Here is a 144,179-nt window from a genome sequence, read left to right on the forward strand (position 1 = left end):
CAGAACTTAAAGACATATCATAGAGGGTTGTAGTGCAGAGGTGATAGAAATTCGAATGTGGTTGAGAAATGACAGGCTGAGTGTGCGTGCGTGTGTGTGTGTGTGTGTGTGTGTGTGTGTAACAGAATAAGAGAGAGACAGACAGACAGAGGGCACCAAGGAGAAAGACCCTGATCCCATTACAGGGCCTCAGAAGCCTGCTTCACGAGCAGGAGAGTATCAAGCAAGAGGCTGCCTGGGAGGCGGCAGAAGTGAGACATTGCAAGAATGAGAGTGTGCAAGAAGAAGTTCAGAAAGATAAGGGTTAAAATGTATCCAATGGGCTTGATAATCTGGCCGTCACTGGAGACTTTGTAAATGGTTTCGGTGGTTTGGAAGGGACTGAAGCGGCAATCAGTGGAGTTGATGAAGGTGGAATTGGCCAATGATGAGTGTTCTCTTCGTAAGCAAGAGGAAAGGAAAGGGGAGCACAGGATCAACAAAGGTGTTTGGAGGTAGAAGTGACTTGAATGTGTTTTTAGATACAGGGGAAGGGGAAGGAGTCCAGAATAAGTTCCCAATTCCAAGGAATGGCTCCCTTTTGCAGTCAGCCCAGGAACAAGGGGTGTGCTCAGAGGGGAGCTCTCACAGTTTTGAGCAGGTGTGTGGTGGATAGAGTTGTGTGCAGGAAAGTGGAGGGGCAGCTTGCTCAGACCGGGGGGACAGGTGAGAACCACAGCAGCAGTTTGAATAGGAACAAATGATTGCTCAGCCTCTGATACGCCCCCTTTGAGCCTCTCAGCACCCCCAGAAATGTGAACTGGGCAACCTGGGCTGCTGCGTTACCCTGCTCCATTCATAAGAGTAGGGCGTGGCCTTGCGGCATCCGGTGGGTGAGGTGGGTGCAGCTCTCAGTGTTACCTTCCCCAAGCAGCTTCCTCATGCCCTGTGGGTCTCACCATAGTCCTCTTGTTTGGTGCCTGTTCTCTTGCCCAGCCAGCCTGTGGTTCCTTCACGGTGTTCTAATCCCACCTCCAATGCTGGGCAGTTGCTTGCCAGGACCCCTGCCCAGGACCATGAAAAAAACTAGTCAGGGAAACACCAAGGGGCAGACCAGGGGCAACACCCTGCCCAGGTGGCTTCTGGATGATTGTAAGGGACTGAGGAAGGGGAGGCCAAAACTAGATCCCCATGTCAGGTCAGGGTGACACCATCCAACAGACTATGGGAACCCTGGGGGACTTGGGCACCAGTAGCATCCAGCGTGTTGGGGGACATAAGATAGGCCATTCGGTGAGTAGATGAGCAGTCCCTGTGTTACTCTCTTCCTAGCTCTCTGCTCTTTGTCCATTCTTTCAGGCATGTACTATCCTTCTAACCACAGGGCCTTTCATCATGACCTCAATCTTCCTGGAATGGTCCTCTGCACACTTCCTCCAAGTTAACTTCCCTCTTCATCTGGAGCCAGCTTAAGCATCATTTCCCTAAAGATGCCTTTCTTGGCCCTTTGCCTGGTTGGTTTTTTCCCTGGCCTCCCTCATAGGAACTTGTGACTCTGTATTAGTGAAGGTAATTGCACTAGTTACTAAGTCAAAGATCTCGGTGAGTAAACACAGCGACAGTTCATTCCCCCCTTAATTTACAACTCAGCTCAGTTGGACAACCTTCCTTCATCTAGTAGCTATGCCATCTAGAAGGCGTGGTGGCCAAGGTCACCAAAGCAGAACTGGAGAAGGTTGGAAGAGACACCAGCTTGTAAAGTCTTGCCTTGGAGATGGCACACATCATACCCACACAAGTCCCTTGGCCAGAGTTTATCACAAAGCCTGTCCTAAACTGTAAAGGGGGTTAGGAAACAGAGGGGGTGTACACCTTCTCTACTACTTCTATTCCTGAGAGCCTCTTATCACCATTTTCCATTTATTTTTGAGCGTTTTGATGACATCTGTCTCTCTCACTAGGTTGTCTACTCATCAAAGACAGGAACAGTGTGCATTAGCTAGCTGGCTCTCCTAAGGACCATGAAGACCACCTATGTATCATAGCCAGACAATCATTAAAACACAAGTGCAGAAGCAAAGCACTGTGGTGTGCACTGCAAGACTTCACAGCCACCCCAACACCCACTGCTTCCTCTCTGACCGACCACCACCAAAAATGATGCCGAGGCAGCACAAAGCATGGTGTCTATAATTAGATGCCACAAAGAGGGGAAGCAGCCTCCAAAGGCTCTGGTGGCAGACTGGGTGACTTGATGCTGGTTCCAGACAACAGGCCAGGCAAGGAAGAAGAAAGCCTGAAAAGGCTGGCTAGGCAGGTGAGTGACCATCTTGACCTAAGTCTCAGATGGTCTGCCTCTTCCCAGCTCTGTGGTTTTGGCCACATCGCCCAGCTCTCTGAGCAGCCACACCCAGGTCCACAAGTCTTCCTCATGGATTCTAAGATGTACTGCTTTTCTTCATATTTTAACATCGCTGAAATCAGGGTGCAATTAGCAAGCTGTGGCAGGTTACAGAATGTCAGTTGGGTCTATTCCTTAAAGTGATATGAAGTGATGATAAACCTGACAACCACGGCATATTAGATTCCATGAAATATAATATAAGATTTCTCCCTGTGTTTTAGGACCAGAAATGATTGGGTGAAGTGCTTAGCACTGGACTTGCTCATAGTAGATTCTCAAAAAAAAAAAAAAAAAGCTGTGAACCCTCGTACTTCAAGATATAAAAACCAATCTTCAAAGTCATTGGCAGTCCTCAGACTTTATTCAACTGACATTCCAGACCGAGGAGGTGCTGGTGTAAGAACTGGGCAAAGTATGCTGGCTTGCTAGGTTGGACTGAAACATAGGCTAGAGGATGGGGGGAGGAGGACCCAGAAAGAGATACACAGAGAGAGGCAGAAAGAAAGTAAGAGAGACAAAGAGATAAGAAACAGGGAGAGACAGACTCAAAGACTCAGAATGAGAAGACAGAGCTATGCAGAGGGAAAACTGAAGGTGAAATATTAATCCATCACCTCGTAGGAACGTTGCAGTGGAGATGGAAATGTCAGAGAGGCTGGCTCCAAGCCTGGGGAAAGGGCAAATGAGCCTGAATGAAGTGATCCATCCTCTGGATGCCTCAGCCAAGAGCAAAAAGAGCATCCAGAAGAAAGAAATAGCCTTAGCCTCAGAGAACAGGAGACATGAAAAGAATTGATAAGCCATGAACTCTGATAATTGCCAAGTTCAAATTCAGAAATATAAAACATTTTCTTTTCTTTTTTATTGGGAAGATAGAAACCATTGTTTGGTACAAAATGCCCTGTTGGTTTTTAAAGGAAATACTTTTGTTAGTATGGAGTTATCTTGGGGGTTATAGAGTCCTCCCTCTGAGTCATTTGTTCTATTGCAATGGACCAGCTTTGTTAAAACTCTGCTCGTGCATGACTATCTTGGTATGAGTTCTTGTGTTTAATACCTGAAAGTTTAATTTAGTTTCTGAAATATTTTTATCAAATTATTTCATTTTTATCAAATTATTTCATTCCATAATGGAGTGGAATAATATTTAAAGTAAAATAAAAGTGTGATTTGTACTGATCTGGAACATTTCTGCAGGTTGTCAAATGGCTATGGTTTTGCAGGGCCCAATTATAAGAATCAGGAAGGACATTCAAAACTTCCAAGTAAATGTGCTCATGCAGAAATTGTATAAGCATGATTCAGGACAGTCATTATTTTAGAAGAAGGGAATTATCAATGAATTAGTTTAGGGGGTCGAATTGCCAGTTGTTATGTTACGTTTATGACAGGATAAATCAGATGTGAAAATGCTTAGTTTTATATATAAAATTCAGCATGTGATTGGGTAAGTATGGCCAATTCTACTAAATAAAAGTACAAAGTTGTGTGATTTATATTCAGAAAGTACAAATAAAACAAAACTGCAGAATGGCTATTTTATCACAAGATAACTTGGCAAATAATCAGATGTCTGCAAACATTTTCTATGATGTAATTTTTCCTTTCATTCAATCAGGATGCCTTTAGCGATGGTTTTTATTAAAGCAAACAGTGATGGAAATTAATTTGAAACGCTGAGTTAGCAATTGAGTTGTTTTGCACTTGTTGTTGCTTTTGCACTGTTGGGGATGGAACCCAGAGCCTTGGGCATGCTAGGCAAGCGCTCTACCCCTGAGCTACTTCCCCAGCCCTGAGTTGTGATGTCATATGAATTAGTATTAGGGTTAATTTGCTTGGTAATTTTAACCAGAAGCATACAATGATTCTTGGCAAATTCATTGGGATTTTATGGGGTTTTTTGAGGTTTCTTATCTACTTGCATTCTAGGGTGGTGTGTATAATTACCATTAAACAGGCCTAGGCCACTAATCAACTCAGTTATAAAAACAGAGAACAGACCCATTTAATGAAGATGTTACATTGTTGGTTCTTGATACATTGTGAAGTATTTTTCACCTCTTTTAATCTGTAACTTGTATATTTTATTGTCAGTCCCTATCTCTGGGATGGCTCCAGAGGTGTCTGGAAATCACCATGGATTCCTGGAAAGACAGAACTAGTAACATCTTTATGATAAGGGACAGAAACTACCCCCAACAGTAGAGCCTCCTCAGGATAGATTGTGCAGTGGAGGTGAGTGGCTTTGGTTGGAGGCACCAGGACTTGCAGAAACCACGCTGACATTGTCACTGTACATGTGGAACCTCAGCCTGGATGAAGTCAAGTTTCAGTTTGATGAATTTGATCTGAGCCACCCCGAGCACCTTCTATGTACCTTACGCACTGTTACGTCCTGTCCCTCAGTCACTGTGGTAAAACAAATAGTATCTTATTCATCAGTCCCAAAATAGCCAGAGACATTGAAGCTCCTGCTCAGGCCCTACTGGCAAGTGGGAGCCAGCTGCCAGATCCCTCAGCTGCACCCTGGCTGCACCAGTTGGGCATGAATCATGGTCTGCCGTGGCCCGGACCATGCCTGGACTAGAGAGAGCCCTTCTCTACCCCATTCCAGGAGGGTATTGTCTGAACAATGCCTTCTGGAAGCAAGCGGACTAAACCACAGTGTCTTGCAGTGTCCCTGGGCACTTTTTCACTGTGCTGGATCATGAAGTGGCTGGGTTGCAGCCACCGCTGCTATCTGAACCTGGATGCCTTGTACTAAATCCACTCCTGCCTGGCCCTGACCCTGGATCTTCTTGCAGATGGCAAGCCAGTGCCATCTGGCCATTGGTCACCCTCAGTAAGAGGTCAGGGGTGCCTGTATTACAGCTTGTCCCACTTGAAGGACTCAGCTCATTTTGTTCAGTAGAGAAAGAACAGGGTGGAAGCAGCAGGTTAGTGGAGCCCTGCCTCTTCCTGCCTTCTGAGTAGACCTGGGGTGGGTTAGAGGGCCTCCTGGGTAAGTGCTATTGGCTACCTCTTGCTGCACCTCCCTTCCACTGAGGCTCACTGTAACACACTCATTCCCTGAGTGCACCTCCCCCAGCATACACACCCTTACCAAATGGGCAAACCACTGAGGTACACACTTGTTTTCAGTTTCTATGACAAAATAACTGAGAAAATCAACTTAAAAGGAGGAAAGATTTATTTTGGCAAGCTCTGAATGAACTGACTTCCTTCTACCAGGCCTCACCTCCTAAATGTTCCACCTAATAACCCCACAGGCTGATGGCCAGGTCTTTAGCATACAGCTCTGGGAACATTTAAGAACATTTAACACAACAAGGGGATTGGACTATGAGCACATGATAAAAGCGAGAGCACACAAGGGAGGGGTGAGGATAGGTAAGACACCTAAAAAACTAGCTAGCATTTGTTGCCCTTAACGCAGAGAAACTAAAGCAGATACCTTAAAGCAACTGAGGCCAATAGGAAAAGGGGAACAGGTACTAGAGAAAAGGTTAGATCAAAAAGAATTAACCTAGAAGGTAACACCCACGCACAGGAAATCAATGTGAGTCAATGCCCTGTATAGCTATCCTTATCTCAACCAGCAAAAACTCTTGTTCCTTCCTATTATTGCTTATACTCTCTCTACAACAAAATTAGAAATAAGGGCAAAATAGTTTCTGCTGGGTATTGGGTGGGGGAGAGGGAGGGGGTGGAGTGGGTGGTAAGGGAGGGGGTGGAGGCAGGGGGGAGAAATGAACCAATCCTTGTATGCACATATAAATAATAAAAGAAAAATGAAAAAAAAAAAAAAAAGATCCAAACCTTAACCATGGGAAACCACATAAGTGAGCAAACATCCAAGGGAACCATGACATATTCCTCTGCTTATTAGGAATAAAGGATTGGCTGGGGTGTTCATGCCTGTAATTCCAGCTACCTGGTAAATGTAGATAGGCAGATCATGGCTCAAGAGCAGCCCAAGCAAAAAGTTATCTCAAAGAACAATGCGGGAATGGTGGTGCATGCTTGTAATCCCAGCTACATGGGAGCCAGAAGTAGAAGGATTACAGTCCAAGGCTGGCCCTGGGCAAGAGCCAGACCCTTCTTCTCACAACCAGCACTATCCTAGGTAGGTGTCCTCCATTTAGATTCTACCAGAAGCATATCTAAATGACCACATCCATCTTTTGAAGCTCTCGTCTTCCATCCAGGACACCCTGGAAGAAACATAATAAGCAGAATTGACCAGTATTTGATTATACTCAGCAAATACTGATGTTTTTCTAAATAAAGAAAACAGGAGGGTGGGTGAGGTACAGTGGCCCATTCTTGTAACCACAGCTATCCAGGAGGCAGAGATAAGGATCGCGGTTCAAGGCCAGCTGGGGCAAAAAGTTTGCAAGACCCCACCTCAACAAAAAAACTAGGATGACATGTGCCTGTCATTCCCAGCTACATGAAAGGTGTAAGTAGGAAGATATTTGAGCAGGTTGGCTCAGGCATAAACTCAAGACCCTATTGGAAAAAAGGTCTGGGGTGTGTGGCTCAAGTGGTAGAGGCCTGCCTAGCAAACACAAATCCTGAGTTCAAACCCCAGTACCAAGAAAGGAAGGAAGGAAGATCACCTCAAATAGAACTGCCTAGAATACAAGAGTGGCCCCCAAAATAAGAGAACTTGGAAGGGGAGCCAGGGATCCAACTATGTTGCCTATTCATGCAAATCCAATGGAAGTATTTTAGCCACCATTTTTTCTCAGCAGACCCTGGCCTGGGCTTGGCAGCCCTAATCAGGGCTATCATAGTAAGAGACCATCACACATTTCTGAACATTTTCAACTCATGGCATCAACTCAGAGGAACCAGTCCCCTCACAAAGCTGGACTTCCTAGCGAGGAGCTCAAGCACGACCCGTGCACCAGTGAAGAAGGCCTGCAGGATGCGCTTAGACCAGATATTTGGTGATGCTCTGAGGCCTGAGCCATCCCTGTGTATTCTGAGGATACACAGGTGTCCTCCAAGATCTCCAGGGCCAGAGGTGAAGCCATGCGTGACTGGTGTCCTGACCTACCATTATTTCCTGGGCCTGTCTTTACCAAGTGGGTGGGCCAGAGCCCTCGCTCCCTCAAAATGTATTCAAAATACTTGGGCTTGACTTGCCTAGTTGTCTGCAGTCAGTTACCAGCCCTCCTAACATCAAAAGTCCTCTGGTTACCATAGGCATCCAGAGACACTCTCCATCATCGCCATGTCAATGCCCCTCAAAATGCACAAAAAAATTGCCAAGCAACCAAGCACCTGTGCTCTTCTGCCTTCATCCAAGTCTACCTCACCTCAGCCCTCCCATGTCTGCCCAACTTGGAAGCCTCCCCTGTGGCACCCGTGTTACTAAAGGACTTTGTTCTTCTGCCTATTTTTTAAAGAATCTAGTTCTTTTCAAAGCCAACTTAACAGCATTAAAATAGGCCACGAGATGTGAGTGATGAACTTGACTTACTCTCCCTGGGCCTTGAGGGTTGACCACTGTAGCTTGAGACAGCTCTATCCTCGGCCAACTTAGAGTGGACACTCGACTTCTAATGATTGAAGTTTTCAAACAACTAAGTTCTAGGCAACCACCTGGCTAAAACCTTGTTGTAAAAGTCCAAATTATAGGAGTTAGCCAGACCACCCCACCTGAAGATCCTCCTTTCTGAAAAAATAGTAGCTAAGCTCTATTAGAACTCAGCAGCATAATTACATGCCAGCCACAGGCCAGTGCTACGTTCAACAGCCCCTGCTCAAGGAACTGCAGGGCCCCATCCACAAGGACTCCCCCGCCTCACCCCCTGCACACCATCAAAAAAAGAGCAAAGAACAGAGACCAGCTCCGCCATCACAAACCCTTCCGCGTGTTCCTTAGGGAAAAGTCAGAACACAAGTATGTATTCTGAATGGTGCCAACCCAGAAGGACCCAGACTTCAGGTCTTCTAGCAGGACATACTCTGGTCAAATTGAGGCCCAGAAGATCCTGAAGGCTCTTTTACCTGCTTCTGATGTCAGAAGCTCCTGAAAAACCAGACTCTATAATATAGTCTCGGCCCCTTGGAATGCTGGTGTGCTGGATGGCATCACCGTGCCAATGCACGCCCTGTCCTCATGGCAGAGCCTCATTAGCCTTAGGTGTCAAGGCAGAGTTCCAACTCTGACCATCACAATGCTGGAGGCACAATTCAAAGCCTAGTATCTGCCATCTTACCTCTCTATCCCTCATTTTCATTCAAATAATAAGTGGACCAGCTCCCCAAGAGGATCTACCACTGCTTGACAGAGTTTTGATTTTTAGCCAGAATCTATTCTGTTTAGTAGTTATCTGTGTAGTCCTAGTTATTAAATATTTTAATATTCACCCCTGGAAACATGACATATACGAGCCATGCCTCTACCTTACCTCTGACCCATTTTTTCTGCTTTGTCATTCTTTATATGACCCAGAATACACTTCCCACAATAAGTACAGATTCTCAAGCACCATGAAATATGTCCTACAGGCACTGTTTTGGGCCCAAGAACACCAAAGAGGACATCCAAGGGCTCTAGGTGACCACTGGTCCCTGGTACCTGACCCCACAAATGCTTATTCACCAAGGGAGGAACAGATGTTGGATATATCAGAGGAAACCCTAATTCAGATGCCTGGAGCCCTCCGACACCAAGAGAGTTGATTATGGATTAGAGACATCATTTAAGTCTCCTGGCTCTTGTACAATCACGTCCTCGCTGAAATCTAGAAGGCCATCTTTTGATCCCTGCAAAGTTACAGAGATGCTGAATTCTATCACTTGCTGTTGAATGAGCACCTTCTACTCATGGAGCCTTTCCTGCCTGCCTCCGCTCCCCCACCAAGAAGAAGAAGACATGAGTCAGGTTAGTTAAAATTTGCATGTCTTTTACTTTTTGGCCCTCTTTGTAGTCTCCCAGGCCATCATCCTGGTCTCTAAGCCAGCTCCCCAGACCTGAGCAGTACCTGCTCTAGTCTAGCTCTGCTCTGCCTGCCTTCTGCCCAGTGCCAGTCCAGGCCAGATTTCAGTTGCCTGTACATTACTTCCTCCTTCCAATAAAGGCCTAAGTGGGTGTGTTTTGCCACTGTGTCAACTCAGAGGCCTCTCAGATTCCCAACAGAATGTGGGAGTCCCCTTTCACAGCAACACTGCCACCCAAGAGACATAGGCCACCCCTTCCTTCTCTAGTTGGCCTTAGTTTCATGACGTTTAAGTGATGGTTGTCCACAGGGTTAAACCACAGGAGGAACGGAAAAGGCCTTAGATGGTTGTCACTTGAGCTGGATAGTAGGGTGTGATATGCTGGAGGTCCTTAGTGGTGTTGTGACATACAAAATTCACCTGCTAATTATGGAGGTGATTTTGCTCAGGCTAATGTGATAAGAACATTCTTTAATCAAGAGTAGCCTACAGAAAGGAAGGGAGGCAAGCCTCAGAAGGGAGTTGTCCCTGATTCTTTGGGAATCATGAAGGATGGGAATGGGTCTTCCCATCATGCAAGGGCCACATGATCTTTCTAATCAGCTGGTTTGCCATTTGTGAAATCCAGAAAGATGGAGGCATTTTTTAGCTAACACTGCTAAAGTTGCAGGGGGCTCAGATAAAGCTCAACACTGACAGTCTCAGCTTTTGCTCAGGATGAGTGTCATCCATCACTGGACATGTCCAGGCAAGCCTAAACCTCCTGAGTGGGCCAAAGCACTGAGTGGACCTAAGAAATGGTCTCTCCATGATTCTTGTTTGCGTAGTTCCTATAAAACCCGTTGGACCACCTCTTGAGAAGTGAGTTGTTTCAGGGTCATGGAGATTGAGCATCTTAAAAGAGGGAGGCCTAAGGTAGAGAAATAATAATATAAAAGCTGTATTATAAAAAAGAGACAGTAAGAAGTTGAGCCTTGAGAATTAGCAGTTCAGTGGATTCCAAGGTCAGGAGAGGAAAATCTCCCAGCACTCACTACTCCTTAAGTTTCTTCTAGCTGAGATGTTGATGGTCTTGGTGATGTCATCCATAGTCTTGGCTACCTCTCATATAAGGGCATGTGTGACCTTGTTCAAGGAGAATTTCTGCCTTCTGAAGTGTGGAGTCTTTCAGGGTTTATGCTTGCTGGACTTCCTCAGACTCTGGGAAACAAGGCCACTTAAACTCTTGCTAGGGATCTGGGCATTCAGGTTTTAATTTTGGTGATGCCAATTCAGGCTGGAGGGAGGAAAATGTAAAAAGTTTAGAGGATTATAGTGAGATATTGAAAAAACCTGAAGAAAGTGGTGATTTGGTATGGGTTGACAATTTGGGCAAGGCAACAGGATGCAGTTCAATTTCAAGGGAGGCAGCAAAACCGGTTTTCCCACAAGGAGTAGGGGAAGGAAGTCAATTAAATCTCATCTGACAAGACAGACTTTGCATAGTCAAACTCATGCAATGTCAAGAGGTACAAGGAAACTCAAAGGCACTGAAAGAGCTGGTGTCTGATAACTGGGAAGGATGTCTATATATTGAAACACGGAAATTTTTCTTTTTAGTCATGCCTCTTTGGACAAAGATTATCTGGGGGAAAAAAAGTTTTTCCTTGATCACAAAAGTAAGGCTGATTTCATTAGTTTCGGTCACTATTTCCAGGGGAGCAGCAAGCTTGGTAATTTACCATATAGTCTTTGTGAAGTTTGCATTTCTGGAAGTTTCAATGAATCTGAGAAGGGACTTAGGAAATCCTCCTGAGACTAGGAAGCCATGCTGAGAACCTGACAACAAATTTACTTCTAGAACCTGTAAATTTGAACAAATTCCTCCCTGGTTGAGGTTCCCTAAAGCTCACAGGCTTGCCCCTCCTTATTCACCTGGAAGGCTGGGAGCTCTGTAAGCAAAGCCCCAGGCCAGTTTTCCCAAGGAGCTGTAAGCATTGGCTCCACAGCCAACTCTAGTTCCTTAAAAGTGTTGGGTCAATTTCTGATTGTATGAGCATCATTCTCAAATATGATATTCCAGGCAAAGTCTTGGGCACATAACCTGTGTTTCCAATCGTGTTCTATTAACAAGAAAGACAGGTTATCATTGAACTTGTACAGATAATTATATTGCCACGAAACCAAGAATACTCAATGAGAGTTTCCAAATTTTTGAGTGGTTAAAGAGGAGAAGAGGGTCATTTCCGGTTACCAGAGCATGGCATACCAAATTATGAGAAAGTTTAGATTGTTTAAGAGAAAGGGGTTCCTTACCTATTCCAAAAATGCCATTAAAACAATAACAATGTGTCAAACAAAACCCTCCATTGTCGGTTTGTTTAGCCTTAAGTAGTGAATTCTTGCTGCACTACATTTGAGGCTATTTGTCTCACGAATGCATCAGTGTCTCAATTACAGTTCTGACTCAGTCCACCGGTATGATACCAAAAATATTTCTTTTTTAAAATTCATTTATTCATATGTGCATACATTGTTTGGGTCATTTCTCCACCCTGCTCCCCCTTACCCTCTTCCCCCACCCCCCACTCGCTTCCAGGCAGAACCTATTCTGCCCTCTTCTCCAATTTTGTTGAAGAGAAGACATAAGCAATAATAAGAAAGACAAAGAGTTTCTGCTAGTTGAGATAAGGACAGCTATACAGAGAGATTCCTAGCATTGCTTCCATGCACACGTGTGTTACAACCCAAATTGGTTCATCTCTACTGGACCTTTTCACTAGTTCCTGATCCCCTTCCCATATTGACCTCTGTTGCTTTAAGGTTTCTGTATTAGTTTCTCTGCAGTGGGGACATTAAATACTTTCATGTTTTGTGTTTCTTATCTATCCCCTTACCTCCCGTGTGTGCTCTCCCCTCAGTGTGCGACCCAAGTCCAACAACATTGCTGTATTTCCCCTGATCTAAAGTCTGCATATGAGGGAGAACATACAATATTTGGTCTTCTGAGCCTGACTGACCTCGCTCAGAATGATGTTCTCCAGTTCCATCCATTTACCAGTGAATGATAACATTTCATTCTTCTTCATGGCTGCATAAAATTCCATCGTGTATAGATACCACATTTTCTTAATCCATTCGTCAGTAGTGAGGCATCTTGGCCGTTTCCATAGCTTGGCTATTGTGAATAGTGCCGCAATAAACATGGGTGTGCAGGTGCCTCTGGAATAACCTGAGTCTCATTCCTTTGGGTATATCCCTAGGAGTGGGATTGCTGGATCATATGGCAGATCTATGTTTAGATTTTTAAGAAGCCTCCATATTTTTTTCCAGAGTGGTTACACTAGCTTACATTCCCATCAGCAGTGTAAAAGGGTTCCTTTTTCCCCACATCCTTGCCAACACCTGTTGTTAGTGGTGTTTTTAATGATGGCTATTCTAACAGGGGTGAGGTGGAATCTTAGTGTGGTTTTAATTTGCATTTCCTTTATGGCTAGAGATGGTGAGCATTTGTTCATGTGTTTTTTGACCATTTGAATTTCTTCTTTTGAGAAAGTTCTGTTTATTTCAGTTCCCTATTTCTTTATTGGTTCATTGATTTTGGGAGAGTTTAGTTTTTTGAGCTCCCTGTATATTCTGGCTATCAGTCCTTTGTCTGATGTACAGCTAGCAAAATATTTTCTCCCACTCTGTGGGTGAGCTCTTCAGTTTAGAGACCATTTCTTTTGTTGTACAGAAGCTTTTTAATTTTATGTAGTCCCATTTGTCCATTCTTTCTCTTAGTTGCTGGGCTGCTGGGGTTCTATTGAGGAAGTTCTCGCTTATACTGATTACTTCCACAGTATTCCTTGCTCTTTCCTGTACCAAGTTTCATGTCTGATATTAAGGTACTTGATCCATTTTGAGTTGATACTAGTATAGGGTGATAAACATGGATCTAGTTTCAGTTTCTTGCAGATAGATAACCACTTTTCCCAGCAACATTTGTTGAAGAAGCTGTCTTTTTTCCATTGTATGTTTTTGGCACCTTTGTCAAAAATAAGGTGGGCATAGCTGTGTGGATTCACATCCGGGTCCTCTATTCTGTTCCACTGGTCTTCATGTCTGTTTTTGTGCCAGTACCATGCTGTTTTTATTGCTATTGCTTTGTAATATAGTTTGAAGTCAGGTATTATGATACCTCCAGCATTGCTCTTTTTGCTGAGTACTGTCTTGGCTATTCATGGTCTCTTGTGTTTCCATGTGAACTTTAGGGTAGATTTTTCAATCTCTGTGATGAATGTCATTGGGATTTTGATGGGAATTGCATTAAACATGTAAATTGATTTTGGTAGTATAGGTATTTTTACTATGTGAATTCTACCAATCCATAAGCACAGGAGATCTTTCCACCTTCTGTGTCTTTCTTGATCTCTTTCTTCAGGAGTTTGTAGTTCTCCTAGTAGAGGTTATTCACATCCTTTGTTAAGTTTACACCTAGGTTTTTGATTTTTTTTGAGGCTATTGTAAATGGAATTGTTTCCATATATTCTTTCTCAATTTGTTTGTTGTTGGTGTAGAAAAGCTAATGACTTTTTTAAGTTGATTTTGTATCTTGCCACCATGCTGTAGCTGTTTATGGTGTCTAGGAGTTTTGGGGTAGAGTTTTTTTGGGTCTTTAAGATATAGGATCATGTCATCTGCAAATTGGGATATTTTGACAGTTTCTTTACCTATTTGTATTTCTTTTATTTCTTCTTGCCTAATTGCTCTGGCTAGGAATTCCAGGACTATGTTGAATAGGAATGGGGATAGTGAGCAACCTTGTCTTGTTCCTGATTTTAGGGGAAATGGTTTCAGTTTTTCTCCATTAAGTATGATGTTGGCTATAGGTTTGTCTTATGTAGCTTTTACAATGTTGAGGTACTTTCCTTCTATTTCTAGTTTTCTTAGAGCTTTTATCATGAAGTGGTATTGGATCTTATCAAAGGCTTTTTTTGTATCTATTGAGATGATCAAATGGTTTTTGTCTTTGCTTCTATTAGTGTGCCATATTACATTTATAGATTTGCTTATGTTGAACCACCCCTGCATCCATGGGATGAAGCTGACTTGGTTGTGGTGAATGATCTTTCTGATGTGTTATTGGATTCAGTTTGCCATTATTTTGTTGAGGATTTTTGCATCGATGTTCATTAAGGAGATTGGCCTATAGTTCTCCTTTTTGGAGGTGTCTTAGTCTGGTTTGGGGATAAGTATAATACTGGCTTCATAAAATGAGTTAGGCAGTATTCCTTCCCTTTCTATTTCATGGAACAGTTTAAGGAAGGATGGTATTAGTTTTTCTTTAAGGGTCTGATAGAATTCAGCAAAGAATCCATCAGGTCCTGGACTTTTCTTTTTTGGGAGACTCTTTATTGCTGCTTCAATTTCATTTTGTGTTATAGATCTATTCAGGTGATTAATATCCTCTTGTTTCAATTGGTGGTCATAAGTATTTAGAAATTTGTCCATTTTGTCAAGATTTTAAAATTTATTAGAATATAGGTTCTCAAAGTAGTCTCTGATGATTTCCTGGATTTTCATGGTATTTGTTGTTATCTCCCTTTTTGCATTTCTGATTTTACTGATTTAGTTTTTTTCTCTTCTCATTTTAGTCAGGTTTGCCAGGGGTCTGTCAATCTTATTTATTTTTTAAAAGAACCAGCTTTTTCTTTCATTGATTCTTTGGATGTTTTTTGTTTGTTTGTTTGTTTCTACTTCATTAATTTCAGCCCTTATTTTTAATTATTTCTCTCCTTCTGCTTGTTTTGGGATTTGCTTGTTCTTGTTTCTCTAGGAGTCTGAGATGTAGCATTAGGTCATTGACTTGAGATCGTTCTGTCCTTTTAATATATGCACTCATGGCTATAATCAAAAATATTTCAATGAGGCCAACAAAAGCTTACACCCAAAAATACCAAGGAGAGTCTTTAGCACCTGGTTCTGAGGCAGCTTTGTTGAAGAAGTGTTGTGGTCTGCAGCTGATTACAGGAATGTTCAGGAAAACACCAGAGAAAAACAAAGATCTCTCTGTAGATGACAAAATAAAATAGCTGTGGTTAACCTGTTATTGACCATTTTCAAATGTAAAAGATCTGCTTGAAGCTCATAATGAAAACAGCACAACCAACAAGGAAAGTTGACTGTGTATGTGACATGAAAACCAAAGTAATAGAGTCTACCTAAAAAGTGTTTTAGACACAATACTGATGAACATAAGGAGCAAGCTGTCCAAAGAAGAGTAGATGGTATGTCTAACTTATAAAAATGGAGGGCCAATACCGATGAATGGATTAAGAAAATGTGTTATTTATACACAATGGACTTTTACTCAGCTACAAAGAAGAATGAAATCTTGTCATTCACAGGTAAATGGATGGAACTGAAGATCATCATCTTAAGCAAAGTTAGCCAGGCCTGGAAGGCCAAAAATTGCATGTTCTCCTTCATGTGCAGATTATAGACCGAAAACAAATGCAGTAATATTATTGGGCATAGGCCATGCACTGAGAGGAGAACAAGTACAGGAGCATAGGGAAAGGGAAGGAAACCTAAAACTTAAAGTGGTTGATGTGGCCATAGTGAATATAGTAATCTTGAACTGGCAGAGGCCACCATGGGAATGTGACCAGGACGTAGTAGCCAAAAGGTCTGGCAGAGATGAACCAGTTAGGGTTGTAATACAACATGTGCATGGAAGCAATGCTAGGAATCTCTCTGTATAGCTATCTTTATCTCAAACTAGCAAAAGTGTTATGTCTTTCTTATTATCTCTTATGTCTTCTCTTCAAAAAAAATTGGAGAAGAAGAGGGCAGAACAGGTTCTGCCTGGAAGTGAGAGAGTAGGGGGGAAGGCGTGAGAGATGGTCCAAACAATATATACACATATGAATAAATGTATAAACAATTTAAAAATGGAGGGGCATAACTTTTACATTGGAAAGTAGCTTCAGATATAATATTAGAATAACACTGACATAATATACAATGAGTGAACTAAATATATTGCTAGAATATACTAAGGGTACATAAAGAACATCAAGTAAAGAGAATGTAAATCTGGAATAAGTCCTAAACATCTGCATATTAATAAAATTCCATAGGAAAGTGATGTGGATCCTCCATTGAAAATCACTGGCCTAGTAGAGGCTGGATTCAAATTAACATTGAGTTATCATATTAGGAAATAGCCGAAATCATTCAGGTACTAATTCTAGCACTTTGGGAGGTTGAGATGATGAAGATTGAAGCCAGCCCAAGCAAAAGGTCCATGAGACCCCATCTCAACCAACAGCTGGGCAAGATAACAGGGATGCCTGTCATCCCAAGATACAGGAAGCAAGCTACACAGAGGCTGAGTTTGGTAGGAGGTGGTTCCAGTCCAGTCCAAGGCAAAAAAGTTTGTGAGACCCCACCTCAACAGGAAAAAGATGGGCATGTGGTTCACATCTATCATTCCAGCAACAGGCAGGAAGTATAAAATAGGAGGACCATAGTCCAAGCATATCTGGGCAAAAAGCTAGACCCTATCTCCAGAATAACCAGACAAAAAGGACTGGAGGCATAGCTTAAGTGGTAGAGTACCTGCCTAACAAGTGTGAAGCCCTAAGTTCAAACTTCAGTACCACCACCACCACCACCAAAAAAAAGTAGCTGAAATCATTATATGTTATCACTGTGACTATCTAGTATCAGGAAAAGCAACATCAAAAAACATAGATGGACAATGAAGACATTCACAAATCCTTAGAGCTTTCTTATACAACATACGATTACCGAAATGTCTTTATTTAATAACTTTTTACCACCCAAATCTAACCTGGAGAAGGCTAAGTATCTCTTCTGATTTGAAGACTCTTTCGATGTAAAGCATCCATAGTAACATAACAAATAAACCTAATTATTTCTAGGGGTTCTCTTTTTATAAGGCGAAAGGACAAATCCTTTGTAGTTTTTTCTTTGGGAAATCCCATTTTAGATCAATTTGGGGCCAGGCACCAGTGACTCACACCTATAATCCTAGCTACTTGGGAGGCTGAAGGTTGAGATTGTCAGGATCATGGTTCAAGGCCAGCCTGGGCAAAAAGTTCACAATTCTCACCTCCATCTCCAAAATAACCAGAGCAAAATAAGATACAGGTGTGGCTCAAGAGGTAGAATGCTGCTTTGAAAGGACAAAGCCCTAAATTCAAACCCCAGGCCCACCAAAGGAAAAAAAGATGAATTTGGGAAAGACAAAATATCAAAAATTGTCAGGTGATATAAACACATGATTCAGGTAGGATCACAAGTCACTATGAAATAATCCTTGACTATTTATTTAAAGTGACAATAAGATATTTTAAATGTAGGAAGTAATATGATGAAAAGTCCTAGTATTTTCCAAGAAAACTTTGTTCTCTTAAGTAACCAAGGACATCATGAAGTGTAAATGAAAGGTTATTCTGATAAAACATGAGATCTTTCTTCTTTGGCAAACAACACAGAAAGGAAAGAATAACTTTTCACAAACTTATGTGCATTTCCTCTTGCTGCTCTAACAAATCACCAAACACAAATTTGTCATGCTATAGTTCTGCAGATCCAAAATCTAAGAGCAGCCCTGTTGTGCTCAAGTTCAGTGAAAGCAAGACTGGTTCCTTCTGCAGGTTCTGGAGAGAACTGTCTCTTTGTCTCTCCTCCTCGAAATCCTTGATCACCTGTACAAAGTTCCTTTTACCATGTAAATGACATGTCCACAGGCTCCATCGATAAGGATGTGGACTTTTTTAGGGGACCTCATTAAGGGAAGACCAATAATTTCTCTTTTTAACATAAAAAAACAAATTCAAGTTTTACATCAGCATATTTGAGACTAAAACTCTTTTTCAAAATCTTATAAATAATTCCATCAAACCTTACCAGCTTTGACCATGATAAAACTTCCTTCTGTTTTTTCTTTCTTTTTTTTTTGGTGGTACTAGGACTTGAACTCAGGGCCTCACACTTGCTAGACAGGCACTCAACCACTTGAGCCACTCCACCAGCCCAAAATTTCCTTTTCAAGAACCTTCTACACCTTTCTATAACCATTTTGGGTTGTGTCCTCTACTTTCTCACTCAGGAACAACCAGTCATTTCCCTTTAGAAAAATGTACTCTCTTGGAGATGTGGCTCAGGCGGTAGAGCACCAGCTTTGCAAACATGAAGACCCCAGAACCACCAAAAAAAAAAAAAAAAACCCTCTTTTTTTTGTTTTTTCCTTAACAAAACATACCCCAAAGCTTCAGCAACCAGGACCTTCCCTTCTGTTTCACTCAGCCACCCTCTCCTTGGACCTCTGTGCTCTTCCTTCTCTGCCATCACAAAAACAGTGGAACCTCATGAGCTTCCTCCTTCCTTAGGGGCATCTGTGACCCCTTCTCTTTCCTATACCTTCAACCAACTTCATTGCTCCACAGCTTTTTTGTTGTTGTTTTCCTGAGAAAGGCTCTCTCAAAGTATCTGCCTGGGGCTGGCTTCAAACAGATCTTCCTGATCTCTGTCTCCTGAGTAGTTAAGATTACAGGTGAGAACCACTGGCTCCTGGTAACAATGTTATATCTTTATTTTATTTTATTTTATTTTTTTGCAGCATGGGGTTTGAATTCACACTTTCTAGGCCAGCACTCTTACCACTTGAGCCACTCCACCAGCTCAGCCCATCAGTTTTTAAATGTGCTCAAGTTTCTGCAATCTTCTATATCCTCTCTTGGCCAGACCTTTTCCAGCCGTGCTCCCCCACTCTCCTTCTTAAGCATCTATTCACACCGGAAACTCACTGCCACCTGGCTGCTTCTTCACTCACAACTTCACTCATACAGCTCTTTCCAAGGTCATGGATGTCCTCCTGTTGCCACTCCAACAGCTTCTCTTCAGAGCCACTTTGGACTGCTGGTTATTCTTTCTTTAGAGATGTACCTTCGGGACATATGCTGTCCTGGTTTTCCTCCCATCTTCTTCCTTAACAGTGTCCGTCTAAATAAACAGCCTTACCATGCAGCCTGGCTTTCGTCTTAGGCTTCTCATTACCCATTACCATTTACACTATAAATCACCAGGCATTACATTCGAAACACTTCTTTCCCACTTCTCACCCATGCCCACTGTCACCAATCTTAACTCAGGCCCCCATGGCCCCTTTCCAGAATGAGAATAGCTTCGATTGGTCTCACCATCTCGAATCTGGCCCTTCTGTCATCCATAGTGCACACCAGAATCAGAGTGGTACTTCCGCATCCAAGCATAGTATCCGATGACTTAGTTTCAATGCCCACCTACCCAAACCACCCCTACTGCTTTCATGTTGAAACCTAGTCTCTTGTAAGAGGTGTTTAAACTGCTTTTTTTTTTTCTTTGCTGAAAAGCACTGACTCCTCACTTGGTCCCTGCTTCAGTTTTGTATGTCTTTGCTCTAAGCCATTCTCTTTGCAGTCACTTTGCAATCACCATGGATTCCTGGAAATACAGAATTGATAACATCTTTATGACCACAGACAGAAACTACCCCCAACAGTAGAGCCTCCTCAGAATAGACCACCGTCTAGGCTACAGTAACCCTGGATAACAACCTCTCCAGAACCCCTGAAGAATAAGGCCACACCTGTGACTGGGACTGTGTAACTATGCATGCCCCTCTCCCCTTGCCCCCTGTTCTTTGTCTATTTAAACTTATAGCCCATGTCTGAAGCCCAAAGATGGCTGAAGATGGGCTGAGTGCCTACTTCGCCTCTTGCCACAGTGTGTCCTGAGTCCTGCAGTAAATCTCCTTTCTCTGCCTTTTACCATGCCTCTTTTGTGATTTGGCATCTGGGAGTGAGTGGGTGGACCTAGCATGTGGAAGCACAAGATTCACCCTTAATGTGGATGATACGCTTCGCGATTGGATCTTTGCTTCTCTCTTCAATCTTTTTTTTTTTGGAGGCACAGGGTTTTGAACCAGGGCTTCACGATTGCTAGGCAGGCATTCTTACTGCTTGAGTCACTCTGGCAGTCCTTTTTTCGTGTGTGTGATGGTTTTTTTCAAGACAGAGTCTCAAGAACTATTTGCCTGGGCTGGCTTCGAACCACCATCCTCCTGATCTCTGCCTCCTAAGTAGCTAGGATTACAGGAGTGAGCCACCAGCACCCCATCATCTCTCCAACCTTATCCATTTCCAATTCCCCTCTTCAACCCTAAGCTATATATACCGAGCTACTTATATGAAAGTCCCCAACCTCACCATGCTTTTGGTACCACCTACATGATTTTCCTCAACATATACCCCCATCTTCAAGTGACTAGGTCTTATTCATGCATCATGTCTCTCTCTTCTGTAATTGCCTATTTACTTGGGTGTCGTTGCTGGACTCTAGTTTCTCTGAGAGCTTCGTTTGCACTGTACTGGGTAATTATTTGCTCTCAATAAATATTTGTTGAATAAACAAATTCTAATGAGATTTGGAGCAGGTTTGGTGAGTATGAGGGTGTGAGCTGGGAAGGTGGATGAAGTGATGCAGAGTTCAAGTTTCAAAGGTAGAGCAGTTCCCTTAACTGTAGTGTCCAGGGTGGAGTGAGGCAAGTGACTGTTGAAGTGGAGTGGAAGGTCACTGGAACAGAGAACACAAGGGAACTATATAATTCAGTATAGTCAATGCGTGGCACTTGTGTAGTTCAGGTGAAGGCAGGCACTGGGTGGGGTAGGAGGGAGGCTATGAGTCAGGCTTCAAAGTCCTTTCATAGATGATCTGATTAAGGCAGGGAGGTGCCTTCATCCTATGTCCCAGTCTCAGAGGGGACAGGAAGGAGAATGGGATGATGGGAGGTTCACACAGGACCAACACTGACTCAAGCAGGATGTCTCCCCCCATCCTTCATCTTAGGACCCTGAGTTCTGTGGGTGCAGCATGGAGAACTTGAAGGGCCTCTGTTTGAGAAGGTTTCAACATGAAGAGGTGGGAGAATATTCTAGAAATTGATTGCTCCTGCAAAGAAATTTCTTAGTACAAACAGCTTTGCTGAGGTCCCAATCAAAGGCTATAGAAGGTGTGTCTCCAGTGTAAATTCAGGTGATGTGGTTCCTTCCAGTTTGGTTTCAGAATTTGTCACAACCCACTGCTCCAGAAATTTCTTCGAAGTTGCTGCTACAATTCTTAGTTGTCACAGGTTTATCCAGGTTAGGAGATTAATCTGAACTACTATGCTCAACCCTAAATCAAGTAGTTAAAGCCTTACACATGGGATTATTCCATCCCTATGCATTCTTTTGTTTGTTGGTTTGTTTGGGGGGACTGAGGTTTGAATTCAGAGCTTTGTGCTTGCAAAGCAGGAACTCTACCCCTTGAGCCAGGGTCTCTCGAACTATTTGCCAAGGCTGGCCTAGAACTGTGATCCTCCCAATCTCAGCCTCCCAAGTAGCTAGGATTACAGGTGTGAGTGACCAGGACCTAGCTCCCACATATCCTTTTATTCCACGGGAAACTGGGTCTTGTTTTTATGGAATATCAATACAATAAAGGTCTCTCTTCACCACTACATTAAAAAAGAATGTTCACCTTAAAACCTGCCATGGGGGTAAAGTCTTTAATGGCAAAGTTCCAAAATTAGATAACATTTGTGGCCTCCCTTGAATCTCACTTACAGAGGGCCAGGTACCTGCCTTCCACAGCAAAGAGGAGCACAGGTACTGCCTGTTGACTTCCTTCCCAGCCCAGACTGCTCCCCAAGGCCCAGAGGCCTCCTTGTCAAAGAGACTGGCTTCGTCATGCTTAAAAATGATGGTTGGTTGAATGAACTATGTTTTTTGTTTAATGCAGTGCTGGAGAATCAAACCCAGGAACTCACACATACTAGGAAGCACTCTACACGAGCTAAGTCACCCAGCTCCAAATGGACTTTACTTTTAACAGGCTGATAGTTTACTTATACTTTTTCTCTCCATATATTTTCATCTAGCTAAGTTCAGATTAGTTTTCTTTGTGGGTGTCTGTTACATTTTTGAGGGGGGGGCTTGGTACCATGCCAACAATAATAATTAGCATGTCTCTGTGTCACCCCACTCCCAACTTGTTAGAAATGCAGAATCCCAAGCCCCCATTCCAGGCCATCAGAACCCATATTAGCATTTCAATAAGATCCCCTGGTAATTCACACACCAGTTGCAGTTTTTGAGGCTGTCATTCCTGAAAACTGCTCCTTCCACAATCTTGGTGTCTGATCACTTGGCTCCCTAATTGTTTCACTCTATTGAGCCACCACCTTTACATGTGTCTCTCCTCGCTCTGCCCCGTCCCATCTCACTCCTTCCTTGGGATTCAACAATCTACCATTATTAATATTTCCTATGTACACCTGCCCCTTCTTCCCCCCTCCCTCCTTCCATGGAACTATCCAACAAAAACAGCCTTAATAGAATCCAACTTCCCATTTTCCTGTGCCTGTAACTTCCCCACAAAAGGTGACTGGTAAAAACATAGAATGATCAGTACTGGTTGAGTGACTCAAGTGGTACAGTGCCTGCCTAGCAAGTGTGAGGCCCTGAGTTCAAATCCCAGCACCACCAAAAAAATTTTTAAAACACGGAATGATCACCCTGACTAGTCATTTGCACCTTATCCCCTCAAATTTTTAACACCCCCCCCCCACCCTCTTTGCACTATAAGTGATGGCCTTGCTTCCTGTTTCACTGAGGAAACAGAAGTCTTCAGAAGGGCCCAGGCACATGCTCCCCATACCTTGTCTACCTGGCCCCTGCCTCTGTGCCCTCCTGATCCTATCAGTGGACCCTGCACCTGTTCAAAGCCAGACCTCCATGAGCTCTGCACCCTTTTCTTCTTGCACACTCAAGTACAACCCTCCAGAAAATGCAATCCCACACCTGCGTCATCAAATTTTCTATTGAGCCATTAGCATTAGCATTTAAGCATGGTGTGTACTGTCTTGAAAAAAAAAGAAAAGAAAGCAAACAAACAAAAAACCCTTGCATTGACCCCACACTCCCCTCCAGCTACCACTTGCCCCATTATTTCTCCGCTTCCCTGTACAAGCAAAACTTCAAGAGAAAGTCTACACTCATGGTCTCTCTTGAGTTCCATTCTTTCTAGAAATCTTTCTAGGTCTCATTCCATCTAGAGACAACACCCATCAGGCTTTCCCATGCACCTCTCCTGAGAAACACCTCTGCCAAGGGCACAGGCTGCCGCAATGTCATTGAAACCAATGAGCTATCCCCAACCTTCGCCTCACTTCCTTTGGGAGCAAAGGTATATCTTCCTTCCTAAAAGGTATCCCTGGTTTTCCAGCAAGCTACTCTCCTGGATATCTCCTCCAGCCACCCTGGCTCCTACTCCCTTGGATGCTCTGCTGCTTCCCTGGCCTCAGTGCTGGGGGTCTTGGGTCAGTCCTTGGCCTTGCCTTTTCTTAACACTCTTTGTCTAAGTGGTTTCATTGTCCTGAGGTTTTGGCCATTCTGAGGACCCCCAAATCTCCATCTCCAGCCTGGACATCCACTTCAAACTCCAGACTTCCATATCCAACTTCCTCTTGCTTGGGTGTCCAGAGGGAGCTCAACTTATTAATATGCCCCAAAAGGAATCTCTGAGTTACTCCTTTATATCTGTCTCAAAGTCTTTCCTATATCACTAAATTGTATCTTAAAATTTCTTGAGAAAATAAAACATTAGGAATCAGGAACATCCTGACAACTCTACCTTGAGAATGTATCCAGGACTTTCCCAGTCTGGTATTTTCTTCACTGAATTCTCTCTCTCTCAGCATCCAAGGCCTGCATGCTGCACTCTACCCATGAGCTACACCGCCAGCCCCACTAAATATTGTCAATAACCTCTACCTAGTGTCCCTACTGAAAGTCTTGGGCCTTGGATGTGCTCCTCACACCACAGGGACCTTTTGAGTGTCAGACCACACCCCTTCTCTGCCCCCAAACCCTCTACATAGCCTCCTACATCCTGTAGAGGAAGCACCCAAACCTGGGGTGGGGGCGTCTGCAGGCCCCACCCCCTCCTCCTCTCTGGGCCTCCATACTGTCCTCCAGCTCACAGGGCACAGTCCCTCCTCAGGCCCTTGGTCTTGCTGCCACCTCCGCCTTCCCACACAAAGCTCACAGGCCATCATCACCTTCTTCAGATGGCTGCTCCCCTGAGAGGCACTGGGAATAGAGACACCCTGAACTTTCTTTCCTCTTTACCCAGTGCCGTTTTTCTCCATAACACTTCAACCTGGCCAATAGTGTATGTATGGCTTTATTTGTCATTTATCACAGGAGCAAGGACTGTTCGCCTAGAACACTGCCTGGCACACAGGAGGTGCTCAACTATCTTTTTGAATTACAAATCAGAAACAAACACATATGTGACATTTTTATGGACCAGACTGTGTGGTGTGACTTTTGAAATGCGTTACCTATCCTCTTAAGCTATGGCAGGCACTACAGTATTATTACACGTTTTAAAAATGTATGAGGACGCCCAGGTAACTATGGATACCCCAGGGGAGCTGGGTTTTAAATTCAGACTGAGTTCTATTACTCTGCAACATTCCATCACTTTCTTCAGTGATGGAATCACTGATGGAATCATCCTCAGTCAGAGGATGCTACAATGAAGTTGGTGTTCCTCGCAAGTTTGAAATAATCGGCTCCTGGCCTGCTTCGCAGAAGTAAAGCTTGAACAGTTAAGGAAGTGGTCGTTGACGATGGGCGTGTGTTCCTCCACGACCAGCGTTCAGACGCCGAGGAGAGCTGAACACTAGCAAGTAAGTGGCAGATGGGGGAAGAGGAACTCCTGCTTGGCTTCTGTTTTTCTCGGCGTCCCCAGCGATCCGGTCTCGCGCGATTGCGGTGCTCTGAGTCCGCCCCGCCGCCGGGGGCGCCCAAGGCCGGAAGAGGGAGTTACGGCGCCGCCCGACGTCGCGTCTTCGGCGGCTGCGCAGTACGCACGTCAAAGCCGGGCTCTGGTCGGAGCGGGGCGCGGGGCGCCGGGAGCGGCGCGGCCTGAGAGAGACTGAAGCTTCAGAAGCCGGGCGAAGGCGAAAAGGCAAAGGCGGTGCCGAGCTTCTCAGCAGCAGCCGCACCCCGAGCGAGTGCAGCAGCAGCGCGTCGCCCACCGCGGGAGCCCCTGGGCCACCGTCCGCCCGCGCAGCCGCCGCCGCGGGAGCCTGTCGCCGGGAGCAGCAGCAGGCGGAAGACAACGGAGGGGCCGAGCGCCCGAGCCGCGCCGCGGGGACCGAGCGAACAGCCCGAGGCGGCGGCGGCGGAGGACGGGGACGGCGACGACGCGGAGGCGGAGAGGGAGCCGCCCGGCCCGGCCCAGCCCCGTGAGTGACCCCGGACCGGCTCTGCTCGCGGCGCGGACGCCCGCCGGCTTCCGCCCTGCCCCGGCCCCGGGCTGCTTGCCTCCATTTTCTCGGGTGGTGGCGGCCCGGTTCCGGCGCGGTGGCTGGAGCGGCTCCGGCCGGTGTCGGGAGGGCAGGGAAGTGCGGCCCGGGCCAACTGTCACTCCCTCCAATGCCCCGCGTAGGCTTCCTGTTACTGGGAGGCAGATACCATCTTTGTGGTCATCATTTGGGGAAAATGCCCAACTGATCTCAGGCTAGCAGTCGTGCGGTCGGCGCGTTCCCGGATTCGGTTAAGCGCTGACTGCGCGCCCGAGGGACTCAAAGGTGAACTGGGCCCCGAGGTCCCCTCCCCCGGGGAGCTTAGGCTGTCGTGTGGGAGATAAGACGAGTACACAAATAACTGCGATACCACGAAAGAGGTGATAAGTCCTGGGAAGGAGCTACAACGTGCTAGAAAGGTGCCCGAGGAAGACCGGACCCGGCGATCGCTTCCGCCTTAGCACGAACCTGGAAGGCTTCCTGGGCGAGGCGGTGCCTGGCGGGGGCTCTGAGGACTCAGTGGGATTTGGGAGAAGAGGGTTGCAGATGAGTGGAGGGGCAGCAAAGCTAGAGGACAGAGGTGCAAAGGCACGGTTTAGAAATCTGACTCAGGTTGTTGGTGAGGGCTGGGCTGGGCTAAAGAGGCCATATTCTTGAATGCAATAGGGGAGCTGTTGGAGCGGCGTTCTCGGAGAAACTTGGAGCTCATTTCTCAGTGACTCATGAGCCCGGAAATGTATGCTAGGGCATATTAAAGGCGCTCTTGTGAAAGAAAGGGGAGGAGGAGGCCCCCGTCAGGACTTGACATTCTGCCCCTTGAATATAACGCAGCTTGAGATCGATTTTAACAACTTCCCGGATGTTTAAGTAAATCCATGACCAAGCAAGCAAAGGACCTTTCGCCGAAAGCTTCATTAGATGTTAGGCTCGGAAGAGGTTATAGAAAAATGTGCGTAAAATAAGCTTATCTTCCACATAAAGCCGTTTCTGTTGGGTGTTCCCCTAGAATGCATCAGAACTGCGGATTGGGTGTCTACACTTTTAGAATTACTGAGCCGAACCTAAATTACTACTTTGGGATGGCATTTGTGTTAAACAATCTAAGTTGATGACTTGTACAAATCAAAGTGTTATTATTATTCTAGAGAGAAAGTGGGACATAGACCTTTTCCTACAAAGGTAAAACTTGTTTTAGTTAAGAAAATACAGTAGAGCCAGAATTGAAAGTTTTTAGCTCTGTTTCATAGTTCCTTGAAATTTATTGCTGGATTTGAGGTCTAGGATGGGTAACCTGTGGAAACACTTTAGAACCTCTGTTGGTTTTGTAAGCACTTACTTGTTTGTATGTTAACAAGTGAGTGCCAATTTTTTTCAGTTTCAAAATTTTGTTTATCAAATTAAGACATCGTTGTAAAGTGCAGAAAGTACTAGAAAGAAAATTTCTCACTATGTAACCCAAGCTGGCCTGGAACTTGGAATCTTCAATTGGGATTACAGGTGTGTACCACCACACCCAAATCAGTATTAGAAAAAAAATTTAAATTATTTTCTTGGGCCAGAGGTATGGCTGAAGTGGTAAGAGTGCTTGCCTAGCAAGCGCAAGGCCCTTAGTTCAAACCCCAGTACTGCCAAAAAATGAAAATTATCCTTTTCTCTTTCTTTTTTTTTTTTTTTTTTGTGGTACTGGGGTTTGAACTCAGGGCTTACATCTTGAGCCACTCTGCTAGCCCATTTTTGTGTTGGGTTTTCTAGATTCTTGAGAATTATTTGCCTGGGGTGGCTTCAAACTGCGATCCTCCTGATCTCTGCCTCCTGAGTAGCTAGAATTACAAGCGTGAGCCACCTGAGCTGGGCAGAAGATTATCTTCTTAATCTTACCACTTACATTAGGTTACTATTAGCATTTTTGCATATTTCCTTGTCAGTTTTTTCCGTGCATATTTTCTTTATACAAATACGTGTATTTATGCACATTTCTTTCATTAAGTTTTTCTTTTGTCATAATATCTTCATTAAAAATATTAAAAAAAAAACATTTTTATCCAAGCAAGGGAAGTCTTAAAGGAATTATTATTTTGTTGACAAAGTTTCATTGCTTACTTCAAATGCAGTTCAGTAGTCATGCTTAGTAACTGTTACTATGGACAGAACTTTTTCAAAGTCTTGTTTGAATTGTATTTATTAACTTATAAGATTTAAATCCTATGGCTTTTTTTTTTTTTTTTTTTTTGTGGTACTGGGGTTTGAATTCAGGGTCTACACCTTGAGCCACTTCACCAGCCCTTTTTTGTGTTGGTTTTTTTTTTGAGATAGGGTCTCAGGAACAATTTCCCTAGGCTGGGCTTCAAACCATGACCCTTCTGATCTCTTCCTTCTGAATAGCTAGGATTATAGGCATGAGCCACCGGCGCCCAGCTTCCTATTGCTTATTGAATAAAGTTTTTATTGGTGGAATGCATGTGATCATAAGGTGTGGAAGAGAGTTCACAGATCTCTGCTGTATGAGCAGATGTACTTAGAAGACAGTATGAAAAACTTACTTCTGTAGTTGGTATACAGTCTCCCATACACTATAATGCAGTGCTCCTACCACCTCCACTCCACTCCTGAAAAATAGTCTTTATACTAGGGTCAGTTACGTAGGTTAACTACTTTTTGATCATGACATCACACAGTTTCAGGCTGGATGCATTGCTTTTTTAGTTGGCATTTTGAAAATCAAATACAGAATTTGTTATTAAATGATTTGCTACAACTACAAAGAGGCTTTTTGTTTTCTGATTTCAAGGCAGCTCACTTTAATTCATTAGCATTTTAGACTGCAGGTCCTTGTATTAAGTTAGTTTTTCTCCATGTGCTTTACATTCTGAAATGTAGTAATGTCTTTGTTTCTGTTTCTAATGTCATATAAAGTGAGGTGCTGAGTTAGTAAGTTTTCATAAAGTTAATTTTAAAAAATAGCCAAGGAAGTCCAGGTTAAGAATGGGGTTAGGTTTTGTCATTTTATTTGGATTTTTGCTTATATGTTGCCAGTGTGTCTTTGTGTAGCCTAGGCTGGCCTCAAACTCATGATCCTCCTGCTTCAGCCTCCTCTGAGTGCTGGGATTATAGATGTGCACCACCATGCCCAGCTTAGCACTCTTACTATGGAACTGGACCCTAACCACTTATCAGTCCAGAATATGGGGGAGAGCAAAGTGAGGCAGATATTTCACGACCACCATTTGTAGTATAGGTGAGTCTGGGAATAAAATAATACATTTTTCTGTTTCTCAGGCTCTCCAAGGATTCTGAGAAAGTTACTGTGGTCCTGAGTAGCAGAGCATAGGTTGAAAGCTAACAGCTTATTGCCATCAACATTTTTTGAATGTGCACGGTCCTTCATTGTGCCATTTGTATCTCATGAAATGTCTTAGTCTTACTGTGCTTTTAACTCTCTCTTGTAATGGAAGGGAAGGGGAGGGCAGAATTGGGGTTTGCAGCAGCTGTGAAGTTAAGCCAGCAGAGGAAAGAAGGCATGCAGAAAATTGCAAGGTCAGTCAGGTGTGAAGTGGCCCCAGTGGAGGGAGATAAAGCCTGGCCGTTTGTGTTGGCTGTGTCCCTCACATTTCTAACTTGAGATTTTGATGCTTGGACTCAGAATGTGGTGGTTTTGGTGGTGCTAGGATTTGAACTCTGCCTCACACTTTGCTAGGCAGGTGCTCTACCAATTGAGTCACTCCGCCAGCCTGGGTTTTGTGTTGGGTTTTTTCTATGTAGGGTCCCTCGAACCATCTGCTAGGGCTGGCTTCGAACCACAATCCTCCTAATCTCTGCCTCCTGAGTAGCTAGGATTACAGGCATGAGTCACTGGGGCCTGACTAGAATATAGTGTTTTAATTTATAGGTTTATGTGTATACTTTTTTGTTTGTTTGTTTTTGAAGCAAGGTCTCACTGTGTAGCCCAGGCTGGCCTCCAACTCATAATCCTTCTGCCTCAGCCTCTCATGTGCTGGGATTACAGGTGTGCATCACCATACCTATCTTTATATGTGCATGTGTATGTGCGTGTTACAGAGACAGAAAACATAGTTAATCAATACTTAGTGGCAGCCTGGTTTTATATGGTAATTATTTCTTTGGAGCATTATCCAGTGGTAAATTGTTGAGCACCAAGGAAGTACAATAATGTTAGAACATCATACTTAGATTAATTTTGATAAAATGTTTGAGAAACAAAATACACATTTTGTAGCTTGATCTTAATTAAGTTTCTACTTTTATAATGTTGTCTAATAAACTGTAGCTTGCTCTTTTACAGGGTATTGTTAATGTGTCAGTCACTGTTCTTTCCCTCCATGGATTATAAACCAGCTGTATTTAGGCACAAATAAGAAATAGCATGAGGTTTTGTTGTTGTTGTTGTTGTTGTTCTGTCTACAGGTCCTTGTCTTGGATTCTTAAGATTTGGAAGGGCAGAGTGGACCCTCTCCTCTCCTTTCATGAGTCTGTAACCTAAGGCAAATTCTTTAACAACTTTGTAGCTTCGATTCCCTGAATGGGAATAATAATAGATCACAACTCAGAGGTTGTAGGATTAAATAAATTACTGCATTTAAAATGCTTAGAACAAGGCCTGGCACATATCACATACCCAGACATAAGTTTTATGATGCTAATAATAGACTGTTCTAGGTGGAAGAAACTTCAGAATTTCAGAAACAATCTAGTTGGAATGGTTTTTCTGCAGATGGGAAAACTGAAGCCCACTGTAACTAGGGCATATTTGGTTAATGTAGGTGGAGTTTTCTGTAAAATGAAGTCACTTGCCTAGGGTTCCTGCACAACCTATTAGCTGTATGACAGGACCTCCAGCCGGTTTTCTTCATTCTTCATCTACTTCGTTGTGCTTTTTGCAATAATGTCTTTGAGACTTTTCATTAGCGTTGGCAAATATTATATTCACAAACATATTAAACGGTCTTGATTGAGCACATAATCCTTTTGGTTTAATATACTAATGTTCATAGTAGTAATATGGTTGGCAAATTTGTTGGGATGGCTGTAAGTTGAAAAGGGCAAAGAATCAAGGAAGATGAATAGAAATTGTACCTAAATAGAGTAACAAATTCTCATTTGTGTACCATTACATGTTGGGCAAACCTCTGATATAAGTAGTATTGTCCCCCACATCTTTCCAAATGGGAAACCAAAGTGAGGGATTTGTTGAGGTAGGTACCCAGGTTTGCCTTGCTTCAAAATGGGTACTTCCTGGAATGGGGTATGACTTTGTCATCTGAAATACTTTTTATTTTCCTCCATAGCATCTTGGTTTCTTGCTGAACGTTTTTGGTTGAGTATTTTAGAATGAAGATTCATAAATAGAGGCTATTAAGGATTTTAATAGGTTTCCAAACAGTAACCACATGTTATAATCCAAAATGAGATGGTTTGTGCTAAATACTTTAGTTGTATAGAGTCATGGTTTGATTAGAGGTTTATAGTATAGGTAGGCCAGTAGGTAGTATTTATTTTTCATGTTCATCTTGTGGTGAGGATGGGAGGCCTATTGCAGTGAAAAGGTAGAAGCCTAGGAATTGGCTGGGCTGGGTCCTAACTGGATGACTAATGGTGTTGTCACTCTGGGCAAGTAACTCCACCTCTGGGCTTCAGTCATCCTGTCATTACACCAAGGGCCCGGGTTGAAGACCCCTCCAGGCTTGCTCCTGTTTTCCATCATCATGTCTGTGTGTAGGTTTTGACTTTCTTTTTTCTCCTGCATTAGGCAGCTCAGGTTTTGTTTGTGGTCTACAAGTCTGTTTCTTTATGAGAACTGTATGGCATGTGACCATGCTTTCACATTTTCTTCCTTCCACTTGCTCAGATCCTGGAGTTACTTCATAGTACTGAAGTTCTCTGCATAAGGTAAATGTAAACATCAAAATGTGTATTTTCTTATTTTCTACCTTCGTACTGATGAATAAATAATTAACAAAATACATGTTGTATGGTTGAAAAGTACAAGCTTATTAAGTCAGGTAATGATTAACAAATCCTCAAGCCCCACATGAGTTTCATTGTCACAATTGTGTTGTGAAGTTCTATGAGCTGTTTGTTTTGGGGAAAGGAAAAACATTAACCAAAGGCAATGGGAGTGGAAAATAAAGGACAAAAAAATGTAGAATCAAGTTTGGAGAAATAAAGAACAGTTCTAAGGGCAGTAGCATTTGGCTGTAATTGCTTCTGATTCCCTATTGGCTAAAGGTGGTATGCTAGCTTAGATGTAGGGTCCTTGCCAGCCCAGGGTTCTACCACTGATAAAAGATGAGGGTGTTACCACCATGGGTATTCATAGCTCGTCAAATAAGTATTAATTAGTTTGATCTACATGCAGATCTGCTTTTCTTTTTGCTTGGGCATTATGCTGTATATTGTTGCAAGTGCCTATCCTCAAGTTATTTAAGCAACTGTTGCCTTTCATTTTATCATCAGTTCATCTTCTAGATTCTTCAGCAGGGAGGCAAGAACCCAGGTCACTAACACGATCCCATGCAGATGTTCTTTTGGCTGTCATCCCTCTATTTACAGTGTGGTTTTCTCCTCTGTTCAGCTTTTATTTATGTGTGAGTTATAAATTGTATAGTTTTGTCTCTAGATTATAATTTTGAATTATAAATCAAAAAAGTTTGATTTAAGGATTTTTTTTTCTTTTTAAAAAAGCTTGGAAATCTCTCTTTTCTCCTTTCTTCTCCCAACTTATGTTTTCATGGTATAATACATTGTTTCTGTAAACATTAAATGGTACAGCCATTTTGAAAAATGCCTTAATTGCACACTTATTAGGATGGCATTTAAAACATTTAGTTTCTGATGGGGTGATAACGTTTATCAGAATTGTGATTCAAGCAAATTGAAATGATTTTTTATTTTCAGTTTTGTTGAGGAAAGGAATGAACACTTTAGACCAGTGGCTTTTCAAGCCCCATTTTAAACTTAAACACACAGTGAGAAAAGAAACATTTTTGTTCAGTGACCTACACTCAAAACTGATAATGTTATGAAATGATTTTGAAGCCTTACTGTGTATGATATTTTTCTTTATATCTTAATGCTTGCTTTGAGGTGCTAAAAGTAATTGCAATTTCAGATTCATTGTGTGATTATATGAATTTGTAAACTCATTAATATATTGTTATAGTGGGAATACACCAGGGAGACTGTTTTATAAGTGAAACTAAATCAGTGTTGAGGAGACAATAAGAAAGGGCTATGGCTATAGAAATCTGTATTTAAATTCCCATTGTTTATGCTGGGCATAATATTTAATGCCCATTCTTCCTTAGCTTCCTCATGTGTAAAATAGTAAGACTATAACTATCATGTGCAAGGTAGTTGTGAGGACTCAGTAAGAAACGCCATGCACAGCATGTCTGTGCTCTAAGTGCCTGGCCCGTGTCAAATTTTATGGTGACTGAAGCTCTCTAACTCTTTGTATTGTGTGTTTTTTCAAAAATATTTTATGAGTCCAAAATTGTTAAAGTAGCCTGCAAGTGAGCCTGAATTCTTTTGATCATTTTTGGATGAATCATTTGTTGTGATATCAGTCCTCTGAAAGAAGTTTTAAAATAGCTAAAAGAACCTACTTAGAGTTGTTTTGCCTTATAGCTACTGAGCTTCATTGTGTATTACTAAGCTTTATGCTATAATATTATATAGTTTCATACTATTCTTTCTGACAGTGTCTTTAAGCATGTAATTAAATACAAACGTACATACTTATCAATGATTAATTTAGCATTCTTCTAGGTTTAATTCACTAAAAATGAGGTAAAAGTTGTTTTATCCCCATTTTCGCAATTTTTAAAAATAGTTTCTCCACTAATATTTTTAAGCTGGTGTTTGATTAACAATGGTGGGAGCCAAATCCCCTATTGTCTTAAACATAGCTGGTTACTTCTTATGTTTATGTCATCTACTGAGGCATGTGAGTTTTCTGGCCCTGGGTTAGAATTTGCTGTTTTCATCTCCATTCGTCTTCAGTATGGCCTGAAGGTACTGAACTGAGAGGTTCTGGTTAGCATCATTGACACATGCCAGTAAGTATGAAAGCAGCATAAAAATTCTTTAGTGTGAGCAGTAGGAATGCTGCTGGTACATTGGTTAAGACTTCTAAATATTTAGGTTATTTAATTCTGTAAGAACCCTGTTTAAGCAGGGGTGGAGAGTGGGTGGCTGGTGGCTCATACCTCTAATCCTAGCTACTTGGGAAGCTAAGATGAATGGTGGTTCAAGGTTGGTCCATGCAGGGAGTTCTCAAGATCCCAACTTAACGAATAGTTGGGCACTGTGGTGTGGGCCTGTCATTCCAAACTACATGGGAGGCTGTCATTGGGAGGATCATGGTCCAGGCCAACTTGGGCAAAAAAGCAAAAACCCTGTCTTCAAAATAACCAGAGCAAAAGGGGCTGGAGGCATGGCTCAAACAGTAGAGCACCTGCCTCCCAAGCACAAAGCCCTGAGTTCAAATCCCAGTACCACCAGAAAAAGAAAAAGCTTATTTCATATCTTCATATTTTCATTTAATAAATGAAAAGAAGCTAAGTAATTGATCTGAAGTTACAGACCTAGAAAATGGCCCTAGATTCAAAACTGTGATTACAGAGCTTTTACTTTACCATACTTTACTGCCTCTACCACAAGATAGTGGATTACAGAATCATTCCAGAACAGAAAATGTTTGATAGAAAAGTAGACTGACTCTTCTGGTCAGAATGTGTGATATCCCAAATCACAGAAAGGGCAGGTAAATTGTTAATCATGGACTACATGGAATGTATATTTCAAAGGCCTCAACCTCCCAACCAAAAACAGGGAGCTCCAGAACTAGGTAGTGTAGATGTTACATGCTCTTTAAAAGAAAATTGAAAAACTTCAGGGGTGAGAATGTGTCTCAGTTGTAGGAGCGCTTGCCTAGCATGCATGAGACCCCGGGTTCCATCCCCAGCACTGGGGGAAAAATTTCATGTAATCTAGATCTTAGAAAAATATAGAAATTCATGTTATAAAACTAGCATAAATTGCAATTTCTCTTAGCAGAGTAACCATGGAAGTCCTAAGTAAAACACCAGCAAGTTCAGTTAAATAGGAAATTGTTGCTGGGCATGGTGGCTCACTCTAATTCCAGCTACTTGGGAAGGAGGTGAGGCAGGAGGTTTGAGGATTAGGAGTTTGAGGCCATTCTGGACAAAAGTAGCAAGACCCTATCTCAGAAACAAAATATAATAGCAAAAGGGTTTAGCATGCAGCCTTAGGTTCAATCTCCAGTACTGCAAAAGAAAAGAAGAGGGAAATTGTTAAAGAGGGCAGCAATTGTTATTTACTGTGTGCCAGGTGTTTTTCTAATCACTTTACCTGTATTATCTCACTTAATCCAAACAAATCTAAGAAAGAGGTTGACATTATTATTCTCATTTTACAGATTAAGAATATTAGGACAGAAGGTTTAAGGATAAGCATCTGCCCCCAAATTAGTTGCCAGTAAGCCACAGTGCCTGGCTTTGAGCCCTAGGGGTCTGGTACTTGTGTGTATCTAACACTTGGGTTATATCATTCCAATATGTGCCAAGATAACAATGTTAATTAAACAATTCTTCCTGATTTATGAGCACTTGAAATCAGAAAACAAAACAAGGATGCCAGTAATACTATTGATGTTTGCTACTGCCCTGACCAGGATAAGAGTACATCAAATGAAAAGTGTACTTACTGAAAAAAAATGACAGAAAGTAGTAATAATTGCAGATGGTCACAATCTTAAACCTAGAAAAATAAAGACAATCAACTGAAGAACTAAAAATGAGAGTTCAATACAGAGATTATATATCACATAAAGATGTTTAATAATTAGTGGCACTTTTCTTGCTAACAATATCATCGTAAGAAATACTGGGAGAAAAACATGACGATAAAAATTGTTGAAAGCCAGGGGATTTTATATGTAATATTTAGGATCTCTATCAAGAAAACTAATCTCCTGGACTGGAGGCATGGCTCAAGTGGTAGAGTGCCTGCTTTGCAAGCACAGAGCAAACTGTGAAAAGGATTTAAAAATGGAGAATATCATGTTCTTAATGGGAAGATTGAGCAAGAACATTTTTGCAAGTTGTCGCTGCATTATTGGCCAGAGAATACTGTTATTTTTTAAAAGACAACTTACAAAACTCAATAAAAGCTATGTGGAAACCTGGGCTGGTGGAGTGACTCAAGTGGTAGAGTGCCTGCCTGGTGAGCATAAGGCCCTGAGTCAAACCCCCATACTGCAAAAACAAAAAGGATATGTGGAAACCTACTACATGAACAAGGTAATATATTAGTAGAGAAGGAGAAAGTGTCATTTAGCAAAAGATTTTTTTCTTTTTTTCTTTTTTGATGGTACTGGGGTTGAACTCAGGGCCTCATGCTTGCTAGGATCTTACAATCCACCTACCACTTGAGCCACTCTGTCAGCCCTAACCTAAAGGTTTTTAAGTATAAAGGGTTGATACTTAAAATTGGTAACTGCCACTTGTTAGCAATCTCTTACTATTTTAAGTGTTGCCCTGGGTACTTTATTCATTTTAATTTGTAAGTTATTTTATCATTTTATAAATAATGGAGAATCAGACGGTAAATGTTTTACCAAAGGCTTTTGATGCACATTTCTACCAAACAGCACATTCTGGTGGGATTCAACATTGGGTCTGATGAGAGCTTATGCTGTTAACCCCCATATCTGCTGTCTTTCAAACAAGTTCTAAAACACTGAATAAATGAACAGTTAGTTCTGGTAGTAGCTAAATAAAATTAATGCAAATAAGCTGAGGGAGTTTTTAAAGATCTTTAAAAGTGGTAGTGTTTAATGCTAGTTGAGATATGTTGAAACACAAGAGAAGATAATTTCACATACTGCTGGTAAGGTGTTTCTGGAAAAATAGCTTGGACCGGTATATATTGAAGTTGTAAGTCAGGAAAAAAATAAAATTAATTTTTCATGCTTACTATAAGTGATTGCTATTGTCTAAGGGGGAAAAAAAAACCCTAGCTCTTATTGATTGTTGGGCTGCTTGCTCAACTGTGTGTATTGAATCATATACCTTAAATAGGTAAGTTATATGTGAATTATATATATATATCTTAATAAAATTGTTACTTCAAAATAGCTAGCTGTTTTAGCTGTTAAGTGGAAATGAAGATAGTTTACTTCTCTGAGTCTTTGGATTATTAAAGATACTTGAGAGGCAAGAGCTTTCTAATTTATGCTACTCTGATTTTATTGGCACGCCCATATGACGCAGTGTCATAGACCTATAGAAAGTAGAGTTAGTACTGAGAATATCTTTGTGATCAAAGGAGCGCTGATCACCTAGTGAAGTTATCTTTTGAACAGAACTCAGACTTAGTTTCAAAATCAGTCTTAAGACCACATGCAAGAGTTTCTAGGAGATACCTTCCACTCATATTTATTCAAAATTCAAACACAGTCTCTCACTATTGATCTTCATTTAGTATCTCACCTTGTGAAGAGTACATGAGATGACCCTAGGGGAATGCAAGGAAATATATTTAAATTTTTTTCAAAGGTAAATAAAAGCCAGGATAAAATAGTTCAAAGATTTGGGGAAGGGGGGAAAGCTCATGTAAAGACCCTGGACTATTGGGAAAATTTCAGCAATGAAATCATCCTCTTCTGATCCTTCAGTGATGGGGGCAGGATGAGATGAGTCAAAATAACGAAGTCTTTGCCTATAGGGGAAATGGCAGCTCGTTTACACCTGGCTTGGATTAGTATGGTTGGTAAGAGGTTAAAGAATTAGGAGGACATACTCTTCCTTAAGCTTGGTGAATTGTAGATGTTTACAGATTTGAAATTTCAGGTACTGCCGGGAGAGACTTGGTCATCACCAACGAGTATTTATGGGCACATGGTCCTGCTAGGCCATACTCTTAAGTGGAGAGTGCTTTGCCTGTGCTAGATTGAAAATTGAACAGAACAGAAAAGTTGGCTAGGTGGTCAGTTTAAAACAGATATCTTAATTGACCAGGGAAAATGCACATTAATGCCCATTGTTCTTATACACAATTGTGTGTCTTCTGGTTCCTCAAATTGCCCTATCTGGAGTATTCATTGACATCTTAACCATTTAGCAATGCAAAACTAGCTGTCTCTGCCTGGGGTAGCTTGATTTGGAAGCACTCATTCTGCTCTCAGAGCACTCACTTGTCCTCTCTGGAACCAAAAGAGTTTTTAGAAGATTCCCTTGACTTCCCTCTGAATGAGAGCTATGACTTAACAGCACTTGCAGTTCTAACATGTTCTACTCTGCCTCGAGTCAGAAACTTGAAAGGAGAGATTCTAAATGTAAGCACTTTGTGCCCAAATTCTGTCTTCCTCCATTATACCGCTTAGGAACTATTGGAAGAGAAGTTGGAGAGCTGCAGTGGTTTTGTTTTGCTTTTGAGACAAGTCTCCCTGTATAACCCAGGTTGCCCTTGAACTTGCCATCCTCATTCTTCAGCTTCCTGAGTTTCTGGGATGGCAGGTGTGTACCACCATACTTGGCAGAGTTCATTTTTGAATGGTTGATATTGATGCCATATATTCTGTGTCATGTTTCAGATCTCTAACCCCAAAAGTAGGTATGAAAAGAACTTGGGAGAATCAAAGATGGTATCTACTAGGCCAGTTTGACCCTACATAAGGTTAAGAGAAGAAATGGCTCACACCTGTAATCCTAGCTACTTGAGAGGCAGAGATCAGGAGGATCGAAGTTCAAAACCAGCCTGGGCAAACAGTTTGGGACACCCTATGTCAAAAAACCCTATCACAACAAATTGGGCTGTGGAGTGGCCCAGGTGAAGGCCCTGAGTTCAAGCCCCACGTACCACCAAAAAAAAAAGTGTTTGAGTCCTGCATTTGCAACTGCCCTTTTCAGGGATAAGGACTGAGGTACCAAACCTAGGAAGTGGCCCCTCTATTATTTGGAACTCTCATGTTTCTTCCAACAAAGGAGGGATTTAGTAAAGCTCTGTCTTGGGGAAGAGTCAAACATTCAAGGTGTGGGAAAAGGCAGAGATGACACCTGGATCTTACAAATGCCTAGAACCAGGAACACAAGCACCATTAAGGTGGTCTATTTTTACTGCATTTTCCTGCTTATTCACCCATCCTCTCTGCAGAACCAGCTTTTTCCACCTGTTATAGAACCTGGCCATCTGCATTTCTGCATTTCAAAGTGTTCTGTCTTGGTACTTCAGTCTCTGGGTAGAGACTGGCCTCCCAGGTTAAACATCTGACTTCCTCTGTAAGTTACTTTCCTGGCGCCAACAGGACATCCGCTGCAACTCTGTGAGTGCGTGTGGGACTGGGGGTAAAGTAGTAACCCATGCCCTTCCAGCAGAACCTTGTTGGAGTTACCTCATCTGATTTGTTAGGTGTCCAAGATAAAAGTTGAGTGGATTTCTAGGCTGTTTGTCTGCCCCAGCCCACATAGTTCTTTCTATCCTTATTTTGTCCTTTATCTCAAAGAAAAAAAAAAAGGAGGGGGGTTGTTGTTGTTTTGTTTTTTTGTGTGTGTGATACTAGAGTTTGAACTCTACCACACCACCAGCCCTTTTTTGGTTGGGTATTTTCAAGATAGGGTATTGGGGGCAAACTATTTTCCCAGCCTGGCTTTGAACCTCTATCTTCCTAATCTCTGCCTCCTGAGTAGTATTATAGAGGGAATCTAACATGTTCTCAAATGTACTCCATTCCTGACTAGAAAGCCACTACACCTACATTCAGTCAAACCCTCCCAGAATATGGAAGGTGGGCTTGAGGTGGATGCTACTCCAGGGTGGAACATTTCACATCATTAATCTTTTTGTCTAAATCACCAATATTTGTTGATCAGGTAGCATTTTGGTTTATCTTATCATTTGCAGCTTGTTTTCCATTTACATCATGCTCTTTGCCTGTCACCTTGCCCCATCCCCCTCAGCCCCACTTACATTCTTATTGTTTTCCTTAATTTCCTTGGGGAGATTGGAATAGAATATAAGATAGTGGTTTGCAAGTAAAGCTCAGCTGTTAGTTTATGAGTGGGATTTTTATGCTGGTTGAATATCTTTTGTGTATCTGGCAAAAACAATTTTCTATAAAGGCAGACATTTAAAACTTAATGTCTGTAGTACTTCACATGTAATAGAGGCTTGAACAATATGTTGCATAAGCTTGGAAATTTTTCTTTACATTTTTATTAGGATATATTAGTTATATAGTGTGGTTTCATTTTGATGTTTACATATGTGCTTACAACGAATCGTAATTAGATTCAACCCCTCCATTATTCCTTCTCATCCCTCTCCTCCCTTAGAACAATCTCCACAGGTTTCATTGTTCTATTTTCATACATGTATATAAAATATATCAACCATATTCCCTCTCCTCACCCGTTCTGTTTACCTTTCCCACTCCCACTAGTACCCACCCCTGCCTGCGTGGGACATGTTTCACCTTACTGTCTTGTTTTTATTTTAAAGCATATATTGATTGTTAAATGGGTTTTGCCATGGTATTTCACATATGTATATACTGTATACATGTATATACTGTATATTAATCAGGTGACACCCCCTCTATTATTCTTCTGTCACCCTGCTCCCCTATTCAACAACTTTCAATGTGTTAAGTTTGGAAATACTTTTATTTTTTTCTTCCATAAAGGAGAATGACGGTCACTAATCTGGCATTAAAGTAGAGGGTCACAGAGTGGGGAGGAGTTGGACAGCTGGTTCACACTACAGACGAGGCCAGACCACTGCTGCAGACAGCAATTATTTGACTATCAAGAAAAATAATAAAAGTCCCTTATTTTGATCTGTGCCATACATGTTGTTGATTGTCTTAACATGCTTTCCTTGTTCAGTTTAAATTAGAAATCTCCCCCAGACAGGATATCCCCTTGGCATTGCTACCTGTTTCCATCTTGGCAAGAAAATTGATAGACTAGATCTTGCAGGGTTCAACAAAGTTATGGTGCTAGACCCTCATGCCAAGTTTGGGTTTTCATATTCCTTTCTTAGTTTGATGTGTCAGTGTCTTGGAGCTAGGTCTTCAGTGTGGTGACAAGTGGGGAGGTGGTGAGACCAATAAGAAGTGGGGGACATGAGTGGGAGGACATAGTTATCAGTAGTCTGCCTACCACGTGGATTAAGGTAGTTCTTCTGGAACCTTTTGGTACTCATTGGAGCATCATTTCTCTCTGGCCTTCTGTTTGAGATATTATCATTTCTATACACTTGCTCCTGATATTGCTATCTACCATACTGTGACCTGAGCCAATGCAGATGTCATGCCCTTGAACCTTCAAAACTACAAGCAAAATAAACCTCTTTTCTTCATAAGTTAGCCTGTTTAAGGCATATTGTTTCAGCCATGAAAAGCTGACAATACACTTACTTAAAGTGTAAAGATGGAGATAATTGGTATTTTCCCTTCTGTCTTCCACCTTATCCCCAAAGAATTCGGTAAGGAACAATAGAAAACTAGGGAAGGGAGATGAAATGATTCCCTGTGTAGGGTTAATACCATACAAATGCATGTCTTTTGTCCTAGCTGGATGGAACCTTGTACATTGGGCTTTGAGCTAGCACACAGAAGGAAACGAGGTAATTCCAAGACAAGATAAAAAGCAAACTGACCTCTGAGGAGAAGCATAATTTTTGAAGAAATTGAAACCACATGGATCCTTTATTAATGTGAGCTCTAGATCTTTAGTTACTTCTCAAGTCTCTACAGTATCTATAAAGAATGAACTACTAGAGTTCAAGGTTAAGGTATCTTAGTGTAAGACAAAAGATAATGCTGTCCTGGAGTGCAGTAAGTCATTAGTTTTCTTTGTTGTTGTGTTTTTGTTTTGTTTGAGACAGGATCTCACTATGTAGCCCAGGCTAGCCTTGAACTCATGGTTCCTCCCACCTTAGCCTCCCAAGTGCTGGGATTACAGGTGTAAACCACCATGCTCAGCTCAAATCATTAGTTTTCTGATGCTCTTTGGAGCTGTGGACGTGGCTCTCTGTTCATGCCTCTGAACTTTGTATTAAAATCAGGTAGCAGAGAGGTTTAAATTTATCATTCAGGTGACTATTCTCACCTTAACAATTGGCTGAGCTATTGGGCAGCACTCACAGCTGCCTTTGAAAACCTAGCTTATCCAGGGCTTGGTTCCAAACCTAGCTATACATACTGACTTGGAGGCCAGGCCATTGTGTTCCTCAGAAAATACTTCTATGCTCAACATGTGACATGTTTGTTTATTGGATATGACACCATAAAGTGGTAGTTCAACAGTATTTTTTTTGGGGGGGGGATGAAGGAGAATGGTGGGGCATGGTGTGAATTCAATTACAATATAATTGGTGTAAGAACTTTTATAAATGCCACAATGTATCCTCACCTAGCACAATAATAAAAAAATATTTGTTAGCTGGGCATGGCGGTAATACCAGCACTCGAGAGGCTGAGAAATAGGGATCTCCGGCTTCCAGTTTCAGGCCAGTCTGGGCTGCATAGCAAGACTCTGGTTTTTTTTTTGTTGTTGTTGTTTTTGTTGTTCATTTGTTTGTTTTGGTTTTTTTGTTCTTTTTTTTTTTGGTTTTTGCTGTACTGGGGGTTGAAATCAGGTGCTCTATTTACCAAACCATTCTGCCCCTTCCCCCAAATATTTTATGCTGTTAAGTTCATGACATGGACACGTAATAAAACTGATAAGAGTGAGGTGTTCGCGCTGGAGAAGTGGACCCTCCCCTGCTCTAGAACTTAGCTAGAACAGGATTTAAAAGCTGCTGTCAGAACCATGGCTAATGTCATTTTAGTCTGAAAAAGTTTGAAAGCCTGGGTCAACAATCTCCCACCATTAGGGAACAAGCTCATTCTACCTGCCCCTCCCAGAATACTGGTAGCACCTTGTTTTAATCAATATAGCTTTCTGTTCAAACAACTATGATTTTTGCAGGTTGGCATGGTTAACAATAACTCCTCCATTTGGAAAACAAGTTAAAAATCAAGAAGGTAGAATTTTGGAGTCTGTATAGGTATGATAATCTTCATTTGCATATATGAGGGGTTTTTTTTTGTTTGTTTGTTTTGGTAACAGCACTTCCACAAACATTTAGTAATCACAATCACTTGAGTTGGTTCTTCTACTTAAATAGTAAAGGAAAAATGAAATCCTATGTCCAAAATTTGTAGAGGGAATAAAATTTCTCATGTAACTTAGTGTTACATGAGAAACTCTTTTAGTTCTTCCTATTGGGGGGGGGCTTAACTTTTATACCTCTTGGATATAAGATGCTTTTGTTGTACATTTTAGATACAACTTTCAGATTAGAAAGCAAATTTTCCAGTTTAATATATTCCCATGTCAGCACTTAACTGAAAAGCACCACTCCATAGTGTGGAATGCTCTTTCAGCAATCAAAGAAGGTGGGTAGCTGGCTGGTCCTCAGCAGCACAGGGGCTTCCTGGGAGCTTTTTGTGTTTGCCTTCCATCTCACTGGATACTTTATTACCTAGGAGAGCTTAACAAAATTACAAAATAATTTTGTTTCTTTATTGTACTTCAGACTGTTACATAAAGTTTTCCACTCAATTGTAATACATTTTTTGGCTTTTATCCAAAGTTTTCTATCTCTGACAGGCTCTTCAAGAAGCATTGGCGTCTGGTACCCTTCAACATACAGTGTCTTGTCTGTCTGAACTTGCTATCTGTATGACTTACTTGGAGTTTTTCCTACAGGGTATGGTGTATGGTGTGCTGCTGTTCTGTACACTGAAGCCTTTGTGCGCACCTGTCTTCTTATTGTACTTCGTGTCATTAAGGTCTCATCTTTTGGTCCATGTGCTGAGTTTTGGCTGTGTGGTGGAGAATTTTTTTCTGGCAAAAACATAAGCAGGAATATTCAGTTGACAAGTGAGGTTCAGTTACTTCCTCCAAAGTACAATGTTTTCTAACTTCATTTATTTCACTGAGAACTGTCCTCTCAACAAGATCAGACCTTCGTATGCCATTAGTGTGTGTTGGTGTGGAGGGTGAAAAGGATACATTGACTGGTTAGGTGACTTCTGAGTATCATCATTGGTAGAATGTCCACATAGTCCTCTAAAGGGCCATAAAATTGTGCATTTTGTGACTCTAAATACTTGCTTTGAAAAAAGTCTATTTACACTAAACTCCACTATACTGCAGCCTTTGAGCAGTTTAAAAAGAAAACAAACCTTCCTCCAACTATGTTGGTTCAGCTTATGCTGGTTTTGTGGCATGTTTGTGCTTTTGTGGGCATTCTGCCAGAACAGAAATAGTAGTTCTTGGACCTTGAAGGAGAGTCATTTTCCAGGTTTATATCTGACCCTGTTTAAGTTTAAGGCTATAAATTTTTATAAGAATTTTTTTTTCAAAATAGAGTTCTTTATCAGAATGACTAAAAGCAGAAACTGAAAATTATTTCACCATTTCCAGGTGTAAGTTCTTAGAATCACAGCATTTTAGTACCTTACTAATTCTTCAATTCAAAAATAAATTTCTAAAAGACTGTTTTTGTTTTCCCATATTTGAACTTTACTTCAAATTTTCTCATTTGTTTACAGTTCCAGTTTTAAACTAGGCATTCTTTTTAAAGGAATTATCTTTTTTTTAAAGGGCAGAATTGACTGTTTACTTTACTTATGTACAAAAATGTGGGTGAGGCCATGACCATATGGACTGTGTTTGCACAAACTTGTCACAAAATAAGTAATAAACTTAACTAAGAAAAATAGGTTATAATTTCATCCTTGAAGACTTATTATGGTTTCTCAGTCTTAAAATTTGGACATTGATTAGCATCTCTTTTGTGAAATTTGTGCTAATTTGTCTAGAAATAGTTAGAATTCACATTTTCCTGAAACTAGTCCTAAAAATGTGATAATGTAATTCTTAATTCCTTGGTATATTAGTGAGTGAGTCATTGTAGATAGAACTAAAAATAATAGATCCATACAAATGCAAGATGGTAGAAGCTAGTTAGTCATGTATTACACATGTTTATAAATAATGCTTTGTAACATGTAACTCTAATTGCAACTTTTAAGTCATGTGGTAAATCTTTGTGAAGTCTAGCATTATGTATAAGACAGCTGTCATTAGCAAAAGAGCTGCTCAGATTAACTTTAAATCTTGTTTTATTAATTGCAGGACTCATCCTGTCAGTGAGTTGAAAAATCAGTTCAGTGAGTTCTGACTAGCATTTAGAAGGGAGGGAAAAAATAGAGAACTGGGATGGGACAAATAGAATAGGGAGTGTTAGTGTAATTTTACCTAGTAAGGACAAGTGCTGCCTGGTGATATTTGCTTTTTATGGATGAATATGTGTGTTGTGGGGTCAAAAAAATCTGTAAGCCACCATTGGTGGTGGTAATACAGTTAGGTGGCCTGACAGCCCTGAGGTTGTTTCAGTGGCTGTACACAAAAGAGATTGATGGCAGGCTTTAATTGGAAAGGTCCAGTGCTGGGTCTTCCCTGACTTATTTGTACTTTTAACAGGGAGTAAAGGGAGACCTGTGTGACTTGCTGATCAGATTTATAGTTGACAGGAATCTGGTAGGGGATAACAAGATCAAGATTCAAGAAAAAAATTTAAATGTCATACTCTGTATTCAATCTAAATTAAAAGGAATTTAATAGGAATAATTATTCAGTCTTACAGACATGCCCCAAAATTGCAGTAGTAAGTGAGTGAAGATGTGACTCAGTACAGAACATATAGGAAAGACTGGGATTGATTAAATTGCTCAACAGAAAGTTTATCAGCTTTGTAGTTATGGCTATTAGCAGTACTAATGGAGTTTAAGACTGCACTTAGGAAATGCATGGATAGACAGTATTGGCTGGCCAGATCATACATGGAGTATGGGACCAAGTTTGGAACACCATGCTTTTTGAGAGGAACAATTACGAACTAGAATGCCTGGAGAATAACTGAGGGGATTCTGATTGAGTTAGTTCCCTCAGTGTTCATCATCCCTGTCTATAACAGCACCTTGGCTGGATGAGCTTTACAGGACTTAGCAGCTATGCTAAATGTAGTATAGAGTAAATATGACTGATGGCCCTTGCTTCCAGACAGCTTGAAGGCTGCTGTGGAGATAATAATGCATGTGTTTAGACGTCTCTTACTCTGTGTGCCCCAGTCCTGCCTGTCCTTGTCTACTCCTAACTGAAGTGGTTGCCCAAGCTTAATGGAATACTTCGTCAACTTCTAGTTCTAGTATTTACCCTTGGCTTAGACTGGGATGAGGTCTTGAATGAGAATTCTATTGCATCATTATTGGGTTTCATTTCTAAAAGGCATGCTGTTAATTCAATTTTTTCAATAACCTCAAATCACAGACCTGTAATTTTAAAAGATACATCAAATTTAGGTAGGCTTTACCACTAGAGCCACTCTACCAGCCCTAAAATTACATCAAATTTAAATGAGGTGTTTAGCATCATTTGTTTAACATGTATTTGGTATAGTTACCATATATAAAGAATATACTATTCACCTCAAAAGTAACTTAGTTGGTGGTAAACTGGCGAAGACTCGTGTTACCATGGATTTCTTTTGTGTATGTGTGGTACTGGCATTTGAACTCAGGGCCTCATGCTTGCCAGGCCTCTACCACTTGAGCCTCTCCACCAGTCTCAAGATGATATTGTTAAGCTAATTTAGAAATTGATATTTATTTAGTCACTCATTAAGAGGTATATACTCCCTTCTTAATGGCACTGGGTTTTTTTGTTTTGTGTTTTTTGTTTTTTTGGTTCCTAACCAAGCTGCCTTAAAAAAAAAAAAAAAAAAAAGACATTGGGAAAGTACTACTGCAGCCAGTACTCGAGTGGAAATAAAGGACTGCATAAAGAGCAGAAGCCAGAAATTGTGTGATTGTGTGTGTCTGTTAGAATACAGGAGAATGAAGCCATAGACCTCTGATACATGACACATTGTTGCTAAGAGTTACTTAGTTTTGCACCTCCAACCACAGGTTTAAATTGCAGAACCATTTGAGTAGATGTTTACACCTGCCCTACCTTGTTCCAGAAAGGATTTAAGGGAGCTTGAGGTATTCGATTGTACTTAATTACCATAGCTTTAGTCTTTGAAATCCATAATGATTGCATGTTATACTGATATCACTACAATAAAACTTGGCAATCTTCATATGATTCTCTCAGTATTCCAGGTGTAACTGAAGCTCCTGTTTGTAAAGTTAACGTGTAGATTTTTACAAGTGCTGTGGCTTTTCCAAAATGTTTGTAAAATGACTTTTTCTCTTAAAAAAAAAAAAAAAACCTACAAAAAGCAAAGCTTTCTCTCTTCTATAAGCAGGTATATCCTACTTTGTTGTTTGGATGAGGAATGAACTTCACCATTACAGCATGCATATTTCTTCTTTTCTTCTCGCAACTTCTCCCTGCCCCCCGTAGTGAAAGTGATAGTCAAGTTTATTAGGAAAGGAGTACACTTTAAATAGATGGAAGCAGATTATCTCTAGAACAAGTATGAGAATGACTTACAGCATATTTCTTAAACATTATGCTTAATGTATAAAAGAAGCTTTTCAAGGGTTAGCAAAACATTTTTTAGAGGAACACATATACAAACATTATGGTTAGTAAGCACATTTCATTAAGTACTCATTTGTTCATTTATTCAGAACAAAGTTAATTTAAAATAACATAGTTTCAAATACACTTGTGTTTAACGATGTTCTGAGATCAGCATGGTGACTCACACCTGTTAGCCCAGCTATTTGAAAAGCAGACATCCTGAGGATTATAGTTCAAGGCCAGTGTGTGCAAAAAGTTAGCAAGACCCCATCTCAAATAAATAAGCCAGGTGTGGCAGGGCACATTTGTGATCCCAGCTATGTGGTAGGCAAAGGTAGGAGGATCATAGTTCCAGGCTGGCCTGGGCAAAAACACTTATGTTTTTTGTTTTTTAAAAAAAAAAAAAGGAAAAAGCTAGAGGTATGCACAAGGCCCTGAGTTCCACTCTCCAGTACTGCAAAAAACCAAAATATTCTGAAAAAAAGGTAGGGAGTTTGTTTAGTTAAAACAGCGTTTTCTGAAAGTCTGTGATAGACTCATGGGCACACGGACCTTTAGCTCTGCAGTACAATATTCATTGCCTACTCTGCAGTGCATATTTGAGACTTTATGAACTCATTGTCGTTGCCATTGTTGAGCAATAAATATCCTCTTGAAGATCTGATGCAGAGATACAGGCCTTTTTTTTTGGGGGGGGGGGGCTAGTAATTAAAAAACCTTTAGAGGTAGTTGGCTGGCATTCCCAAGAATGGTTGGTTACCCATGTTGTTATTGCTATAGTTTCTAAGAACTATTTCATGGAGGGGGAAGGAAAGAGCCACCATAAACCAACTGTTGAAGGCATTATTGCTCATACATCCATTTCCTCTGGAGGTACTTTTTCTCTTACCTGTCATCAGCAAGGTGAGTTCAGTTGAATTGCAGTGGACAGATGAAACATGGGTAGATTGGTACAGTTAAGTAAGAGAGCTCTAAGACCCTTTAGAGGTGAAAGGATTGTTTTATGTCAGAAATCTAGATTAAGGTAATCATTTTTATAGTTACATACAAGTTTAACTTTGGCAAATAAGAGGGAATATTAAGCTGAGCAGAGTGCAGTGGATTATGCAATCCACCTTGTAATGACATACAAAGAAACATACCAGTTCTTCAAATAGAAACTTTTCCCTATTGCTAATTTCTTTAATTTTGAAATTTTTCAGGTATACACAGATAGGATCTAATATAGTTTCTAGTTTCAACAGTTACTAACACTTTGCTAGCCTTTTTTTTTTTTTTTTAGATCTATTCCCTGAAAGTCTATTAAGGCAAATCCCAGATCACTCATTTCAATATCTGTGTCTAACTGATAAGGATCTTTTTCCTCTATCTACTTTATTCTATTATAATACATAACAAAATTGTTAATTCCTTTTTTTGTGTATGTATGTGGGTCTGGTGTTTGAACTCAGGGCCCCATGCTTGCCAGGCATGTGCTTTTACTACCTGAGCCACTCTGCCAGCCTAGTAACTATTAATCATCATACCTAGTGTAGAATTTCCCTGGTTGCCAGCAGATCGTTTTTTTGAATCCAGAAAAGATCCATGAATTTTACCATTTAACACTCTTCACTGTCTTTCTCCTTTTTTTTTTTTTCTCTCTCATGATTTGTTGGAGAAACCAATTTTCATCCTGTCAAGCTGTTTCCCTTTAATGTTTAACTTGTTCCTGTATCTCTCATGTTTCCTATATTCTGATGGGTAGACCTAGAAGTTTGATTGGCTTCAAAGGTGTAATTTGGGGGTAAAAGAGAGATATTTTTATAAATGATTTTTTGTATTGCTATTGTGTTTTATCATGAGATACTTTGGTATTTGGTTGTCCTATTTTTGGTCATAGATCAGTGTGTTCCCTATGTTCAGTCCATGCATCCACTGAAATTTCCCATCTACCTTTCACCTAAGTTTATTTATTTATTTATTTATTTTGGTGGGACTGGGGTTTGAACTCTGGGCTTCATGCTTGCAAAGCTGGTGCTCACACAGCTGTTGCTCTACCTCTTGAGCCACATCTCCAGTCCATTTTCCTTTGGCTATTTTGGAGATGCGGTCTCACGAACTATTTGCCTGGGCTGGCCTCAAACTTCAATCCTCCCCATTTTAGCCTCTCAAGTAGCTAGTATTACAGGTGTTAACTGTCAATTTAATGGTCTTAGTGGCCATTAATGATTGTTGCTAGATCCGTTGTTTTATCAAGGATTACAGAATGGTAATATTCTCTTTTTGTATCTTGCTATGAATCTTATGTAGAGAACTTTCCCTTGTCAGCTGTTCAGTTACCCTGAAATACAGGCTGTACAGAAAAGGCAAGATAAATGTGCCATTTCTTTCCTTTTTATTTACCAATTTTAGAGTATTGGATTGTTACCTTTACAACCTCCAAGGTGACTAATGAAAATTATAGCGTAATTTTAATTATATTACTTTTAAATACATAATCCTTTTTATATAAACAGATGTTTTATTTGTATGTTGATGCATTGCGGTAATTTTTATTTTTATGCCCAAATTGTGCCATCTTAGGCCTTTTTAGTTTGGCTCCTGTGTCTTTTTTGGCATGTCCTCATTAGCATTTGCTTTGTATAACATGTCCCAGGCTCATCTTGTATAATTCTCACTGATTTTCATGACTGTTTTCCTAGTTCCTTGTACTAAAAGCTGAAAAAGTTTTTCTTTTTTTCTTTTTTTTTTTTTTAATTTGGTGGCACTGGGGTTTGAACTCAAGGCCTCAAGCTTGCTAGGCAGGCACTCTACCACATCAGCCACTCCATCAGCCCTTGAAATAATTATTTTAATGCTACTTCTATAATCAGGAAAAAATATCACAAGTTGCATGTACATGATGAATACCTTAACCTTAACATAAATATAAATATACAAGTCACATTCTCATTGCCCATTATTACTCTTTGATTTTTTTTCTGAGTATGTGCCTCTGCATAGAGCACGGTCAGATTAAAATATATGTGCAAGTTTATTTCTAAAGTATTTCCATGTAAGAAAAACTGGGTGTTTTTCATGTTAGTAGAAGTTTTCAGATTGATTTTAAATGACTTCACCTTTGTGGAGTTTGGAAATTTTATATGTGGTTTGAGCAGAGCTGGCACAAAGTGCTGTCAGCCCAACACCAGAGGTTTTGCATTTGAGGTCTGCATGACCGTTGTTAAGGCCTCGTACCACGTGGTTTACCTGATGCCCCTTTTTTCCCCCACCAGGCTGGTGCCTTGTGCTCTTAAGTGGTAACAGGCGCTCACCATATGAACACAGTACCTCAGTTCTCTGACCTGGCTGCAGTCTCCCTGTGTCCAGAGCTTCAGCATAGCAGCCAGGGTAAGCTTCTCAAAGCCACAGGGATACCCCCATGCATCTCGTGTGTGTGAATGAACAGGTGGTGTCCTGTAGATCTGTGGGTCTTCTGCATGTAAATCTCAAAGCTTAGTCTTTCTCCCGGAGCCCATACTGACATTTGTGGCATGAGTTGAGTGTGTTCAACAGACAGACAGTGGACAACATGGCGTAGTGACTTCAGGCCGGAAAATTAAGTTCTTTTTTGAAGTATCCCAAGGGTCAAGTCGGTTGAAACACTTCTAGCATTATCTAACAACTTGCATTGTGGTTTTTCTGCAAGCAACTTTAACGACTTTAATAAACCCATGATCCCCCAGCCTATAGAGGAATACAACATGATGCTGATAGTGATCATTGTTCCAGTTACTGCTTTTAAGGACAGGAAGAGTTTTTTTTGTGGTTGGTTTTCAGTTTTTCCCCCACTTACACCTATACCCTGGTAATGATACTGTAACTTAAGTCTGCTCCCAAGTCCACATATCTTGGGCTTCATTTAGACTCATTTTTCATATTTGTGTGCATTTTCCCAGTATCTCACTCTTGATTCCTTGTTCCAGGGATTCAACATTAATTTCCAAAATTAGGCCTAGCAGAGTGGCTCAAGTGGTTGAGTGCCTGCCTAGCAAGCATGATGCCCTGAGTTCAAATTCCATTCCTGCCAAAAAAACAAAAAGCAATTTCCAGCATTATCATGGGACTGGTGGCAACACAAGACATGAATCTTATATCTACAAAAATTTTTTTGCAATGCTGTGAATCGAATCCAGGGCTTGCAAATCCTAGGCACATACTCTACCACTGAGCTACATCTCCAGCCCTGTGTAGAAAATTTATTGGTTTTTCTCATTTACCTTCACTAAATTGTATTGTGTGTGGCATCAACAATCTGCCATGTGAAACTTGAGAGAAGAACATCCTTTTTGCATGCTCTATTCTACATAAAGTCTTCAGTGTAACTAACTAAAATTGCATGTTAAAGTTACTTAAGGTGTTTTTTTTTTCCTTTTGTTTTCTGCATTTTTATTTGCCTTTTCTTTCCTGTATATTTGCTTACTGTATTGTTTTGGTGATTTTAGGATAAAAATGCGCTGGTGAAGCAAATGCAGTGCCAGCAGCAGGTGGTTTTCAGTTGTGTATGTCATGCAGAATCTGAAGGGATGTGCATTCCTTAAAAATTCAATTACTTGTAAGGCAGATTTCATTTCTACTATTTTTATATGTCAACCCTCCCCTCCCCCCCAAAAAAGTACATTGGGCTTGACTTTCTGAACACTTGTAGACCCATTAGAAGACCGTTCTGATTATCACAAATTGTAGTGCCTGAAAACATTCTTAAGCTGATTGTCTTAGGAAGGAAGGAAGGAAGGAAGGAGGGAGAGAAAGAAAAGAAGGAAGACCTAGAAACTATATAGGCACTGTTATAAAATAATTATAGTTGAAATGTCACTGGTTCCTTGGAAATGCTGTACTCTTTGTATTTTCTGTCATTAGTGCACTTCAAATAAGTGTAGTTCGGAGGTCCTAGTGTTCACGCTTTAAAGCTAGGTAAATAACCTCATGTATAGCCATCTTTAGAGCTTGAATTTATTTTTAGTTTTAATTTTTATACAATGTGTAGACAGTTCCCTGTTGTCTGCATTTTAGAAGTATGCACAGTATAAATCTGTAATTCTATAAGTTTTATAATTATATAACTCCATCCTCCCTTTAAAAATTCCAAATAAACCCTTTATCTGAAGAAAAAAAAAAGCCCCACAATTTCAGTTGTCTTTTCTAAGAATTCTGGTTGTTTTTCCTTTTTCCACTATTTTAAAGAATTATTTAGTAGCCATCTTTGTACATAAATCTTATAGAAGCAATTGATTATTAGGATACATTGGTAGAACTGGGATTGCAGGTTAAGAGAGGAACATGTTTAAGGTTACTAATGTATAATGAATGTGAAAGATACTGGAGAACCTGATTAAACACTGCATAAAAGGTGGTCAACACCTAATTTGAAGTCCCCACTCTTCCACTTTACTAACTAGCTTAATGATATTTGAATACAACATCCAGTATTTTTGAGCTGCCTCTTACTCATCTATAAAACAGAAACCATAGAATTTCTCTTCGGATTGAAGAGTTAGAAGAATCCCACTCTGTTTCTTTGATGATCAAGAGTAATAGTTCATTTTATAAATATCCCAACAGTATGTGTTTGCCACATGCTATTCCACTTTTTAGGCAAAAGAATGAAACTAACAAAGTCCTTGTTTTCATGGGACTTATATTAATAGAGAAGGGAGATACATGTGAGGTTGTGTAAGTACTGAAAGAGAATGAAGCAGAATAAGAAGATGAGAATCAGAGGTGCTGTTTTGGAAACAGTGACCAGAGAAGGCCTTGAGGTGTGGTTTTTGCACACATGCATGCTTGACTTTATTTGCCTGTCTCAGCATGTAGCCCAGTCTTCCTGCATCAGCCTCCCTAGTGCTGGGATTATGGATAAACACCACCGCTCTGGCTCAAGACCTTGAATATTGGGCATTATTTTAGCAGAAGTGTGGATAAAGAAGGGAGAGAACCATGTTGGTTTGGGCTAAGATCTCCCATGTACAATGTGGGAAACACATTTAGGCCTGGTCCAGAAATATCAAGTCAGAGAGTATAGATGAAGTCTGGAGTGAAGAAGATGAGAGCAGAGAGGAACAGATTACAAGATGCTGTGTAGACTTGGTCTGGAGTCCAGATTTTATTGAATGAAATGAGAAGTCCTTGAGTGGGGCGGAGATTGAACAGAGAAGCGACAATGCTCTGTAAATGGTGCATGAGAGAGCTTACATTATTTTAAGTATTGCTGGTGTTCCTACTGCCACTATAACCATCTCGATAAAGAATTTCACTATTACTCCTCTTGAAGCCCCTGAAATTCTGATTTAAAATACATTGCAAAACACTCCATTTGGGCTGCAGAATGGCTTAAGTAGTAAGAATGCCTGCCTAGCAAGCGTGAGGCCTTAGTTCAAACCCCAGTACCACCATAAAACAAACAAACAAAAATACTCCATTCAGTGTTCACATTCTTATGAACATGACATAGTTGATTTAGAGCTATGTGTTTGGTGGCTTTGGTAATTAACCAAGGATCCGGCTGGTCTTAAAGCTATTCCTCCTTTATTTTAATAGAACTGAGTCATCACATCTTATCTGGAGCTAAGAAGGGCATGCCTCCCATCCATCCAAATGTGGAATCAAGGCTTTTAGATATAGGCTTAAAGGATAAGATCACTCATTTTATACCACTGAATATCACTATCTGGTCTGTCCATTTTGATTTTATAAGTAATAGTCATGAATCAGATTGTTTCTGTTTTTGAAACAAGGTCTTGATAAATAGCCCAGGATTCTTTTGCCTCTGAGGTGTGTGCTATCACACCTGACTATGAATCAGATTTTAGAAGGAAGGGGGAAAAAACTACCCCCACCACTATTTCCCCCTGCTACTATTTATTCAGATTTTACTGTGTGCAGATGTTGTACTAAATACTTTCAACATGTACTTTAATTCTTATACCACATTGTGAGGTAGCTATTGTTTGTACATTTCAGAGATGAGGAAAGGAGGCTTAGAAGTCAGTTAAGGCCTGAGAAAGTTAAAATTCAAACCCAAACTATCTTTAAAACCCATGTAATTAATTAACTACTGTGCTTTCTATAATTTCTCTGCACTACTAGTACTTAACACAGTATCTCTACATATTCAGCAATTGTATGAATTAAGTAACATTAACCCTGGAAGCAGGGGATTAGGACATAGAGCCAGCTATCTTTAAAGGTGGGAATTGGGGAGTTAAATGGTTACTATATTTTATACTTTCCATAATTAAGTATATTAATAGTACCTGTATGTAACAGTCTTACTATGTGGAGGTTTTTTTGTTTGTTTGCACTTTTTGCATTTGACCACCAAGTTTGAGTCAGATCAAACACACATGTTAATGTAGAGACTTATGAACTCAGCTGTCTAGGAATGTGTTGTCATTAAGCAGTTTTTCATTATTGTCTCTAAACCCTTACACTCACATTCATATATGCACCAGGATGTTGTCTCAAGTATGGGCATTCTTGATGCCTTAAGTTTATGGCATATAGTGAATACACAGTATTTGAATGAATGAATGTGTCCTGATGACTGACTGATGGATCGTTTGCTACTTTTCAGTATTTGTCAGTACATGGTTAAGCAGCAGTGTGTTCCATAAGCCAAAAGCAGTCAGATTGCCAAAGATGGACAGTACTCAACATCCCAAACTTTAATCATGTGGATTTTTATTTTCCCAGTGGCTGTTCTGTATATTCTCCAGCACTGTTTTGGGATGGAACTTTCTGCTTTTAGGAATATTAATGGAACAGAGTGGTGATTTGAAATTTTTGTGATTTTTAAGACAGAAGTGACAATTTCTAGCATCATCTGGTCTCCCATCTGTTTTGGAGAAGAAAGTAGACTCCTAGCATAAAGAACTACAAATATAAAGCAAGCAGTAAAGAAAGAATCCATTAATAATGATTACCTCTATAGGTTATGCAGGTGATTTTCATTTTCTACCTTATGTAATCCTTTAATGTTTGAATTTTGCAAAATGAAAAATACAGCCATTTTTTTTTTAAGCTAGAATTTGAACTCTCAGTGATGGACTAAGAGGCAGGAACAGATAGACTCTATTCTGACTTACCCCTCCCAAGGATATAGAAATCAGCAGAAAGAAGTGCTTATGTAATCACCAGCATGAAAAGCAGTTCTCTTTTTTTCAGTAATGATGGTGATGATTTCAGTGGTCAGTAAATGCCCCAATCATTGTGAAAACCAAATTTTCTAAAGCATTTCTCTCTTACTGCATTTATACTACTATCACAAGATACCCGAGATTGGTTAACAGAAAGAACAAAAGTTTGTCTCTGTTCTTGAGGCTGAACTCAAAATCAGGATGCTGGTATCTGGTTGAAGTCTACATCCCCATATTGTGGAAGATGGAAGGTCAAGATGGGATGGACACTGTTCTCACATGGCAGAAGAAAGTGAATCCACTCTTTCAAGCCCTTCTTAATAGCAGCATCAATCAATTCATGAGTATGACTCCCTCATCATGACCTAAACACTTCCTGTTAAGTTCCACCTCCCAACATTTGCACTGGGGATAAGTTTCCAGCACACAAATTTTGAGGGACATTTAAGATCATAATATTGGCCCCGTTGACAGTACCTGACTTATGTGGAGAATAGTGGGGGTCTGTAAAGATTGATTTACAAGACAGAATTGATTGAAATTGTGAACTGATTATATATGGAAGAGTTAAGCAAGTGGATGGAGTCAGCTGTCATAGCTAAAGGGTGTGATAGGGTAAACAGTGGATCCATTCACTCTGAAAGGGAACACAGAAAAAGAAGCAGGATGTAGATGAGATTTGTGATGCCAGGATGACATATAGGGAGTGGTATTTGGAAATGCAGACTAAGGGGTTGGAGCAAGAAATGAATTTCAGATTACCAAAACCATAGTTGAGACCACCTAGAGTGAATGTAGGGTAAGGAGACAGCCAGTAATGGAATCTTGAAGGACATCAGCTTTGGAGTTAAGATGAGTCATTGAATTAAGTACAGAAAGATAAGTAAATGCAGATAGAAAGTTTGGTGAGAAGCAAGCAACTAGTGGAAAGCAGTGAATAAATATTTGGGCAAAGCAGATAGCTACTGGATTCCTTTCACAAATTCAGTAATATGTTAAATTACCCCTTCCCATTTTCAAGTTAAATTTCTCCCTAAGTTTTCTTTATCTTTAGGATTATGAGCATACACTACTGATTTGCCATCAAGAGCAAGTATACCCTCTTCCCCACCTCCTCCACTCCCCTAAACTGGGGGGTGGGAGATGTGGGTGTGGGTTTCCATATCTCCCTTGAGGATCCTAACAATAACTGGCTTTGTCCCAACTGCATTAATAATTTTGCTCAGCCCAGAGGCATCCTGCTGAGGTTTGTAGGAACCAACTTTTTGGAAAAGATAGGAAGTTAGTATTTGAAAGCTAAATGAGTTTTTTTAATTGTGATATGTAATTCTGCCTATTTCATTGATGAACTCCAGTTATGTCCAAAACATACTTTAAGCTATTTAAACAATATTAAAAATTTTGAACATACACTAATAATGAAAACCCATATGCTCATCATCTTAAATTTTAGAATTGCAGTTTTACCAATACTGTGGAAGTAGCTGGATATCAGGGAGCAGAGAGGACATCAGTGTGGCTGGAATTCTGTAATAGGGACCAGAGGGCTATGCTGTGAATTGGAGATGGGTAAAGGCTAGGACCAAAGCCAGGAATTTGGATTTTATTCTACTGGCAATGAAGTTACTGAAAAAGTGCCTGAATAAATGGCTTCTTGGAATCCTACAGTCCCTATACCACTTGTGATAAAGGTAAACAAAAAAGATGTAGATTGTTACAGTAAACTCTTAACTCTTTCTTATTTAACTACTGTTACTTCCAGCTTGGGCATCACCATACTCTTTGGATTGTCAGTTCTAAAATTTAGACTTGTGCCTGTGGGTTTCCCATCCTTCAAGGGTACTGCTTCCAAGGTGGACCAGGCTTTTAGGAAGGCATAGTCTCCTCTCTAAGGAGAAAGTAGTACCAGCTGAAGAGTCCACTCTGTCATGTAAACATTGTCTGAAGGTCCTGTGTTCTATGAAGGAATTAACTTTTTCTTCTTGTGAGTATAGAGTAAGGAGATTGAAATGAGAATTGAAACTTAAAAGATAAGCTCGTTTTAAGCCTATTTTGTTCCAGATCTTCCTGTTCCTCTTTATTATCACTAAAACCAGTTAGTGATTCATGAAATCTGGTTAGTCACTGTGTATTTTAAAGAATGAAATTGAATAAAATAGAAAACATCAGTTTAGATTAGTTTTAGTTCTAGAGTTTTGTGTGTGTGTTTGTGTAATACATTAAATAAATTTCACAATGTAGAACATGTCAAAGTTTGAAACCCGCTTCTACTTCTGTTGGTTTTTTTCTTTGAAGATTAGAAGTCTGTAGCTTGCTTTCTTCTGTCATTCTGCCTTCTATTCAGATGTTTTATAGATAGTATTTTTTAGTGTTAAGGATGAATTACTGTATTTCATCCATTGTTTGCTTTAAATTTAGGCTTTATGTTAATTAAAGTTACATGTATATATACTTGAAGGTGTCAGATAGTTATGAAAAAAAAGAAGAAAAGAAAAAGGCTCCTAAGGGAAAAAATGCCAGACCTTATCCTTTTCCCTCTCCCTTGAAGTAGCATGTTTCAGTTCTTTTGACTGGTTGTTTTGTTATCTAATGCCATCTTTAATGACCATGCTTGTATGACACGTCCATGATTTCATCACAATACTTGTGAGACAGGACATTGAGACAACCGTTTCTACCTCAGTAGCTGCTTTAGTTTTCTTTATTGTACTCACTGCACATTCAGCAACACAAAATCAGTACTTAGTGGTTGTATGCATGCTAATCCAACATGTTTAAGAACTTTATTTCTTAAAACATTGCTTTTTTACCTCTTCAGTGTTCTAGGTACATGTCTGGCTACTTGTCCATCATGTCCAGGCATTCTTAAATCTTAATAATTTCTGGATTTCTGATTATTTTTAAAATCACATCACTTATGACATGGAATAGTATCATATTTAAGTTTAGTAAATAACAAACCTAGACATAATAAACAAATTCTGTATTGCAGAAGTTTTAGGGGTTGTTTCCTTGGTTTTGTTACACCCCCTCCCCATGTACAGACACATTTTTGATAGTTGTATTGTGTGAGAAGGTGAGTCCGCGGACATAAAATGAAACAAAATAATTTGTGGAGAATTACTATACTCCAGAAATAAGAGCTCTATACTCTCATTTCCTCTTTAACTGTATTTTTAAAAACTAGATCATAATAGAATGTATAAAGTGTGGGGTGGAGAATATGAGTCTGTCAAGGGTAATTTCACTCATGATCGGATCCTGTTGAGGAACAACCACTTCTTATTCTGGGTACATGTACTATATTTCTTTAGAGAACATTTTATTAGTTTATATGTCCTGTAGAATCATAGCAGGTATGGTGTATTAATTAAAAGGAATAATTGTGTCACACCTTCTCTTTCTCTCATAGAAGTATTTTGTGTACGTGTTCTTTTGGGCAGTTGTGCTTTCTGCTGTGACCAACATTTGGTGTGTGGTAGGACATTTTAAACCTCCTTTACCCTGGAAAGTCACCTCTTCCACCATTGAGCCAGAGCTGAAAATATCTGTGTTGCATAGCACCGTAACACTTCCTGCAAAATACCATTAAACATTGCAACCCTCCTCCTACCACTGACATGTAGCATCACTGCTATTTGCTGAGTTGCAGATGGGAAAGATAATATTTTCAGAGAACTTACTGTGTAAGTGTGACCCATGATGTTTATGTGGAAGTGACCTGCTTGCCCCCCCAAAAAAATGATTTTTTAAAAAGGTAGTGGAAAAGAGTGATTCAGGACTTAGGTGCCATCAAGCCAGATTATAAGAGATAATGTAACAGCCAGTTGGGAGTGACTCTGTTCAAACATCTAAACTTCTTGTCATAGAAAACATATCTACAACTGGATTTAAGCATTTTTGAATATTTAGAAACTATCATGGAGAACATGTTAAGCTATTTCTCTTTGGTTAGTGAGGATATGGTTTTAATTTGATTGAAAAAGGACTTATAAGCTGACAGAGCTGAGATGGGTGATACTTAGGGACAAAGAGTGGTCATAACATCATATCAAAACATGTTGAGAAATAACATCCTTGTTTGTGATTTAATTGTAGGGGTAACAACATTATTTTGTATGTTCTTTTCCCCTAAGTATTTATCATTCATAAACAGATACGTATTTCACTGTATCTCAGACTTTAGGGAAAAACATAACAAGTTCTGTCTTCATATGAAATCTCAGGCCAAATTCAGAAGAAGTGTTACGATGCTTCTATGCAGTAGAGATATTTCTGCTTGCATGGGTGAAAAACAGTAGGGTTGGAATATCTGAGACTGATCTCTTCCTACTTTGGTGTAGGGGTGGGAAGTGAGGAGACATCTGATACAGTTAAATACGAAGTTGGAATTCAGTTTGAAAAGCACTTTCTTCTGAAAACTGTTACCTTTTCGTGCTTGCTAGGAAGTTGTTTAGTGGTTATGAGCTGAACTTATTTTAGTCTGTTTATTAAAACAGATTGTATTTTCCAGCACATTCTCAAGTTATTTCCATCATTTGTCCTGTTAACTTTGTTTGCTCGTGTCCTTCCTTTGGATAATTAATATTGTGCTTTGTGTGGTTGAAATGGCATTTTCTGCTACCACAAAAAAACTAAGAAATTTGAGAAGTTCATTATCTCCCCGCCACACTCCCAGGGTTTTATCCAGTGAGTTCTTTCAAAGGAGATGGTAAAATCCAGGCTAAAGGAGGATATATTGTATCTGTAACATCATAGCCTTCAGGATCTGCTGGGAGACTGGTCTAAGGTGCCATCAAGGTTCTATCTGTCTCTGAGACATTGACTGAATGGGAAGATGGACACCAAGGAAACTTGTGCATGTTTGGTGCAGGCCCCTCCCCCACACGCATCGGCACCAGAACAGGAGGAGCATCTGGAAGGACCTAGATAGGAAGCCTGATGTTTTTAGCTGAGCCCCTTCCCTGGCTTTTTGCACCTATTAATTGGAGGTAGTGTATGATGATTAAGGACACAAGATTAAGACAGACCTGAGCTTATTTTACCACTTACTAAACTGAGCCGATTCTGAACCTTGCTATACTTCGCCTGTAAGTGGGAGCAATAATGTCTCTCAGGGAATTGTTTGAAAACATTCTATGAGATGATGAATTAAATGATTAGCATCAGACCTAACACCAGTACTTGCCCTGTGAGTGTAACTGCTGCTGCTGCATTAGCAGCATCTGTGTGTTGTTCCTCGAATGAGCAGAGGCTTTGAAACGAAATAATATAGTGCTTTAAAAAGTATAAAGTATTTGTTCTTGTGTGCTATATCATCTTTTACATTAGCGGGTTTCCCAGTTAACTACTGGTTTTGAGAGTCCTATAAAATGGCTGTCTCAAGTACTGGTTTTCTTCCCAGGTTAGAATTTAGTGTGTCTTCTGTTGACCCCACTTTCTTCTCACCTGAGTCTATACTGTGTTTCAGGTGAAACAGGCAGAGTGCAGTGAAGGCCTCTGTCATTGCCGTCATGCCGTTCCCATTTGGCAAGTCTCACAAATCTCCAGCAGACATAGTGAAGAACCTGAAGGAAAGCATGGCTGTTCTGGAAAAGCAGGACATTTCTGACAAAAAAGCAGAAAAGGTATGCATTTGGCTTTACTTACATTTTAACTTTTATAATTAGGAGCAAACATAAGGTAAATTATGAGGTAATTTTTTAAGGACAATTCTCATTTGGATTTATTTGGGTTCTTAAAATACAATCCTAGCAGTATTTACTACTGCTATTGCCAAAACACGTTTTCTCCTGTGCTTCTCTCTCATAAACATATTTCTAACTTTTTTGTCCATTTTTCAGTTACAGTTTGCAAGTTTACTTAAATTGTTTATTTCATTGTCAAAGTGTTTTATCTGATTCTTGAAAGCAGTGTTTCCATGGGCACTTTTTTTTTTCTTTTTTGTTTGTACAGTGCTGGGGATTGAACCCAAGGTCTTGGGCATGCTAGGCAGGTGCTCTAATAATTGAGCCAAATCCCTAGCCCTCCACTGGCAATCTTCTTGAAAGGATACCATTGCTCACTTCCTGTCTTTCTACCCATATCAACTCTCTCCACCTTCCCATTCACTAGAGTTCAAATCCTGACTTTCATCACACTATTCCCTAAAACACCATTTTTCACTAAATATTGTGTGGTCTCCTTCCAAAAGGGCTTATGAGTAGAACCTGAGTTCTGTTCCTTGATGAAGATCTCACAGTCTTTCTCATGCACCTTAGCAGTTGCTACAGCATCTTGCACCAAGTCAAATAGCAAAATGCTTTTGCTTCTCCATGGAATTCTGTTCCTCGTCACCCCATTTCCCTCAAAGCCTCATTCATCTTTCAAAACTGCCACATACATTTCCTTTTCCTACATGGCTTCCCAGAATACTCCCTCTCCAGTCCCATCCCTGCCCAGTAAAACAAATCTCTGTCATTTGAGCACCTGTCTTGGAAATGTCAGAGCCATCACAATTTTCAACCTGATTGTTTTGTTGTATTTTTGTCTCCCTTACTGGACTGTGAGCTCATTGGGCAATGTGTCATTTCTGGCCCCTCTGTGCCCTCTAGGGTACCTGACTTCCATGGGCTGAATGCGTGGATATTTATAGATGAAGTCTTTCAACTCATTTTTATTTGAGAGATTATTTTCTGTCTTAGAAGAAATATTAGGCTTCTTAACTACTATCTTTTAAGACTCTAGTTTGCCTTTGTTCTTAGAATGTTGTAATGATTATTTGATTTGAGGTTCTTCCTCTTAAATATTATTATACTGCAGTGTAGTATAAATATTATTATACTGCAGGGAGTTTGAGGAGTTTATGAATGATTATCTATTCTAGTGGTCCCAGATTCTTTGTCTATGAGCTATTATTTCTGCTCTGTCAGTATTTTACTGTGTTATTTTATTACAGTCTTTTAGTAAATGCAGCTACCTGATTTTAGCCTATCCAGTTTCCTTGCATTTTCTCATTCTATTTAATATTTTTAATGCTTTTTTGGACTGGGAAACCAGGGTAACCGAAATAGTTTGTGGGTTTTTTTTTTTTTAAAGCATATAGATTCTAAGAGAACTTTCCTGGGCAAGTGGTATTGTTATAAACACAGAACTGAAGTACTTTTCCCAGCTTATTAAAATAATAAATAGCCTATAAAAATATGGACAGTCTATCTCCAGAAACTAGAGGCATATATTTCCAGGAAATTAGAGAAGACATTTGCCAGAATCAGAGTAATACCTGCTAACTCAAGGATAAAAATACTTAACTTGGCCTCTCTTTCACTGTTGGACAGTCTACAGGGTTTGCAAGAGGTGGCAGTAGCTACAGCTAGCAAGAAGGTGTGGTACCCATGACTGGGATGGCCAACTGGTCTGAAGAGGCAGTGTGAGGGATAGCAGATCCCATGGAGTAGACATGATACCTGTCTGCCAAAAATTGCCTCACTGGCTGTTCTTCACCCTTATTCTGAAACTGCTAGTCATTGGAAGGCTAATAATGTGTGTGTGTGTCCATAAATTAAAAATGATCCATTTCTTTTATCTGTGCCTAAATATGCTATCCACCTCTTAAATGCATTCTGTTCATCAAACTAATATTGCATATGCAGAGAGAGAGAGAGAGAGTTTGTGTGTGTGTGTGTGTGTGTGTGTGTTTGTTTTGCTAGGGATTGAATTCAGGGCCTCATTCATGCTAGGCAAATGCTTTACTGCTGAGTTACCACCAACCCAACCTTCTCATGAAACTAATACTGAACACCTATGTTATATACTGGTCACATTTTAGGTTTGGGGGATATAGTACTCAGTAAGATGGACAAGGTCTCAGCTCTTTTAGAGCTTCCATTCTAATTTGAGAAGGATGAATGATAAACATATAACTGAACAAGAATTTCAGGTAGTTAGTAAGTGCCACAAAAATAATAAAATAGACTGGTACAATAGCATGTTTCTCAAAACCTCTTTTTTTTACTCTTTTATATTCCTAAATTATTAAGGACCTAAAATAACTTCATGTAAGTGAACTATCTATTGATATCACCCCATTGAAAATTAAAACCAGGAGTTTAAAATATACCTACTCATTTAAAAGTAACATGCTATTCCATATTAACATAAATAATGTATTTTTATGAAGATAACCATATCTTTAAAAATGAAAAATACAGAGAGAAAGGTGGCATTGTCTTGAAAAACGTCTTTTGATGTATGGATTAGTAGAAGACCATTGGATTCATACATTCGCATTTGCATGCAGTGTGTCACCATTCATTATATTAGGTTTTTAAAAAATTTTTATTATTACTTGTTCTGAAATCATTTACGAGTAGGAGGGAAACCCCTGAAATTTCCGGTTTATTTTATCAGGATTCAAAAGGAAGTAGCAACTAGTGCAAATGGGGAAGGAAAAAGAGCCCAGACCTACCTAAAATAGTGAAAAGTTGAAGATCTAATTACTAAATATAAAACCATGAAAAACAGTGTTGATAGTCACATTAAACTGTTAACATTGTTGTGGAAATTCTAGCCAATACATAAGGAAATGGCTTATAATAGAAATTGAAAACAGCTGTTGCAAATAAAGAGGGAAGATTACAGTGAAGAGCTATTCATAAATGTTTGCAAAATGCAAGAGAGCCATGAGGAAATGAGAGCCTCATAAGGCAACTAAATGAGTAGAATACACATAACTACTTTAAATGCCAGCTCTAACTATCTAGAATAAAAATTTTGAATTTATAAATGTCTTATTCCAAGAATGTAAGATGTTCAGGAATATTTTCATCAGGAAGTATGCTGAGTCTATATGAAGAAAACTGTAGAACCTTCTTCACAGAGACACAAAAGAAAACTTAATCCATATTATCAGATGGAAAGATCAAATATAGTTAACATGCCATTTCTTCCCAAATTCATTTTTAAGCTTGAAGCAGTTCCATCTTTTTGGAACTTGACAGATAGAAATTCTTCTCTACTTTAAATCAAAACATACTTTACTTTAAAAACCTATTCCATCCACAGTCATGTGTTTTGCAGACCAAAAATCCATTCATGTTCCTTTCTCACTCCCAAATCCATTCACTTTATTTAAAAAAAAAATTTTTTTTTATCTAGATTCTAAGTACTTCTTGTTTTCCTTGTTCCACCGTGGTCTTAGCCATCATTATTTCTGCTTTGGATTACTGCATTGTCCTTCTCACTGAGCACCCTCATCCCCCTACATTTCTTCCAAAATGTGACTCAAATAATATTTCCCTTAAATAGTCAAAATCTTTACGTGGGTCTAAAGTACATGCTGCAGCCAAATCTTGCCTAGGCCTATTTTTGTAAGGCTCCTGAGGATGGTTTTTACATTTTTAAAGCATTTTTAAAAAACAAAGAAATACATGAAATAGAAACCTTATGTGTCTTGCAAAGCTTAAATACTTACTACATGTCCATTTACAGAAAAATAAAGGCTGATCCCTGCCTTAGATAATCAGGTCCATGATCTTAGTGGTCTCTTTTCTTTTTCCCACATTGGCCTTCTTTCTTCCCAGGCTTTAGTCACACTCCTGCCTTTAGGACTCTGCATTTGGCTGTTCTCTTCACCTAGAATGTTCTTTTTCAGCTCTCTCTTTGGCTTACACCCTTTTTCAAGACTGCTTAGGTGCTGCCTTTCCCCCAACTCCTATTTACAGTGCAGCTTACCCTTTTGTATTCTTTTTCCCACTTACTCTGTTTTCCTTCATAGTATATGGTAGTAACATTTTCTTCTTGCATTGAATCACAAGCCTTCCAAGTGCTTAGATTTATTGTAATAGAATAGAAAGAGTTAACATGAACTGTCACTTTGTTCTCTTCTAAATGCTTAATGATTGCTGAATGAGGTAAAACCATATTGTCAAAAGTGTTGTAACAACTCCTATGTTGAGTTTGTGACTAACGAGAGAATACCATAACCAAGCATCTTCTCTGGGTTCTGTGGTGGTGACCAAGTATCATATTCCTTTTTTAGTGCTGCCACACACAGAAGGAATGAGATAAGTGATTTTTCTCAAGAAGTCTATCCTGGTAGTCCTAGTGTCATCATGTATTACTATTTAGGATTATCAGAGGACATTTTCATGATGAGATGAATAATGGTGCCTCATGGATCTGATGGTTGAATATAGAGTTTGGTCTGCTGCAAGATACAGTCCTCAACTCTAAGCTTCTACTGTGGTTAGCTTATGCAAGAGAATTAAAGGCTTTAATTAGCAGCTTCTGATTGAGGAGAATAGAAAATTCTGTGGATGATTGGATCTGGTATCAAAGAAGGGTCAATTAGCTGGAGGTGGGGGCAGAGGTTGGAGAGTATATATAACCTTAATTGATATAATCTAATAGAGATAAAAGTATAGCTCTGTATTTGAGCTGTTTTTAAAAAAAATAGCAAGAAGATAGATCCACTGTGTATCAGTAATCACAATAGACATAAATGGTCTGAACACTGCCAATAAGAAACTTATTTAACAGGTAGCAGCACAAATAGATTAAAAGTAACACTTCTCAAAAGAAAGTTGGAATGGCTCTACTGAAAGCAGGCAAAACAGATTTCAGATCACAGAATATTGCCTGGAACAAAGAAAACCATTTCATGGTAAAGTAGGGATCAGTTAGTTAATCCAGTGGACATAATCCTAAATATTTGTACACCTAAAACAGAGCTTCAAAATAAAATAACCAAAAATGAGAACTGAAAGAACACTAGTTACAGCCACAAAGTAATACCCCACTTTCAATAATTACAGAATAAGCATGCAGAAAATCAGCAAAGTTTTTCTTTTTCTGATGTTTTTGTTTATTTGTTTTTGAGTAAGGCTTTCTCTGTGTAGCCCAAGTTGGCCTCAGACTCAGTGTATAGTCTAGGCTGGTGAACTTTTGATCCTCCTGCCTGAGCCTGCCCAGTGTTGGGATTATAGGCATGTACTGGCACACCCGGCTCAGCGAGGATTTTGTTCTTCACCAGGCTGGTACTGTCAACCAACTTGACCTGATTAACAGTTGTAGAATACTCCACTTAACACCATCAGAGCAAGCGTACTTACTCTTTTTAAGTGCAGTTGGAACATTTACCAATGTGGACCATATTGTGGTCATTAAAAAGTAAGAAGTCTCAGAACATTTTGAAGGATGAAGTTAGGTCCTCTAGCCTAGACTAATAAGAACAAAGAGAAGATGGAAATTGCTAATATATGGAATGAGAGTTGACATCATAGATTCTACAGATAATAGAACGGTAATATTATGAACAATTTTATGGCAGTAAATTTGACAACTTTAATGAATTGGAGAAATTCCTTAAAAGATACAAATCGCCCAAGCTCACTTAGGAAAAACTAGAGAACCTGAATAGCCCTATGTCAAAGTGATTGGAAAAAATGTAGCTACTAACTATACCATCAAGAAACTCTGGGCCCAAAAGACTGCACTGGAGATTTCTACCAAATGTTTCATTCTTTTTCCTTAATTATTTTGAGATAGGATCTCACTTGGTAGTCCAGGTTGGCCTCGAACCTATTTTTGTGGCCCTGGCTAGCCTCAAACTTGTGATCTTTCTACTCAGCCTCCCAAGTGGTAGGGTTACAGACATGCAACACCACATCAGGCTTCTACCAAATGTTTTAAGGACAAAAAACTAGAATTGCTGTGCAGAGTATACTAGAAAATTTAAGAGGAAGGAATAGTTCTTAATTCATTCAAGTCACCATTATCCTCATACCACAATAGGACAAAGATATTATAAAGAAAATTACAAAGTAACATCACTCATGAAGAAGGATATAAAAATTGTAAACTATATTTTTTTCATTCATTTATTTAGGCTGCACTAGGTTTGAACTCAGGGCCTTGCACTTGATAGGCAGGAGTTCTACCACTTGAGCCATGCCCACAGCTTCTAAACTATCTTTAGCAAACTAAATCTAACCTATAGGATAATATATTGTGACCAAGAGGAGTTTATTCCTAGAGTGTAGGGCTAGTTCAACATTCAAAAGTCAATCATTATAATTCACTATATTGACAAACTATATGTCAGTAGATAAAAAGGAAAAAAATGCGCATTCATTTCTGGTTGAAAAAAAAATTACACCACTCAGCAAAAGGGGAGTAGCAGGAAAGTTCTTCAACTTGAGAAAGGCCATCTACAAAGACTTAACAGCCAGCATCAAACGTTTGGTGAAAGGCTGAACCAGTTTATCTCTGAGGTCAAGAGTAAGACTGAGATGTCCACTTTTGCCACTTTTATTCAACATTGTATTTAGAGGTTCTAACCTGTACAATCAGGCAAGAAAAAAGAAATTGAAGACATCCTGATTGGAAAGAAGTAAAACCCTTTATTTACAGACAATATGGTCATTTACAAAAAACAATAGAAGGAATTTGCAAAAAACTAATAGAACAAGTGAGTTTAGGCAAGGTCACAGGTCACAAGGTCAATATGTAGAAGTTAATTGATTGCTGTATAGTAGCAATGAACAATCTGAAGTTGAAATTTTAAAATACCATTTAGAATAGCTTCAAAAAATATGAAATACTTAGAATAAATTTGATAAAGGAAACAAAAGACTCAAAACTACAAAATAAATTTCTCAGAGAAAGCGAAGAACTAAATTAAGCGGGAGATAAATGTTGTTCATGGGTTGGAAGACTCAGAATTGTGAAATAAATCATTTCTCCCCAAATTTATCTATAGAGTCAATGCAATTCTAGCAGACTTTTTAAAATAGAAAATCTGTTCTGAAATTAGTGTAGAAATGTAAAAGACCCACAGTGATAAAAATAATGTTAAACAAAAATAAAGTTGGAGGACTCACGGGATCTTATTTCAAAAATTATGAAACTGTTGGGATTGAAACACTACTTTCAATGTAAAGATAGATCAGCAGAACAGATTAGGAAGGCCAAAAATAAACCTATACATGTAAAGAAAATTAATTTTTGACAGAGACACAAATGCAGTTCTGCAGAGAGGATTATTATTTAGTCTCCAAGAAAAGCTATTAAAAGGCGACATTGCAATAATAGAAGTACATTATTTAAATTTTGCTTTGTGTGGGTAAGTCCTCAATTGAGGATGTAAAGAAATGAGTGTATTGAGAGGGGGTAACCAGACTGGCATGAAAATTCAAAAGTGCTGTGAGGAACAGTTGAATGAATTAAAGATGGGAGGCCTAACATAGAAAGAGTAAGGTTTGAGTAGAGTGTCTTTGAAGGATGAATAGCTCTTAGTAAAATATTTTTAGGGGAACATCTACTGTTAGGTGAGGGTGAGATCTCTTTCAGGCAGTGGCAAGAAATAGAATTGATACTTGTGAGTGGAAGTGACAGTACGTCCAATTTTGTCTTGATGTTGAGAAAATAATAGGTGGAAGTTGGCTTCCTCGGAGGTTTTTCTCTGCAGATATATTGGCATGGGCGAGGTAGCCACACAGTTACTGTTGATCCAGTACCATCCTTTGCAAGTTACTCCTTGGAGAGAAGCCTGTGCCTTATTTTGAGGTTATTATTCTCATGGTCCATATGAAGAAAACTATTGTTCATGGGTTTTTTAGGGCCTCACGCTTGCTAAGCAGGCACTCTACCACTTGAGCCACTCTGCCAGTCCTAAGAAAACTATTGTTTCCTAGGTAACTTAATATATTAAAGTCATAGGTAGAATTTACACCTAGCCATGCCAAACCAATAGTAAAATTATACTTGTTTTACTTTATTCACTGTGTCCATTGACATTTCCCATTTGTTTCATGTGTTCCTTTAACAAAATGATGAATGCAATATTTTAGTGTTTACTCCTTTTTAAGAATTGCATATGACACAAATAGTCCCTTAGGAACTTTGCCACAGCTTTTTAAAGAGTTTATACAAGACTGATTTCCTTATATCTTTAATAAAATAAAAGTTATCTTACCATCATTCTATCTGGGTAACTGGTAGATGGGTGTGGGATTGGACTTGCTCTTTCACTGCCAACATCCAAATAGATGTGGTGTATCTAAGTGACTGTTCTTACACCCTTTGCCCACTATATGATATATGAAGAAGGTATGGCTTCCTTGCTCAGCTTATAGTTGATTCCCTTCATCACCATGAGTACATTTGTTCCTGGGTGAATAGCTATATTCACTTAATTCCATGAGAGGAATAGCTTGCTGCCATATATAAGAGTGGGGGAGGGAGTAGCCTTTTCATAGTATGGCCATTTGGCAGTGACTCATGATTACTAAACTTGTTTAGGGTAATCTTTGACACCAGAAGGTGCTGAATAGGTTTTTCTTAGTCTATGATCTTTCAGCTTAGAATATGCGAACATTTTTTTTAGTAAAAGAGATGGGGGGGTGCCCAGACCAGCAGAGGTAGCTGTGCACCCAACCGGCCTCTGCCTGCCCTCCACTCGCCCCAGTGTCTCTTGCCCCAGGGTCTCTTTCCCCGTTCCTCCTCCTCCTCCTCCACCCTCCCCTTCCTCCCTCCTCCCCAACCCCCCCCCCCCCCGCCCGCTGTGGGGGGGCCCTCACCTTCCCGCCAGCCTCTATTGTTCTGCCCCACCCTCCCACCCTTCCCCTTCCCGCCCCGCTCCCCTTTTCCCCTCTGTGGCCTCATGCCTGCAGTTTTTGGCTTTCACCCCCACCAGTGACCAAAGACTTGACCACTCAAAGTCCAGCTCCCTATAACACTACTGGCATGGACACCAGTGTGATTGAAGGTGGATTAAATGTCGCTCTCACCATCCGGCTACTTGTGCATGGAAAGGAAGTTGGCAGTATCATCAGAAAGAAAGGAGAATCGGTTAAGAAGATGCGAGAGGAGAGTGGTGCACGTATCAACATCTCAGAAGGGAGCTGTCCTGAGAGAGTTACCACTTTGGCTGGACCCACTCCTGCCATCTTTAAAGCCTTTGCTATGATCATTGACAAACTGGAAGAGAATATCAGCAGCTCTATGACTAATAGCACAGCTGCCAGTAGACTTCCAGTCACCCTAAGGCTGGTGGTCCCTGCTAGTCAGTGTGGCTCTTTAATTGGAAAGGTGGTTGCAAGATCAAGGAAATCTGAGCAAGTACCGGGGGTCAGGTCCAGGTGACGGGGGATATGCTCCCTAACTCAACTGAGCAGGCCATCACCATTGCTGGCATTCCGCAATCCATCATTGATTGTGTCAAACAGATCTGCGTGGTCATGTTGGAGACACTCACCCAGTACCCCCCACCGAAGGGCATGACCATCCTGTACTTGGTCCAAGCCGTCAAGCTCTCCAGTCATCTTTGCAGGTGGTCAGTTGACCAAGCTGCACCAGTTGGCAGTGCAACAGTCTCATTTTCCCATGATGCATGACAACACCAGATTCAGTGCAGGTTTGGATGCATCTGCTCAGACAACTTCTTGTGAACTCACCATTCCAAACGATTTGATTGGCTGCATAATTGGGCATCAAGGTGCTAAAATCAATGAGATCCATCAGCTGTCTGGGACGCAGATCAAAACTGCAAACCTAGTGGAAGGATCTACTGACATGCAGATTACCATCACTGGATCTGCTGCCAGCATTAGTCTGGCTCAATATCTAATCAATGTCAGGCTTTCCTCAGAGATGGGTGGCATGAGGAGCTGCTAGAACAATGCAGATTCATCCATAATCCCTTTCTTCTGTTCACCACCACCACCCATGATCCATCTTTGTAGTTTCTAAACAGTCAGCGATTCCAGGTTTTAAATAGTTTGTAAATTTTCAGTTTCTACACATTTTATCATCCACTCATGATTTTTTAATTAAAGCGTTTTACTTCCTTTCTCTGTTCAACTGTTAATGCTGAGATCCATATTTAGTTTTATGAGCTTCTCCCCCTCCCCCCTTTTTTGTATTTTTTTGTTGTTGTTGTTTTTGGCTCATGAATTTTTCTGTTTGTCATGGAAAATGTAAGAGTGGAATATTAATACATTTCAGTTTAGTTCTGTAATGTCAGGAATTTTTCAAAAAAAATTAAAAGATGGACTGGAGCCTTTTCTTTGTGACTAGAAACTGGATGCCACAATGATTCATGTGGGTTTTATTCCTGTTGTTTTGCTGTTATTTTTGTACCTTTATCCCACACAGGACCCCATTGGGTTTTGAACAGAAGACTGTTCCAACTAAGGTATTTTCTTCTGTTTTACCAGTCCATGTTTTTTATTGGCCCTTGGTCCTTTTTTCCCATAACAGTGTACCTGGTTGGTCTTTGTAAAGTCTGTGCCCAAAGATTGAGGATATATTTTCCTAGGACTTAAGTATAAAGTAGATAGGCACTTCTCTGAGGGTAGAAGGAGGATGCACATGTGTATCTATGAAAACAGATGGAACTGAATGTGATTGGGATTCAGCTTCTTGGAAATGTCTGTCCCTTTGTTCACGCTTGCATACTTTGAAAATTTAACTGTCTTGTTTCTAATAACATTAATTTATAGTCTTGCATAAAAATAAGGGGGGGGCTAGGATTTTAAAAAGCATGTAGCACAGGAATTAATGTGGTATTAGAATTTTTCTTATGATCAAATATTTGGCATCAACAGTATGTGTTAGCTTACTTTTAGATCCCATCTTATATCTTTGTCTTCATATACTTTGATATAAGAGCTGTTTTCAGTAAGATTATTTAACCCCTTTTTGAGAGTGAATTAATTAAAGCAGTAAATATGGGTTAGCATATATTTAGAACTTAATTGAAATAAATTTAGAGTGGATTTAAAGAAACTTTAAAAAAAAGTATAAGGCAAAAACAGCTACAAGTTCAGTGTAATTTTAAATGGGTAGGAAGTAATACTAATGGAAATTTTGGTAGATTGAAAAAGGCCCTATATACAACCTAAGAATATTCTGAGAGAGCTAAAGAAGTCTTCTTTTGTTTTGCATTGTTTAAAATATTTATTTTGAAATTGCTGTCAGAAAGTTACAAGAATATGTACATTGAACGTGAGTTCCCATGAACCATCTCCCTGTATCTACCCCCCAGTGATTAGTCTCACATAACCATATATATATATATATATATATATATATATATATATAATCAGAACCAAGAAATTAACATCAGTACAGCCTGCAGGCCTTACTCAAATGTCACCAGTTTTATAGTTTGTGTGGATATGGGTGTAGCTCTATGCACTTTATCACATGGACTGCCATGTGATTACTTTGTAACTACCACTGCATTCATAATACAGAACTATTCCATCATCACAGCCCTCTGATGCTGTGAGCCACAATCATTTCTCCTCTTATTCGTAATCCCTGCCAGCAACCAATAATCTGTTCTGTAAATCTATATAAAGTTGGTTACTTCAAGAATGTCTTATAAATAGTAGGAGGCAGAGGAAGGAGGATCGCAGTCCAAAGTCAATCCAAATAAAAGTATGAGAGCCTGTCTGAAAAACAAAAACAGCAGGTGGTGGGGGAGCAGTGTAATGGTCCAAGTGGCGAGGTCAAGTTAGATAAGTAAACTCATAACCATAGGTAAAATTTTTCCGATTGACTTTTTTTTTTCCACTCAGTATTATTTCCCTGAGTTCTGTGCCAGTAATTTTATCAATAGTCCATTGTTTTTGACTGCTGAGTACTATTCCACGCTATGGATTTATACCACACTTTTATGAATACAATTCCTTGGTTATGTGGTAAGCACATACGTGGTTTTGTAAGAAACTGCCAAACCTTCCCCAGAGCTGCTGGGCCATTTTACATTCCCCTGACCATAGTCAGAGATGGGATATGATCTAGTCTGTGTTTGGGAAGTTAGACATAATTGTGGAAGGTGAACTTGGTAAGGAAATTCTGGTGACAAGAAAAGGCTGGGAATAAGAGAAGTAAGATACGAAGCTATATTTCTGAGAGAAATTAATAATTATTTATGCTCAAGGTTCACATACCCTTTGTCCGTCTTCTCACCAATATTTTCCAGAGCCATGTCAGTGCTGCAGCCCCAGTTGCCCACTGCAAGTCTAGCTGTAGGCACACACCCAAGGCCTGTTCGTTTACATGTGGTTTGTGGCTGCGTTCTTCAACTGCAACTGCAACAGAGTTGTGACAGAAACCACAAGACCTGAAACAAGTTTGCCACGTACCTGTCTAGAGAAACTTGACATACACGTCTCATGAGACAGATTATAGGAAGGAATCTTATTTTGGTTAGAAATTGGGGCAAGGGGACTTATGTTTCATGTGTGTTTTACTTTTAAACTTAGTGTTCTATGTATGTGCAGAGGATAGAGTGCTCAGGAGAAGTGTATCAGCCATGGCCTCAGATGCTTTCTCTTCCTTCATCTACTTTAAAGTTACACTCTATCCTAATTTGTATATTGGGCTCCCACTCAAAGTTTTTGTTTTGAAAAATGACAATGGACTGAAGAGAAGCTCCCAAAAGGTTTGAAATACACTGATTGAGGTAGCTTCTGACATCTCTGCGAACACTTTTAAGTGCTGCCATTCCTCGCTACAGCATCACTTCATGCTGGACATGTTCAATCTGACCGGTTATTTGCCTTCTCCCCAGCATCAGTCTTCTTAATTGACACCTTTGAAAAATGCTACCTTTGTATCCTGGGTCTAAAACCTCAGAGGCATCAAATCCTTTTTCCTTACTCCAGCATCTGTTTACAAAGTCCTGTTCATTTTAAATCATTGTGGGAGGAGCAGGGTGATGTGAGAAGGCTGTTTCCTTCATCAAACCTAAGGTTTTAAATTTATTTCTGATGCTGTCACTTATCTACACAAAGTAATATGTTCTAACATGTGTTCATTCAGAAAATATTTGAGTATAATGAAAAGCTAAAGCTTATTCTTAATTCACTACCATGTGTGGAGACCACCATTAACATGGGGCCATCCTCACAGATTCTTATATTCTAGCACTCTCTCTCTCTCTCAGATAAGTCATGCTCTTCTGTACCCTGGATTGTTTTTTAATTTTAATGTTAACATCTTTCATGTCAGTATAGATGTCAGTTATTTTTAAAGCTTGTCATGTTCTTCTACTTTATGGGTACATAATGATTTAACCGGGTCAAGGAGATAACCTTTATTTCTAATCCTTTGCTATTGTATTTGTATCTTTGTATCTTTGGGTACTTGTCTAGTACAATCTATTAAGAATTTGAAGCAAAGGGAGGGCAACCCCAGTTTTATATCCCACCAGGTACAGCCCTGTCCCTTCAGCTGTGAATAGCCACCATGGCACCTCTCACCTCCTGGCATGAAGCCAGTTTGGTTGTACTGAGTAGTTGGGTGCAGCAGAGGAGAGAGTGGTGAAGGCACTTTGAGCATCTGAGGGACAGTCTGGAAGCACTGATGGGTAAGCAAACTGTCTGTTCCTGTCTTCTGAAAATGCATTTTTGCCTCACTACTTTGTTATCTGAGTGATTGATTGCCTCGGTGGTAAAATAGCATGGTGATGGGTACTGCAGGGATATTGGACTTAAGGCAAGAGATTCAATACAAAACCTTCTCAGTTTTTGAAAGCCTTAGAGTAGTCCAATTGTACCAGTCTTTGGCTTGCTAAGTACTTGTTTCCCCCACCTTTTCTCCTCCCCCTCCCCAGTGTCTCATTGTGTTGCTCAGGCTGGCCTCAAACTCTTAGACTCAGACATTCCTCCTGCCTCAGCCTCCTACATAGTTGGGACCACATGCATGACCACCACGCCCAAACCTATCTTATTAAGTTTAGTTCTAGTACTGGTGCTGGTGAGCATTAGATGTGAATATTTGAGATACTGACTAATGCTTAAGTTGATGCTATAACTTAAATATTTATTTAAAATACTTCCTAGAGATAAATAAAAATAAAGTTGTCACCAGTTGATTGTATGTAGGAAGTCAGAAAGCCTTCCTAGTTTAAGATTCACACGCCTGGCCCCAGGGGATTTAGGCACCATCCCTCCACTCAGAGCCTTGATTCTGACTGAGAAACTGCCAAGCCCAGACTCTTTCTCTGTGGCTCTAGACTCCACTGTGTATGGTTGCTTCGTAGATCACTTCTCAGAAACCCTAAGGAAACAACTAAGACCTTAGGCAAAACTCTGTCCCTCTCACCTAGAAGAATAAGCAGTGAATTTTAGATAAGATCATGTTTGTACTTTGTTGTATAAATGAATTGTATTGAATAAACCTAGGATTGGAGTACAAAAAGAATTTTTTAAAAAAAGAGTAAGCAGCGAGGTACAAACACATCATTTTCCAGCTTTCCACTCAGTGGATTTGCCACAAGGGGGACTGTTTTCACATGTTTCTCTTCTTGATCATGTATTTATAAAACATTTGGCTGCTGTTAATAAAGCAGTGTGCCCATGAAACCTAATATGAGGCTTCCTGGCTCATAGAAGAGAGTAGCTATCTGTGTCTCAGAACACCATGTCCAGCTGACAAACACTTGCAGAGACAGTTCAGTCAGGTAACAAAGTCATGTAAATCGCCACCTTAGACATTGGAGTGAAGACAGAGTGTTCCAAGAGTTTAAGTAGGCCCTCTACAAAGGTCTTTACTATGTTAAAGAAATGAGAGGTCCACATGAGAAGTTATACACTGTAAGGTCAGGAACTGAAAGAAGGTACAAGCTGCTACTAGGCATCAGAGGAACATAGAGCCCTGGAGGGCGGGAAGGTTCGGGGGCCACTGCCTAGAGTGAATGGGAGTATTATGAACATTCAGGCTTTTAGCTGGAACAAAGACAGAGATGTCCAAGGCAAGAGGGTGAAAGTAAACAACGGGCAAATAAATTGAAGACCTCTGTTTGGAATTTGAGATCTTAAGAAATGGATCTCAGAGGTCATCCATTCTGTCCCTCCCCCCACTTTGTTACCAGGTCATCCAGAAGACCCAAGGGGTATCCATGAGGCCATACAACTGGAAAATTACACAGTGGGGACTTGAATAAAGACCAACATCCTTGTTTAGAGGTCCTTTTCCAGCATGCAGAGATAGAGCCATCACCCTTGGAACTAAAGTGAGATAGATACTCCTTACCTGTGAAGAAGAAAAGGCAAAATAAGAGGATTGATGAACCTGTCAGACTTACAAAATAGTTGGAAAAGGGCACCCTTCACCCAGCTTCCCCAAATTTAACATTTTACATAACCATAGCACAACAATCAAAATCAGGAAAGTAACATTGATACACAAATATTATATATTAACTGATATATAGACATTTTTCAAATGAGTTTTTCTGCACCAGCATCCAATTTAGGATCACACATTGCATCTAATTGTGTCCTTAGTCTCTTTTAATCTGGAATAGTTCCTCAAACTTTAACTTGTGTAACCTGAATACTTGAAAATTTTGTAGAATGTTCCTTGATTTGGCTTTAGTTGATGTTTCTTCATGATTCAGTGTAGGTTATACATTTTGGACAAAGTTTCCCACAGAAGTTATGTTATGCCTGTTGGGGGCATCTATCAGGAGGCAGTTGATATCAATTGTCTCATTACGATGATGTTCACTTTGATCACTTGGCTAAGGTGGTATCTCCACTGTAAAAATACTAGTTTTCTTTTTCCCAGTAATAATTATCTTGGGCCAGGAGCTGGTGGCTCATGCCTTTAATCCTAGTTACTTGGGAGACAGAGATCAGGAGGATGGTGGTTTAAAGCCAGCCTAGGCAAATTGTTCTTGAGACCCTATCCAGAAATACCCAACACAGAAAGGGCTGCAGAGTGCCTCAAGTGGTAGAGCATCTGCCTATCATGAGGCTCTGAGTTCAAACCCCAGTACTGCTAAAAATAATGATAATAATTGCCATTATTATTATTATTATTATTATTATTATTATCTTGGGAGGTGAAGCGTCTTTTCCAAAAGCTCCTTAAGTGATTCTAAGTGTGTTACCAGGGTTGAGACAAGATTGAAGAAATAAATCAAGATGGAGCAACGAAGTTGAGAATTTTTTTGTTGTTTTTTTCAGGGGATCGATTGCTGTTTTTATTTTGAGATAGGGTCTCACTTATGTACCTAGGGCTGGCCTCAATCTCACAGTCATTTTGCCTCAGCCTCCTGGGTCACAAGAACAGACTATGCCTGGCAAGAATGTTTGTATGTATGTATGTATTAAGCAGTACTCAGGTTTGAACTCAGGGCAATGAACTTGCTAGGCAGGCACACTACTACCTCTTGAACCTTACCCCTACCCCATGAGAATGTTTTAATTAGAAAATCTTACCATAGTAGAGAGGATTGAAGCTAGATATGCAGACAGAGAGTACAGAAAGAGTCTTTTTAAAAAGTCTCCAGAGGAAAGTAGAGCCTTGTTTCCTTATTTTTTTTTTCAATTTTTGTTTTTTGTTTTTGAGGTACTGGGGTAAGTAAAGCCTTTTTAAAATATGTGCTACTATAAGTTTCTAGTTGAAATCAACCCAGGTGGATTAAAGGCACACAAGCAGCATGAAATATTAGTGAACCAAGGGGCACAGGTTCCATCACTTTTTCTGCAGTGCTCAGAACTATGAGAAAAAGAAGTTTCAGTAAAGCCATGTAAGACTGTGTAAGGGAGCAAGAGACTTTGAGCTCCTGGCAAGGGCAGTGCTGAAAATGTGCAGTCTTAGTAGGACAGGTAACTTGATCATTAAGGGACCAGTAGAGTAGGTGACATATGGTGAGTTAAGCAGCTTGAAAAAGGTACAGTGTTTGTAGGAGCTGTAAGTGTGAACAGCTTACTCAGTGAATGTGAGGAGACAGGGAAGTGTGGATAAGAAGGATGTGGTCAGAGAAGCAGAGAACGTATATGACGCAGTGCAGACAGGCCAGAGATGGGGACTAGGCATGAGGGAAACCAAGTCTAAATCTAAACAATAATGACCAGTTTGTTCTATGTGTGGCATCTTTAGTCAGTAAATGCTGAATTGTCTTTTCTTGTGAAATACTTTACTTTTCTCATTTTTTTTTTAATTTTAAACGTATCTTTTTTGATCTTTTTATTTAGTCATCTGGTAGCTGTATGATCAGAAATCACAAATATTTGAAATATGCATATAATTAAAAGTCATCAATTGAAATACGTACAAATCCCTTTTGTGTATCAGAACTGCTAATAAATAATAAGGTTGATTAATTTTAATTTTTCTTTTCGATCACACTGCTGACTAGCCTATGTTCATGGTAACTAGCTACAGAAATACACAGTTCTGAAAGTCTAATATTCCCCCTACTTATTGTCTGCTTCTGTAGATTTGAGCATTTTCTTCCTGTTAAGTCCCATTCCAGTCTTTAGGTTTATATTTGGCATTATGTGGGTCTATTTTCAAAATAGTTGCTAGGTCTACCTACATATGTAAGCCTCCATACTTGGTTATTTGTTAGAAATAGATCTTTAAAATTTGGGGGATATCTTGTGGGGAAGGATAAAAAAGAAATAGAAGGATTAAGACGATAAACCAATTAATACCAGTGTCATGAACATTTTTATCTATAATTTCTCCTCTTCCTTATCATTTTGCTTTTTTTAAAAATGTGAATTGTAAAACATTTAAACAAGTCTAAAATAGAGCAAGTAAAAAGCAAAAGTGCTCTTATCTTTCCATGTAACTAGACAATACTAAATTTGGTATGTATTTTTACAGACTGTTTTCCTTTGAGATCACAGTGAATTAGGCTGTAAATTGAGCAGGAGGTAAACTTAATTTTGAACTTGCCAGTTACCTGTACAGAACAATATACAGTGTGGGTGTGATGTGATTCAAGATTTCCAACACAGCAAGCATTTCCTCCAGCATTGAAACAGACTGCTCTTTCTTCAGCTGAGCAGGAGTTGACTCTCACTAGATTCACCTGGGAAGACTTCCTCACTGTGAGCTGTACATAAATATACTGAGACCCAAACTCAGGGCACTTGGTCATGAAGTAAAATGGCCAGCATTATTGAATTAATCAGCCAGACTCTTTCCTTGCTTATACTGTAACTTTGTCAGGTAGATGTTTCTTGTAATTCATTTATTGGTCCCCTTCCTTTGGACTGCAGTTATTTTTTTCATGTCTCAGATGACCTCCACCCATCCTTAAGGGGAACGTCTGTTCCTGTCCAATACTGGACAGGGAGAAATTACAGTACAAGGTAAGGCTAAGCAGTAGGGCCATTCCTTACAGGATTTTATAGGCCATGAAAAATTTGCTCCATTATAAGAGAAATAGATTATCATTGAAGGACTTAAAACAGAGGAAATGTCTTCATCATCACTTGTTATTTGAATGGCCACTATAGTTATGACGTGGAAAAGGGATTGTAGGGGGACTAATAAGGGTGCCAGGAAGCCAGTCAATAGACTATTAAGTAGACTAGGCAAAAGCTATGGATTTTGATTTTGATGGTAGCTGGGGAGCATAGGTAGCTGGACTGGGGAGAGCTGGTGATGACCTAAACTATTGGGTGAGGAAGAGGAAGGGTTGAGAATGGTCCTTATGTTTCTGACCGATACTACAGTCTCAATAGTGGCCTTATTACCTAAAACAGGGAACAAGGGAAGAATATCAGGCATTGGGGCAAAGTCATGAGTTCCATTTTAGGTGCTTTAGATTTGAGGTGCTGGGAGACATACAAATAGAGACACTTGGAGAATGGTAAGGCCTGGGCAAAGAGAACTGAGTTAGAGATAGGAATCTGTAAGGAGTCTGCCTTTAGGAGGTAATTAAAGCAGTGGGCGTGGGTGAGATCACTTAAAGGGAAAGTACAGAATAAGAGTGAGGAAAGGAAGACCAAGTATTCTGCCTTAAGGAATGCTTGATGTCTAAATGTCCTAATCCAGGAGTAAGAACCAAAAAGGAAAGGTAAAAATTACAGTGATAAATCACAGGTGAAGGCGAAGGAATGGTTTTATGAGGAGGGTATAATAAACAACAACTCCAAATGCTGCTGGGAGCTCAGACATAATGACGCCAGAAGTTTATATTCGGTGGCATACAAGAGACTGATGAATTGCAAAAAGTTGAGAAGCACTGGGTGTAGAAGCCCCATGGGATTGGGCTGAGGAGTAAATGTGGCAAACCCTCCAAGTGTCTTGAGAGGTTTTAATTATAGGTGTTCTATAGCTGGGAGAACGATTATGGAGTCCAAGGAGAGCTTAGTTGGTGGTTCTGTTAAGGGGAGTCTTGCTCATGTATATAAACTGATAGGGAAAAATTAGGTGGGGGGCAGGGTGGGGGGAATGGCTATGTGGGAAGGAGAGGAGATAATAAAGTAAATTCCTGAGAAAGCAGGAATGGGGTAGGATCCAAAAGTAGGTGAGCTTTAGCGTGGATTAGATGAGTATGGTTCCACTGGCATTTTGTCCTCACTCCAAAAGTATGCAGAAGTGTGAAGCAGTGTCATCTTCTGAATGGGAGCAGGGCTTTATTGGTGAGTTCAGCTTACCATTCAACTTGGAAGTACAATGAACAGCTTTCTAATTATATCCCTGCCTCACTCCTCACTCTCCCTTTTTAAAATCAGCTTTATTGAGATACAGTTTACATACCATACAGTTCACCCATTTAATGTGTATATTTTAGTGGGTTTTAGTATTTATATATATATATATGTCTATATCATATGTGTGTGTGTGTGTATATATATATGTATATTACGGTAACCATAGTTAATTTTAGAATATTTCATCACTTAAAAAAAAACCCATGCCCTTTAGCTGTCACTCCCTTCTCCCTCCGTTACCTGTTGTCAGAGAGAACGTGAGGTATGGTCTGAATTCAAATTTTTAAAAAAGCACATGATTTCAAAGAAGAGTATAAGCCAAAGAGTTGCTAAGAGCTTTAAAACCCCTTAAGGCTATACATGATGGCACATGCCTATAATCCTAGCATTGAGAAGGCTGGGACTGGAAGATTGCAAGTTTGAGGCTAGCCTGGGTTACATAGTGAGATTTATGTCTCAAAAAAAAAAAAAAAACCAACTTTTTAGTGTCAGAATCATTTGAAGAAGAAATACTAATGAAGTGGAAGTAAAAAGACAACACGTGAAAGTAGATAATTTATATGCTAAATAATTTCTTCTTGGACCCCCCCAAAATTATATTTTGGGTTACATAAAATGCATGAGCTGCTATCAGCAATCTCTAAGGCATTATAGAGAATAAAATAGTAATAATAAGTTGGAAAAGTTAAACTCTGCTTAACATGGATACTAAATAAGGAGTTACTGGAGGACAATTTAAGAAAGTCATAGAGTCAGCACAGTTTTAGTGAAAAGATTATACCAAATGAATTTCATTTTCTTATGTTCATGAAATATCGAAGAAATGGCATATTTTTATCTTATCAAGATATTTAACAAAAAGCTTCTTGAATTTGATTTGGAGATAGGGAGGGGCATATGTAAGTCATTGAGTAGCTATGTCCCCAAATTACTAGATCATTACTGAAAGGAGCATGATTCAGAGCTGTGAGGGTGGACTTCACTTGTGGATCTTTCCTATTGAGCATTTTGGTTACTGATTGACCTAGGCCCTGGAGGGCTTTAACAAGTAGTGGCTGTGAAAATCAGAGAGATTTAGTTCACTTTAAGCTGTGAGTCAATTATATTTTATAATTGTCAAAATTCTTTTTTATTTTTTCTTTTTCTTTTTTGGCAGTATTAGGGTGGGGTTTGAACTGAGGCCTTCGCAGGTTCTCTGCCTCTTGAGCCACACTCCCAACCCTTTTTTGCTTTTAGTTATTTTTTCAGGTAGGGTCTGGCATTTTTGCCTGGGGCTGGCCTTGGACCACAATCCTCCTACCTATGGCCTCCCACCTAGTTGAGATAATGTGTGTGCCACCATGTCCAACTTACTGATTGAGATGAGGTTTCACTCATCTCAATTTGGCTGGCTTCGAATCACAGTCCTTCCGATGTCAACCACTTGTGTAGCTGGGATAGCAGGCATGACCCATCATTGCCTAATTGCCAAAATTCTTAAAGGTACCTTGGTCTGCATAACATTTGCAATGGGGAAGGTAGTGGTCTGGTGTCTCCTATATCATCCTATTTGGGACAGGGTTGGAACATTAGCTCTACCTTTCTTGGATAACTTAAGCAGATGAGAGGAGGTTTTCTGGAGAAGACAATTTAGGAAAGATAGGCAAGCCACCTTCAAATAGGAGCTTTTGTGTGGGAGAGAAGTTAGAATGTTGCCTGTTCTGCAGGGCAGACCCAGGGCCAGTAGACAGTGTGGTGACGCAATGTTTGTCTCCTTATAAAATTGTCTGACCGCTATCTGATACTGATATCTGCCAATGCTGCATTACTGGACAATGGAAATATTCAAGGTGAAGCAATGTGATCATTTGGCAAGAAGGTTAGACGGTTGTAAAAGGGTTTAGGTGATTCGTTCAATATTGTAACAAGCTAATGTTCTGTGAATCTGTGCTAAGTCATCTCCCTGAGGTGTACTTCTTGTTGTAAATGCTTCATTTCAAATAGATTGTCACAGCCTTTATGTTTTTCTTAAGTCTTTAATATTCTGCTCAAGTTTCCTTTGTTGGCTTATTAGCTATAACTTTTTTTTATGGGGTTTTTTTTGGGGGGGAGTGGGGGTTGTTTCTTTTTTAGTTTGTATAAGACAGCATCTTATACAAGCCCAGGCTAGACTCAAACTCACTATATAGCCCAGTCTAGCCTCAAACTTCTTGTGATCCTCCTATCTCAACTCCTAAACAGATTACAGGCGTGAGCCACCGGCACCCAGCGTCACCTTGATTTTTGAAAGATATTTTTACTGGGCATAAAATTCCACAATGACATGTTGGGGTGTGTGTGTGTGTGTGTGTGTGTGTGTGTGTGTGTGTGTGTGTGTGTGTGTGTGTGTGTGTTCTTTTTTCCCAATAGTTTTATACTCCTCCACTGTCTTTTCATATACATCATTTCTATCAAGAAGTCTGTTGTCCTCCTTTGATTCTTTGCCCATATTGTTTTACCCACTCTGGCTGCTTTTAAGATTTTCTCTTTATCACTGAATTTAAGCAGTGTGGTTATTCTTTATCTTAGTAGTCTTCTTACTGTTTCTTGTGCTTGGGATTTTTCAACCGTTTAGCAGTATTACAGTTTTTGTCAGATTCAGAATTTTTTCAGTCATTCCTTTCAAATATTTTGTCTGCCTTTTGCCCCACTGCAGTTACATATATGTTTGATTGCTTGCTTAAAGCCATCCTGAAGCTTACTGATGTGGCATCTTTGCCACCCCACCCTCATGTTTCATTTTGGATAGTTGTTACTACTCTTTATTTAGTAACTCTTTCTTCTGTAGTAGTCTAATCTGCTATCAGTCCCTTCCGGGGTACTTTTTATCTCACTCATTATAGTTGTTTTTTTGTTTTGTTTTGTTTTTTGTTTTTTGTTAACATTGAATATAGTTGTAGTAATTGCTTTAATGACCTTGTTTATCGTGCCAGCTGGGTCATTTCCAAGGCTGTTTCTTTTGGTTGGTCTCTTCATTATTGGCATGTTTTCCAGTTTCAATCCTCAATGCGCTGGGTGAGATGAGCAGAGTTTAGTCTAGAGCTAATTTTGTATAACTACTGAGGCAAAACCATCTGCGTGATCTGCTTGATACCTTGGGACTATGAGGTTTTCCATTCAGGCTGATGGGAGCAAGAGCTCCTTCAGCCCTGTGTGAGCTCTAAGGCTCTGTTCTCTGGCCTTGGCAGCTTTGCTCACACACATATATTTACCAGTACTCTGCTGAAGTAATGGCAGATCACTCTTAAGATTGCACAGCAGATCTCTGATGTGTGCTTTCTGTGCAGTGTTCGCCTCTCTCTACTCTGCCCTTTGAACCCTAGTCTCCTTGGCTCCTTTTTCTCAGCTCTAGCTCTCAATTCATGGAGACCACCTGTTCTGCCTGGCTTCCCATCTCTGTACTGTGGCCTGGCAGTAAGCTAGAGCAATTGTGAGGTTCTCTTCATTTGTTTCCTGTCTCTCAGGGATCAACACTGCCTTAAGTCCATTAAGACATACGAAAAGTCATTGTTTCATATGTCTTAATCCTATTTGCTAGTGTTTTTCATGGAAAAAGGTAAATCTAATCCTGTTTCTCCACCTTGGCAGAAGTGAAAGCACTTTAGTGACTTTTTATTTACCACTAACACCTTAGCTTTGCACTTGAAGCCTTTTTCAGCTTCATTTTCTCTTCTGTCTCCAGCACCTAAGGGCTCCCTACACCTTTTCTCTGATAGTCTGAGTTAGTTAGCTTTACATCACTGTGACAAAAATACCTGAGATAAACAACTTAAGGAGGAGAAATTTTATTTTGGCTTACACTTTTAGAGGTTACAGTCCATAGTTGACTGACTCCATTGCTTTGAGGGCTGTGGCAAGGCAGAAACATCATGGCAAAAGGGCATGGTGGAGTAAAGTTGCTTGCCTCATGGCATCTACGAAACAAAAAGAGCAAGAGAGAAAAGTTCTGGGGACAAGATACACTCTTCAAGGCCATGCCCCTGCTGACCTCCTTCAACTAGGCCATACCTCTTAGTTTCCCAATAATGCCATCAGATTTTGAATCCATCATTGGATTAATCTGCTGATGAGGTTAATAGCCCTCATGATCCAGTCACTTCCCAAAAGCCCAACAGCTGGCATCCAAGCCTTCAGCACATGAGCTTTTTGAGGGAATACTTCATATATGAACCATAACCTATACTTCTCCCTCTCCCTCATCCCTGGCTCATGACACCACTCCTGTTCCCTGACATTCGCTTGTCAGAGTCTCTTACTCAGGGTCAGCTCAGGTCTCTTCCCTGATGTTTCCAACTCAAGACAGAACTGACCTTTTCTTTTTTTCTGTTCTATTTTCTACCGTATGTAAACCATGTTTTCAGTGTTCAAGTGGCTATGTTATACACATACTGGCCTTCCTATGGAGTGTGCATGTTGCTCCCATGAGTATACACACACAGTGTTCACCTCCTTAGAGCTGAGATGGAGCTTGCACATAAGTCTAAGGGTAAATGATAAGAGAGAAAGCATTTAACAAACGTGTTACATGTTTATTAAAATGCTTTTTTTTTCTCTTCTTCAACCTCTCCTCTAAAATCAGGCTACAGAAGAAGTTTCCAAAAACCTGGTTGCCATGAAAGAAATTCTGTATGGCACAAATGAGAAAGAGCCACAGACAGAAGCAGTAGCTCAACTCGCTCAAGAACTATATAATAGTGGACTCCTTAGTACCCTGGTAGCTGATTTGCAGCTCATTGACTTTGAGGTAAGAAATCAGTTCCTTAATTTTGAAAAACAGCACCTTACTTATAGTCTTTTTCCATATGTTCTTTCCTTGGGAACATCTTAAGACCCCTGTTTGCTCAGTGGTTCCTGACCTCTGTAAGCACTTAGCTGCTGCCTCATTAGCAGAGCCAGGGCAGGAACCCGTGGATGTCTCAGGCCTAAGCCAGATTCTTCCCTCTGTTTTACCACATTGTATGTGGAGTTCTTTAGGTATTCATTATGCCTTTTCATTTAGGTTGTATTTCATAGACAGCTACTGTTAGGATAGGACCACTATAGTGGATTGCATAATTCACAATTCCTGTCCTTAACTGTTGAGGAATAAACAATCTAAGGAAGATCACAGAATGTTAGAATTTTAGAGATAGAGAAAACCTTAGAGAATATCTGTTACAGCAGAAATCATGTGTTTTATTTGCTTGACACTGCTTTTAAATTTTTAAATTAGCGTGATGTTTAAGTGGCAGATTGTAGTCACAACTCTGAATTTCTGACTTGTCTTAGAAAATTTGAATCTGGTAATAGAGGGGCTATAGTCCTGCTTGGCTCCTTAGCTAAGCAGAGCAGCGTCCCAAACTTTTACACTTGGGTTTGCTGTAGGCAGCACAGCTTATTTTTCTATCTCAGGGTCTGCTTTACCCATTTGCATCTCCTGCCCATCCTTGGGTAGGCATTTGAGCTTGTCACCCAAGCTTATGCAGCTGGGTCATGCCATATTACATATTTTGTGAATTTAACAGTGAGAATAATGGTCCTTGATACCAGTATAAATAAACTAATCTGAAAAGCATATATGGTAATGAAGGCCTCTGGCCTGGTCACAGGCAGTTTCCTCTTAGACTCTGTCACAAGTGTGCTTTAAGTCCCTTAGTTTAACTGGATAAAATTTTGGAAAAGGGTGAGAGAGTATGGTTCATAGGTTGCTTGATAGTATTGATAATAAAGGAAAATAAAAATGTATTTTGTCCTGTAGTGCATATAGAACTAAGATATTTCCGTTTATATAGCTGATCTCATATATTTTTAATAGTGTATCAAACTCCAGCAACAGTTTTTATTTTCTCTGCTAAAAGTGTACATGCACTGGGATATCCCTCTCCTTTGTCTCCTCCACCCACGTTTCTCCCCAACCTGGACACTAAATTTAATGTTCATTTGGGACTTTAGAGACATCAGGGTTGTTTGTTTGTTTGTTTGTTTGTTTTTTGAAAAAAGTTTGTACTCTTGGGACTGATTCATAAAGAGTATCATTACTGCACTTGAGTTAGCACAGGCCCCAAGACAATCTCTCTGTACACTTTAGGTCAAGTGCTAGAAAGCTAGAGTTTCACATGCTCTTCCTGTGGGCTTGTCAGCCTTGTAAGAATTATTTGTTCTGAAACATCTCTTGGGGTCTAGTTCTCCGTTTGTTAATTTCTTTTGCAGTTTTCTGATTGCACGGTACTCTAAATGGTAGAAATGTTCATCTGTTCTGTGCAGTGGTGTTATAAAGTTCTGATCTCTAAACTGCTGCATCTTGTGTTACTTTAGCACCTTCATTATTAATCTATTTTAAATCTTTCCTAATGACTTACTTAAATAGGGGGATTTGTCTACATACCGCTAAAGCTCAGCTTCTTGCATAATTCTCTCATTTTACTATACTGACGGAGTACCATTTCCCCTCCTCCCATCACTTGAACAGAAAAGCTTATGTATCATTCATAGCACAAGTTGCTTGTTCCACCTGGCTGTAGATTGTAAGCATATAGCAACGCTTTATTTTCCATGTCTGAGTCAGCATGGTTCTGAGTTAGAAATGGTTGAAATTACTTGTGAAATGTAGTGAGATTTCACACAACATATTGTGCTGAAAATAATACACTATTAAAACTTAGAATTTGGAATTATAAATAAATAAAATAAAATTTAATGTCTGTGAGTGTTGTAAATTGAAATAGATACTCAGTCATAGCCATAAATATAGTTTTCTTTGACTTTATTTTGGAGCATGGATGGACATTTTGATGTTTACTAGGTAAATATTTTAATGATTGTAATCCCAATAGGGCAAAAAAGACGTGGCTCAAATTTTCAACAATATTCTCAGAAGACAAATTGGTACAAGAACTCCTACTGTTGAATACATCTGCACCCAACAGAATATTTTGTTCATGTTGTTGAAAGGGTATGTATAATGTAATAAAATTTATATTCTTAGTTGAAAATAAAAGGAAAAATTGCTTTGGGTAAAAACAGAATGGTGAATGTGGGAGGCATTTTCTCTGTAATTTAGCCAGCTCATTTTTCCATGGGTCTTGAACACATTTCCCTCCTTAAAATTCAACCTGTGAACTAAATTAATGTAAAAATGCCCTTTAGATGGAAGTTTAAAATGAGGTTAACTGTGAGCCTTTAAACTCATAAATCAAACATGATTGAAGGAAAGAAATCAGTCCTTCGTGGTCTTGTTTCTTTTCTCTAAGATTTAAATGGTTGAATTTTATTGGAATATCAGCAGAGTAATCTATTTAAAGACCTTTGTACCTAATCTGCACACTGTGAGACAGTAAGAACCACCCCATACACTGTTCTTGGATGCTGCACAGCTTCCCTTTGTTGTCTCCTGAGGAAGTGTTATGTGTTGTATGTGAGTTTCTCCTCTGTATACTAACTCACTAACCCACTTAATTTGGTAATTCATCTTCCTGGAATCACTGCTGGACTAAGGCATTTATGATTGAGTAGTCTGTCCATTTACAAAACAAAACCAAAAAGCCTAAAAGTGAAAACTTAACAGAAATGAAAAACAAATTCTGTTCTCCCTCAACTGACCCTGTTGTTCTCCCTGACTGGCCTCTTGTTCTACATCAGAGTTGCCTCTGTCTGTCTGGCACTGTCTGTGTTCTGGTACACTGGTGGACAAGCATGTTACTGGCATGACTGGTGGCATGAATCAGCTTGCTCCCTTACTCCTAGCTTTGCAGCCTCATTCTGACTCATCTCTGTGGTGTAACACTTCCTCCACGTTCACATTTGTGTAGACAAAGCCTGAGTCCCTGAGTCCCTGAGTCCCTGAGTCCCTGAGTCAGTGCCTGTGTTGCCAGCACTGTTTCCTCCTCTCTGTTGCTAACCGTCCATGTTGCTTCTTCAGATATTGTCATACAGAACATTTGTCATCTCATTTTTTTGTTGTGTCAATCCCATATTGCTGCATAAACATGCAGTGAGTAGCCTGAAATTTTGATGTTCCCACAGTAACTTCCGGTTGCCGTTGTGTTTTTTAAAGCCATTATTGCCTTTTCCATAGAAACCATTAAAATCCATAAATTAAGTAGCTCTTCCTATGATTTCACTTTACAGTAACTAGAGCTTGTGTGTAACCATTGTTAGACGTTGTGTAAAGTAAGACTTTTGAGATCCAGTTTGAAGTTTAATACTCTCATCTGCTGACCAGAGCAAAAGCCTTAGCCAGGAGGAGAGAAGAATGGAGAACTGAGCCAGGCTTGGGACCCACCCTTACATCTACCCCTCACCGTGTATTGTGAGAACTATGCTTACAGCACAGCAAATCTTCCCTACCCCACACCCACCTTTGCAGTCATTAACCTCCTGCCATCCTTGCTTACTCTAGTTGTTACCTCCTTCCTTTCCTCCTGACAAAGGACTTGACTTCAGTGTACATCCCTAATGCATAGTGAGTAAGACAGTGCATCGCAGAACAGTGGAACCTAATGCTACCCAATGCCCAGTCAATTTTCACATTTTCTAGGTTTTCACAAAAGTGACCTTTTAGAGTAGTTTGTTTAAATCAGGTTCTAAACAAGGCCCACGAACAATTTGATTGATAAGACTCTTGGCTCTCTGCTAATTTATAATAGTTAATGCCTTTTTTTTTTTTTTTAACTTAGACTAATTTGTTTTAGTCTAAAAATCACATTTTACCCAGGAGTAGTGGTATATGCCTGGAATCACAGCAGTTAGGAGGCAGGAGCTGGAGGAGCAAGTGTTCAAATTCCAGGAGAGCCTGGTCTGCATAGTAAGCCTTGTCTCAGAACAATTAAGGGCTGGGGGTAGAACGCCTGCTTAGCATGCACAAGGTCCTGTGTTCAAATCCCCAGCACAACAAAAACAAAATGTAGTTTGTGTTTGCACTCCTGGTTTTACCCAGCATGTTCAACTCTCCCCTGCTCCTTTGAGATGGTGGTTACATCTGGGAGTTTGTTAGATTCACATTCAGTTTGAGGGGGCATGAATTCTTCATGGGTTGGACCATGTACTTCCTGTTGGGTGGCACTGATTATCTTGCTTTAGGTGAAGTTTAGATTGGACATTGGATGAAGTTTAGTTAGTTTGTGATCTGCCCATATGAAGTTTTCCACCAACATTTCTTTCACTTGGTTTTAGTGTCTACTAAGGGTCTTGCCTAGATTCAAAATGGCAATTAACTGATTCTACTATTACTTCTCCATGTAATCAATTGTGTTTTTTTCTATAAAGAAGAACTTCTCTTTGAAGACTTCTTTATCCCAAAAGCCAATGTCGTTATTTTAGTATAGTTAGTTGGCACCCTGGCCACTTCCTTTGATTATGTTGCTTAAGCACTGTTACTAATTAATCAAATTAACTTAAGAAAAGAAACAAACTATACTGGATGTGTTTCAATCCATTGCAGGAATTACTTTTTTATGTCTAAGTTATCCAATTATAGGCCATTGAGAGGAGGAATTCTTTCAGGTTGGGTCCTGTGTCCTTTTGACAAGAACCTACAAGTCTGTGATAGTTTCCTTGCTGTTTGGCACCTTGCTCATTTTGTATGGTTTCTGCCAGACCTGGAAAAGCCATTTCTTTGAAGAGTCCTGTGGACTACCTGTTAAGATATCTGTACTTTAATTGATTGGTTAGTTTAGACTACTGATATATAGCATGATTGTCTTCTTAGGCTATAAGTACTTTGATGTTAAATATTTTGGTGGGCCATGCTGCTAATACTAAAGTTCATTTGAGATCTTACTGCTGACATTGAACTGAATTTGGAGAGAAGATTTTTTTTTTTAACTGACAATTTAAATGTTAATGTGCTCTCCATTGCAATGCTAAGAAGTTATCAGCATAACTGTTTGCCTTCTACTCATTGGTTTATGGCTTAATCATTTGAACAAGCTTGACAAACTCTCATCAAAACTTGCCCAGCTTGTTGTACTAAACTATCTTACCCTTGATCGTCTAGTCTCCCGCTTATTAAAGATAAACAAAGATGAATGGTATGATCAGCCATTTTGTGAGTAGATGTTTTAATCAGATTAAGAGCCAATCAGTATCTAACTACCAAAAGAACATAGTTTGCCCTTGTTGAGGATCTGTGATGAACATATGTACAGCCAAAGGATAAGGATAAGCAAATCGGTGCTACCGGACTTCAGAGTCCTGTGAGTTTGGTTAATTAGGTAAGGGTTAGTAAAAGGAATTGGAGTTACAAATGGTTTAGAATTTGCATAGGCAGAAAAAAGAAAGCGTCCTTTGACCTATTGCTGGAAACAAGGTCCAGGAGCAAGAATGAATATCGCATGATTGGCAGCAATAAGCAGTAAAATCTGAATATTTTATAGCATGGTAGAAGATAACGCTGTACCCGAGTAGTGAATCCAGTGAGGGGAAAACTGGACATTAATCCAAGAAGTTGTGTTTGATTGGCAAGAAATAATTTTAAGCTCCTAAGCTGGAAATGCCTTTGGTAAGCTTGTGTATTGGATAGATTGGTTAAGGCAGAGCTTGGACAAAGATGCTGGGTAGGAAGCATTTGCAGTTCTTGCTCATGGTATGAGGTGATGCAGCAACAGGGATGGATAAAAGGATATGAAACTAAGATACATCAAACAAGGGTGAAAAGGGCCTGCTGACACTGAAGACAGGAAGACTTGGAGCAAAGACAGGAAGGTTTAGAACTGTGCTTTCCCATGTAGTGACTACTATTATATAATGGCTTAATTTTAAATAACATTTAGACTTCAGTCCCTCAGTCACACTAATCAGATTTTAAGTGCTTAGTGGCCATGTGTGACTAGTAACTGCCATAGTGGACAGCACAGCTACTGCAGAAAGTTCTATTAGACCTGGTTTAGACCTAGATATCCAAAACAAAATGCTGCTAAATTATAGTAGTGAAGAAGCTGCTGAGAGAGGGATTTACCTTGTGAGAGAAGATAAAATTTCATGCTACACATGTTGAATTTATGTAGTCTTTAACTGAGGTCCAGAGACAGCAGAAAATGCCTAACTGCAATTTAGGTATGACTTGAGGGAGGGAAATTTAGTAGTCCTGGTAGAAGCCATGAGACTATATGGGCTTTCCTTAGTGGATAGAAAAAAAAGACCCCAACCAGCCAAGAAATAGGAACCATACAAGGGATAGTAAGGAGAACTGGGAAACTTTTTTTCTTTCCTTTTTTTTAAAGAGAGATACAGGCCTGGAAGTATTGCTCAGTGGTAGAATGCTTGCCTAGCATTTGTAAGGCCCTGAGTTCAATTCCCAGCACTGATTCCCCAGCACTGGGGGTAAAGGAGCAAAGATCTGCATTGTTAGAACATTAAGTAGAAGAATCTTTGCTATGAGAAAGGATTGCTTGTTTTAGCTAATAGGAGCTCTTTGCTGCACTAGAGTGTTGGGAAATGGAATTTGCTGCGATAAATTATGGGAATGTATAAGGGGAAGAAGTTAAGCCACCAGCGGCAGCATGAAAGGAAGAAGAAGAAAAGAGAGCAGGTGACCAAGTCCAGTGAGAGAGGTTGGTGCACATGGGAAGACAATGGGGCCTGCCCTGCTCAGCTGAGAGGTTATTTTTGTAATCACAGGGAAGAAGAGGTGAGAGACAGAGTTGAGAATAGAGGAGGCTGTGTGTGGAGAGCAGGTCAGGAGGCACTGCGTCCACCCTTGATGGAGGTACTTTGAAATCCTCAGGACTAGGCTTTCAACTTCATGGTATTTACATGTTGCCAAAAGTCTTAAAAAACTGTTTTGAGTGCTGTACACTTGATAAATATCTGAGTTTGAAAAATTTTACCATAGGCAAAAGCAAAACCCAAATGGAATGGTGTTACCCTAAATCCTTCCTTTCAGATCCTAAACTTCTATTCACTCAGTCACTGCCATGACCATTTTTCCTTGGTTGGAGGCAGCTACCCACACCTATTGTGTGTGGGCTCTAGAGTAAGCTCCCGAGCCCAGGCTGTGCTCAGAGAAAGGCCTTTTGTAACCCTGCTATGTTTGATTAGCTAGGACTCATGTCTGAAACTTCCTGTTCAAAAAGTTTTGAGCCAGCAATCATGTTTGGCTTTTTGTTTGTTTTTTATTTTGTTTTGTTTTCACAGGTATGAATCTCCAGAAATAGCTTTAAATTGTGGAATAATGTTAAGAGAATGCATCAGACACGAACCACTTGCAAAAATCATTTTGTGGTCAGAACAGTTTTATGATTTCTTCAGATATGTCGAAATGTCAACATTTGACATAGCTTCAGATGCATTTGCTACATTCAAGGTAACAAAAATGAATTCTAAATATACTTGCAAGTCAGACCAACAAGCGTGCTGTTTGCCTGATCTTCTCTGCCCTCCTAGTCTACACGTGACTGCCCTCTAGTGGGAAGAAAGAAGATGTATTTTATATGTTGGTGTGATTTAAGATTTTCATAAAGTGACAGCTTTGAAAATGTGGAAAAGTAAGATTCTAAAGTCTGTTTCTTTGTTTAAGCACCAGGTGAGGTAGTTGGCTTGTGTTCAGGAGCAAGCTGGCTCGGAATGCACATGTCATTAAATACTAGAACCTCATCCAGGTTAGAGAGCCCAAGGGAGCCATGAATTCACCTATACAGTGTTCTGCTCACACCAGAACACATGTGTAAAATGCAGAGACGGGATAGAATCATCTGCACTGCCCCCTTACTGTTTCTTCCCTACCTCATCTACTTTGTTGAGGATTTGTATAAACTAAATACACACATTATATGACACCCCTCAACATGCAAACGTTTAAGTTGCAAGATTCTATGCTATTGATGGCATATAAATAAAGCAGTAATAATTTAGGGATTTTCCCAGGGAGAGCAAACCTTTATATATCACATTCCATTGCCTAAAGAGTCTGGCCTCATAAGTAAATATTTAGAATTCTTTAAGTATAATCAGTATTTAGTATACTTACATGTAGACTACCTTGCCCAGAAACCATGAACACTATTACAATGTGAAATGACCGCTTTTCTTGTGAGAGTTCAGTTTTATGACTATAGAGCCCATGAGATAATGAGTTCGGGCTCTGTAAAGTATATACCGGAGATTGAATGAATGCCCTGAGGATAGGATGAGCGCTTGGGGACTAGTCATTAGGGTTTCACCATGAATGAGAATAAGGTCATAGTATGAGTGTATCCAGGGATTTATTTCCCAAAATTGTTAGAGGTGTCAGAAGCCTTAGGTAAGACCTCAGATACTTGTATGTTAATGTCATTGTACAAAGCATAACAAAGTGAATTTGAGATTATAACATAGAGTGGTCACTATGATGTCTTAGGTGTCACCGCAGTGGTGGGATAGGACTCATGATTAGAATGCATCGATGGAAGGGAGTGCCCCATTCAGGAGCAGCAGCCCGGCATGAAGGGAGGTGTAGTAGCACCTTGTGTCAAGGAGAAAGTCCCCTGTGTGGAAGGACAGCCAGGATCCCGAGAGTGGCAGCACTCTGGGCGCATGGGGTGAGGGAAGAGGATTGAGGAGCAGCAGTGGTGTGGGAGAATGCAGCCAGACCCCTGACCACGTGGAGGACATGGATGACATGCTCCTGGCACAGAAGGCCAAATTGGCTCAGAGGTGAGAGAGATGTGCTGGCTACATGCCGGAAATGTGATTATCTGACAGTCTTGACTGGCCTTGCTGATAATTTCATCTCACTTTGGATTGCTTCTTTCAGTTAATTCTCACCAAAGAGAAAATGGTTGTGATGGAGTCAATGTGGGTAATGCAGTCCTGTCAGGTCTTAGTACATAGGAAAGGAAGGACTGAGCAGAGCAGAGAGCCAGGCAGGTAGTCTCCACTTAAAGAAAGGAAACTTTAAAATAAAAAATAAATTAGGATTCTAAGAGTAAGCTCTAGAAGAGAGCTCTGGGAAGCTGGCCTGGTTTCTGTATCTCGGGTATTCCCAATTACTCAGATAGGGGAGAGCTTAGGAGAAGCTCCTAAACAGAAGACTCTCCAAGAAACAAAATAAAGCGAGGCCATAGCTAAAATGATGTGAGAGAAAGGCATAGATTTACCATCTAATCTCAAGGTGGCTAAATACAAAACAAACTGGTCATGGTGGCTCACTCCTGTAGTCCTGCCTACTCAGGAGGATCATGGTTTGAAGCCAGCCCAGGCAAGTAGTTCCCCAAGACCCTATCTTGAAAAAACCCTTCACAGAAAAGGGCTGGTGGAGTTGAAGCCCCAGTACTGCAAAAAAAAAAAAAAAAAAAAAAACCTGAGCTACTTCTCCCTGAAAGAAGCTCCACACCAAGCAGGAAGAAGGATCAGAAGGAACAGTAGCAGCTTGGGAGCAAAGGTGTGACAAGGAAGGAGGAAGAACTGCTCCTTTCCTGCTTCACTGGTTTTCTGCCTTCACTGGTGCAGAAGGTGGTTTTCTAAGGGAAAAGGAGACTAGATCTTTCTTCCATGTTATCTTTGAGAATTCAAGGGCTCCCTCCCCAGAAAATGCACTCTATACACAAAATTTTCAAACAAGTGCAGCTCATGAAACAGGTGCTGAGTCTTAAAAGGAAATTAAAACTATCTTTTCTAAAGGTATCCAAGATTCATAGCTTGAATGAATGGATTCTGAAATAGTAAACAGATGGCCAAATATTTGTTAGTGATTTTGCTTTTGTTTTGAAGAATTAAGGAGATGGGAGGGACATTAGAAGGCCAGCAAATATATTCCAAATTTTCCAGAATAAAAGAAGGTAGACTCCCCAAAAAACTGGTGGAGTTTGGAGTGTGATGTTATAGCTATGAATGGTTCTGGAAAGTATTTCTACAGAGATAATCTCTGAGTGTTTCAAAAAGCAGCTTATGTGCCCACAGTCAGCATGAATTCACCAGACATAAGTTTGGTCACACTAACCCCATAGGTGCCGTTAGGTCAGGGGTCTGAGGATGTGGCTGCCTGCCGTAGACAACCTCTGCTGCAGATTAAATCTGCGCCTGTCCACCTCTTAAAGTGTAAAGGCAAAACAAGTATGCGGGGGATTTGCATTTCTCACACTCTGCAGTAAGCAAGTTGCTACTAGATGATTCCCTTATGACAGCCGAGGATATGCTAGGTAGAGAGTAGTTCTACAGATCTGTTTTCGTGGAGACAGTAAACAGATGAGCTTGATAGAGATTCACACAGTGGTTCACAGCTGGTTGGATGCCATTGCTGCACATTGTTGGCAAATGGGCTGCTATGACCCTGGACAGAATTTTCTAGCAGATCTCTACTTGGGTTTTTCCAGCCCAGCTGAACATTTTTATTAATGACCTAAGGGAACCAGGCACATTTATCAAATGTGTAGGTGCTAGACATGAAGGGAAAGATAATAATAACAGTGGATCCCAAGATTAATTAATTAATCTTAATTAATGTGGGATGAGGGAATAAGGCATAATAATAGTAATAATAAAATAATTACTAAGTATAATAGTTACCAGAATATCATTAATTTAATATAGTCACTCCTATGAGGGAAGTATTACTGTCATCTCCTTTGTAGGTGAGGAAACTGAACCTAGAGATGTTAAGTGGAGTCAGACAGCAGTTGGGAAAGGCAGACTTTGAATCCAGCAGACTGACTATAGAGCTCACTCTGAATAAACTAAATTTTTAATATCCTCAGTGAAATTAAGCAGTCTGATGCTGCTGCTCCCAAAGCTCCATGTGTAACCTAAGGAGCAAATCAGTGGGCTCAGTCCACAAAAAGCTTGCCAGGTAACCACACATAAATGTGTCCCATTCCAGGTGCTACACATTGATAGACCAGTATCTAAAGAAGTACATGACATCTAGAAGACAGTAGGTGGTGAGGGGATTCAGAAGCCTGTCATTCAGGACATATTTAGCCTGGAGAAGAAAGGACTTGGTCAGGACTTGCCATTTACATGGCAAATACATTACTTGTATTTTCAGTGAGACTTCTAGGAAATAGATTAAACCCATGCTGTCAGCTTGGCAGTTGTGAAAAATAACTTGTGAGTAGGTTTGGACTCTAGCACAGAAAGAACGTTCTAACTATAAGAGCTCCAGAGGTGAACTGCTATGGTGGAAGAAGTGAATTCTTTGTCCTTGGACATAATTAAGCATCAAGGAGGAAATGGAACCAAATGATTTATTTCCTGTGATGACAAGCCATCTTCCCAACATAACACTGTTTCTTCAGGATGGTCTTTGTCACCTGGTATTTGGGGCCCAAACTCAAAACTTTTAGGAAGCTTTGAAATTCAGTCCCTTCTGAAAGTTGGCTGCTCTGTCTGCTGGACTTGGAACATGATCCCTGGCTTTTCTCCAAGCTATACCAGGGCCTCATATATACTCATACTGCAATTCAGATAAGTGGGTGGTCAGAAATCATTTTTTTCTCCTCTGCTGTAAATTTTGCAAATTGCTAACCAGATACTACCTGCCCTTTGCCCATCACCCTTCATTTGCTATTCTGTTAGCTTCTACCCCTCCCTGCCCCCGGTGGTATGTTCTCTCCAAAGCTTTTATCAGCAGTCACCAAGTTAAGGTTCCTTCTTGTCTCTCAGTAGATGGGGGTACTGTCCCAGGCCTTTTCTTCTTCTTTTTCAGCTTAGTTAGTATTAGCCTTTTCCTCCAGTGCTGGCTCTCAGCTGTTCCTCCTTTCCTGTAGAAGTTCTCCCCCACCCTAGGCCCTGGCTGTCTTTCTTAACAAAGAGGGTTCATCCTGCTCTGAATTGAGGCCCAGCTCCCTACCTCAGCAGCATCAGAGCACCTGTTTTGCAATCCCTTCTATCCCAAGGCCATTGAGATTTGTTTCCCAGATTGGCCACCGTCTCCTGGTTTGCAGATGATAAAAACAAATGGGGAAATGTTGAGGGTCTCCCTTTTTGTGCATGAGTCAATTGTGAGCCTCTTGCTCTTGCCTGAGATATAGCATTCAGGGAATAGTTCCTTTACTCAGCTCTTCGGTACCAATCTGTTGCCCAATGTGGTTACACCTCAAGGACCTTTGCTTAATAGAGTAGATACTTTCCACCTACCCACTCGTAAGACTTCAGCCGCAGTTGAGAGCTGGCATCTGTCAAGTTCCCTCTTCCTAGCCGTTCGCTTTTGTCATTGTGACAGAACATGAGCAGTGGTTTCCTTTGGCTGTGCTTCTTCAGACTTGCTTCCAAATGATTCAGCCACAAAAAAGTGACACTTGTATCAATCCTGACACATCACTGTCTTAATTCACTTATTCGTTTGTTCATTCACCAAGTTTCTGTATGCCTGTAGTGTTCCAGGCAGTGTTCTATGGTTCTGGGGATTTGGCAATGACCAATATATATATATATATACAAACCCTGCCCTTGCAGCACCTTCACAGGAAGACACTAGCCATAAACCAAGCACAGTAATAGGCTAAAGGGTGGTGAGTGCTCTCTCATAGGCATACAGTAGCTGCCTTCTCTGTTGATACACTTTGCGCTTGACTCCACTTACCAATGTGCTATGATAATAGACATTCTGCCACCTTCATCTTTCGCCCCATGAGGAAAAGCCTTGTAGCACTCTGTCAAGCAGAGGTCCCCCACTATAACCACATTGGGCATCAGAGTTCTGCTGAAGCTTTGAGTAAAGGTACTATTGCCTATAAGAATACTCAAAATAAACTCAGGTTTATTCTGCCTGTTTAATCCCTCAAGGGGAATTTGGGGGAAAATAGGGTTTTCCTGGCCATCCCTATTTATATGAGAGAATATGGATATACCCTATCCAGCATTTTGAACGACTATAAATCTTTGGGGTGGGATCAGAAGCCTTCTTAAAAGCATACCTTGAAGATTTCTTAATAGGATTTTTTTCCAAACATGTTGCCTGATTTTCCTGGTTCATTTGTTGATTTATTAAATATTAGCCTCTCACAATGTGCTGGGCAGTGCAGGTGCTAGGTACTCAAAGATTAGTTAAAAAAAAAAAAAAAAACCTTGTGTTTATGGAACTGATAGTAATACAGGAGACACTTTATTCCCACAAGCAGGTCACCAGTCAGGGTTTTGTCAGTAAGTGGTGCCACATTGAGGTCTAAAGCTAAGGAGTAGGTAACTGAGGGCAGAGGGAAAGCCTGTATCCTTTGAGGAAGAATGTTAACAGGAGGTAGGTGACAGATCAACTCTCAGAGAGCTGACATAGCTCCACAAGGAAACTGGAGCTGTAGTGCTGCCCACATGTTTCACCATGGAGCATTTCTTAGAGTGTTTTTCACAGCCACTATCACCTTTCAACCGACTTCAGGCACCACTAACTAGCTTATTGTGACCTATGCAACCTTTAGGCATACAACAAGTTAATGAAAGTTGATTCAGAGGAAGGAATTGCTAGCACTAACCTAACCTCTCTAGTAAGTGGTGCTAAAGGAACTTCACTCATTAATTCACCAGATAGTGACTGAGCATTCCTACAGTCACATGTTCCCCTCTTTCCCACCTGGGAAGACCAAAGCTAGTCTATGGCTAACTTGTAGGGCCCTAAAACAGAGATCTTACCCTTTTGTCTCTGAGGCCCCAGCACCGAGAGTTTTTCCTGATACATAACAATGAATAAATGAGCCATGAGTTGTTTCCTGGGATGAGGCATAAACTATTTCATAATCAGAATTGGACACATTTTTATAATATTCTGTTTACTTGCTTGGAAAAACAAAGATATATAGTATGATGAGCTGTTAAAAAAAACATTCCATCGTTGAAAAAAGACCACATTAGATTTAAAAGTGAACATAATTGAATTTAGGAAGAGGAGAATAGAACCCCCACTATTTTAATAAAAGAAGTTTCATCTTTCTCCACTAGGAGCACTGAACAGGCCCAGCATTCTGTTTGACATTTCAGGACAACTGTTATTTCTAGTTCACTTCCTACTCCCTTTGCTTTAGTTTATGTTTCTATTGACTTTTACATTTGTTTTTTAATGTCTTATTCTAAGAATTACAGATCCATGTCTTATCATAATCATTAAAACTGTGATTTCAAATTACTGATTTTATATGCTTTCAGAAAAAATTAACATTTTCAGTACAATTTATGCTCATATCTTAAATAGTGTTTAGCAATGGTTTAACAGTGGTTTTTATCAGGTAAAATGGCATGGAATGTTTTAGAATTCTCTTCTCTAAAAGACCTTTATTGAAGAACACCTGTTAAAAAAATAAAATTTTTGTTTTTCTAGGATTTACTTACAAGACATAAATTACTCAGTGCCGAATTTTTGGAACAACATTATGATCGAGTAAGTATGTGAAATGTTATTTTAAATAACAAATTGTAACATTTGATATCAGAAATGAAAGATCTAACTTAGATTTTGTATCAGAATATTGACTTTGACTATATAATATTTGCAAATGGTGTGCTAATCCTATCTCTAGGGAAACAATGTAGAGAGTGCTATAGGGAGGGCTACTTGGTCAAAAGCAGAATTTGATCTTTTTTGATTGACACACTGCCCTTTGCGTCTTTTCTTACTTTAGAAGAGGAAAGTAGACATTTTGCTGCTGAGTGATAATACAGTTAAGATGAAAGGAGAATTGTTGTCTGACGTTTCACCTTTTCCTTCCTTTTCCATCAGTGCTGCATACACATAGAAAGGGAGGCAGCAGCTTTTAGGATTCGAGCAGCCCGGCTCTGCTTCTGCTTCACTGTAACTCCTTTGTGGCCAAGGCACTTACCACTTGGGGACTTAGAAGTCCTCTCTTATTGTAAAATGAGGACATTGGACTAGCCCATCGGTAAGGTCCCTTCCAGCTCCAAGTCAGTGTCAGACATCCCTGGTAATGGTGAGACCCCCGGGGATTTGTAAATGATTCTGAGTGCTTTGATGACTTGGTTCCCTTCAAGCCACACGACCACTCCTCAGGCTGCAGTGCCTGTGTTCTCCTCCACCACACGCCATTCTGCTTTCCTCTAGAAGGCTTCCCACAATGCCCCGGCACTTCCTTTTGCCACAGTAGTTTCACCACACATTGTTCAAGATCTGATCAGTATTAGAGAAATTAGAGTAAGAACAATCCACTTAAAATTCCATCTATCCCACCAGATTTGGCTTTAGTTCTTCCACCAGTAGTTTGAATCTTTGAGAGCTAAAGTATTATTAATATTTCATTGTTTGCTTTCCTGTTCAACTGAATTATGACATTCTTGGTGGAAAAAATCTACACTTCCTCATTCTTTTGTGTTCTTTCTCCTGCTGTTTCCCAGACCCCACTCCCATCAGCAGCATAGCACAATGCTGAGTGCCTATCAGGCCCCTCATAAACAGCCTCATAAGTGACTTAAACATTGCTGGTCCTGTATTTTTATTTCTGCCCATGTATATTTGAATATGGATATGTTTCTTTTTGTTGTTTGTTAAAAATGGCTACTGTGTCATCTCATTAGTGCATTTTTACAGTAGTTAGAAACATGGGCTTTAATATCATACTGCCTGGGTCTGGCCTCAAGTGCCAGTCCTAGGATGGGCTACTAAGACCTCAGGCCACTGCCTTTACTCACTCTGCCTTCTTCAGTCTCCAGTAAGTGTCCGCCTCCTGGGGTATTGTGAGGATTAGGTGAGCTTGTAACATGAGGTGTGGGGCCTGGATCTAAAGCCCAGGAGATGGTGCTAAGCACAATAAGCATTTAGCAAGCATTAGCTCTTTTATTATGTCTCAACACTTTTTAACACTGTGGGTGTCTTCGTTAAAGACCCCAAAGATACAGACTAGCCGATCTTCAAGAAATTTATTGTAGGCAGTGAAATCTGTTTAATGTTACAGTAAAATAGTTCCCTACATATTACTAATAGGTGACATCAGTTAATAGAATTTTAGAAAAATATTTGCAAGGCAACTTAGAGAAATGTACAGTGCAGCCAGGTCTAAGGGAGATGGGGGAGTAGTGTGTACACATTAAGGCCAGAGGTGAGGTTGTTACATAAGAATGCATTGACTCAACACTTTGGCTCTCAGTTTTCTGATAATCAAAGCATGGAGGAAAACAACCAATTAAAAGTTGAAAATATTTGTAAAGTATAATATATTCTGGTTGCTTGGAAGAAACAGCATTTTCTAGCACCAGAACCTGAAGCATGTTTCTCCCGTTGCCATTCTTAAATGGGAGTCAGACTGCAGTGTCATGATGCAGTGTCTGCAGTGAACGCAATGTTCAGCCAAAAGCGAGCCTTTGAGGGGCCCAAATGGGGGGGTGGGGAGGGTGTCTCCTGTCCTGATCCACAGAGAGTATCTAACCTATGGAAGAAAACATAGACTACATGATCTTTTGCAATCACATTTATCCTAAGAATTATGCTGCAGAAAATCTTGCATTTCTGTTAAGAACTTGAGGTGCACATGTCACTGATTGAAGGTGGATTCGGTTGCTTTTATCATCAGTTTAGTGGTTAAAGAGAAGGGAGGGTCAGCAGCCTTTTCTGAAAAGAGCAGTGTAACTCGCTTGCACACTAAGTAGATGGTCACCCATCTCTTCCTCGCATGTTAGCACTTCTTGGTTAGCCCTTGTTTGAGGCTTTGTGGGCTGTGGGGCCTCTGTCAAAACTATTTATAAAACTAAGGTTTGCCAATCCCTGCTCTATGTCACAAATGAGTGGCTAGTGAGGACCCATCATAAAGTGAATGCACATAGAACCTAGCAAGAGTGAAGCCCTGAGTTCAAACCCCAATGCTGCCAAAAAAAAAAGACTTTTAAAGTGAAGGCACAAATGGTTTTCTCACAGGCAAATGACACAACACCCACCACAACCATTGAAAAGCCTCAATAAAGCACCAGTATCAGACAGAGCCATACTACCTCTGCAAACTTTTGGAACATATTAAACCTATCCATAAACAAACAAACAAGAAAGAAGGAAAGTATGCAGCACACACAACCTTAAAACTGATCTAAGAGCTTAAAGGACAGCCGTGGCCCCGCATACCCACTGCTTTCATTCCTGCCTCCCTGCTTTAATGGCTGCTACCCCTTACCATTCCTGTGACATGTTCTTGTTAGTACCGCCACTTTGAAGATCAGATCTGGTGAACTCTCGTTGCCTCTCAGCTTTGCAGCATTGTTCATTCTCCAGGTCTTCTCTTCCCTCAGCCTGTACCCTTCCTTTTTTGTCTCCTGGGAGTATCTCCTCCTCCCTGTTTCTTAAGGAAATTGCTCTCCTCCTTCAGGTTGGAGCCTTAAATCTCACCTTCTCTACAACCTCTAGTTACTTACCATGGTGTTGTATTTCTCCTCTCTTAAGCTTGCTAATTATTCTCTGTCCTTGCTTGATAAATTGAAAGAACAAGTTAACTTTTCTCTTTGTAGTTGTGCTTTAGACAACTTGAGTCCTTGTTTATATAAATACGGATTTTCTAATCTAACACAAGGTATTGCGTGCTAATTCGACTGTTGGGAAATCGTGGGGGAAAGGGTGTTGTGTTTTGCAGATAGAGTTAGAGGTGATAGAGCGGACTTAATCAGAAGCGTCTCTGGGCCTGGCTGGATGGAGCCTGGAGGGATCAGACACCGAGGGCCTCTGTGGGCTTCAGAGGAAGCTGTGAAAACAGTGGCAGCAGGAGAACTTGGGTGCCCACTGGCCTTTGTGCATTAGGCATCTGTCCTCAAACTTTGTCGTGTTCTCTACCTGTCTTTTTCTTAAACAATCCTAATATATGTTTTCTTGTCTCTTAGTTTTTCAGTGAATATGAGAAGCTACTTCATTCAGAAAATTATGTGACAAAGAGACAGTCACTGAAGGTATGACTTGTGTCATTTATTTCTCTTCACTATATATTTGAAGTTTGGATTTGGGAAAGGGAGATATGCTGATATGGGTTGCAAACTTTTGGGGAGAAATACATTTGTCCACAGTCAGGATTTCTGTAGAAGGGAACAGGGTTTGACAGTGGTCTGTGTGTAGTTTTGGGCTGCAGCAACATATTTAAATGGTGGACCCAGAGACGGTATGGCCTGCAAAGATTCTTTACTGTGTGGCCCTTTGCAGAAAAAGTTTATTAACACTCAACACACACACATAGACACAGACACACACATACCACACCCCACACCACCCCACCCCTAGGAAATTCTTACCTTGTGTAATAAGAATTACATACCTACCATCATTACTCTGATTCTGTAAGTGGTCTTGATAGGACTTATAGATGGAATCACAAAGGATTTACAGAAAAAAATCATAATTCCATTTAAATGTTTTGTGAGATCCATTTTAAATTCTATTCCAACAAGAGTTCCTGCCATCTGAGGTGTCTGAATTCATATTGATCAAGACTCCATTCTTTCTGCCCCTTTCTGCTATGGGGAAATCTCTCTTAAAGACCTTATCTTCTGTGGAAGGAGAATGCTCTCTACCATGCAAATTTCTAGTGGAGTCCTTCCATCTGACCAGCCACAGGTCACTACTAACAGGCCTGCTTTCTATTCACTGCCATGTCAGGGACCTAACCTCCTAGCCATCCTCTCATCCAATGCTGGATCCATAACTTGCCCTAGTTCCCATCTCCACATTTTCTGACTAGATGGTTGTCTTTTGTTGCAATGACTGATAAGAACAGTCCTTTCTTCTTAGGGAACCTTGGAGAGTTCTGAAAGCTGTTGGAGACAGCTTCTCCCCCTTGCTACCTTATATGCTAGAGTAGAGGTTCCTGTGGCTTTTCTCCTCTGTGATCCTCAAAGGACCCACACACCTTGCTCTCTCCCTAGTGGTGACACACACGTGCACAGCTTAGGGAGCCAGGTGCCAGGCAGGATTGTCTAGGATTGTGGTTCCCAGGGCCAGTACCTCTTTTCAAGGGAGGGGTGAATTTATTAATAAACCAAAAACCTTTGACTAAATTTTGGATTCTTGGATGGCTTGGATAAAAAGAAATGCTTTTGAGACCCTTCTGCCATTCGGAATTCGCCAACATGAAAAGGATGCTCCAGACTGCCTTTGTAAGCCATTCATTCCTGTTGTCTGTCTTAGTGCTGCGCCACCTTGAATCCAACAGGGGCAGTTCTCAGCACCAACAAGATGAATTTTAATTTGTACCCTTTTCTTGCAGCCACATTGGCATTTATTTATTTTGCCAGCAAATTTATATTTACTGTATAAAACTTCAAATTTTTTGTTTTTGTGTCCAAAGAAATTTAGAGTTGCCAGTCATCTTTTCAGATTTTCTTTGGTGTCTATGACAGAAAATGAATTCTATGAAAGCTATAAATTTTCACACAATACCAACTTTTGAGTTTTCACAAGAACATTTACAGGGTGCTTCTCACCTTGAAATTTTATAACTGTCGTGACTCAGATTGATGTGAAGCCTATCTGAGCTTTTGAGTTCTTCATATAAATTCTTTCTAAATTCTAAGTAGAATAAATTTGTTTTCTTACACAACAGCATTTTTTTTATTTATCTGGAAATGTCTTATAGCTAGACTATAGCCAGAAACCAGAAAAGAAGCAACAGAAAGCATTACATACCATTGAGGCACAGTGGCTCTGTGTGTGCATTTCCTTCCCTTGGACCTCACCCCACATCTCTGAAGGCTCAGGTCCATTGTGTGCTCTTGACTCTTGTAATGCCTCATAAGATGCAGACCATACTTCCCATCCCATTTGTTCACTTGATGAAGCTAAAGCACAGAGAAGTTAAGGAACTTGCTTAAGGTTGCAAGTCCACAAGATGGTGGCTTGATGCCTATTCCCCACAGGGTGCACAGCCTGCACACTGGAGGAAAATGTAGAAAAAGTACTGGTAACTTCACCATTATGGGATTGTGTGGTATAATCAGCTCTACACAAATCAGTAAGTCCTGAAGTAAACACAGATGTTTTTAGCTTCTTGATGTCATTGGTGATAATGAGGATTGTCTTCTGGATACTTTTCTGAAGAAGGAACAGAAGAATACTCACTTTTGTAGTAAGCCTTTTCTTGTCACTTTGGTGAAGCTTATGGGAATCTTTAGACACAAAACCCTTCTTCCTGGAAAAAAAATTTTTTTTAATTAAACTAAGACTTGTTAACAGGAATTACCAGTAGCTTTTCTTCTGACCATTTTCTTAGGTATTTTTTGTTGTTTTGAAAGTCTCTCTTAAGTTCCCCAGGCTGGCCTTGAACTCAAGATCCTCCTGCCTCAGCCTCCCAACTAGGTGGGATTACAGGCACACAGTACCACATCCAACTTTGTACTTTCTTTTCTTTTCTTCTTTTTTTTTTCTAGTTTTTATTTTAGTAGTATTGGGTCTTGAACTCAGGGCCTCAAGCTTGCTAGGCAGGTGCTCTACCACTTGAGCCACTGCAGCCTTTTTTTTGTGTGTGTGTTGGGTACTTTTGAGATAGGGTCTTAAAAACTATTTGCTCAAGCTGAAGGGCAGAGATGTGCACTGACAGCGATCCTCCTGATCCCTGCCTCCTGTGTAGCTAGGATTACAGGCCTGAGCCACTGGCACCCAGCCTGTGGTTTCTTTTCAGTGCGTTAACACAAACATTTAAAGAGTAGATTCTGACAGATCCTGGGCCAGGTGTGTCTTATGCTCTCAGCAGCATCATACTGGCCACTATCTTTTTTTAATTATTATTGTTTATTCATTTATTCCAGGCAGAACCTGCTCTGCCCTTTTCTCCGATTTTGTTGAAAACAAGCAATAATAAGAAAGACATGGCATTTTTCTAGCTTGAGATAAAGATGGGTATACAGAGAGATTCCTAGCATTGCTTCCACGTACAAGTGTGTTACAACCCAAATTGGTTCATCTCTACCCAGACCTCTTCACTACTTCCTGGTCACCTTCCCATCTGGCCACTATCTTGATGCGTGACACATGTGGGTGGTTGAGAGAGAGGCAGAGGGGAGATGGCACTTCACTGCTGTACTTCAGTCAATTCATCTGGTTTTTGAGTGCCTGCTAATATTCTGTGCTTGAAAATGATGATTCTGTGCTTGAAAATGATTATGCAAAATGAATTATTTTTTAAACTTCAGATTTGCTTTAAATCTTAATAACAGTATAAGAGCAAATGTTTAATTGTCTTCTCAGCTTCTCGGTGAACTACTGTTAGATAGACACAACTTCACAATTATGACAAAATACATCAGTAAACCTGAGAACCTCAAATTAATGATGAATCTTCTACGAGACAAAAGTCGCAACATCCAATTTGAAGCCTTTCACGTTTTCAAGGTAGAGTTATGCAAGCCATAAACAGTATTTTCCTTCAGAATTATTCTCATTTTGTTAGCCTCATTTTGGAAATCTAAATGATCCAATTCAGTCAAGTTTTCATTTTTGTGAGGAACAGTCAAGCAGAAAAACCTGAAAACAAGACGTACAGTTTGGGAACAAAGAAAGTGTAGGTATGAAGGAGTACCATTTATCTTTCAGTGTAGATTATTCATTGCAGAATAAAAGTATTTGTTTTGTTTTTGAGACAGGGTCTCTCACTACATAGCCCCAGGCTGATTGCAAACTCAGGATCCTCCTGCCATAGCCTGCTGAGGGCTGGGATTGCCGGGTTGTGCCACCACACCCTGCTAAAAGCATGTCTTAGTGTTTTCCATGGAGGATTAGAGTCTTAAAATCTAATTTGACCTCCTGTGCCCACAAATAATTTTTGCTCATTTTATTCTAAAACCAAAGTTTATAATTAGTACTAACTGCTGTGTTTCTGGGATGGCAGAATGAACTTGGCTAAAAGACGGAGTTATTATTTCTCCATATAGTGTGAAATAAGCTCTACTAAAGCAAAAACCGATTGCCCTGACTGTACCTCCTGCCCTGGGAGTGCAGTGGGTGGGTGTCGTGTTCTTTCTTTGACTGACATGAGTTCCTTTTGGGCAGGTGTTCGTGGCCAATCCCAACAAGACACAACCTATCCTGGACATCCTCCTCAAGAACCAGACCAAACTCATCGAGTTCCTCAGCAAGTTCCAGAACGACAGGACCGAGGACGAGCAGTTCAATGACGAGAAGACCTATTTAGTTAAACAGATCCGGGATTTGAAGAGGCCAGCTCAGCAAGAAGCCTAATTCCAATAAACACCTACAATACTAAATCCAAAGTCAGCATCTGCTGTTAGCTATTCAGCATCAGGCACTCTTATCAATTCCCGAGGAACATTACTGCTAATCTGCTGTTAAGTGAACGGTTTTTCATTTTACCTTTTTGTTTTTCAGTCCAGGTTGGAGAGCATAGTGGCTGCTGCTTGCGTACTAGAGCGCACGTGGCTTTTCCTTGATTTTTGCGTCATTTCAGAATTCAGAGACTGTTTGCTACAGGAATTCTGAACATGACTGGGTTCACAAAGGCAAATGTATGGATGAGAGTGGTGTAGGGGAGAGAGCGTCGATGTCATCAAGCTAATCCCACGCATTTTTGTTCCCTGTGATGGAGATCTGCATGCAGTGTGGCCTGCGCACACCTGGAACCCTGTGTCGATCATCTGCCCTCGCTGGAGGAAGCTGGCACGTGCAGCGCCTTTAAAATCAGAGGTCGGAGGGGAGTGGTAGCCGTGATGTGGGCTTTGGGGACAGAGAAAGTTGACATACAAACAAATCTATACTGAAACAGCAACTTCTGGAAAGTGAAGCTTCATAAGGCTGGAAGGAAGATGTACATATGCTTTTCACAGCTTTCTAGAGCTTTTTGACATTTGATTTTTTTGAGACTTACGAACCTGGATACCTTGAAGGGTGTTTGTTAATTTTACTTTTTGAAGGTATTTTAAGACAGTAGAGCTAGCAACGGCACCTTGCATTTCATTTCAGCACTGCTTACAGGTGTCTTTTGTATATAATTCTTAGAATGGTCATTTCTTTTAAATGGTTTAATTTGTACAGCAGAGGAATGTTATTGCAGTAGTATGTAACTATTACCTAATACTGAGTTTTTGCAAAAAAAAAAAAATGAATGCTCATCTGTAATTGAAATACTTCAGATCACATGAAAATGCTGATCTAACATTTAAGGATCACAGCATTAAAAGAAAAAATAAACCAATCCTTTGTGTTTAGTTACCTACTGGGGTGCCATTGTAGGCGGAACTACAGAACTGGAACTCAGTCCGCTTCACTTTCCTGCATAATATCGGCCTTATTCATTTAAGATAAGTCATAAGTTTGCCAGATTTATGAATGATACTGATTATGCTAAATTAATGCTGATTCTTTGTGTGTGCGGGGGACCTCTGTAGAACACCCTTTCTTTCTTAGAATACGTAATCCAGTACAATAGTTGTGAAACTGAGTAATTAAAACTTCAGCTTCTCTTAGGAAAAGAAGAGTCCCTAGTCATAGGTGTCCTAGGGGAAATGTATTTTTTTTAATATCCTGTTCCTTAATGCTGCAAATTATCAGTATTTATAAAGTAACTGATTTTGCACCACTTTTTTGTGACTGTGACCACAGCAGAACAATGTCTCCTAGACTGTATCTTCGTAAAGTTACTAGAATGGTGTCTTTCATCTCAGTGATACACAGATCGCAGCTAACAACTCACCAATCGGAGTTTGCCAGTTCAAGTCAGCATGGCTATAGCTGATTAAAGGATTTATGATCATTATTCTTGGCTAGCCTCTCTTACTAATTGAATTATTTATCAGCCAGTAAAATAAGCCTCCTGATTGATGTTTTAGCAGATTTTAAGGTTTCCTTCAAGGAACATGAGTTTAAAAAAAAAAACTCCAGAAAACCTGTCTGTATTTTAATTTAAATATGTTTAATTTAATTTAAGTGACAGTCTACAATAATTGGTTCTCCTGGGACTGTCTTTATAAGAATGTATATGAAATAATTTGTGTTCTCTACTGGAAGTAGAGAAAGCACTCTGATCTCAGAAAGAAAATATCTCTGCTGTGTGGGAAGGCAGGCTCGGCTGTGATGAGCATCCTGGTTCTGGTGGTCTAGTGCTGTGGGTCTGGATTGGTGTAAAACCAGTCATTACACCAAGTGGAAGAAATGCTTCCTCGTCAACTAGTTCTTAGAACTTTAAACAACAAAACACTTCCACCTTGGCAATTACCAGGTAGCACTATAGCCTTTTATGTGGAAGACAGTGGGGTGCAGCATGTCAGAGCAGATGTTTGTGTTACTAGTGTATAGGAAGCTGAAGATAGGTAACACTTTCTGGGTTTTGATTTTGAACAGCACAATGTGAAAACATTCAAAGTTGCAGAATTGCATTTGACATTGCGATCATTCAGTGCAGTCATATTACCAAAACTATTATACTGGAGGTGGTTTCTTTTTGTGTTACAAAGGTTTAATTCTACTTAAATGTGATTTTTTTTTTTAACCCTTCAAAAAAAGTAGAGATGTATACAGTTGTTAACAATGCCATGGAAGCATTTCCTTTCACCTGAGGAAAACTGAATTTCTTATCAGAATATCTGGCTGGCCCTGTAATTTAAATTAAAATAAAATTTTGGAGAAACAGCATTGTCTGTCTTCTTGATGTCGTTTGGATTTTTTCCACAAACTGAGTGGGAAACACACTCCTCTTTTTCCCTGTTCAAGATTTTATACATTAAAAATGCAGTTCTCACTTCCCCCTCCGCCCACCCCGCCATGGTGTGCATTGTGGCATAATCTGGTTTCTGTCGTGTCACTTTCCCTTGTTCCTCAGTGCCATCCCACCTTACGCTAGCACCATTGTTTTAGACCCTAACCTCTGGGGAGTAGATCTGCTCTTTGGTTCTGCCATCCCTATATCATTAGCACTCCACAGCGAGGCTGACTGCTTATTAGAAAGATTTACATGTTGCTAGAGTGAACTGAGAGCGAGGTGAGAACTGAGGGTGCTGGGCGCCAAGTGTCATCTGAGAGCTGCCTGGTCTATGATCTTCCTTCCTGTGCACAACCCTGCTCTCAACTTTTAGCCCTGATCAGTAAGTGAGCTCGCCATTCTCTGGCAGTGCAGGAGGCATGCTCTTTGCCAGAAACCTTCCTCTGAATGACAGCATCTTACTCCCATTTCTGCAGAGTAATTCATCTGCTGTGTGTTGTAGATCCCTAAAAAACAGGGTCCCACTGAGTCATAATGACTCTGTGATTCCAAGGGTGACCATACCCACTGAAGGCTTGAGTCACACTTCAGCTCAAATTGCACTTCCACAGTCACCAAATGCCCTCCTCTTACAACAAGACCCCCAGACCATTAGCTTCAGCTCGCTCAAGGTTGTATGATTCGTACCTTGCCATCTAGCTTACAAGGACCGGAAGAAATCCCACAAAGCGGTCCTTTAGAGGAAGAGGACAGCCCGGATGCACTGCCTTTTGGGTTGCTCCTGCATTTGCAGGTAGACGTGCTCTCTATGACCATTTAATTTCCAGAAAGTGAGAAGGACAAGGTAAGATTCTTCCCACAAGGCATTTCTCGAAAGCCCGTGGCTCCCCAAACCAACCTTGCAGAAAGACCTTGGGAGCAGTCTGTCCTGCTGCTTTCTGCCACAAGCCACCCTCAGTTTCCACCTGCTGACCGTTCACTTCCAGTCCACCCAATACCTCCACCAAACACTTCCATCCCAAGAAAGTCTTACGAAGGATGGGAAGCTTTGGAGCCTCCGGGGAGCCAGCCTGCCAGCATTCCCTCCACCTAGTGGTGGTTGCACAAGGCTGTATGACTTCACCGTGTGCCTGATCTTCATGTGTGTGTCTGCAGTGACCTCTGACGTCTTAGAATGGCTGGTGGCGTCCACACTTGGCCTGGAAGGAGGAGCAGGAGGAGCATGTTGCTCCTCCACCTTCATCCCATCCCCACACAAGCATGTCCCTGGGGAGGTAAATCCAAGGATGGTCCACCAGGTTTCCATGCAATTTGCTACAAAGCTTTGTTGGCTTTGCAGTACTCAGGATTGAACAAAGGGCCTCAGACCACTTGAACCACACTCCCAGTCCATGTCCACTTATTTTTTCTGCACTCTGAGTAGTACATTTTTCTGTGTAGCACTTCAGCAAGACGACCAAAGGTTTCTAGGGAAGATAAGTATTCTCTACGTTTTCCACAAGGTTGACAGGTCTCACAGGTGAGTTTTAGCAGAACTCCTGTTACTGGGTAATGAATGTTTATCACCTAGATCTTAGTGCTCCGCGGAAAGAACTCAGGCTGGCTCTAGGTTCCAGTAGCTGCAGAGGTGGACAGTGGCCTCAGGAGGACAGGCAGGCCAGCTGGCATGGCTGCAGCTTGGGGAAGCTTCCAGACACTGCGTCCCAGCTGGCTCCCACTCTCCCGGTCAGGTTACAGCTTGAAGGCACACGGTCCCCTGGAGCCCTCGGTGTCCCTTTCTTCTCCCCAGTAATGCTGCTGCACACACATTCCCCTCTGCACCGTGAACCCTTGCACTCTGTTGTCTGACAAAGTCCTCACCCGTGTGGAGAAAATGTGAGCATCAGGCCCCTCCCAAAACTCTGGGCTCCTTGGAGTTGTGGCAGGTGGGTAGGATTGGATACTGACCTATGTCACCCAAACACTGACAGGACCTGCGGTGCCCACACCATCCCTCACCACCTCTTACGCTTATTGCAAATGCCTGTGCCTACCTCAGCACCTCCTCTGGAGCCAAGTGCGGGAGTTGACTGTCCTTAGAAGCAGCCTTCAGGACTATGGTGACAAATTAAGACCCAGTGCTCTGGCCCCTGCTGGGACCGGGCCCACCACATCAGCCAGCTCACACAGGCTCTTCTCGGATTCTGTCCCTTCCCCAGCTCAAGTCCCACTTTGAACCAGTGTTTCCTGGCATGAAGGACCAAATAACTTGGTGGAAGCTTGTTCCAGGGTCAACTTCTGGGAAAATCTGAACTAAGGCCTCCGTTTGTTCTGCTAAATCACACCCAAGGTCACAGAGTGAGAGGCCTCCCTCTTAGAAGAGGGTCAACCAGAGACCATGGGGCAGCAAAGCAGTGCCGCCTGCCCTACCAGTCTCCTTTCTCTTCCTCTCATGACAGTATTTAGGAAAGACCCTGGCCTCTGTGTGTGCGTCAAAGCCTTGCCACCAGGTGGCATGGCTCCTGACCACGCTTCTGCACCAAGGAGCTTCCCCAGGCCTCCACCCTGGGGCACAGGCAACTGGAGCCACCAGACACTTCCCTTTCAAAAGCAGCTGGGTGGTACACACCCAGGACTCCCTAATTGTTCTTCATAGCCATCAACATGCTGACAAAACCAGAAGAGCCCCTGTTCTCTCTTGCTCTGCCCCCTTTCGAAAAGGACTTCTTTGAAAGGTACAGGATAGTCCTACAAAACATGCAATTGGGGATCAGGGTGAGAGTAAGGAAATGTCCGGTGGGGGTAGGGATTTGGATGGGGTCGTGGAGAAGAGATGGGGCCTGAGCCTACTCATACCACACAGCTCACCTGCCTGTGGTCACGGCACAGGCTCAGCTTCTGTCCTCAACCCAGTTGCCAATTTTACCAGCCCACTGGGGGGCAGTGGAGAGCCTTGAGTGTCGGGCAACAGCCCAGCCAGTGGATGGTTCCTTCTCTGGGCACACCTGGCCTGTTCAATCCGAAGGCACCAGGAGACCCGGGGGGAGCCTTGGGTTTGCTGCTCAGAAGCTTCCCGGACACCACTGTCAGCCAAAAGAAGGGAGCAGTCACAAAGGCTTTAGGGACAGAGAGGGACGGGTGAGTGAGACTAAAACATGGAGTAGAATTTAGGTGGTGGGTATGTGGTTATTTTGTTTTTTTAAACAAAAAGAAACCTATTTTTAGAAGAGTTTTAGATGACCTGGAAAAAGTTAGAGAGGGGGTTGAGAGTGACCCCACAGACCCCATGCCTGTCCCCCTGCTATTAACATGTCACACTTGTTAGACTTGGACAGGCGCCATTGAAGTCCATACCCTATTCAGATCGGCTTTTCCCTGAGACCATGTCACAGTGGGCCGTGTCTCCAGAGGCTCTGGCACAGCTGGGAGTTTCTCACACTTTTCTTTTTTTCATTTTTCTTTTATTATTCATATGTGCATACAAGGCTTGGGTCATTTCTCCCCCCTGCCCCCACCCCCTCCCTTACCACCCACTCCGCCCCCTCCCGCTCCCCCCCCTCAATACCCAGCAGAAACTATTTTGCCCTTATCTCTAATTTTGTTGTAGAGAGAGTATAAGCAATAATAGGAAGGAACAAGGGTTTTTGCTGGTTGAGATAAGGATAGCTATACAGGGCATTGACTCACATTGATTTCCTGTGCGTGGGTGTTACCTTCTAGGTTAATTCTTTTTGATCTCACCTTTTCTCTAGTTGCTGTTCCCCTTTTCCTATTGGCCTCAGTTGCTTTTAAGGTATCTGCTTTAGTTTCTCTGCCTTAAGGGCAACAAATGCTAGCTAGTTTTTTAGGTGTCTTACCTATCCTCACCCCTCCCTTGTGTGCTCTCGCTTTTATCATGTGCTCATAGTCCAATCCCCTTGTTGTGTTTGCCCTTGATCTAATGTCCACATATGAGGGAGAATATACGATTTTTGGTCTTTTGGGCCAGGCTAACCTCACTCAGAATGATGTGCTCCAATTCCATCCATTTACCAGCGAATGATAACATTTCGTTCTTCTTCATGGCTGCATAAAATTCCATTGTGTATAAATACCACATTTTCTTGATCCATTCATCAGTGGAGGGACATCTTGGCTGTTTCCATAACTTGGCTATTGTGAATAGTGCCGCAATAAACATGGATGTGCAGGTGCCTCTGGAGTAACAGTCTTTTGGGTATATCCCCAAGAGTGGTATTGCTGGATCAAATGGTAGATCAATGTTTAGCTTTTTAAGTAGCCTCCAAATTTTTTTCCAGAGTCTCACACTTTTCTGATGCTTCCAGAAGTACTGCTCGGCTGTCTCACTCGCTCGGGATTTGTCTTATGAGGAGGAGGTGACGGGATTGGGAAGACTGTGGACTTGTCCCTGCCGACAGTAGCCTTGATGGCGTGTTTGACAACGTATCTCCTCTGTCGAGTTGCACTTCTGTTTTCTCAGGTCTTTTCTTAGGAAAGAAGTCTCTGTGCCGCTCACACACAACTGAGTTACAAGGACCAAGTACCTCCAAGAATCACTGGGACATTTGTCGTCTTCTCCCCCGTCACATGTCTTCTCCTGAAAGTAATCTCAACTTTCTGTATCTTTGAAGTGTCTCGTGATAACGTTTGTGGGAGCAAAGATAAGTTGTTACAGTTTGGACGTGCAGTGTCACCCACCAGCTCTGTTGAAAGCCTGGTCCCCAGCTGTGGTGCCTTTGGGGGAGGTTGCAGAAACTGGCTTAGGACTCGTGGGAGGTAGCAGTCACTTGGGATGCACGCTGTCCCTTCCTCACTCTGCTTCCTGCCCACCATGAGGGGACAGCCTCTCTTCCACATGCCCCTGCTGCCATGGCAGCCTGTCCAAGAGGATGGGACAAGTGACCATGGACTGAACCAAAATAAATCCTTCCTCCTCTTCTTGGTGGTGGTACTGGGGTTTGAACTCAGGACCTTGTGCTTGCTCCACCACTTGAACCACACCCACTGATCCCTTTTTCCTTTAGTTATTTTTCAGATAGGTTCTTGGGTTTTTGCCCAGGCTGGCCTAGACTACAACTCTCCTACCCGTACCTCCCACCCAGCTGGGGTGACAGGCACACACTACCCCATACAGCTTCTTGGCTGAGATGAGGTCTCACTACCCTTTTGCCTGGGCTAGCCTCTGACCTCTAAGTCTCTGCCTCCTGGGTAGCTGTAATCAAATGCATGGGCCACCATATGTAGCCGGTCCTTCCTTCTTTAAATTGTTTCTGTCAGGTATTTGTGTCACAGCAATGAGAAAGTAGCTAACACTAAGTGCTAGAAAACAGCTGGGGGAGAGGGGACTTGGTGAACACCCAGATGGCTCTTGCCACCTACAGCCATGCCATGATCCAGTCTATAGTTGAGTCAGGCCTGGACACAATACCCAGGGTTGGGAACCTGAGCTAGGCGGCCCTCCAGGAGGGGGCACCAGGCTGGGCTGGGCTCCCACCAGGTCCCAATGTCACCTGTGAAACCATGATCTATGTGTGCGAGTCACCTCCCTCACCATACCAGGAACTGCTCGGGATGGGGAATCAGGGATACACAACCCAGGCCTTACTCAAGGCACGGGTGACAGTCACATCCCAGGAAGGCGGCCATACCTGCACATTTGCCGAGGACACCCATCACAAGTTTGTCATTTAACGTGCTAGATTCCTAGCAGGTGTCAGGCAGGCATGTTGGGGAAGAAGCACTTTATGTCACCACCCACAAATACCCAGGCTGCCCTCTGTGGCTGACTGAGCAACCACCCACCCTCCAGGAGCCCCACTTTCCCAGGGCGGCCAGGCGGCCCTAGGGGTCTGGCGATGTGCGTCTGAGAGCAACGTGTCCATGGCCCCCGAAGTCTGATGGTAGGCGCCCACTGCTGTCAGGCCACCCAGGACAGGTCACTGGCCCAGAGACAGAGGGTGACAACATCTGAGGTCTACATTCGCTGCTCTCCCTCACTAGACACCTCATGGTACCCATGCCAGGGTGAGGCTGGGCGGCCCTGGTCACTCTCCAGGATGGACATAGGTCTATCACCAGGCCTCACCCTGCTGTGTCCACCTCACAACCAGGGCCTGCTGGGTCTGGGGACAGGTCCCTGAGGCCAGAGCGAGACTCTGGGGATGGCTGAGCAGGAGGGCAAAGGGCCCTGAGTCTTTGTGTTTTCCTGACACAGCCCAGGCCCCGATGACATCCCACGCAGGTTTGTAAAGCCATTGCCACCAAGTTCCTGTCACACGCATTTAGATACAACCTTTAAGGGAAGAGTCCCTGAGATCCTTGTAGAGAGGGTCAACAGGCCACCATAGGTGTAGGAATGGGAGACCAGGGGGTTCCCATGTCTCCCAGACGCAGATGGGAACGCAGAAGCCAGCATGGCCTCACAGAAGTGGGGTTCAACCTAGACCTGCGGCTGTGAGGGGCCCGGCCGTAGACCCGAGAGGACCGTCAGTTGAAATATGGCTGTGTCTAAGCCAGGCAGGATGGCACTCGCCTGTCATCCCAGTACGTGAGAGGTGGAAGCAGGAAGATCTCAAGTTCCAGGCCACCCTGGGCTACATAGCGAGACCCTGTCTCAAATAAGACCGCGGCTTGAAAACCGCGTGGAACAGGGTCAGGTTCACGCCGCAATTTACGTGATGGGCAGCGTAGGAAGCGCCTTTCCTCTCGCCCAGCCCGCCCCGCCTCACCTCTGTACAGCACATGGGGGAGGGGAAGAGCCACCTCTTAGGCTTCCTCCAGGACTAAAGAAGCCAGATTTGCAGGGATTTTGGAAGGCACCAGCACACAGTAGGTCCTCCTATGTGCTGGCTGGGAAAAGCCACCAGGTCTGCCATGTTCAGCAGAATCTTCCAGAATGCTGCCTTACCCCCATCTGATGGATAAAAGCACAACACCTTGCTGGCATTTGCTGCGCCCAGGCTGGCCTTGAACTCACGATCCTCCTGCCTCTACCTCCCAAGTGCTGGATTACAGGTATGTGCCACCATGCCAGGCTTAGAATTCTGAGCATTCCTGATGGGACTGGATTCCCAGGCCCTGCCAGAGTGGAATCCAAAAGTGAATGCAAAACAGCTAAGACTGAAGCCTGTCAGCTGTCAGCTTGCCTGAGATTCCAAGGTCATGCTCTGGAGACCGGCACTGGGCTGACCTTGGACGATGCAGCCGAGTTAGACCTGCTGCCCACTCAAGGTCGTCACCTAGGAGGAATCTGAGGCTGCCCCACCCCCACACCACATGAACGGACGGGCTTGTGGTCAAGCACGTGACACTCAGTAAGTGCAAATAAGGTCATAGGAGAGGGTCACAGAGTAGGTCCACAGCTTCATTGAATCTAAAAAGAGGAAAAAAGCAGCAAAAGAACAACTCATCTCCTCAAGCATGGTGTCACACATGAAACTGTCACACAGTTTCCCAGCACTCAGGAAACTGAGATAGGAGGATCCCTAGTTCAAAACTGGCCTGGGCTTCTTCCAAGACCCTGTCTCAAAAAAAAAATTATATATCCAGCAAAATTGTCCTTCAAAAGTGAAGGCAAGATAGAATGCCAGCTTTGTAAGTACAAAGCCCTGAGTTCAAATCCCAGCACCGCCAAAAAAGAAAAAATCAATGAAGGCGCAAAGACATTTTGGAATAAAGACTTGGGAGGAAGAGCTTACTGCTAGAGGATGTGCCTCAAAAGAAATACGAGGCAAAATCTAGGGTGAAAGGAATAACCCAACGGTTCACAGAGTGCAGAGGAAGAAGCAGAGGCCCAGAGACAGTCGTGTTGGTTGTGGGTTCAGCTACCTGGTAGACACGCTTTTCTCTCTTTCTGCTTTTAACTTCCAAAAGGCACGAGTTTATATGAAGCCATGAGTGTAGCGGAGTGTGTGTTGATGTGCACATCGATGGTCTGTGACAATATCAGCACAGAGGAAGGAGGGGAGCTGACCTGCACTGAAGCAAGGTTTCTGTATCTCACCAGGAATGAGTTAACACCAATCCACAGTAGATGTGTAAGACTGATGTCGTTGCACCTAAAACGACCACCAGCAAAAACCTCAAAATCTTTAAAAACCAACCAGAGTATACTAAAAATATTTATTTAACACTGAAAGCTGTGGTTAGAAACAGGGGTGAAGAGGGGGAGACGGGAGGTATATAAGACAAAACTGTGAAATGGGAACTGTAAATCCAAGCAATGATGACATTAAATATGAATCACTGCCCCAACCCAAAGCAGATGGCATCCGAGAGGGTGAGAGGCCGAGAGGCCAGTCCGGCTGTATTCTGTCCAAGGAGACATAGCTCAGATTCAAAGGCTGCACATTGAAGGACAGAGAAAGGAAACCAAGCAGAGTGAATAACCAACTCACTATACACTCAAAGGAACCTGCCAAAGAGAAACGTAAGTGCTCTTTGTGCCACAAAAGCCATGTCCCTGATGCTCAGAGCAGCACTAGCCAGAACAACCAATGCCACTAAGCAGTCCAAGTGTCCAACACTAGCACATTCATGCGTGCACAAAGTGTGATGGACCCATGCAGTGGAATACTACTCTGCAATGAAAAGGAAAGATCCCTGCTAACCCGTGGATGAAGCTGAGAAGCACTATGCTATGAACTGGCCCGGCCGGTGGAGGGTTAGTGCTGGGGACAGGATGAGGCTTAAGTGCAAATGGGGGCACAAGAGAACATCTGGGGGTGAGCGAAATATTCTGACCCTGAATTATGGAAACGGCTGCTCAAGTCTATAAATTTACTAAAAAGCATTGAATTGGAAAAAAGAAAAAAAGCACACTTAACCCCAAGAATGCCATTCGACAACATTTTGCCCCGATCCAGCCCTTAAAGATTAGTATTGCTACCGTAAAAAGCAAGCTTGCATACTCCTGTCGGGTAATTACGATCCGTAGAGAACTAAAGGACTAACTGGTGACGCACTTTCCCAGCACGTGATGGTATGCACTACGTTGCAATGTGGAAAGAATCCTTTCATTTCTATCATAATGAAACACTTTAATGACGGCAGGATAAAAACAGTCCTGGAGGAATCCGCAGCCCACAGGCCGGCCACTCGAGAGCTGCCACCGAGCGCCCTCCCCCTCCGCTGAAGGGAGACGAAGGCTGGGGACAGCCAGGAGCGCACATGCACGGGAGGCTGGAGGGACAGCGTGTCCCTTTCTTAGCTGCTTTAGGGGTAATTGACCGCGAAGGCAATAATAGTAATATGTCATGGGGTTTATCACACGGGTAGAAGCAAAATTTATAACAGATAAGCAAAGACAAGACGGGAGTAACGGTGCCATTGGAAGATTCTTACACAGAAGTCATTCAATATCAATTTCATGAATACATTAATGATACAGGCTTTACTGAATCGCTGAAGCAACCACTCAAATTTTAATAAGCAGACAAATGACATATGGATGAAAAACAACAAGGAAATAGAACAGAAGGTCACCACATACCTGAGTGATCCCCCAAAAAAGACAGAAAATGAAAAACCAGGGCCAAAGAACAGATGGAAGAAACAGAAAAGACTGGGCTCCCCCTCCGCCATAGCAGCACGACAGGTGGACAGGGAGGAGACTCCACTGAAAACACAGACAGGCAAGACCCAGCTCTACCTGTTCACTGTAGATGCATTTCAAAAAGAAAAGAAAAGGGTTAATTAAAACATGCATGCTAGTTGCAAGAAAGCTGGCATAGCTGAGTTAGCGCCAGTAATGCAGACGTTAAGAAGTGTCGCCACAGCTGAATTTCACGTCTCCCTGGCTCAATCTTATTACTTCTTCCTGAGTGTTTGAAGGTGAATTTCGTGAAGCAAGGCCCATCTCGGCCCCATGCACTCAGCCTTCCTGAACTCCTTCCCATGCACGTTCAGTGCCAGCCAGACCCAGACCAAGGGGGGATGGAGCATCAGGAGTTTTATGTGGCCTTTTGTGGGCAAGAGATGGCCTCCAGAGGCTCAGAATGTTATGTTATTCAGGAGAAAAAAAGGGTATTGATCAAGCCAGACATGCTTGTCCCCTGCCCGTCCACACTGGAGTTGGTCCTGGTTGTTGCCAGGCCTGGTTTGGCTCCCAGTGGAATGTTTGTTCTTGGTCCCTCATCTGCTGTGACTGGCAGGTCCCTGGCAACCTGAGGGTCTCTGATGTGGCTTCCCAGCCACTGCAGATAGCCACAATGCTCAGTGTCGCACTGATCTACAGACATGGTCCAGGCTGTGACAACCACACAGGGGACCTTGAACTGAGCTCAGCTCTCCAAGGACTGTTGGGCAAGGTGGTGGGTGGTGTTGATGGTCACAAAGTTTTGTTGAGACTACTTTCTACAGAGAGAGGCAAACTGGCCACGACATTTCTGTCCTTCTGGGGAAAGACATTAAAAATTTGGAAACTTAGCCTCAGGGAAAATGAGTAGGTCCTTTATCAACTTTAATGAAATCAAACTAGAGGGCAAATTATTGGAGGGCCGGGGTGTCACCCAGTGGTAGAACATACGCTTAGAATGTGTGAGGCCCTGTTCAATCCCCACCACACACAAACACACAAAAATAATTGGAAATACAAAACTGGAGGCCATTAATAAAGACCAGGAAATCACTAATCCTTGGGTTTAAAACAGAGGCTTTAGGAAAGGAATCCAAGAGAAACCTACACTTTCAGAACAAGTTCAGCTATAGCTGGCATTACCAGAGAAGATCTTTAGAAGATGCATCAAGACACAGCCAATACCAAGATCTGAAGCCAAGCCAAGCACTGTAGCTCACACCTGTAATCCTAGCTACTCAGGAGGCAGAGATCAGAAGGATCACAGTTCAAAGCCAGCCCAGGCAAATAATTCTCGAGACCCTATCTCAAAGGAGCTGGCAGAGAGGCTCAGGTGGTAGAGCACCTGCCTAACAAGCGTGAGGACCTAAGTTCAAACCCCAGTACTACCAAAAAAAACCCTGCAGCCAAAACAGCCTTCAGAATTCATCAGCAGGAAGAAGCCTTTGGACAGTACTGAAGGATGCCACACATGGGAACAGAAGAGCAAGGGAGAGGGAGCGAGCACATTAAACAGAAGAAAGTACTAGAAGTCACCGCAGAGAGCCAGGCCCAGCCTTGGGGAGGCCCCTGTGGGAAGAGTAGAACTGGGGGCTTCCTGGGAGAAGACGGGAGTGGTGGGAGTTTGAAGTGAACAGAATTCGACAAAGGATGCCTCCTGGGAGAGGAATCAAAGGGAGTGTTGAAGCAACGTGCAGCAAACGGATTCTTTAAAACAGTTGAAAAGAAACCAAATGTAGCCCAGGTTAGCTGAAGATGAAATAATTGTCACTCATGTGTGAAGTCCCCAAACCAGGGAAGTCAGGAGAGCCCAGGAAGGGGGCTGGGGGAGGGGAAGACTCCAGAAGGAACTTCGAGTCCTTCCTGAATCAGAACAAGAAAAAGAAAAGAATGTTCACCAAATATCTGGCCTAGGGAGGATTTACCCTTTAATGAGAGAAAAACGTTTCCACAGCAGATGGGGAGATGAGCTGTGCGGGACACTAGGGAGGAACCAGCCAAGGTTCTGTCAGGAAAATTCAGAAGGTTCCTGACTGTTCCTCAAGCCAGCTCATCTCCTGTGGGAGAAAAGGCATGGTAAGGGGCTGAGAGCTCTGTTGCTCGCAAGAAACCATGACAGTTAAAGAAATTTAGACACCAGACAAAATACCACCGAGGAAGACTTTGAACGTCTTGAAGAGTGTCTTTCTGTCCCCAGTGGTTCATGGCATTTGACAGAGGCCAGGGGACCCCAGGTGGGGTTGCCAGGTTAAATACTGGACACACAGTTCATATTAATTTGTTTTTTACTTATTTATTTATTTTGGCAGCCGTGACTGGGGTTTGAACTCGGGGCCTTGTGCTTGCTAGGCAAGTGCTCTGCCACTTGGGTCACACCCCAGCATGGATGCCAAGTTAAAATGGATACACACAGACTGAAAAATTCAAATTTAACTAGGCATTCAGTGTGTGTGTGTGTGTGTATGTGTGTGTCAGGGAGTACGTATGGTGTGCACTGTGAGAGAGAGTGTGTCCTGCTAAATCTGACAACCCTGTCACCAGGGAACCTCTAGATACCCAGATCCTGGAAGGAGGAGGAGCAGCAGGCTGTGATGGACAAGGCACCTGAGATCTGGTGCCCAGTGTAGACCTGATGCCCCCACCAGGGTGAGGACAAGTGGGCAGGACCCCTGCCTCCGCCAGCCCCATACTGACACAGTGGCAGCTTCTCCACTGGCACAAGACAGGGCTCCTCCTGTCCTCCCCACTCTGCAGATGTTTGGGGCTTCTTGGATGCCCCTACCTCGATGGGACACCACTGCCCTAGGATGGGTCCCTCCATGGCATCCTTCCATCAGAGGGCAGGCATTACCAAGGCATCCTGGGAAGAGGACACCCAGTCTTCCTCCAGTGCTGGAAAGTGAGATGAACCAGGCTCCAGCCTGGCCTCTGGCTTCTCCATCTGTAGGTTATTCCCAGGTGACCTCATAAGCAACTGAGTCCCAAAGCAATATCTCCAGCCCAGAACTCACCTATCAAATTGCTTGGGGACATCTGTAAGCTCAGAGAGCATTTCAACCCCACAGGACCTGGACGATTCTTTTTTGTAAAAAATACATTTTGAAGCCAGGTATGGTAGTGTATGCCTGTAATTCCAGCTACACAGAAGACAGAAACAGGAGAATCAAGAGTTCAAGGCCAGCCAACTTTTCTTTGAGATCAACTTTTTAGCTCCCACATGTCAGACACTCAGTAGTAGAAAGACACTCAGTAGTTGTCTTTCTGCACCTGGCTCATTTCACTTAACGTAATGTCCCCCGGTTCCATCCATGTTACTAAAAGTGACAGAACTCCATGCTTTTTTATGATTGGATCAGACCAAGGTGTATGTGCACCATGTTTTCTTTATCCATTCACCCATCGGCGGACACCCACTGGATGGCATCTGTTGGCTATCATGAGTGCAGCAGTGAGCAGGCTTCTCACTTTATCATCATCCACCCCATTCCATAGTCCAAAGCCTTTCCAATCCCTCTCCAAGGCCTTCTGACTGCACCTCCACACACGGCCCAAGCACACCCTTTTTCCTCACCCTTCTTCCATGCCCCTCAAAGAGGGACCTCCTCAATTCCCCGCTGTGTCTCCAGTGCCTGGCACAACAGGTGCTCAATGAATAAAACTTGGGATAAGTGTGGACACCCACCGTCTCCTAGGACACTTACGAGCAGGGCAGGAAGCGAGCAGTGACTTGAGCTCTGTTCCAACCAATGGAGGCAGAGCTGGGAGCTATTTCCAGCGCTCACAGCTTCTCTCTGCTTTCAGTTGACTCCTAACTCCATGTCCCTTCTTCCTTGGGTTTGTTTTACTTCTGTGCCCCAGCAAGGAGGTGGCACCTACTCAGTGTTGGGTGAATGAATCGCTTCCTGCAAGCTTTCCAGTTTTTCCTCCTTTTGCTCACACAGGTATAGCGCGGTTAGGTCTTAGAACAAAGGATCGTGGGCTAGACATGTATTTCCTCACAGTTCCAGATCAAGGTGTTGGCAGGGTGAGTTCCCCTGAGGCCTCCCTCCTTGGCTTGTTCAGTGTTGTCTTCCATCTGTGTCTCGCGTGGTCTTCCTTCTGTGTGCGTCCGTGTCCCGATCTCTTAGAAGGGCACCAGTCATATTGGATTGAAATTCACTCTGATGACCTCATGTGAACTGAATTACCTCTTAGTCTCCAAATGCAGCCTTATTCTGAGGCACTGGGGATGGGACTTCACCATATGAAGCACCCAAAGTGCTGCCAATCCCTAGTCTTGCCCTTCTGTATTGACAACAATAATGACAGCAGAAAAATACCCTCAAGCACAGCCGCAAAGACAGCTCCAAGTTCAAAGAGGCACGCCGCCCACACCCAGGCCAAGTAAGTCCTCGTCCCCTGAACAAGGGCAACTTTCTGGGTCCACTGCTGCAGGCCCTTCTCCCTGAGGACAGACGTGAGCTCCACTCTCGCCCTGTGGGTGGAATGTAACTGAGGATGAAGGGGGAGATGTCTGGAACCCACATCCTGCACGCTGGCTGACGCCTCCCCAACCTCAGCCTGCGGTGGCCACCCCACCTGCCCCCCACTCCTGACCATCATGGTTTTGCTGTCTTCAAAGCACAGAACCATCTTGCGAAGAATCAGTTACTCATTTGTCCCTGCCTCTTTCCACTAGAACCTAGACGTCAGGGACCAATAGGGTCCTGGTGTCTCTTCAGGCCCCACAGCCTGGCCCACCCCACACCTTCGGATAACAGCTGAATGAATGAAAAAAAAGGGATTTAGCTTGAATGTGGCTTTTTAAATAGTCATCTTCCAAACTGGATTTGCATTTTCTGAGTCTAAAATATTGAAAATCGTTTTCCTTCCTTCACAGGTGACTCAAACGTTGAGCAGGAAAAAAAAAAAAACCAACTGAGGGAGGTGACATAAAGTGGAACTGAAACTTAGCAGCAGCGCGGCCCCACAAGTGCCACAAGGGGACGCTACCAGCTAACAGCCCGCGAATAGCCGCCCAGAGGGGGCTTTCCTGCTGTATTTCTCCCCTCCAGGTCTCCAAGTCCCCGATGGCAGGAAGAGGAGTCAGCCTGTGATGGTGTCCCCCTGCAGAAATACTGCCCTTGCAATAACAGCTCCTGGACATAAATTATAACCTATGTAAAGACAAACCCAAACCTTTACTGAGGGCCCTGCAGCTTAAAGGAAACAGAACAGCCATCTTCCTGCGTGGGAAGACTGTGCAGATGTTAAGTCTCCCCAAATGAAAGCACATCAAATGAAAATCCCAGTAGGTTTTTGCAGGCAAGTAGCAAAACCATTCTAAAATTTGTCTTTTCAAGACAATGCATTATAATTGCCAAGAATGTTGAAAGAAAAAGAAAAGGCAGGGCTAAGGACTCAGTGATGCAGCAGGAGTGAGGCCCTGGGTATGAGGCCCTAGGTTCGAGTCCCAGCATCAAAGAAAGTAATGGTGACCAACAAATTTATTATATATAGAGAGAGAGAGATAGACAGATATAGATATAGATAGATAGATAGACAGTGCTTGGGGGAAGATATTGGTGAACATAGAAGTTTTAAAGAAGTTTCTATGCCCTATGGAAGAAATTGTCATAGAAAAGTCTGACAGATTTACACATCAAAAGAATCCATGAATCCCATAAAAAGGCAGAAGTTAAAATAGAAAAATACCTGTATCTTCTGATACGCAGAGCAAATATTCTTGATATACAGTGATTCCTGTGTTCTTAAATATTCTTTTTTTTATGAAGATAAGCACTCAAACAGAAACTAGGACGTGACACGGATAGGCCATTCCGAGCTGTATGACTACCCTCACACACCGTGGGAATGTCACTAGTGAAACCGCTATGGAACTCAGTATGGAACTCAAAAAACTAAAACTACTCCTACCTTATGACTCTCTTGGGCATCTATCCAAAGGATTGTAAGGCAATAGGCAAGAGAGATACCCACAGCCAAGTGCCAGTGAATCACACCTGTAATCCTTGCTATTTGGGAGGCCGAGATTGGGAGGATCTCAGTTCGAGACCAACCTAAATACCTTGAGAGACTCCATTTCCAAAATAACCTGAGCAAAATGGACTGGAGATGTGGCTCAAGTGGTAGAGCGCTTGCTTTGTGAGTATGAAGCTCTGAGCTCAAACCCCACAAAAAAATTAAAGATTTAAACACCCTAAAAGAAGAGAAATAAGTGTACCAGATGCATTATTTTATATTGCTGCTGTGACAATCTTAAAACAACAGCAATTAATTATTTCAGAGATAGGCGAATCAACAGTACACTAGGCTCTGCTAGTCTCTCTGCTCCTGTTCTCACAAGGTCAAAATCAAGGTCAGCCAGTTTGGTCTTCTATTTGGTGGCACTGGACCAAAAACTGCTTCGGGCTCACTCATGTGTTGGTGGAATTCAGCTCTTGGGGTGTGGCCTGAGCTCCTGTTTTCTCTCTGAATGTCAGCTGGAGAGCCTCTGCAGGATCTTAAAGGCCACTGTGTTCCCCGTCACCTCCACTCCCCACCTTGATACGCCAGCCTGCGTGGAGTCCTGTCTTCCCATGCCTGGTCTCTGCTTCTCCTCACTCTCCCTCTGCTTCTCTGCTTTCAGTGGTGCTTTCAGATTTCCCTGACCTCAGGAAATCTGGACACTCTTCTGTTTAAACTCCACGAGCCTCATTACCTCTGCAAAGGTGCTCACCGTTAAAGGAACCAGTTCACAGGCTCCAGAGGCCAGGTGTGGATGTCCTCAGGACAGGGAGGAGGCATTTTGCCAGCCACAGGGGAAAATGCTGAAACCGCTGCAGAGGAAGGAAGCGGGTTATTGATCAGGGCTCTCGACCTTGGTGCTCTTGACAGTTTAGACTAGATGACTTCTTTTTTTTGTGGCAGTCCTGGGGATTGAAGTCAGGGTCTTGTACCTGGACTTGAGCTACACCCTCAGCCCATTTGCTTTTCATTCCTTTTTCAGAGTCTTATGCTAACTTTGCCCAGGCCAGCCAGGAACGGAGATCCTCCTACATCTGCCTCCCGAGTAGCTGGGAATGTAGGCGCGTACCACCACCCATAGCTAGAGTGGATGATCCTTTGCTGTGTGGGCTGTCCCGGGCATGATAGGAGGTTTAGCGACACCCTTGGCCTCTACCCAGGAGAGGCCAGTAATGCACCCCCCACCCCAAGTTGTGACAACTGAAAATGTCTCTACACATTGACAAATGTCCCCTTTGGGGAAGGTCAAAATTATCCCCAGCTGGGAATGTGCACACACACACAGTGTAGCCCCAATTCTGTAAAAAATACAGCACATGTAAACGGTCATATAAGACATAGAGTAAAAATATTGGACAGAAAATAATAAAGTATAGTGTTTATTATGGGTTTTCCATGATAGTGTGTTTTTCCTTTCATGCTTCCCTATGCATTTCGAGTTGAATAGCTGTTACTTTCGAGCGTTATGTTACAAAGCCATTTCTCCCCAAAGAGAACCTCAGAAGTGAAATGTGTCTTTTTTCTTATGCTATGGCATTTTGCTGCACTTAGGTGGGGCTGTTGAATTTCAGTGTCTCTATCCATAGCTAAAGTGATACTATGCTATTTATTTGTCAGATTTTTGTGTCAGAATATGTAATCTTTGCCTAAAAGTAATTGAAACGTCCATAGAATTAGCTGTTCTTTTCATATGAAAGAACCATCCAGATAAAATGGCCTGGCTGCCCAAAGTCATTTTTTGGAGACAACTGCCTGAGAACAAGAACTTATCTCAATAGTTTCTTGACTATAGGCCTTTGTGATATTTCTCCTTTTCTGGCCCATTTTGGACGTGTATACTTCTCTGTAAAATCATCCACTTCAGAAATTTGTGTCTATCAGAGAGGATTCTTTGTGAAAGACCTTATAGTTTTATTACCCACCACACCTGTGGTTGTGCAGTCTTTCTTTTGCATTCATATTTTCTTTTTGTTAGTTGTGTTTTCCAGAGATCGTCTCTTCTTACTGATTTCTTTCAAAAGAACTACCTCCTCAATATACTCATCATTTCTTGTGATCTTCCATTGTGTCAGTCTGTTTCTTTGTTACTGTAATGAAATACCTGGGGCAGGCTAAACTTCATTAAGAAAGGAGGCTTATTTAGTTCTCAGTTTTGAAGGTCAAGGGCATGGCACTGACATTGGCTCAGCTTTGGTCAGGGCTTTCTTGGCTGTATTACGTCATTGTCTGAGAGACACCTTGTAAAACCGAAGTCAGGAAAGCTGGGTAGAGCCAGGCTCGGGCCATAATAACAACCTCATCAGAGTTGACCAGGGCCCAGGAGAAATACCTTAATTACTTCTGAGGGCAGTGTCCCAATGGCCTCACAACCTCCTGCTAGGCCCCACCTCTTAAGGATCCTACCTGCCAACATTGCCACACTGGGGACCAAGCTTCCAGCCATGAGACCTCAGGGGACGCACCTAGACCCCATCCAAACCACGGCACCCATTTTCTTAATTCCGTTCTTCTGTTTTCTTTAGATTTGCTTTGTTGCTCTCCCTACGTTCTTGGTGTCAAAAATTAAATCATTGTTTTTTATTATAAATTCTTATTTTTCTAAAAAGAAGTACAGATTCTGGCTAATCGCAGCACTTGTGAGGCTCGAATTGCAATCCCCAGCCAGGGCCACATAGTGAGTTTAACAGACTGCATCCATCAGAAATCACTAGAAATTTTCCTCTTCGGTCTGAGCCTCTTTGTTCAGTCATGGTATTTTCAGATGTGTAAGCATATCAAACTTTCCATCATGAAAACTTAGAAAGCTCCACTCTAACCCTTTACTTAAAACACTGCAGCATTTTCTTCCCACACTGGTCTTACTGTTACTCTGACACATTTTACCATTTTTTTCCTACTTCTCTATGAGAACTCTGTTTGTGGTTTAATTGGATTTGCTTTACTCGGCAGCGAATTGACATCTTCACAGTCTTCTCTTCTGGGAATGGGATTTGTCTGTCCATCCACTTTTGGTGTCAGCTCTCAGTGGGATCTTGTGCCTTTCTCTAGTTAGCCTCGGGAATGTCACACTCCTGTTGACATTATGGGGGACTAGTTTACCCACGACATTTCCAACTGCCTGTTGCTGATGGTGTGTGTCAAAGTGCTGGGGTAGGTGTGACAGTTCCCAGCCAGCCTTCTTCTCCCGCAATTCACTGGTGACTGGAAAGAGTGAGCAGCTAGTTTGAGGAGGCCCCTGAGTGAGGAAATTGGGGGGGAGGGGGTTAATCCCAAAGAGTGTATTTCCAGTCAGTCACAGTGTGCCACCTCTCCCTAAATATTCTACCATCACAAGTTTAGATCTGTGGATCATAACCTGAGACCACAGTGTAACAGAAAGATCTGACAGAAGATTCTGTGTTGATACTGGGTGAGGACCCACCGGCACACACCTTATTACCTAGGGCGATTCCTGAATGTACACAGCCTGCTGCTGACACAGCTGCCCCTCCTGTCACTGAAGGGAATATGACACATTGCAAAATAAGACTCAATCCTAGTAGGTACCCAACAGTGACGTGTACAGACGTTCACAGAGGACATAGGCCAGGAGGTTTGTGGCAGTTCCAGATGGAAGACATCTATGTGTCTACCAATAGTGGGATGGTACCCAATCCTGACAATGATCCAACTGCCAATTCACACCACACGGGTAACACATCACAGTGTTGGGTTAATGATGCCAGGCAGAAAAGAGCACACACATGAGATTTGTGGGAAGAAGGTTTTGTTTTTGTTTTTGTTTTAAATAGCCAAACCTATCAATGAGCATAGTGGTTGCTCTTGGGTGAGAACTTTTTAAATTGAATTTATTTTTAACTGATAGAACAATAAATATTGTACATAAAAATGGAGTATCATGTGATGTTTATACACATGTATCCATTGTGTAGTGTTTAATTCAGATTAAATCTATGTGTGAACAATTGTCTTTTTAAAATTTTTATTAGCATAAATTATACAAACAGGTTTCATTATGACACTTACAACTTGCATATAATATACTTTGATCAAATTCACCCCATCTAAATTATTCTTTCTTCCTTCCTTCCTTCCTTTCTTGGCAGTACTGGGGTTTGAACTCAGGACTTCACACTTGACAGGCAGCCACTCTACCACTTGAGCCATGCCTCTAGCCCTTTGTTACTCTTTCTTAACACTTCCTCCTTCTCCCCACTTGGGTGAGAACTTCTGGTGACAGAAGAGGAACGGGGATCATGGAGGGGGGTTGAGGCTCTGTCTCTTAATCCTGCTTCTTTGTTATGTCAGTCCTAGGAAACTCATGCACTCATGTTTCACATTCTGAAAAACACATCATGAGGAGACTTCAGCTTTGAGTGAACATCACAGTGTGTACGTAAACAAACCAAGATGGCTCCAACACTGGGCAGTGTGATCCGTGGTCTGTCATGGACTGGAATGCCGTTATGTGGCCCGTGACTGTGTGACAGGCATCTCTGAAAACCTACACCAAAATTACACTCACTGTGAAGCAGGGCACACTTTCTTGCTAAGATGAGAAATAAGGCAAAGATGTCTACACTCCCCACTTCTAGCCAAAACTAACCAGTGAGGCAAGAAAATGAAAATAAAAGGCATAAAGATTAAGGAAAAAATGTCTCTGTGCTCCAGTGGCATGCTATGTGCAGAGACAACCCAAGGGATCTTTTTTTACATTACTAATAAATGAATATATGAAGGGTGCAGAATACAAGGTGCTGTGGTTTAGATATGGTCTGTCCCCATGTGGGGATGGTAGAACCTTCCAGAACCTTCCAGAGGTGGGCTTAGTGGAACATGGTTAGGTCCTAGGGCACTGTTGTAGAAAAGGATTAACGCTGGTCTTGTGGAACAGGTTAGATCCTATAAGAGCAGACTGTTATGCAAAGATCAAGCCCAGTCACTCTAGCCTCGCTCTTGCTTCTCATCTGACATGTGAGCTCTCCCAAGGCATTGCTGTCGTGGGATGCCGTCCACACAAAGCCCTCATCAGAGCCGAGGTGTCCATGCCATGCTCTTGAATATCCAGAACTGTGAGCTAAATGAACATCTTTTCATTATACAGTACCTGGTACCAGACAGGATCTTTTGGCGTGGAAATAAAAATGAGACCAGGCCAAACGCTAAGAACAGGACAGTTAAGGCTTTCTGGGAACTTCGGCTTGAAAGCAGAAGGGAGCTAGCAGTGACCAAAGTGGTTATCAGGCTGCCCACTGCACAGGGAGGGATTTTTATCGATATAGTGATGTGGGCTAATCTGGTAACTGTTCATTGGTCCTGGGCATGGTTTCGAAAGATGTTTGAATCATCTTGACCTTGAGGTTTGCAGGCTAACGGGTGGTGGACTTAACCCGTTAAGAAAAACCCACGAAGCGGAACTACTGTAATCCTGTTGTGATGTTGTCTTGGAAAACGCCCCGGCCTTATGGTTTGGTCTGGGCTTTATGATAAGGCTGAGGTGCTGAAGAAAAGCCCAAGAGTGGCTTAGAAGAGACACACGCCAGCTCCAGTGGCAAGTTAACTCTGAACTGCAGTCTTGGGCAAAACAGTTCTTAATGATCAATGTCTACCTGCAGTACCCAGTAGAATGTGACCCAAAAGTTGAGACAACAGAGGCCCAGACACAACATAGAGACAGGAACCTCTTAACCCACTATTGTCATCCATCAAACATCTGCAGGCCTAAGTGGAAAGCCAGTGTTTTTAGCAAAAGCAGCCTTCAAGTTTGTACAAAGTAACTCCATATGCCAGAGGTGTTATCTGCAGCAAAGCTAGTGAGAAATTGACAACGTACTGTCCAGCTGTGTGACCTCCCCCAAATTAGTGATCTTTAAATCAGCTAAGAACAAATGCCATGATTTTGCTCTGACAGTTTGATGCCTGACTTGATTCTGGGGCTTTCCAAGGGTGTTTGATAGAATCAGCTTGTTCTCTGCTAACAATCCCCACACACACACCTGCTTTGTTTACTCCTTAATCTTGTGGGATTTGGGAGCTATTAGAGGTCATTCGTGTGGCCATCTCAAACCCCACCAGGTTCAGCTTGGTCTGGTCATAAGGGGCTCATGGTGTGTAAACATCTGGCCTTATGTTTGTGACAAGAGAGAGCATACTGAGAGAACAAGTGTGGAGGCAGGAGAAAACATGCATCGTGCTTTTAATAGGTAACAGGTTAAGGACCCAGAGTTGATTTGCTTTTTGTCCCATGTGGTACTCCCTATGGCTCAGCTATTGTGTTCTGGCAACCCAAAATGAACTAACACACAAGGTCACATTTCCAAATCCATAGTGTATTACCAGTAAAGAACCGGAAAGTAAAATAAGAAGTGCAAGAGCATAAAAAAGACATAGGGAGGCATACATTTAAGATGTGTACGAGCTCTCCACACTGTAAACTACAAAACATTGGTGAGAGGAATTAAAGAAGATCTAATCAAACAGAGAAATATACCGTGTTTGTGGATATAAGGCTGATCTTTACTTTGGAAAACCGTTACCAGGAATCTCTCTCTCCCAGGCAGTAGAATATTAAGTTGGGGAAGCTGTGGGAGTGTTCTGCCCAACAGGGGTTACCTTTCTGCAGAGAATTTAAAACCAGTAATAAAACCAACCAGAAAGTAGTCTACTTTACATCATCACCACACACTTGCAATTCTAAACAACGTCAGTGATAAAACGGCCATTTCTACCTCATCCTCTTTGATGCTGCTTACTCAAGTGAAATTAAAACACATGTCAACAACAATGTACAGGAATGTTCACAGCTCTTATTACTTACAGCCAAAGACTGAAAGCAACCAGGGAAACGAATAGACAAACCGTAATACTTAGACAAAATGGAATGTAAGTCAGTAAGAAAAGCAGAACAAAGTATTATGGACGAATTTCAAAATCTTTGTTTAATGAATGAAGTTAGATACAAAAAAGTATGCACTGTACATACTCAATTTTATTAACATGAATTTCAAATGCAGACAAAAATTAATTCATAGCTTAGAAAACAGAACAGTGATTGTCAACAGAGAGAAGTGATAGGGATTTACTAGAAAGGAGTTGGAGGGAACTTTATGGAATTGTGGAAATCTACATTGCGACTGGTATGCTGGATACACAGATATATCTTTGTTTTAACTTTTATCTAACTTTTAAAAATCACCTACCTTTAATACCCGGCTCCTTAATGAAAAAGAGGGAACACTGAGAGCGGCAGGTGGAGGCACGGCACCAAGGGGCACCCCTCCCCTACACTACTATGGAATTGCTCATCTGTGCTGAGAGCCCCCAAAAGGAGGGAGCATGGAGGTCCCAAAAGGCATTGTATTCATCACTTTTGCATTCCTCTAAAGAAATACCTGAGATAATGAATCTGTTAAGAAAAAAGTTTACTATTTACTGGTATGGAGGTTCCATTCCTTGAGCCATTAGCCCCAGTGTTTTGGGCCTGTGGTGAGGCAAGCACATCAGGAGTCCAGAAGCAAAAAGGGAGAGAAAGAGAGGATAGGGTGGGGTCCCACAATCTCCTTTAAGGACATATCCTCAATGACCTAAGCCCCCCCACTAGGCCTCACCTCCTAAAGGTTCCACCACCTCCAACAGCATCACCTTGCTACTGGGACCAAGCGCTAAATACATGCACCTTTCCAGAACACTTATCCAAACCCTAGTAGGCATGATGGTATCTTTCTCCAACAGAGGCTCAGCAGCCCCTGAGCAGGCCCGAGAACTGCACAGCTGGGCAGCAGAAGCTCTGCCAGTTGGATTCAATGGAAGGACAGAAGGACAAAGAGATAGGAGTGCCGGCAAGAGAATGGCTACAATGCTGGGCTGAAGGGTCCTGGCTTAGACTCACTCTTTCCTACCCATTATACCCTCTTGTTTCCCAGTCCCCTAGCTACACCCTGTCTCTCTGGTTCCCATCCAAATCTACTGTGTCTCAAAGAGCCTCAGCTATACCACAACCCCTGCTCAGCAATGGCCCTATCCTTCCCTGAGTCCACAAAGCCTGGTGTGTGATGGCAAAGTTCACACTGCCTTCTGGAGCTCTTGGATAACTGACTGCATTCCATCAACTCTAAGATGCTGATACTTCTAAGACGCAGCATCACTGAAGGTACATTAAGAGCGAGCACCATGCCTGGCATGCATGGGACCCTGGGTTCCATCCCCAAAGAGAGAGGAAGGAAGAAGGGAGGGAGGGAAGGAAAGATCAGTGCCCAGTATAATTGCGAAAGATATCACAATTTCAGGTCTGTTAAAATGTGAGACCAGGCGTATCCTAGAATCCATGGAATATGGATTTTTTTTTTTCTTTTTTCTCGTTGAGACAGGGTTTTGCTATGCTGTGAGCTCAGACTGGCCTCAAACTTGTGAACCTCCTGCCTCAGTCTCCTGAACACTAGCTAGGGGGTCACAGGGGTGTGCCACCATGCCCACCTTTTTTTTTTTTCTTGTAGTATTGAGGATGGAACCCAGAGCCTTGCTCTACCCCTTGAGCTAGGCTCCTAGGCCTGAAATATGGATTCCTAAGCATGTACCAGAGCAGCAGTTCTGAAAATGTAATCTGAAGCGCCTAGGGGTTCTAAGACCCATTCAGATGATCTTCAAGGTCAAAACTATTTTTGCAATTATATTAATATGCTATTTTACTCTCCTTTCCTTAGCATACAATGGAATTTTCCAGAAGCTATACATGTGATGACCGTACTTTAAAGGTTATTGAATATGTGTATTTTCGTGTTTTAATTTTTTCTGTGTTTTAATTACTAATAATAAATGTTGACAGGCATAGCCCATAGAAGCAGGAGCTCTTTGGGACCCAGAGACCAAATAGTTAAGGAGTCACTGCCCTTGGATGTGTGCCCAGCCTGTGGTCAAGGTTAAGGAGAGGTTAAGGGGGAGGCATACAGTGCTGAGGGTGCACAGTAAAGGAACTTACGGCCAGGCCAGTCAGGAAGGCCTTTCTGAGGAAGCAGAGTACACCACTGCCAACCCCAAGCACACAGATGCGTCAGCCTGACTAGTCAACCCAAGGTCCTGACTTGCCCATCAGAGGTCTTCCCTATATCTGCTCAGGGATCCTAGGTTGAGTCGGGTTAGTTCCTATCACATGAGGTCACAGGGGCTGTGATGAAAATCAAACGATTTAACACATATGGAAGAAGTCAGTAGACAGAAGGCTTAACATGATCAGGTCCTGAGTTGCTGGCTTGTGTCTTGACCATTTCTGTTTTCTGTCACAGAGCTTAACCCAATGCTTGGCACAGCGGGGTGCTTGGAAAACACCGGGTGGTCTAAGTGTTGAAGGATGGTACAGCTACACTAGCGAGGCCTGGGAGCTTGGCTTCTCCAAGCACCAGATTCATGTTGGAGTGTGAGGTGCTGGATAACAGACTCCACACCAACCTTCCTCCCCGCTCTGATCCAAACCAAATTCCTCCTCTCTTCGGAACCATCTCCTTCACCTCCCCATTCCCTCTCCCAGTTCCCCACGCTGGTGAGCTTACCCTGAAAGAAAGTTAGACTTTCTTCTTTCTTGACCCTTTGTCTTCAAAGCTGCTAGGTCCATCCAAATCTGTGCCAAGATGTCCAGGTCTATGAGGTGGGCACCATGGGCCGAAGGAGGATGCCCATGGTAGGAGGAGAGATCAGCCTTGGGCAGTGGACTGTCCTCAACAAGCTGGTAGATCCTCTTCCTTCCACCTTCTGCCCAACAGCAGAACCAATGCTGGGTTGGGTTGCTGGGTGCTGTCCACAGCCTGGCCTGGACAAGGGACAGTAAGACCCAGAGCTGTGCTGCCAATAGAAGCCCCACCTTCTCCCCAACACCCGTGAGGCTTGGCAGGGACAGCGCCGAGGACTGGAACCCAAGCCTCTGGCCTCTTCCCATCACACCACCTCCATCCTACTGGATGGCCTAGAACTGGGCAGATCAGGGCTGACCGCTCTGCAGGCTGCCCCTAACCCAGGGAGTCAAAGAGCAAGGGCTGCCTCCCCTGCCTTCTCTACTTCCAGAGGCATCAGCGTGCGTCCCAGGGGCCTTCGGGAAGGTTTTGCAGGACGAAAGACAGAGGAAGAAGCATGATGGAGAACGAAGGGGGTGGGTTCAGGACTCAGGGCAGAGGCAAGCAGTTAGGCGCCTGGCCTGGAGCCTCCTCTCTGCCAAGGACAGGGAGTTGGCACGGTGGAGACTGAGCGTCTCCAAAGAGGAGCCTAGGAAATGGGGAGCTTGTCTAGAAGTGGCGTTTGCCAGGCAACCCCGTGTGAAGACAGACATGTTTCGGGGATACTGGGTCGTGCAGAGGGAGCGGGAAGAGATCCTGAGCGAGTGCTTGCGCGATGATTGAATGAATGAATGTGCGCAAGCTAGAGAACAGTGGAGGGAACCCCAATCCTCTCCAGGTCCGGGGATGGGCGCCTCGGCCGGAAGGGGGCGCGGGCGCGGGCGCGGCCGGCGCCAAAGTCCCCCGCGGAGGGCGGGGCGGGCGGGCTGGGGGTGGGGTTAGGGACGGGGACGCCAGCGCGATCCAAACTTCCGGTGCCTGCAGCGCACCGAGCGGCGGAGGCACAGACGGAGGCTGCACGGGCAGAGTGTGCGGGGCGGACGCGCGGGCCGGCGCAGCCATGGTGAAGATCAGTTTCCAGCCTGCTGTGGCCGGCATCAAAGGCGACAAGGCCGACAAAGCGGCGGCCGCGGCCTCGGCGCCTGCCCCGGCCGCTGAGATCTTGCTGACGCCGGCTAGGGTGAGAGGGGCCGGGGACTCTGGTGGGCGGCGAGGGACCGAGGCGCGATCTGCTGGTCCCAGGGACCCCGAGGCGCCTTGAGACTCCGGAGCCGCGAGCGGAGCGGGGACCGGAGCTCTCGAATGGCTGGTCCATCCCCAAATGGGGATGAGCCTTGGGTCCTACCCAAGCGACAGCCGAAAGCAAAACTTCAATGGGGACGCGCTCGAGATCTCTTCCAAAAGTGGAGCGGGCCAACGTGCCGGGTTCCAAAATAGGAGGCGGAGGAGGCTGGTGCGTGGAAGTTCGGAGAAATGTTGGTGGGGGTTTGCGTCTGGTTCCAATCAAGGGGGAGGGACCGCGAGTCAAGTCCCAGGTGGGGGATGGGAGGAGGGTTGAATAGAGTTTCCCCTGAGTAGGGCGGTGGGAGCTGATTGGTTGCGGGGAGGGGGGTCTGGTGCCAAGAAAGGGGGAGGGGCCATTGATTGTTTTTTTTTTCCTTCCCCCAACGTGGGAGGGGAGGCTGTGAGGGATGGAGGATGGAGGATGTGTTGCTAGTCCGGGCTGGAATTGTGGACCATGAAGTGATGAAATGGCAATAAACCAGAACCAGCCCGGCCAGGGATCCGCGGATCCGTGGTCCTAGGCCAGGCGACCTCATCCCACTTCACCCCCTGCGATGCGGGCCTCTCTCCCCCCTCTCCGCCCTCCTCTCCGGGCTCGCCGGCTGGGCTGCCCCCTCCGCGGCGGGGAGGGCTCTCGCGGCCCGGTGCCCTGGGCATCCCGGGTCTCTCGCCGGCTTTGTGGGGACAGGCCTCCGGGGGCCCCGCCTCCGCCCTGGCCTAGGGGAGAGAAGGCATTTCCGTCGTGGAAAGCTGTCTGAGCTGCGTGGAGTGGGTCAGGGAAGCGCCCAGAGCATCCAGGACGCGTGGCGGGCAGGGAGGGGAGAGCAGGGGAGCTGGCCCAGCCAGGTTTCATTGTGCCCCAACAGAGGTGTCTTCGCGGCCGCTGTCCCCAGCCCTCCAGCAGCCTTGGGGTGCACCAAGCCTCTGTCCCTCCCAAAGAACCAGGTGTAAGAAAGTGTCCATTCACTCCCTCCTCCCCAAGTCAAGTTTTGTGACTCCAACTCAGTCTTACCTGGAGTACCAAGAGACCTGCGGGGGAGGATCTAGGCCATAGAAGAGGGGGCGCTAGAGAGGGCCCACAGAGGTGGTGTCAGCCTGATTTAGATCCCTGAGTGAAAAATGCCAGGGTCACTCCTATGCCCATGTGTGGTGGCTGTTGCAGAATTCCGTGACCACCCAGGCTGGGTCACAGGAGCAGTTCCACTTTCATCTGAAATTTAGATGAAGAGGGGATGTCTCAATTTAAGACTTCAGTCTGCAGCTTTAAAAGTTTGCTAGGGGCTCATAAGCCTCCCCTCCACCTCCTCTCAGCCAGGGGCCAGAGGCAGCTTGTCTATTCCCAACTGCTTCTCCCAGGGGCAGGCGCCCAGCTAAGACCTGGATCCAGGACCTGACTGCTGAGAGCTACAAGATTTGTGGGGAGGGAGACCAAGCCAGATACCGGGAAGATTTAATCCCAACTCCACCAAAAGATGCACCAAGTCTTGTAGGAGTGGTACGTTCTCCATTGACGGTCTGCTGACCATGTTGGACAGAATAGCAAAGCCCAGTGTGGGGAAGTTTCCAATTTTCTCATTAAGCTCTAAAAGCTTCTTAATTTTAGCCTGTGAAACAAGCTGAGAACGCACAGATTAATAGGGGGAAATATACAATCTTATTAGCAGGTACAAGCACAGAAGCCATACACAAAGTATGAGACTCAAAGGAGAGGCTGGCCAGTTGGAGTTTATATAGAAGAAAGAAGCAGAGACTTTGGGCTGGAGTTGGGGGTGGGTGAATAAAGGAACCCCAAGAACAAAGGTACTCTTACTATGCTGAGAAAGCCTCTCAGGTGACAACCCCCTGAAGACCAAGTCTGTGGGTCAGGTGTTAGACTCTGCATCCTTGCTGGGAAAAGATCTTTCCTAGACAAATAAGGAGGAGGCCTGGGAGAAAGCCTGTTTGCATCTGTGTACCTGCGTCTGCTTCATTTTCTCCGTGGACCCAACTCTCCCCCACAAAAGGACAGCTTTTCTGAGCTGGTCCCGTGTCTGCAGCCCTTCTGACGGCCATTTCCAAATAGGCTACAGCAGATATTTTGGGGGTGGCTTATTTTGATCTCCCCCACCAGCAGGACCTAGGCAGTAACTAACATCCAGCTTCTGGCTTTTCTCAGGTTTTGAGGCTGAGTGGCCTCTCTTGCCTTCACCCAGCATGAAATGGAAATATCTGTCTCATCCTGTCCTGTGTGCTGTTAGTAATGGCCTGGAGCCTGCCAGCGGGCTCCCCTACCTCTAAGTGGCAGCGGGGAGCTTGAGAGGTGGGGCAGTCAGGAGGAGGAATTAAATCCTGGGACCTGTGGGACAGAACCACGGATTGGTGCACTTGCATAGCTTGCCCAGGCCCTGACCTGGTGCAAAAGGTGTTGCACTCTAACTCTGCTCACCTGTAATGGTTGGGGCTGGAGCCTAGGAAGGTAGCTCACTCCTGCAGGCCTCTTGTTACTCCACCTGGCCAAGACTCCTCAACCACTGCCAAGAGGCCCATTTTGCCCTGTAGCTGAGGACAGAGCATCAGCCATTGTGGGAGCACCAAGAGATGGGCCAAGAGGCTACAATGAAGGGTGGCCGGGCCAGAAGCTGGTTTATCAAGTCAGGGTATTTGGATTTTATTCCATACACAGGACAGCTTATTAAAGGTCTCTGGAAGGACCACTTGATAAACAGATGAGTGAGCCAGGATCTTTGGGTGATAGTCTACCTGTGTCCAGCCCAGGGTGGGGGCTGGGGAAGGCTGCAGCACTGCCCCCTCCCAGTGGGCACTGCCCCTGCTTCCAAGCAAACACTGAAGCAAGAAGGATTTTGTCCCCAGACCTGAGGCTAGAAGGAAATGCCTCGGTGGTCTAGGGTGGGGGTGGGGGGAGGCCCAGCTGGGCCTCCAGCTGCAACCTCCTCAAATGATAATTGGGAAGCCACAGAGCCTGCACCAGTGGTCACTTCTCCCCTTTGGAGGCCCACTAGTGATCCTGCCCCTTTCAGTCCACCGCCTCTCCTCATAGTCTGCTTGCATCTGCATGTATGTCCACACGTGCACGCACACATAGCGAGCTCATGCACACAGGCAGACATGGGCATGGACAGAAACGTGTCAAATTCAGTCATCTCAGCTCTATTTTTCTCCGTGGCATTTGCCTTTGATTAGTGGCCCCTGGGTCTCCCCCTCCCCCAGCCTGCATACCTGCAGATCAGATTTCACTTTCCCTATGTATCCTGGCCTCGGGCCTTTGGCAGGAGGAGCTGTAGAGGGAGGGTCCCCTGCCAGCTAGGAGGGCAGGACTGGCCAGCAAGGAGGCCCACCTAGGGCCCCTGAAGCCACTAGCTGGTTGGGATGAGCCAGAAGGTCCTTGAAAAAAAAGTCAGCCAGCCCATCTCCTCCCTTGTGGCGGGAACAGGGACTTTCAGGGATGTCCATTCCTGGTTTTGGCGTTTGGATGGACACAGTAATGGCTTTCTGCTTTCCCTCTCTTTTCTGTTTTCTTCTCTCCCATGGTCAAATTTGTCAGCTGACTGCCAGCGAGGATGTTTCTCCTCATGAGAAAATTGTTCTTGGTAAAATGGCAGCTGCACAGCCTGGTATCCCCCAGTCCCACCCCAGTATCCAGGCTGCCCCCAGAGAGGGACCTCTCCCAGCCCTAGGCTTTGCCTTGCTCTGCAGCCTTCCTGAGCCTTTGTTCTCTGAGACGCCCTGACTGTCAGGGCAGAGCTGAGGAGAGAATTTGCTGGCCCAGACAAGTTGAGAGCGACTGCACAGATGCTGAGCACCGTGAGGCACCTTGGGCTAGAGGGGGACAGGACTGGGATTCTGTTCGTGTGGTAAATCCCTGAGCCCTGATGGCACGGGGCGTGTGCCCAAGTGATTGTATTCTGTCAGTCAGGGACTGAACATTGACCCTCCTCCCAACCCCAGCTAGGCCTCTGTCTCTCACACACCCTTTGGCATCTTTGCATCTGTGGTCTGGAGTCTAAATCCCTGGAAAGATAACAGATGCTGAAGACAGGAAGTGGGGGAGATGGTGTGTGACCCCAGCCCCTAGCCTGCAGCCTGAGCTGCTGCCCTTTCCTGTCTCCCCTAAGTAGTAGTTGGACGCGCGTGTGGTTAGTGTGGACAGTTACTGAGGGATAGTCACTGGGGAGTCCTCTCTCTGAGCCACGGACTCTGCCGAGTTAGGCTCCAGTTGGTGATTTCCTGTCCATTTTGCCCCGACTTTGCTAAATCATTTTACGAACACCATCTGGGCCTCAATGAAGCCTGCAGGCGGGAGCCCAGGCCTCCCTCAGGTCCCCAGATGTCTGGCTGACATGCCCAACGCAAGTGTGCCATGAGTCCCTTTGCTCAGAGAGCTGGTTGCCTTGGAAACAATATGCAATGTTTTCCTACTTTGTAAACAGAAGCCCCCCAAATGCCAAGCTGTCAGGTCACTGCTCCACGTGGGAGCAGCTGGTGTGTGTGTGTGTGTGTGTGTGTGTGTGTGTGTGTGTGTGTGTTAGGGGGTACTCAGGAAAGCTGACCACTCAGCCACCTTCACTGCCCCTGTGAGGTCACAGCCTGTGACTAGGTCCTGAGCAAGGACCCAGTGGGGTCAGCAAGGGTCCAGGACTTTGGAATTTGAGCCTTGGCCTTGGCCATGTCTAGCAGACAAAGGTAGTGCTGACCCTTTTGTCCCCAAGCAGGGACATGCTAGGTTTCCTGTCTCTAGCCTGCTGCTTACTTCCAGCCCTGCTGCTTAACCCTGATGCTTCCAGGGGGTTGATGGGAGGAATGAGTGAGTGGCAGGGTGGCTGGGCCCCAGGTGTGTGCTGGGGGTGTCAGTAGGGGGGTGCAAGAGCCATTGTTAGTGTGGGGGAGTTTACAGTTTCATTTTCCCCTCTGAAGGGCTTGATAATTTTAGTCTATGAAATAAACTGACAAGTAGACGGATTAACAGGAAAAACGAACAAAATCTGTGCCATGCACAGCCCCGTGAGCCGTCTACAAAGTATACAACTCCAAGAAAGGGCCAGGTAGTTGAAACTCACATGATATTAGGAGCTGCAGAAAGAACCAGGGGCTCCAGGCTGCTGGGGAGGCCGCCAAGCAAACTGTGAAGGGGCGGGCTGGGAAGACCACCTGTGGTGAGCTCTGGGCCTGGTGTCAGCCCTGCTCTCTTCCTTCCCAAGCTCTTTCCTAGGCAGCTGTGGAATTTGAGAGAGAGCACCTCTGTTTGCATTCCTGCTTACCTTACTACTGGAGATGGATATCAGTGGCTTTTACAAAGGACAACTTTTCACAGCCATGCCTATATCTGCAAAAGTCCATGGTTTCTCCAAACAATCAGCTGGAAATAATACGCTGAGGAGATGTTTTGGGAGAGATGGGGTATTTTGATCTCCCTCATTATCTCTGGCTTTGAGATGGGTGTGGTCACCACCCCTGCTAGGTAAGGTTCCATTCTTCACAATGAGGGGTCCTAACTAGACTGTCTCCCCTTCTCAGCCACACCTGGCCACCCCTCATTCAGCAGGATCACTGAAGCCCCACCTCCTCCTTGCCCTGTCTTCACTGATCTCTGCTGGGCCTCCAAACCCACCCTGTCCCCTAGTACATGGAGATACGGACCAGCTGGAACTCACAGGGCAGCTGTGAGATGAGAGGTCTCACCTTTGTGTATTTGATTTGTAGAGCAGGCCTCAAGCTCTCACTTGAACTCCATTGAGGAGTTTTTTTTTTTTTAAACAATTCTCCCAAGCTAGCTTCGCTGGTTTTCCAGAATGCAGGAGCAAAAACATAGCCACTGTATAGCCTCAACAGCTGTCTGAGGCAGCAGCCCTAAAAAGGAAAGGCTCGGCCATAGATCTGCTATTTTTATCTGACACTTTATCCTCTACAGAGGGCTTTCATGTTCTCTGCCTCTTTTAATCCCTACAAAACCCCTGTCAGGAACTCGGTTCACATTCTACATGGAGACCTGAGTTTGGGAAAGCCGTGCTACCCTGGTAGGGGCCTCCAGGCCCTGCCAAACAACCCCATGGACTGACCGCCTAGATAGAATTTGGCCTTGTTGTGCCCCAAGGACAGGATTCACAGCAGGTGTGGGTAGCCTAGCTTGTCAGGGTTCACCATCTCTCCTATGACGCACTCATGACCACTGGATGAGCAGAAGGCTGCCACCTCCCCTGGCTGCCATGTTTGCAGCAGCCCCTGGTGGCTTGTTCTTGTGAAATACTGGCAGAGCTTGGCTTTTGGCAATACCCCAGAGAGCTCATTGGAAAGTCAAAGCCATTGCAGTCCTCTCCCCCCTCTGGCAGGCAGCTGTCCTGGGAAAGCCCCCTGGAGCGCAGTGCTGGTGTGGGGGCTCCATCTGTGGCCTCAGCTTCTTGAGTTTGGGAGTGTTCATGGGGACTGACCTCTAACCTCACCCTTGGCTGTATCTGGACACCATGGGAAAGGGTGGGAGTAGTGGACGCTGAAGTAGAGATAAGCCTGGGACTTTTGCATCATCTATAAAAGTGAATGGGGCCAACCAGGGTTAGGGCGAGGAGTAGCGAGGACAGACAGAGGTGACCAAGGTGACCCTTTGGGCTTCAGTCCCAGGGCTCTGAACAAAATAGTTTTATTGATTTTATGCTCACTCACACACCTCCATCCACCAGCTCAGACACATGTGGCCTGGAGTCGGCTCTGGCTTGGGCAGCCCTGCAGCCCAAGTCTGGCTCCCAGAACAGGTTTTTCCCTGGACCTCCTGGCCTGGCCTCCCTGACAGCCATTTCCCTCCTAGAGGAAACTCCTCGGCTTCTAGTTGCTTCTAAACGTCACCTTGTAGACTCCACTTCTGAGAGCCTTCCTGACACTAATGGACACCACCGAGGAAGGGATGAACACAGTGAATTGCACTACTGGGCTACCTGGCCAGGGACAAGCACCCATCTATGCCCAGACTTCTGGGCCTCCTGAGCCCCGGCCCGCAACAGTCAGGGACTACCCCAGTAGAGTCCAGCAGTTCCTACAGTCCCCTCTCCCACTGCCCTCATCCCAGTCCACTCTGTGACTCCAAGTTTAGGGTAGGTCTTGTCACTCCCTAGTTCTAAAGCCTTCCTTGGCACCCCATTGCCCAGAGCAATGGCTCACAGCCTACCAGATGCATCCTGATTCCCGTGGATTCCTGGATCCCACCTCACATTTGAAAGACTATACAGTGGTCAATGAAGAGGACTAAGAGCACAGGAAATTCAAAATGTCC

The 144,179-nt window shown here is 42.4% G+C and overlaps 2 protein-coding genes and 1 pseudogene across 3 annotated transcripts in view; all 3 read left to right on the plus strand.

Annotated features, from left to right (window-relative positions):
* The first annotated feature begins 25,533 nt into the window (after positions 1–25,533).
* Positions 25,534–110,415, plus strand: Cab39 (calcium binding protein 39). 2 transcript variants are annotated; one of them, XM_020184147.2, is made up of 9 exons: positions 25,534–25,670; positions 60,980–61,136; positions 85,564–85,728; positions 87,797–87,915; positions 93,096–93,264; positions 100,183–100,242; positions 103,671–103,736; positions 107,020–107,163; positions 107,821–110,415. In XM_020184147.2, the coding sequence occupies exons 2-9, from the start codon at positions 61,023–61,025 to the stop codon at positions 108,007–108,009; spliced, it is 1,026 nt and encodes a 341-aa protein (XP_020039736.1). In that variant the 5' UTR covers positions 25,534–25,670; positions 60,980–61,022; the 3' UTR covers positions 108,010–110,415. The 2 variants fall into 2 exon arrangements, with proteins under 2 accessions (XP_020039736.1, XP_073928089.1); XM_074071988.1 differs by lacking the exons at positions 25,534–25,670; positions 60,980–61,136 and adding an exon at positions 74,723–74,869.
* LOC109699455 (poly(rC)-binding protein 2 pseudogene) lies at positions 70,127–71,546 on the plus strand (annotated as a pseudogene).
* A 26,209-nt stretch (positions 110,416–136,624) lies between the features above and the next one.
* Positions 136,625–144,179, plus strand: part of Itm2c (integral membrane protein 2C) — a 12,613-nt gene continuing 5,058 nt past the window's right edge. The window contains exon 1 of the mRNA XM_074071989.1: positions 136,625–136,820. Within this exon, the coding sequence (XP_073928090.1) occupies positions 136,701–136,820 (120 nt within the window). The 5' untranslated portion in view covers positions 136,625–136,700. The remainder of the gene's footprint in view (positions 136,821–144,179) is intronic.

Source organism: Castor canadensis, chromosome 4 (genome assembly GCF_047511655.1).
Source record: "Castor canadensis chromosome 4, mCasCan1.hap1v2, whole genome shotgun sequence".
NCBI lineage: Eukaryota > Metazoa > Chordata > Mammalia > Rodentia > Castoridae > Castor > Castor canadensis.

What these genes read in the sequence shown, in the direction of transcription:
- Cab39 (XM_020184147.2), top strand. Translation starts at nt 61,023, where the DNA reads ATGCCGTTCCCATTTGGCAAGTCTCACAAATCTCCAGCAGACATAGTG. An exon ending in TGCAGCTCATTGACTTTGAG is followed by an intron (nt 85,729 to 87,796) that starts GTAAGAAATCAG and finishes TAATCCCAATAG; the next exon opens with GGCAAAAAAGACGTGGCTCA. An exon ending in CAAAGAGACAGTCACTGAAG is followed by an intron (nt 103,737 to 107,019) that starts GTATGACTTGTG and finishes TTGTCTTCTCAG; the next exon opens with CTTCTCGGTGAACTACTGTT.